At 43.8% G+C, this 108,720-nt stretch overlaps 3 protein-coding genes, 1 long non-coding RNA gene and 1 pseudogene across 9 annotated transcripts; 3 read left to right on the top strand and 2 right to left on the bottom strand.

Annotated features, from left to right (window-relative positions):
- The first annotated feature begins 4,844 nt into the window (after window positions 1-4,844).
- Cdkl1 (cyclin dependent kinase like 1) lies at window positions 4,845-56,588 on the top strand. Of its 3 annotated transcripts, XM_028858658.2 has the most exons (10): window positions 4,845-4,924; window positions 5,564-5,847; window positions 31,739-31,860; window positions 40,642-40,714; window positions 43,632-43,722; window positions 44,291-44,491; window positions 46,477-46,559; window positions 49,954-50,010; window positions 52,993-53,184; window positions 55,463-56,588. In XM_028858658.2, exons 2-10 carry the CDS (start codon window positions 5,680-5,682, stop codon window positions 55,568-55,570), a joined length of 1,095 nt encoding a protein of 364 aa, XP_028714491.1. In that variant the 5' UTR covers window positions 4,845-4,924; window positions 5,564-5,679; the 3' UTR covers window positions 55,571-56,588. The 3 variants fall into 3 exon arrangements, with proteins under 3 accessions (XP_028714491.1, XP_028714497.1, XP_037066482.1); XM_028858664.2 differs by lacking the exon at window positions 4,845-4,924 and having other exon boundaries at window positions 5,343-5,847; window positions 52,993-53,148; XM_037210587.1 differs by lacking the exon at window positions 4,845-4,924 and having other exon boundaries at window positions 5,343-5,847.
- Window positions 39,170-42,200, bottom strand: LOC119088982. The gene is made up of 3 exons (XR_005092744.1): window positions 42,140-42,200; window positions 41,669-41,879; window positions 39,170-39,367 (listed from the first exon to the last, which is right to left on the bottom strand). It is a non-coding gene; the product is annotated as an uncharacterized LOC119088982 (long non-coding RNA).
- An 893-nt stretch (window positions 56,589-57,481) lies between the features above and the next one.
- On the bottom strand, window positions 57,482-75,973 carry Dmac2l (distal membrane arm assembly complex 2 like). 3 transcript variants are annotated; one of them, XM_028858684.2, is made up of 5 exons: window positions 75,896-75,973; window positions 62,170-62,281; window positions 60,131-60,339; window positions 59,433-59,604; window positions 57,482-58,935 (listed from the first exon to the last, which is right to left on the bottom strand). In XM_028858684.2, exons 2-5 carry the CDS (start codon window positions 62,274-62,276, stop codon window positions 58,821-58,823), a joined length of 603 nt encoding a protein of 200 aa, XP_028714517.1. In that variant the 5' UTR covers window positions 62,277-62,281; window positions 75,896-75,973; the 3' UTR covers window positions 57,482-58,820. The 3 variants fall into 3 exon arrangements, with proteins under 3 accessions (XP_028714517.1, XP_028714506.1, XP_028714539.1); XM_028858673.2 differs by lacking the exon at window positions 75,896-75,973 and adding an exon at window positions 75,009-75,082; XM_028858706.2 differs by lacking the exon at window positions 75,896-75,973 and adding an exon at window positions 75,582-75,682 and having other exon boundaries at window positions 57,575-58,935.
- Window positions 75,974-76,038: 65 nt separating this feature from the next.
- Window positions 76,039-108,278, top strand: L2hgdh (L-2-hydroxyglutarate dehydrogenase). Of its 2 annotated transcripts, XM_028858711.2 has the most exons (10): window positions 76,039-76,252; window positions 80,361-80,476; window positions 81,076-81,227; window positions 83,795-83,926; window positions 90,276-90,438; window positions 91,721-91,755; window positions 95,080-95,247; window positions 96,479-96,636; window positions 98,166-98,297; window positions 106,202-108,278. In XM_028858711.2, exons 1-10 carry the CDS (start codon window positions 76,113-76,115, stop codon window positions 106,395-106,397), a joined length of 1,392 nt encoding a protein of 463 aa, XP_028714544.1. In that variant the 5' UTR covers window positions 76,039-76,112; the 3' UTR covers window positions 106,398-108,278. The 2 variants fall into 2 exon arrangements, with proteins under 2 accessions (XP_028714544.1, XP_037066481.1); XM_037210586.1 differs by lacking the exon at window positions 98,166-98,297.
- On the top strand, window positions 101,840-105,184 carry LOC114684217 (annotated as a pseudogene).
- Window positions 108,279-108,720: the final 442 nt, after the last annotated feature.

The following is a 108,720-nucleotide window of genomic DNA, read 5'->3' as shown; positions in this document are numbered from 1 at the left end:
AAACTATGCATATCCAGTTCTCTGAAAACAATGGAATTAAACTGGAAATCAATTACAGAAAGATATGTGGGAAATTCTTAAGTTATTGGAAATTAAGCAGCATATGTAAAAATAATCCTTAAGTCAAATATGAACTCACAATGGAAATTAGAAAAATATTTTGAACTAAATGAAAATACAACACATTAAGATTTCTATGATGCTTTCATAATGGTTTGGGGATGGTAGCATTAAAGTCATATTAAAGAAGAAATACCTAAATTTAATGATCTAAGCTTCCATCTTTAAAAAAAAAAAACAGCTAAAATCAAGGCAAAACAGAACAGAAAAATTAAAGACATAAAATCAATAATTAAAATACAAAAAAATAAGGAAATCAACAAAGGGGGGAACTAGTTCTTTTAACAGACCAATAAAATTAATAAACCCAACTGATCAGAGAAAACATTTACTAGTATCAAGAATGAAACAAAGCCTGGTATGATGGCACAAGCCTGTAAAATCTTAGCACTCTGAAAGCTGAGGCAGGAGGATCACAAATTTCAAGGTTAGTCTGGGTGCCATAGTGAGACCCAGACCCCAACAAATGAACAAAAGCTAGAAAGAAGATGTCACTACAGATGTGACAGACAACAGTGGAATGTGACGACGTTGACCATCCAGTAAGTTCATCCATATGGGTGATGTAGACAAATTCATTGGGCAAAAGAAACAAACAGAGCTCTCTCAAGAATAAATAGATGTCTTAACAGTCCTCTAATTTCTTAAAGAACTAGAATTTGTAGTTACAATTTTTTCAACAAGGAAACCCCCAGGCCTATGTGGAGTTACTGCCAAATTTTACCACACACTGAAGGAATTCGTAGTATTGATCAAAAGCAAATATCGCTTCAATATACAAGAACAGGAAACATTTTCCAAATCATTTGTGAATCCGCTTCACTAGACAAAGAAGACTACAGATCAGTGTGTCTTGAAACAAGAATGCCTACCAACGAGACTAGAGAGTTGGCTCACAGTTAAAAGCATTTGTTGCTCTTGCGGAGAACCCAGCACCCACCTGATGCTCACAAACATCCATATCTCCAGCTCTAGGGGATCCAATGCCCTCTTCTGACTTCAGTGAGGACAAGCAAGCATGTGGCACATATACATACGTACAGGTGAAACACTAACACATAAAATAGAAATGAATAAATCTTTAATATATATATCAACCAAAATTAAATATTCCTGCTCTAACCCAGGAATATATCAGAATCACAGAGCATAAGTGAGGTGAGTTACCCTAGGAGTGAAAGGTTGGTTCAACATTCCTGCCTTGGAAGGCAGATCCAGGGTTCCACAGAGCAAGCTGGCTAGTGAGACTAGTCAGATGGGTGAGTTCCCGATGTAACTGAGAGATCCTGCTTCAAAGAGTAAGATTGAAGAGCTACGGAAGACAACTCCCGACTTCCACCTCAGGCCTCCACACGCATTCTCTCTCTCTCTCTCTCTCTCTCTCTCTCTCTCTCTCTCTCTCTCTCTCTCTCTCACACACACACACACACACACACACACACACACACACACACACACACCTGCACACATGCGCCTACATACCACACACACATGAACATGGTAAAAGACGTAGGTGGAGAAGAGAATTTGCTAAATCCAGTGCTCTTTGATTCAAAAAGTTATCTAAGGAAAGAGGAACTAAAGAGAACTTAACATTATAAAAGGTTAGTTCTATTTATGCTCAACAAACCATCCAGAACACAACAAGGAACACTCATCTCACATTTTAGGTCTGGGTATCCAGGTGTGGCTCAGGTGGATCCTCGAGTTCTCGAGCTCCAGGTTTCACAGGTGGAACTGAGGTCAGTGATGGAACTGAGGTCAGTGGTGGTATGGCGACACCTTCCAGCTCACTCCCAGGGTTCCTAATAGGACTTACTTTTTAAGAATTCTTGTCGTAGGGCCCTAGTTCCTCTACCTCTTGGCCTGTCAACCTCTTTCCATGGAATACTCACAGCATGTCACCCAGCTTTCTTCAGGGCTGGTGAGTGAGGGTCCCCAAGGTAGAACTCATGGTCTCCTAAGTGGCATTCTGTCACTTTATCACGTTTGGGTCCTTAAAAGTAAGTCATTAGATAGACATACGCATGGTTTCTCAAATGGTGGGTTGTGTAACTGATCAGGGGGTGTCAAGAAAAAAAATTAGAAATAATGAAAGATTTCGGAATGCACAACCACAAAAGATTAATTTGAAATCAAATAAGTAGCCAATCCTAGGTGTTTCTGGGATGCTCAACTGTGATGGGTCATGTGATTCACAGTGTGCATACACGCTTTGCATTGTGGGCCCCTTCATTCGGCTCAGCGTGAACCAGCACCACCGGAAACACCGCAGTTTAAGAGTCTTGCATGCTATGAGCACAGCACTTTTTCTGTAACTATCTGACAGTTTAATTATGGGAAAACAAACTAATGCTAATGCTTTGCTGTAGTGCTTCAGCTTTTAAGTAACTAACTTGCATTGTTAGAACATTTGGGTTTTTTTTTTTTTTTTAAATCATTGTTTGAATTACTGACCTGTGTTTCATTTTATTTAAATGCCATTAAATGAAGTTTGGCTTGGGAAGTTTTGAAATGGCCCCTAAAATACTTCTGCTGTTCTATAGCACATAGTTATGAAGAACAACGTCTCAGTGTTGAGTCTGATAAAAAAATCTAGGTATTGATCAACTCTGAAGAAATGTTGAAGATATTCTTGAAGCATTAAATATTCCTTATGTGAAAATGAACAAACATGTCCATTTTGTCTTTAATATATTACAAAATTATATAGACACCAAGAATTGGAGTGTGTGTGTGTGTGTGTGTGTGTGTGTGTGTGTGTGTGGTGTGTGTGGTGTGTGTGTGTGTGTATGTGTGTGTGTGTGTGTGGTGTGTGTGGTGTGTGTGTGGTGTGTGTGTGTGTGTATGGTGTGTGTGGTGTGTGTGGTGTGTGTGTATGTGTGTGTGTGTGTGTGTGGTGTGTGTGTGTGTGTGTGGTGTGTGTGTATGTGTGTGTGTGTGTGTGGTGTGTGTGTGTGTGTGGTGTGTGTGTGTGGTGTGTGTGTGTGTATGGTGTGTGTGGTGTGTGTGGTGTGTGTGTGTGGTGTGTGTGGTGTGTGTGGTGTGTGTGTGTGGTGTGTGTAGGGTGGGGTTTTTTGAGACAGGATCTCACATAGACTGGGCTGGCTTGAGCTGCCTATGTCGTCTAGGAAGATGACTTTAAACTCCTGATCCTCCTGCCTCTAGCTCCCGAGTGTTGGGTTTACAAGAACAAGCCACCGTGCCTGATTCCCAAAGAACTGTTTTAAATTTCTCCATGATTTAATTTCAGAAAACCTTTGTAAGTTTCCTTTATACACCTATGTACCTGAGGCCAGGTAAAAATTTCTCATGTAAAAAGGGGACAGAGTGGGTAAACTTAAGAAGGCCTGCTCCTGGGGAAGAGAGTCCATAAGGACACAGCTGTCAGGAGGCAGAGTCATTAAGGGTACTCTCAGAGGCTGCCTACAGCAAGCTATAAGAAGAAGGAGGAGGAGGGGGGGGAGGAGGAGGGGGAGGAGGAGAAGAATGGATAGCCAGCATTGTGCTTACTGTTCTAAGACTGATTGAAGCAACAATACAAGGCATGTGGTCTTGCCACTCTTAATATCACACTGATGAACCTACCCAGGGAACGGAGAAGCAAAATCAAACTGATTAAGAAAAACTAAAATTGTCCCTATTTCGTGGTCTATACAAAAATCCCAAAGAACTTATGTAAGTTTCTCAGAAGCCTGAAGTGAGAACACATCCAGAGGGCAAATAAGAGTCAAATTCATATTAAAACCGTTAGAAGTCATTAAGCGCCTATTTCAGCAGCTAAAGTCATAGGTACGGCAGAGATCCCGGGTACTGGGAACATCACTAACGGGAAGGTAAGATGGAACAGCCGGAAATGGAAACATTTTGGTGGTTACTTACAAGAGATGAACTTGATGTGCAACCCAGCAGTCGTCTCCTGAGTATTTCCCTCAAGAAAAATGAAAATATACGTTCATAGAAAGGGCTATGCACTGTATCTATAGTGGCTTCATGGATAATCACTCCAAACTGGAAACAATTCAAATATTCTTCAACCAGGTGTGATAAACAAACACCTGCACATTCATACAACAGAACGCTACCCGACAATAAAAAGGTAGACTCTGATGATCAATGCAAGATGTGTGCGAATCTCAGATGCTTTCTGTGAAACGAGAGGCTTATTCTCAAAAGCCGTGCAGTGTATACCCCCCATTTATACGGCATTCTGGGAAAGGCAAAGCTATGGAGCAGACAAAATTCAAGAAATAGGGATTCACATTTGCACACCATTTCTGGGAGGGTCCCAGACCACCGCTAGTCCATCTCCGGACCTCATTATACCGCACACCCTAGGCCAGGCGGCCGCCACGCTCTGTGTGCCCGGCCCCAGCTTCTTCCTGAGCTCTGTGCAGATTTGCATCATTCCCTGGCCGGGGCTGGCCCGGGTTTTGCAGACATTTTCTCTGCTGAAGTCCTGTCGCCAGCGCACACGCACCTCGGCGCCTAACCTGAGCCGTGAGAGGGCTGACAAGGTGTTGAGACTGTCAGTCCGGTGGCGCTCTACCTTATTTCAAGATTTCTTACATCCATCGACTGCCGCTGTCGCCGCGCTCTAACAGGTTCAATAAGGAGGTGACTGGGGAAATCAAGGCAGGCTCTGCAAGGCCCCACTGCATGGGAGGGAAGGCCAACCGGCCTCCCTCGATTGCCTCTCTCGCATTCATTTTCTGAAGCCGCCGCACCGAACAGGACCCACGCCGCAGGACCCCTCCAGGGGCTCCCAGGGGAGGAGGGGTCACCAAGGAGTGACCGATGTAAGGTATGGACCTGGCTACTGTTGCAGGAGCAGGCTGCTGGGAGGGTCCGGGTGCAGGAATCCTCCCCGCAGACGCCCCCACGCTGCGCCTTCCACGATCTAAATCCTGCGGACCTGCAGCGCGGGATCTGGGACCCTGCCAGGTGGCTGCGGGGACAGCAGGGCGGACGGCGGCCCCGCCCAGCCGGCGCGGTTCCCATGGGGATGGCGGTGGCGACCCAGCCGGGCTGCAGGCGGCTGGGCACGGGCTGGGCCGAGAGCCTCCGGGAGTCGGGGAGGGAGGTCCCTGCGGTCCCCGTCGCCCCGGATTGCTCGCCCGGTGTCTTCTTCCGGAGGGAAATGAGACCCGAAATTAGAACCGGGGAAGCCCTTGGCCTTCGCCGTGCTCCAGCCAGCTCAAGTGTCTTAGATCGTATGAACCATAACGTTAAAAAGATAGATTATCTTACAGCTCGGCTCGTTTTAGGGTGATGGCTAGCCACATCTTTAGCTCGAGGGGGTGAAACAGACTATTTGAAATTGGGTCACCCGGCAGCCACCTGTAGGCTCCCAGCCTTGACCGCGATGTGATGTCATTGCTAGGGGTGGAGTCCACACCTGGCCGGTCCTAATTCTTTTAACTAGTGCCCTTGTTTTCTCCAGATCCTGGACCACAGCTATTTGATGGGGCTCCAGGGCGGTCCGCCCTCCACCTATTTCGTAAACAGCGTTTAAACACTACATGAAAGTCCATTCCCAAGAAGACTTACTCCTCCGTGATGGAGAAATATGAAAAAATTGGGAAGATTGGAGAAGGCTCCTACGGGGTGGTGTTCAAGTGCAGAAACAGAGACACGGGTCAGATCGTGGCCATCAAGAGGTTTCTGGAAACCGAAGATGACCCTGTCATCAAGAAAATCGCCCTTCGAGAAATCCGCATGCTCAAGGTACTTGATTCACTTTTTCTGGGTGAGATGACGCCGCGGGGGTGAGGTTATGGCCCCTTCCCTCACAGCCTTGTGTCCTCAGTGGCACAAACCCGAGTCTGTGTGCACGGAACCGATTATGTAAGAATGTAAGCAAGGGGAAAAGGAGAGGTGTGTGTGGCAGCCCTCTCTTGCAGAGAAACTGAGGTATTTCACTTCTCCCCCGGTCACCTGTCATCTGTCATCAGGTCATCTGCAGACGGTCTTTTCGAGTCCCTGATATGCAGAATTTAAAACAACTCAACTTTGCTAGAGTTCTTGAGTTTTAAGCTCCTAAACTGTTTTCAATTAATATTTAAATCCAATTTTTTTTTCTGTTTTCTTGGGCTGCGGGGTGGTGTGTGTGCATCTGTATGAGTTCACATATATGTGGGAGCATGTGCTATGTACGAACCTCCGTGTTTTCTGAGCACACTCCGTGGCACCTGCTAGGCTCCCAATAAACGTTCTTATTGAATTTTTTAGGGTTTATGAAATAAACTGGTAAGGATAAGTAGGTGTTACAGGTCAGTCCTAACTGAGTGAGAAAGAATCAGTTCCCCCAAGTTGACCTCTGACCCCACATTGCTCTGTAGCATCTGTGTGTTCCACCTACCAAAATGAATAAAAATGTAATGTGGGGGGGGGAAATAAAGGTGAGGCATGTGGTGAGTACGGCAGCTGAAAGCCTATGTGTTCAGGAGGTGGAACTGTACACCAGAGCTGATTTCAAAGCGGGAAGCCACCACCCCCTAAACTCAGTGTTTCTTCGATCGTCTAAGTAAGGTGGTGGGAGGTTACTGGTTTTCTGTCCCTTTACTCTGGCTCTTAAAAATTATATGATATTCTGAGTATCTAGTATGGACTCAGTGCATATTTGGTAGCTAAGTGAGTGGAGGGTTTGTTACGTGAACTCATATTTTCTTCGCTGATCCAGTCAGTTCTTACTGAGCCTAACTGTGCCTACAACAGGCATTGCACACAGTTGTTTCAGAAGCTCAGCTCTTGGAAGGTAGGTGGAGAAAAATTCCCCCCAACCTCACTTCTGGTGTACCGAGATCCTAATGGGCAGTCTGTGTCGTCGTCGTCGTCGTCGGTCTCCTGCCCCCATGGCTGGCAAGAGCCCTTCTGGTGCTGGGTTTTGTTTGTTTGTTTGTTTGTTGGGTTTGTTTTTTTTTTTTTAAGACAGGGTTTCTCTGTGTAGTTTTGTGCCTTTCCTGGATCTCGATCTTTAGACCAGGCTGGTCTCGAACTCACAGAGATCCTCCTGGCTCTGCCTCCCGAGTGCCGGGATTAAAGGCATGCGCCGCCGCCGCCGCCCGCACTGGTACTGTTGAATAAAGGAAGCATGTTGGAATTGGACTTTGAAGTTGAAGGGCACAAGGGATGAGATGAAGCAGCCATGTTTCAGGTGGGCTGAGCTGGAACTTGGGTGTGGCTGTGTGGCTCTCTCTAGGATACTAGCCAGGGTAGGAAATGCAGGGAGATGCTACAGGCAGACTGAAGCTAGCTGAGTTCCTTCGGGGGTTATGGGATGTCCAGTGAGAAGCTGAGGCTTTTTGTGATCCCTGATGAGGTGAAGAGAAAAACTCAGACTGAGATCTCTGAGCAAAGGGTTAAAGGAGCCTCAGTGACCCCGGCCCTGATGATGAGGGCTGACCCCAGACTGCCCCATTGCAAAAACAGAAGAATGGTAGCTTGAGGCAGGAAGTGGGGCTTTGGCTGTCATGTTAAGGTATCTGTCTTTCTTCTGAATAGCCAAGATATTCACTTACTTATTTATCTTAGAGACAGGGTTTCTCTACGTAGCCCTGGCTGTCCTGGAACTCTCTCTGTAGACCAGGCTGGCCTCCAATTCAGAGATCCACCTGCCTCTGCTTTCCAAGTGCTGGGATTAAAGGCACGCACCACCACTGCCCAGCCTGCCAAGATTGTTTTATTATTATTATTATTATTAAAAGTTGTCAGTTGCAGACTTTTGGACTCACAGACCACTGAAGTTTCAACACATACCTTTTTCTCTTTAGCAATGGAGGTAGAGTTATCAGGATTTCTCAGAGTCCTGTTAACATTTGGATCACAGTCTTGCACCACCACGCCATGCTATGCTTTCTCTTTCCATTCTTTGAAACAGGTGCTTATGCTGTAGACCAGGCTAGCCCTTGAACTCCATGCTAGGGATTGAACCCAGGGGCTCTCATAGACCTGGCAAGTGCTATACCCGGGCTGCACCCTCAGCCCAGTCAGGACTTAAAAACAACAACAGCAACCAACCTAAGTACTATCTTAACCAACTCTTCTTTTTTTTTTTTTTTTTTGGTTTTTCGAGTCAGGGTTTCTCTGTGTAGCTTTGCGCCTTTCCTGGAGCTCACTTGGTAGCCCAAGCTGGCCTCGAACTCACAGAGATCCGCCTGGCTCTGCCTCCCGAGTGCTGGGATTAAAGGCGTGCGCCACCAACGCCCGGCAACCAACTCTTCTTTAAAAAAAAAAAAAATCAGACACTTTAATACTAAAATGGAAACTGGAAAAGTTACCCTTTGTGGGAAACACGACCTTCCTGAGAGAGAGAGAACAATTGGCGATAACATCTAACTTCACCTTCTCATGCTGTGCAGTGCATGTCGGTGTGTGTGTGTGTGTGTGTGTGTTTTGCAGGCCCCTTTTCTTAGCTTCACTATCCATCGATGAAACGGTGACATCATTTGTCTTGTGCACTGTAAATCTCCTAACTGTTAATACTACACCTGGGGATAAAAAGAAACCAGATCAAGGGCTGTCCTACACAGAGGCTCTAAAGCTGGTCAAACAAAATGCCGTTTTTGTGGTTCCAGTTGCCTTGACGGGACATTCCTGGGAGTCCATATTGTAACAGACTTGGACGCTTTTCCAGGCTTTGCTTCACAGCATAAAGCAAGGCCAGTAACTGCTGCAAATTTCCTAACCATAGTTGTTTCTTTGTAAACAGATGGAAGTCTGGGAGGTAATTGTCTAGCAACCAGCTGGGCGGTTTTAAAGGAAGTACCTCTTCCATGTTTCCCTTTCAGGTGTTAAGTCCCATCAGGAAGCTATGGCCAGGGGATTATAATACCAAGACCTCTATTCAAACTTGCTCAGTTTTCTTACTAGAGGCTTTCTTTTTATCTGTTTGTTTGTTTGTTTGTTTTTCCTAAAAACTGGAAACACTACACTATTGGGGAAAATTATAAGGGCCACTCCACGTAGTTAAAAGGAAGATTTATTTAGTGGATGACTTACAAATGAAGGAATGGATAGGTCGCGGGGGTCTGGGGAAAGTGTATCGCAATCCAGCGGTGTTCTCTGGAGCTCTGCACAATCAATCTCCACTATCCAGGGTCCAGGCGCAGAGAGCGCACCCAGAGCGAGCGCTTGCCCATCCAGCTCTCAGGTTTCCAGCACCTCCCCTCGCCCCGCCTCGTAGGCGTGACAGTTGCCAGAGTCTCAATGGGGGTTGGAGCTTCCAGATCCAAGCTGGAATGGCTACCCACTACATCTCCCCCTTTTTGTCTAAATAAGAAGGTTCTAAACTAATACAAGACTATATACAAAGGAATGGTTATCAAATATTGTCCAGAAATAATGAGGGATAATGACCTAGATAAGATGTAACTACAACCAATGCAAACAATATCAAGCAAGAAACACATTCTAAAATCCAGAGAAGTATAGAGCATAGGTAAACGGCACGTTATAAAGATCATTCAAAGGTGTCCTATCCTAAAGAACCTGAATCTAATACTTAATATGTTCTATCTAAGATATTATATATACTAAGTTGTAACTATAACTGCTAGTCTTCAATCCCATCAAAGACCTGAGAAGGAACATAATGGTACCTGAGAAATGGTAGACGGATGCAAGCAACTTCGGGAATCTTGCAAGAGTAGACCAAGACAGCTGGCAGCCTGGACAGTCACCTAATGTTTCTCAGCATTGTTGGTGCATTCAAATTGGCTACAGGCCTAGAGTATCTGACAGACCATTTTCGGAAGCAGGATTTCTGAAAGACCATCTTACCCTGTCTTGGCAGAGTACAGTGGTCGCTTTCCTTGTGTCCCGCTTGTCCAGAAAGGACAGCATTGCATTTGTACTGTCAGCCATCAAGGCAAGGGCAGTTCTTTGCCGCATAGGCCATTTTGTGCCAAAAAGACAAACTTCCAAATGGAAATGTCTTAGAAGCCCAACATTCTCTCGGGATCAATTGGTGCAGCCAGGAGCAATTGTGCCTCACGTCAACAGAATTCTAAGTTATTTAAATGCCATATTCTCTAGGTCTATGAAGTGTTTGAAGATTACCTGTCCATCTGGCCTATGTATCTGTAAATCTGGATAACCTAACTAATGTAACTATAGAGATGACAGGCATAGGCGACTATAAATCTATAAATCTTATCTACCGAAATAACCTAAGGACTAAGGCTTCACGTAAATAAGGTAAACAGTCTATAAGCAAATGTATGGTGAAGAACGATGACTTCAAAATTGTGACAGTACACAAGATATTTATAACAGAGGTAGGAATATATAGTGCGATATGCAATATGACAATAATCTTAAATATATATCAATATACCAAATATCCTAACAGAAGTAGAACATATATAAAGTATGACAGATATAAATTTACATTTGTATCAATATAAAAATGTTTCAAATAAGAGTAGAAATATATGTACATTATAACAAATATAGTTCTGTATTTGTATCAATATACAAATTATCTTAAACAGGAGTATAAAAATAGTTTACATTTGTATCAACATATAAGAATCTATAACAGTACAAATTACAGTGCAAATTGTCTAAGGTTGCTATTTTACCAAGTTTGTTTACTAGTATATACAATGATTTACCATCATATCTTATACCTATCCGTTCCATTTCTTCCGCCCCCCCCTTTTTTTTTTTTTTTACAATACTGAGTTAATATTTTCTTCCACCCCCAACCCTACAACCGTCATCCATAACCCTGAGAATTATGAAACCTAAGGGAGAAGGGGCGTCGTTTTCTTAGAATTGCTTCCTGCCATTTAGGGGGTGATGTTATCTCTGTTGGGTACTGTGAGAAAGCTCAGATAGTTAAATCTTAGTTAGACTAACTGTAGGTTCTGCAGCAAGTTTTAGAGTAATGGGTAAGATTGTCTGAAATTCTGGCAAGAATTGTAGTATGATGATGATTACCATGGCATCATTCTGGATTGGGTAGAGTTGTTGTTGTTGGGGCCCCATCTTCCTTCTGGAGACTTCTGAGATTGCTATTGGAAAAACTTATTTGTTATCAAAAATGGGAGGTTTGGATTTAAAGAGGACATAGCATGTAAGAAAGGATTCTGAGAAATCAAGAGTAAGCATGGAGAGAATTAGAATTTAGAAGACAATGGTCCCTTTTTATTGGTTTCCTTCTGTCTCACACCAGAGGGCTCTTCTGATACGGGACTGAAGAATCTCTCAAACTTTTCTTTTAGCAATATGCTTGGGTTTAGAGAAGGAGTGAGCCAATTCCATCTCCAAAGCCAGCTTGGCTATAATTGAATTGGAACCACAACTTTTTTAGATTGATAGAGAGAAAGATGTTAGACAGTGAGATTTTACCATGTGTAGATTGGTACCAATAGATTCTTCCTTTCTGTTGTAAATATCCAGATATCCAAGGCCTTATAAGTTTTGGAAGATGGGTATTTCCATTATCCTGGAAAGACAAAAACAGAACCCTACCCCACCCTTTGATTGTTAAATTTTCTTACAACTTGTAGAGATGTCACATTGGTGAATGATCTTTTACTTCTCTTCATCAAGGGGTTTTTCCTGTTCGAATCGAATTTTTATTAATTTTGTTGGTATCCATAGCTTTTCTTCTCCTGCAGAAACAAAGGCAAAACCCTTCCCCAACGTAGAACATATCCAGGTTTCCATTCTGAGGTCAGCACATCCTTGAAATAAACTGGTTGGTTTAGCTCAGGAGTTTTGTCTGTCGTCCAATGTCTCTCCGCAGCTGTTGTTCCTTTCTCATTAGCATTGAGAAAATTCAAGGTTAATAAAGCACTATGCAGTCTATTTCTAGGAGTCATTGTTACCTGTTGCTGTTTATTTAGCATATCCTTTAAAGTTCGATTGGATCTCTCTATGACTGCTTGGCCTGTGGGATTATGTGGTATACCTGTAACATGCTTTATATTGTAATAAGCAAAGAACTGTCTCATTTTATTGGAGACATATGCTGGGGCATTGTCTGTCTTAATTTGTACAGGTATTCCCATGATGGCCATAACTTCTAATAGGTGTGTAATCACAGAATCAGCCTTTTCAGAACTCATAGGAGTTGCCCATTGAAATCCTGAATAGGTGTCAATGGTATGATGTACATACTTTAATCTTCCAAATTCTGCAAAATGAAACACATCCATCTGCCAAATTTCATTTCTTTGTATACCTTTTGGATTACTCCCTGCAGGTAATGGAGTTTGGTTATAGATGGAACAAGTAGGACATTTTTTTACAATATCCTTAGCCTGTTGCCAAGTGATGGAGAAATCCTTCTTCAAACCTTTGCTATTTACATGGTGTTTCTTATGACATTCTGAAGCTTCTAGCACATTACCTATTAGTAACTGATCAATCTCATCATTACCTTGTGCTAAAGGTCCTGGTAGACCTGTATGGGATCTGATATGTGTTATATATATAGGATGTTCCCTTTTTCTGATGATTTCCTGCAATTGTATGAATAATGAAGTTAATTCTGTATTATCAGGAATAAATTCAGCAGTTTCAATATGTAAAACAACTCTCTCTGCATATTGAGAGTCAGTGACTATATTGAGGGGTTCTGTAAAGTCCATCAGTACCATAAGAATGGCATACAGTTCTGCCTTTTGTACAGAGCTATATGGACTTTGTACCACTTTACTTAAGTCTCCTGATTTATATCCTGCTTTCCCTGATTTATTTGCATCAGTGTAGAATGTGAGGACTCCAGAAATTGGCTTTTGTCGTACAATGTGAGGAAGGACCCATTCAGTCTTCTTTATGAATTCTATTCTCTTGCTTTTGGGATAGTGGTTGTTAATCTCTCCCAAAAAGTTACTGCAGGCTCTCTGCCAGTATTCATTATCTTTCCATAGTGATGAAATTTCCTCATTAGTTAAAGGTACTACAATTTCTGCTGGGTCCATTCCTGTCAACTGGCGAAGTCTTAATTTACCCTTTTGAATCAAATCAGAGATCTTTTCTATATAAGTCTTTAATTTCTTATTTGGTTTACGTGGTAGGAATATCCATTCCAATATAATATCTTCCCTCTGCATCAAAATACCTGTTGGGGAATGTCTGGAAGGGAATATGACAAGAATGCATTTAAGTTCTGGATCCACACGATCCACATGTGCTTCTCGAATTGTCTTTTCTACTAGAGCCAATTCCTTCTCAGCTTCGGCTGATAATTCTCTTGGACTATTTAATTCTTTGTCCCCTTCTAGAGTATTAGCCAAATTTTTTAGTCCATCTTTGGGTATTCCCATGATACCCAGTAAGTTAGAAATGCTTCCTAATAACTTTTGAAAATCATTAAGAGTCTTCAATCTATCTCTTCTTAGTTGTACCTTTTGGGGTCTAATTTTTTGTAGCTCTATCTTATATCCTAAGTAATTAATAGAATCTCCTCTTTGTATTTTTTCAGGAGCAATTTGCAGTCCCCAGCGAGGCAAAACTTTTTTTACTTCTTCAAACATGCTTTCTAATGTATCTAACTTTGGATCAGCTAATAGGATATCATCCATATAGTGATAAATTATGGATTGTGGAAACTTTACACGAATTATCTCTAATGGTTTCTGCACAAAGTATTGACATAAAGTAGGGCTGTTTAACATTCCCTGTGGGAGGACCTTCCATTGATATCTCTTGACTGGCTGAGAATTATTATAATTAGGTACTGTGAAGGCAAATTTTTCTCTATCATTTTCCTGTAAGGGTATGGTAAAGAAACAGTCTTTTAAGTCAATAACTATTATAGGCCATTCTTTTGGTAGCATAGAGGGCAAGGGGATCCCAGTCTGTAGGGAGCCCATTGGCTGAATTACTTTATTAATAGCTCTCAGATCTGTCAGCATTCTCCAATTACCAGATTTTTTTTTAATAACAAATACAGGAGAATTCCAAGGGCTGGTAGATTCTTCAATGTGTTGAGCATTTAACTGCTCTTGAACCAGCTGTTCTAAAGCTTGTAGCTTCTCTTTTGTCAAAGGCCATTGTCCAACCCAGACAGGTTTATTAGTTAGCCATTTTAAAGGTAAGGCAGTTGGTACTTCTGAGAGTTCAACAACAGTCGTGCTCTGTTTGTGAACAGCCTGAATGGTTGGTGACTGATTTTTATAGCATGTTATGATATTATTTCTAGAAACATGTTTTGGTCTGTATTCCTTTTCTGAAAGTGTAGGAATTTTAATCTGGGTATTCCACTGTTGTAACAGATCTCGGCCCCAAAGATTTACTGCTACATTTGCTACATATGGCTTCAGCCTTCCTCTCTGTCCTTCTGGCCCTATGCATTCAACCCATCTCGAACTCTGTTTTATCTGAGATAGGGTGCCAATCCCTAACAGTTGGACATCTACCTCTTGAAGAGGCCAATTTGGATGCCATGATTTTGGTGTAATTATAGTCACATCTGCACCTGTGTCTACCAGGCCCTCCAGAACCAGGCCATTAATTCGAATTCTAAGCTTTGGTCTTTGTTCATTTATGGAAGTCTGCCAAAATATTTGTTTTATAGTGTTCTTCGTAAACTGTGATCCATCTATCAAAGCTGTTTTATCATCCATTGCAGTATCGGTTTTTACATTAGGCATTGGTTTATTCAGTTGTCCTGGAGAGGAATTTCTTCCACAGTGGCTGGGAATGTTCGTACTACATTTGATTTGGGGGCCTGCAAGAGGCCCCCTGAGGCGTTTCCCGCCAGTAAAGGGTTGCCTCGTATATCTATTTTTGATCTACACTCATTGGTCCAATGTTGGCCTTTGCCACACCTTCTACATAATCCAGGAGGTGGTTGGGGTCTCCTGTTTAGGCTATTCCTAGAAGGAGTATTACTTCTAGGAGTACCCCACGTACAGTTTTTACTTATATGACCTGGTGTACCACACTTAAAACATTTGGTAACACGGGGCCTTCTTTCACCTCTGGGATTTGTCTCTCCTATCCAAGCCTCATTACTGTAGTTAAGAGACTGAACACCATTAGTGTACTGAATCCATTCTTCCAAAGGAGCTGATCTGATCTTTAGTGGTGTAAGTATTCTTCTGCACTCTGCATTAGCATTGTCGAATGCCAAGGACTCAGTTAATACTTTTCTTAATTCTTTATTTGATACAGCTTTTGTTATAGCTGTGTTCAGCCTTTGTAAAAAATCAGTGAAAGATTCATGTGGTCCCTGAAATATCTTTGTGTATACCTCAGTTGGTTTTCCAGGTTCTGGAATTTTTTCCCAAGCATTTAGAGCTGCTGTACGACATAGGGATATTATATGCTCATCATAAGTGGCTTGTACATTCCTGTCAGCAAAACATCCCTCACCAAGTATTTGATCTTGGGAGATCACAAAACCTCTGAGTTTACCTTGTTGTTCTAAATTTTTTGCCTCTTCTCTCAACCAGCTCTTCCACTGTAGCTGCTGGCTATATTCTAGAACAGCTGAAATTAACTGATGCCAGTCATCTGGGATGATTCTATGTGAGGTAGACCATGAATTTAACATCTGTTTTACGTATGTGGAATGTATCCCATACGTAACTACTGCTTCCTTTATATTTTTAAAGTCCCTTGTTGAAATTGGTTGTAATGTATATGTCATATATGGCTCGGGGTGTGTGTCATCTGCTGGCTTCTCATGGACGATAACAGGATAAGCCATTGTATGAGAGCTGTTTGGAGATGTTACAACCTCTATGGTCTTGACCTTCTGCTTATTAGTTTCCTTGTCACGTTTACTGAGAGTTTCTTCTAGGGCTTGCAAACGAGCACCTAGGGTCTGTTCTAGGGAGTGAACCTCCTCTCTTGTAAGGGACTCCAGATTTCTCATGGAATCATAGACATTTTTATTTTCCTCAGAAGTACATGATTCCATGGACCTTATCTTATCAATTAATGATAATCTTTCTTCCTTATGTAATATCTGAGTAGCCATAACTTCACTCTGGAGAGTTAGTGTTCTATCCATTAGATATTCATATTTATTATCAATAAAATCAATTTTGGGTACAAGCCTGTTTTGTAAATCCTGATTAGCAGATTTTAGAGAAAGAATCTTTTCCTGTAAGTCTTCATTACTATCTTTTAAAGCAGATTCCAGAAAGAGAATCTTTTTCTGTAAGCCTTCATTGTTATCTTTGAAAGCAGATTCTAGAAAGAGAATCTCTTTCTGTAAGTCTTCCTTGCCATCTCTTAAAGCAGATTCCAGAAAGAGAATCTTTCTCTGTAAGCTCTCACTGCTATCTTTGAAGGCAGATTCCAGAAAGAGATTTTTCTTCTGTAAGTCTTCATTGCCATCTCTTAAAGCAGATTCCAGAAAGAGAATCTTTTTCTGTAAGCCCTCACTGCTATCTTTGAAGGCAGATTCCAGAAAGAGACTTTTCTTCTGTAAGTCTTCATTGCCATCTCTTAAAGCAGATTCCAGAAAGAGAATCTTTTTCTGTAAGCCCTCACTGCTATCTTTGAAGGCAGATTCCAGAAAGAGACTCTTTTTCTGTAAGTCTTCATTGCTATCTTTTAAAGCAGATCCCAGAAAGAGAATCTCTTTCTGTAAGCTTTCATTGCTATCTTTGAAGGCAGATTCCAGGAAGAGAATCTTTTTTTGTAAGCCCTCATTGCTATCTTTGAAGGCAGATTCCAGAAAGAGACTCTTTTTCTGTAAGTCTTCATTGCTATCTTTTAAAGCAGATCCCAGAAAGAGAATCTCTTTCTGTAAGCTTTCATTGCTATCTTTGAAGGCAGATTCCAGGAAGAGAATCTTTTTTTGTAAGCCCTCATTGCTATCTTTGAAGGCAGATTCCAGAAAGAGATTCTTTTTCTGTAAGTCTTCATTGTTATCTTTTAAAGCCTGTATCAGTTCCAATAATGAATCATCTTTGTTCTTATTATTAAAGCAGTGTTTGAACACTGTGTGAATTATTACGATGAATGCCAAAATGGTACAGGCCAAATATGCCTGAGGAAGGTCATATATTTCCAGGAGAATGTCATTCATCATACAGGCAAAAAGGTTTTTAAATTCTTGTGAGGTAATGTTGTCAGCCATATTACAAGAATTACTCAAAATTTGTTAGTCAATTTTAAGATGTAAAATTATCAAGTACTTTTACTTGAAATAAAACACTGCTTTGCCTGTCTTACCTTTCTGTGGTGCGCGGGGTGTAGTAGCGCTTCTCAGCCAGCAGGCGGTGCTGGTACAGCTCCAAAGCAGGGCCTGCTGGCGACCTTGGCTGGCGGCAGCTGGAGGCAGATGGCGGGATGGCCGGAGCCGGGAGCCGGGGGCCGGATACCTCACTTGCAGCGGTTTTTCACTGGTCTCGGGGCTAAGCTAGGGAGCTGAGACCGGACTAGCTGCTCCCCTTTTCGGGAATGGACTGGTTATATGGAACTTTGTAGGTGGGTTTAGGTACCCGCCAGCCGGGGAGCAGGCTGAGGGCAGGAGCCGCCCAGACCTTTGGAATTTGCCCCACGTTGGGCGCCAGATATTGGGGAAAATTATAAGGGCCACTCCACGTAGTTAAAAGGAAGATTTATTTAGTGGATGACTTACAAATGAAGGAATGGATAGGTCGCGGGGGTCTGGGGAAAGTGTATCGCAATCCAGCGGTGTTCTCTGGATCTCTGCACAATCAATCTCCACTATCCAGGGTCCAGGCGCAGAGAGCGCGCCCAGAGCGAGCGCTTGCCCATCCAGCTCTCAGGTTTCCAGCACCTCCCCTCGCCCCGCCTCGTAGGCGTGACAGTTGCCAGAGTCTCAATGGGGGTTGGAGCTTCCAGATCCAAGCTGGAATGGCTACCCACTACACTACACATAGCATTATTTCAAACCAACTGGAGGGGGGAAAGTGTGACTCTTTTTTCACAAAACAAATTTGGTTTTGATAATAATATACCTCCACCTAAAGAAAATGTAACCCTGTGCTCACCAAGACACTCTGTGAAAGTCAACTCTTCAATATCGTAATTTTCAACTGGAATTTTCCTAGGTTATATAATTGAGCTTGATTTAAAAAAAGAAAAGAAAAGAAGAAAAGGTGAGTCTGTCTCCTCAGAGCAGTAAGCAGCACCACCATCTCCTAAAATTATAAAAAGCAAACAACTGCTCTGTTGAAAACAGATCATCCTCTGGGGACGAGTTAATATCATTCTTGTGACGGGAATAAAATTGTGCAGTGGTACATAAGCTCAGTGGACCTCTTTCACGTCTACTTTCTATCACACGGAGAAAAGAGCGAATTGCATTCGGCTGGTATTTTTGGTGAGATACTTGTGCACAGGACAACTGACATCCATTTGGCAAGCATTTACAGAACTCTGCCACATCCCAGGCACTGTCCTTGGCTGCCACCCCCATGAACTTGTGTCTTAGCAAGAGAGACCAACAATAAGCACGTAAGAAAAGATGTGGTAAGGAAACAAGCAGGATCTGGGGAAAGGGCAGGGGTGTGGCATTCAAACCCTTTCTATAATGTGGTTTTAAACATGTTACTAACACACACATGTGTTAGAGACGTAGTGCATGGCAGGAAGAGCAGTCATGAGGGTAGCCAGAAGTCAGAGAGGGAAAAGGTCTCTAGTAGTGGCGCATGCCTTTGGTCCCAGCCTTCGGGAGGCAGAGGCAGGCAGATCTCCGTGAGTTCGAGGCCAGCCTGGTCTACAGAGTGAGTCTCAGGACAGCCAAGGCCACACAGAAAAAAAAAAAAAAACCTGTCTTGAAAAAGAAAAAGGAAAAGGGAAAGAGGGAGGGAGGGAAGAAGAAAGAAAAAGAAAGAAAGCAAAAAAGAAAACAGAAAAGAAAATCACTTTGAATCATAAAGCCAGGGATCAGACTGGGGAGATGACTCAGTGGGTAAAACTACAGATTTTTTTTTTTTTTTTTTTTTAGGAAGGAACAGTTACCATTTGCTACCAACAGAGATGAGAATTAGTGTGGGAGGAATGTGCACATCTGAAACCTTACTAGGGGCTGGGGATACGTTGCTTAATGGTGGAGACCCAGCATGGCACACGCAAGGTCGTGGTGGGTGTCCAGCACCACAAAACTCACTCTGCTATAAATGTTACAAAATTCATCACGTGTTTGTTGGGGCGGGGAGGGGTGGACACACCACACTAATGTGTACGTGTGCTTGTATGTGCAAGTGGAAGCCAAAGGTCAAACTCCGTAGGTGCTGTCCACTTTGGTTTTTTTGTTTTGTTTTGTTTTGTTTTGTTTTTTGAGACAGGGTCTTTCTTTGGCCTGGAGCTTGCCAATTAAGCTAGGCTGGCTAGCCGGTCAGCCCCAGGGATCTGCGTGTTTTTGCCTTCCCGGGGCTGGAAGCATGTGCCACCATACCTGGCCTGTTTGTTTGTTTGTTTTGTTCTTGAGACAGGTTCTCTCTATGTAGCCTTGGCTAACCTCGAACTCCATATGTAGACCAGGCTAGCCTTGAACTCATGAAGCTGGGCCTATCTCTGCCTCCCCAGTGTTCAGATTAAAGGCATGCGCCACCTTGCCCAGCCTTGCCTAGCTTTTTCAGGTGGGTTCTAGGTATTGAACTCAGGTCCTTCCCCTTGCATAGCAAGTGCTTTACGAACTGAGCCGTTACCCAGTGCCTACAGTATGCATTCTCCTGAAAACAGTTTTATTCCGTTTATCTGTGTGTGTTTATGTGGGTATATGTGCACGTGACACGGTGTACATGTGGACTTTAGAAGACAACCCGCAGTGACCGGTCCTCTCCTACTGTGAGCTCCCGAGGACTGAACCGGATCACCAGGCTTTCGGGCCACTGTCTTACTGTTGAGGCATTTTGCTGGCCCTCCAGGATGCATCTTTAATAAGAACAATGTCACACACACACACCCCAAAAAAGATCTAAATCACTTCTTACAGGAGGATGACAGAATGTCTAATCTTTTTTATTGTAGAAAGCACAGACACACATGCAATGTATGTACAGCTCTCTGGTATATCTGTAGCATTAAGGTTTCTTCTGCAAGCAATTAGGGATTGCTTTTGTAAGTAATCTTGTGGCGTTTGGTCCTTTCAAGAATAAAATGACACCTCAGGAAAACACAACTGAGGAAGGTACGGAGATGTGAGTGAGGCTGGTATACACCGCCTGGCAGAAACTGCTCTCAGCTGACCTGAGTCATGACGGTGCTGGGAGACGCTGCTGTTCTCCTCTCCCTCCCCCACCCATCCCCACACCCCGACCCTCCAGTGGGGACCCAGCTGTGTGACTGTGTGGCCCCAGAGCTGTGGCTGGGGACCTCAGTGTGGGATCCTGTTCCAGGCTGTCGGGTGACCTTGGACAAGCTCTCGTGCCTCCTGGAACCCTGCCCACCCTTATCTCCTGATTTATGTCTCTGCCTGGTACCGCTTCACTGACTTTTTGCTGAGGGGAGCATACAGCCAAACACGGAACTGCGGCCAGGCAGCCTCAAGATGCAGGGACAGAGGAGGGAAGGGTCAAAAGCAGCCAGGGAGAGAAAAAAAAGCTAACGGAGAAAGGCAGAGTGGGGTTTGAACATGGGACTGTCTCCAAAGGGACATGCTCCCTGCAGAGCACAGCTTGCCCTGGGCTCCCCAGGAGGCTCACGCCTTGTAAACCTCAGATCCTGAATACTGTGGGGAGGCACCAGCTTGTTGTCAGGCATCGTTGGGAGAAAGAGGACCCCCTAAGGCTCCTTGGTATTCAACAAAAGCATTAACTAAGCACATAATATGAGCTCTGTGCCAGGCCCATGCCACTAAATGCCACCAACACGCCACGTGAGTGCCCCCCCAGCACACGGCTTAGTCCACGCTTTCGTCTTTTGAAAGGCACCAGCTTGCCCAATGTTAGCTGGAGGAATATTTCACATGCAAGCAAAAACCTCGGTGGGTCATCTTGGGGCGTTTGGTCCTTTCAAAAATAAAAAGCCAGGAAAAAAAATTTAATCCTGCTGTGGCTAAATGAAGCCCTTTCAAGGTTTCCTTCTCTTCAACTCGTTCAATTTGCTTACAAAATTGGATTAATAACGCAATCCACTAGTCATGAACATTAGTATTAGTCTCCTCGTTGTCTCAGCCGTGTTCAGCATCGCTGTTATGGATCATAGGGGATCAGACGTGCAAACTCAAGTACTGGTAAGGATCACATTAATACCACAAATGTGCAAAGGTGGAAGAATGGCCAGAAGGTGCATAGGGACTGGAGCAAACTGGGGGGCTGGTGTCTCTGAACGGGGCCCTGCTCAGCCCCGTAGGCTGCCCCCTCGGGAAGATAAATTTCCAGTTCTTTGGACAAGACACTGGAATTGTGTGTGACATCTCCTGAGATATTTTTCTCTGCAGTTTTTGAAAGAAAAAATTCAAAGCAGTTGTTATTTGTGTGTGTGAGTGCGTGCGTGCTGCGGAGTGCACACAGGGACCGGAGGACAGCCTTCGGGAGTCAGCAGGCCCGCCTTCCGCCTGTCGAGGTAGAGTCTCTCTTGTGTCCGCTCCTGTGCTTTGTATCCCAGGCTGAGTGGCTCACCAGCTTCCAGGCGGCCTGACTCCACCTCCCATCCCACCAGAGGTGTGCTGAGACTTCAGATCCACACCATCGCACCCGACTCCGCCATCACACGGCTTCACCATCACACACCGCTTCACCATCACACAGCTTCACCATCACACACGGCTTCACCATCACACACGGCTTCACCATCACACAGACTTCACCATCACACAGACTTCACCATCACACACAGACTTCACCATCACACACAGACTTCACCATCACACGGCTTCACCATCACACACGGACTTCACCATCACACAGCTTCACCATCGCACCCGGCTTCACCATCACACACGGCTTCACCATCGCACCCGGCTTCACCATCACACACGGCTTCACCATCACACAGACTTCACCATCACACACGGCTTCACCATCACACACGGACTTCATCACACACAGACTTCACCATCACACACAGACTTCACCGTCACACAGACTTCACCGTCACACAGACTTCACCATTGCACACAGACTTCACCGTCACACAGACTTCACCGTCACACAGACTCCGTCATCGCACACGGCTTCGCCATGTCAGTTCCAGGAGTAGATCTCAGGTCATCAAGCTTGTGAAGCCAGGCTGAACCTCTGAACCATCCCCCCAGGCCCCAAATTCAAACTACTTAAAAGCAAAGAGAGTAGTGTACTCGACACCCACAGACCTTTACCTGGACGTGTTCGTCAGCCGGTGGAGCCTCGCTGCGTCCTCCCTCTCTGTCCCTGTCTGTAGCTTGAGTTTTTCCGCCTTGCCCACAGTCAGGACAAATCTCTGTCACCCGCCAGTCCCACGGCCGCTCAGACCCAACCAAGTAAACACAGAGACTTATATTGCTTTCAAACTGTATGGCCGTGGCAGGCTTCTTGTTAACTATTCTTATATCTTAAAGTAACGCATTTCTACAAATCTATACCTCGCCACGTGGCTGGTGGCTTATCGGCGTCTTCACATGCTGCTGGTCATGGCGGCGGCTGCAGCCAGTCCTTCTGCCTTCCTGTCTTTTTATTTCTCCTCTCTGTTAGTCCCGCCTATCCTTCCTGCCTAGCCACAGCCGATCAGGTTTTATTTATTGACCAATCAAAACAACTTGACATACAGACCATCCCCCAGCACAGCCAAGTGCAGACCATCTCAAACACCTGCACTCAGGCCCATGGTCCTAATCATCCTCTATACGGACCTGCTGGGTAACGCCACAAAGAACCCAAGAAGGGCTCCCACAGGACATACAGATCATCCCACAGCACCTGTCTCTGTTTCTGTCTCTTACCTCTGCCCTACCCGCACCCTTTTGCCTGGGCCATCTCTCTAGATATTTGGCACAAGGTCATTCTTCTATACCATAACCATGTTATGAAATTTATCAGCAACACAGTACCGTTACCTAATGCAGTTGGTACCCAGACATTTCATACTGTCCCAACAGCAGCGACATAACTATGTGTGTTTAAAGTGCATGAAGACTAATGTGCATGTGTGGTGATGTGTACAAGAGGCAGAGGCAGGAGGATCTCTGAGTTCAAGGCCAGCCTGGTCCACCTAGTGAGTCCCTGGCCAGTTAGGGCTACATAGTAAGACCCTGACTCAAAACAACAGTAACACCACCACCAAATACCCCGCAAGCAAAACAAAAATCCTAATAAATGTAGCTAACAGGTTCTACTGTGCATTGGTGGTCTTGCCTGAATCAATTTTTTTCTAATAGTTGTTTTACTGTCCTTTCTTCTTATTAGTTTTTTTTTTCTGTTAGAAAAGAACTTTCACCCTCCAGACATATATACTTATTAATATCATTATATATTCCTGAATGTTTAAATTCAACACGTTATATGCTGTTAGTATGGTATAATTACTCTTTTCCATTCCCAAAGCGTCACGTGTTTGGTTATTTGGCCTTCAGCCTGCTCCTGGGTTCTGACAGGCGTCCCCCATGGTTTGAAGACTTTGCTCTGTGGTAGGCAAATAAAATGTCCTGGACTCATTTTCCTCTGACCCTGTGATCAGCCATTTCTCCAGGAACCTGATTCCTTTTAGTGACAGGTAACAAAATGTCCTGATTTTAAAGTGTTCAGTAATTTTTTTAAAAAATTCTCACATCACTCAGGCCCAATACAACACAGGATCTGCAAACACTGTTTGGCCATCAGGCTGCCGGTTTGGGGCCTTTGGACTCTCTGGCTTTGCTCTGTGCATATTGGCTCCAAGGACTTGAGGAGACGGGGCAGTGGAGGTTTGTTTTGTTTTGTTTTGACAGCACAGACTGACACTGGACATTTATGTAAACCCGTCATCAGTGTCACGGAAGACAACGGGAGCAGTTCCTTGCCCACAGCGAAAGAAATCAAACAGCCCCTTATCACCCCCTCGATTTGCCCAACAAGTGGAGACCTGTCTAATCTCACTTCTACAAGATAACGTACAAACTGCAAATAGTAACCGGCTCTTTTGTTTGTTTACCCGAAGATGTTTTGGCTTAGCCCATGGGTGTTTATCCACACAGATTGTATTCTGGCTGCTAGTGAGAGCCCAGGCAATAAGCTGACAGGCAAATATTTCGAGCACAAAAGGAGCAGAGGTCAGCAAGCAGGTGCGTTACTGTCTTCGAGGCCCCCGGTCCACAATGTGATTAAGCCAGTTCCCCAACCCATCAGTGTCACGGCATTGTGTCCTGTGTCACACACCAGACCCAAGGAAAAAAATAGCCCGGGAAGGAGGAGAGAGAATACATTATTTTTAACAAATAATTTTGGATAGATTGGGTGGGAGTACGTGTTGGGAAATGAATAATTGTATTGTCCATGGATGCTATGTTTTGATACATGCTTATACTGTGGCACAATCAAATCAAGGTAATTAGCACACCTATCTCCTCAGATATTTGTCACGTCTTGGTGCACTTGTGTGTGTGAGTGTGTGTGTGTGTGTGTGTGTGCACGCGCGCGTATGCAGGCGTGTTTGCATGCGTGTGTACATGCTGTGGGGGTCAGAGGACAGCCTTGGGTATTGTTGGCCAGACATCACCCACCTTGTGTTTCAAGGCAAGTTCTCTCACTGGCCTGGAACTTGATCAACTGAGGCTGTCTGGTCTCCTGTCTCCGCCTCCCCAGGGCTGGGACTACACGAAGTGAGTCTGATGTAGGGAGGTAGACCACCCCTGTGTCTGATCTTTTTATGTAGATTCTCGGGACTGAGTTCAGGCAGCTCTTTATGCTTACAAACACTTTACCAACTGCAATATCTCCCTAGTCCCTGAATATTTGTCAAGTCTTTGCGATGAAAACAGTTAAAAATCCCATCTTTGCATAATTTTGAATTATTATTATAATTATTAACTATACTCACTTTGTCGCAGAGCAGAATGTATAGGCCTTCAAAATGAGTGGCTGTATAATTCATCTTGATTTTTAAAACATTATCTTACTGCTTTCTTTCCCATTTAAATTATTTTTTTATTCCCAACCTACAAGATGCTATATGATACTTTATATCATAAAATAGCCAAGCCACACCTGAAGGTAGTAATTTTCCTGTAGAATGGAATTTGTTTTTAAACTGGGTCAGGGACATGCCTTTCACTTAGGCTTTTAAAATGTTTTCATTCAGTTGTACATTTGGCAGGATTAATGTTTTATTCTGCAAATTTGCTTTCAACAGGCATATTCCCTTGTTAATGATTATCCTTCTTTATTGTTTATTAACCTTAAGGGCCCTCTAGTAAAAATACCAGTGGGTAAAATTGCGTCTCTGAAAATCATTGAACTTGGTCTCCGTATCTGCCGGGACAATAGAAGGTGGGAGTTTCTAAACCAACCCACGTTACCAACCACATTGAGAAACGACGTGCTTCGTAACTGCCGGTGCGTGGTGTCCTCCTCCGTGCCGGCTCAGCGTTACTTTCCACTGTGACCACGGCCGTACCGATCATTCTTTCATGGTATTTTTCACAACAAAACAGCCCAATCATCCACTGCACACTTCACTGGCCTGCTGGGTTTTCAGAAGGTTCCAGAAGAGATCTCAGGCCAGGAGTCCAGTCAGAAAAGCAGCCTGGCACATTCTGTCCCCCTGTGTGACCTCCAGCAAGCCTGTGAACAATCCTTAGCCTGCCTTCAGTTTCCCCAGAATGGAGTTTTTCTTTTGACTGCTTTGTTCAGGGTTGTGCCTAGAGGAAGGCAGGCAGTTCTGAGGGCTTCCGTTGTCCCTCTCTTACAGTGTAGGTCGTGAAACTAACGTTTGCCGACTGCCAAGAGCGTCTACCCCAAATTTGCACTTGGGAGTGGAGGGAAGGGTCTCAAGCGTGGCTCTCTTGATCTGTTTGACCCTCTGTGAATCAGAACTCTAATCTGGGGCTCTGAGGACACATTGAGTCCAAAATATCCGTGCTCAGACCTCAGACTTGATCACTTTGTAGGTTCACTTGGAATTGGTCACAGGTCCATTTGGGAGTGCCTATGGTGGCATCGTAGGACCTTTCCACAAAGTTATTATGGTTTGTAAGCTGCATGAAGAACTTCAATTTTCTATTCTAAAAGCCAACATACATTGGTATGTTTCCAGTTTTGTGTTGGTGTGCATTCCTAGCTACCCTGTGCCTCACGCAGTCTGCGGGCCACGGGAAGGACACCTGAGAGACCTCATAGACAAACATCCACAGTTATTGAAGCTGTGGTTGAAAGCTACAGACTGTGAACCAGCTTCAGGACCAAGGTGTCCTCCTGACCCCCTCGCCCAGGCCAGTGAGTCATGGACAGAGAAGAAGAAGGTGCCTTGAGATGCCAGATCCACACAGTCTGGTTCTGGTTCACTACCCACTGCAGGGATACCACAATGGGTCACAAAAGCCCCCAAATGAGAAGTCCTCTGGGTGCCTCTCGGTTGACTCTCCACCAGACCTTCCAGCAGCCCCATCACTGATGACCACGTCTCTTTTGATGATACGCCAGTGGCATCATGCTCTCATCTTCTTTCTTGCCCGTGGGGACCCGCTGTCCTCTCTGCCTCTTCCCCTCATCTCTGGGTGTTCAGGTTCTTTGGACTTCTTCCTGTCTTAGCCAACTCGACAGCTTCACCACCACATTGGGGGGGGGGGGCTCTCTGGCTTTGTCCTGGTCTAGCTCCAGGAACCCGGACAGGTACACTTTGGACTCTCAGAGTCCTGTGAAGTCGAAGGACCAAGAAGAGCAGCTTCTTCCCGTGGGCCTGCTGGCGTCAGCATCCCCTCACTGGACAAATCTTGGTTTGTTCTTGACATCGTCCCTCCCTCCCCTTGTCTCTCAGCTCTAGTTCATTGCCACATTCTGACTGTCTGGCACCAAAATATCTCCAAACAGTGCCTTTCTCCCATCTCTCTCCTCTCTGCTGGTCCAAGCCGTCGTCATCCTCATCTCTTACACGCCAGAAGGCCCTGCACTCTCTCCTCTTGTCCGTTTTTGCCTCTTCTGAGCCACTCCAAATCCCACTGCCATAATGCTCCAAAACCCAATGGCGCTGGGCGGGGGTGGCGCACGCCTCTAATCCCAGCACTCGGGAGGCAGAGGCAGGCGGATCTTTGTGAGTTTGAGGCCAGCCTGGGCTACCAAGTGAGTTCCAGGAAAGGCGCAAAGCTGCACAGAGAAACCCTGTCTCGAACCCCGCCCCCCCCCCAAAAAAAAAAACCAACGGCTATTTATCACAGCTTGCTGCACTTCCTTCCGTGGCTTCCCATTGCACCTAAGATAAAGTGCAGCCCTCCAGGCCCTGCAGGAGCCATGTTCTGACTGGCTGGCTGGCCATTGCCCATGAACTTCACCCTCAAGACATACTCTCCTTCAGTTCCTTAAGTGGCCTAAGGGACGTCCTCTCCCGATACAGTCCAGCGGTCTTCACTGGTGTTCACAGGGGAAGGAGGCTATTTGTTTGGGCAGGGGTGTGATGGGGTAGGGGGCCGAGAGGAATCAGTGCTTTCTTGTGTTGGGGTGAGCACTCTTGGATGGATACAATGTTTCAGTTTTGCACATAGAGTTCTACAGATGGATTGGGTGTGAGAAATAATCCTCACTTTTTAATAAGAACACTGGAGTCTGGGAAATAGCAGTTTGCTTTACAACTTTGCTAAGCTGGGCATCAGCCCAGAGAAAAGGTCTTTGGATTCAGTACAAAATAGTGCTTTTAAAAATCCGAATCACAGGGCTCAGTGGTTAAGAGCACTGTTAAGTAGCTGTTCTGGCCGAGGACCAAGATTTGATTCCCAGCACCCACATGGCAGCTCACAACCACCTGTAAACTCCAACTCCAGGGGATCTGATGCCCTCTTCTGACCTCCACCAGGCACCAGGCACAAGCGTGGTAAACAGATATACATGCAGGCCAAACATTCACACACACACACACACACACACACACACACACACACACACACACTTTCCCTGCCTGCTGAATTCATTGGTTGAGTTCTTCAGGGAGGTACAGTCTTCCCAGTGCCCAGCATTGTCTCTCCTCAGAAGAGTCCCATCCTATTGGTTCAGGATGCAAAGCTTTATCTATTGTATATCCGGGGACTGGAGATTCCCATCAGGTCCAAAAGAAACTCTAATTCCCTAAACTCCAAAAGGCAGTGCCTATGTCCAAAAATGACCGTCTTGACCCAGCTCAAGCTGGACTGTAGAAGGATTTCTGGCGGGTAGATGAAGGAGAGTGTTCCTCGGGAGCTTGTGAAGTGGGTTCCCTTCCTGTCTGCCAAAGAGAGTCCTTCCCCCTGCCTCTGGCAGAAGGGGAAGTAGCTCTCCATCGACATGTATTTGTGGTTGCAAACTAAAGCCCATGCTGGCCTCCAGACTCCCGCAGCCCCTGCTCACAAGTGCCCGGTGTGTATTTCAACGAATACACTAGCATCGGGTCGCACCAGCAACCGGGCTTCCCTCCCCGCGGCTGCTCACCCTCCTTATAACCTTCTACTCTCTACTATTCCCTCCACCACACACACACACACACACACACACACACACACACACCACACACCACACACCACACACACCACACATACACACACACACATACACACCACACACACACCACACACACACACACATACACACACCACACACACACATACACACACCACACACACACACATACACACACCACACCACACCACACACACCATACACACACACACACACACACACACACCACACACCACACACACACATATACACACCACACCACACATCCACACACACCATCCACACACACACACACACACCACACACACACACACACACACACACACACCACACACACACATACACACCTTGCTTTCTCACTCTCTCCACTATTCCCTGGTTATTCTCTGCTCTTCTCACTTCCCTAGTCCCTCCCGGCCAGGTCCAGTCTGCTGGCCATGTTCAGTCTACTTCTTTCTCTTGCTGCTCTGGACTCTTCCAGATGCCTCCGGCTGTTCTCTCTCTTATCCACAAGAAAGCTCTCTCCCCCAATGGATCGGCCGTTTCAGCAGTTCCTTTATTGTACAGTTCTCTCCTTTTCTGGTAGGTGAGCTCAGCCCTGTGGCAGACTGCCAGTAACTCTTCAACCCTAGGACGTCGTCAAAGTGCCTAGGCAAGCAGGTGCCTGTGGTGATACTGTGCTCCCCAAAATATTGTGCACCCCAATAAGCTTATCTGGGGTCAGAGAACAGAACAGCCACTAGATACAGAGGCCAGAAAATGGTGGCACTCATGCCTTTAATCCTAGCCTTCTGGAGGCAGAGATCCATCCGGATCTCTGTGAGTTTAAAGTCACACTGGAAACAGCCAGGCATGGTGACTCATGCCTTTAATCCCAGAAAGCAGAAAGGTATATAAGGCGTGAGGACCAGGAACTAGATCTGGTTAAGCTTTGAGCCAGGTTAAACTTGTAGACTTTTGAGCAGCACGGTTCAGCTGAGATCCATTCGGGTGAGGACTCAGAGGCATCCAGTCTGAGGAAACAGAATCAGCTGAGGAAATAAGACCTTCTAAGATTCCTGGCAGCTAGTGAAAAAAGGGCCTCCTGCTTATCTGTGATTCTCCAAGGAGCTCTAAACACACCTCCTGCTGAAAATGAACCATATGATTTATTTCTTACCATGCTTATCATGCTTTAATACTTGAGGACTTAGTGTCACTGAACTAGACATTTTTAAGTGCTTACAAATTGGGTTGTATGAATTTTATTACTTGGGGGTCGGTGTTTTGAGACAGGGTTTCTCTGTATATCCCTGGCTGTTCTGGAACTCACTCTGCAGACCAAGCTGGCCTCAAACTCACAGAGATCTGCCTGCCTTTGTCTCCGAGTGCTGGGATTAAAGGCTTGTGCCGCCACCACTCAGTTTATCATGATATTTTTAATCAGGGAGAAAAGTTGACATGATAAAGATAACACTTGTAGAAAACCGTTAGCAGCTGTTGTGGTTTGAGTGTGAATGTTCTAAGAGACGCGTGCATTTGAACATTTGCTCACCAGCCGATGGCGTTGTTTGGAAGGTTGTGGAGCCCTTAGGAGCTGGAGCCTCACAAGGCAGGTCACAGGGTGCATGGAGGTGGGACTTGAGGTTTTATAGCCCAGACTCGCTTTGTGACATTCTCTGCTCTCTGACTGTCAGGCAATGGTATCAGCTGCCTCATACTCTCGTCCTGATGGACTGGGTCCCTTTAGACCGTAAGCCAAACAAACCCGTCTTCCTGTACGTTGCTTTTTGTCAGGTGTTTCAGCAAACAACAAGAAATGTAACAACTATCAAAGACTATTTGGAAAAAGAGGTGCAAAGGGCCAGTGTTAGAAATCAAGCAATAATCAAGCAGACACTAATGATGGTTATTGGTCATAAAGCAAGAATAGGCACTACGAAGAGAGAATTCACTGAGGTGTGTGTGTGTGTGTGTGTGTGTGTGTGTGTGTGTGTGTGGTGGTGGTGGTGGTGGTAGTGGTGGTGGTGGTGTTACGAATCTCTTTTTTCTTTAGAAAAAATCTGTATGCCAGGCATGGTGGCCCACACCTTTAATCATAACACTTGGGAGGCAGACATGGGTAGATCTCCGTGAGTTGGAGGCCAGCCTGGGCTAGATAGTGAGTTGCAGGAAAACTAGAGCTACATAATAGAGAGACTCTGTCTCTGAAAGAAGGGAGGAAAGGAAGGAAGGAAGGAAGGAAGGAAGGAAGGAAGGAAGGAAGGAAGGAAGGAAGGAAGGAAATGAAAGAAAGAAGGAAGGAAGGGGTTGCTGTTGTGGATATCACTCTGTATAAATAAAACACTGATGGCCAGTGACCAGGCAGGAAGTATACGAGGGACAAAGAGAGAGGAGAATTGGGGAAACAGGAAGAAGGAGGAGAGACACTGCAGCCGCCGCCAGGATAAGCAGCATGTAAAGACGCCGGTAAGCCACCAGCCACGTGGCAAGGTATAGATTTATAGAAATGGGTTAATTTAAGATATAAGAACAGTTAGCAAGAAGCCTGCCACGGCCATACAGTTTATAAGTAATATAACTGTCTGAGTGATTATTTTATACGTGGATTGTGGGACTTCGGGGTTTGGTGGAACCTGGAGAGAAGCCCTCCAGCAACAGGTTGCTACTGGATTTATCTATTCTATGTGTCGGTATCCATGAAACCAGAGAACATTAAACAGCTAAGTGAACATAGTTACTAATCACATATTAGTAATTACTAATTATTTAGTACTATGAGAGTGTGAGCCCTCTGGGGATTCTGACCCAGGGGCATAGAGTCAGTCTGGGAGAACTCCTCAGAAGAGACACTTAACTGGAGTCCGACTTGAAAGCTAAGCTTGTATTACCTCAACCCGCCTCAGCATTCCCGTTCTTAGCCGGTCTTCTCAGATCTCTTTGCTTTCACGAACCACCTGGCCCCTGATTACACTTTACTTCTAAGTCACTGAGAAATGGTCCACAAACCTGATTACAGCCTCCTTTCACACAGAGAATGAAACTCCTGAAGGGAAACAGCTCAGTTTTTACTGGCTGGAACTCAGAGAAAGACGCTCACTGCTCAGACAGAGAAAGACACTTGCCACTCAGACTTACCTCCATGCCTCTTGTCCTTTCAGCAACTCAAGCACCCCAACCTCGTCAACCTCCTGGAGGTCTTCCGGAGGAAGCGGAGGCTCCACCTGGTGTTCGAGTATTGTGACCACACTGTGCTCCACGAGCTGGACAGATACCAGAGAGGGTGAGTGGCCCACCCCTTACCACAGGGACAGACAAAGCAAAGCTCACAGATTCGCGAGGGGAAAGTAGGTGCCGGGGCTTTTTCTTAAGGCAATGTGAGAAGCCATGCATGGTGGGTCGTGTGTGTGTGTGTGTGTGTGTGTGTGTGTGTGTGTGTGTGTGTGTGTGTAACGGGGAGACTGAAACAAGACAACTGATGAGTGGAGGCCGCCCTGGACTGTAAACCCTGCCTCAAAAACAAACAAGCAAAAAGCCAAACAACAGCAATAAAAAACAAATGAACAAAAGTAATGATCATCATGTCTCTGATGCTGAGTTAACAGCTGAGAAATTTTTTTAAAAATGTGAAATGAGTTATAATGTCATTTCCACGAAGAACCCATGAGTAACGGAATAACATGAGGGACAAGCCTTGGCTTCTTGGGTTCATGTCTCTGCATTGAAGTTGTTGAGGCCTCTCAGAAAGAAACGAGAGGAAGGTAGTCCATATTTTGCATCCAACTAGGGAAGCATGGTGGCTTGGATTTCAGAAGAAAGCATTTCTAAAGTATTCACACACACCTATGACTCCAACTCTTGGGAGGCTCAGGCAGGAGGATCACCAGTCTGAGGCGAGCCTGGGCTACACAGCAAGACTTTACCTCAAAATACATATATACATGCATGCATGCATGCATACATACATACATACATGGATAAATAATAAATAAGAAAAGAAGTACAAAAGTAATCGCTAAGAGGAAGTTCGAGGCTTTTTCCAAAGCCTACAGCAATCTAAGCGTTTGGTTTCCTGCATTAGTCAGGACTTCTTTGGTACCAAGTGACAGAAACTCAGCTTGAGGTGAGTGCCCCCAGAGAGCGCAGGCGTCGGTGGTTATAACCGGAAGGGTGGGCGTGGTTGGTGTGCGTGGCGCAGTATAGAAAGAACCGGGAAAGGAAAAGTGTGGGCTAGAGCGTGGCCACGGCTTGTATAAGCACACACACACAGTTTTTCCAGGAGAAGGAAACTTCTGGAAGAGGAAACGGAACATAAAATCCATCGAATTTCTGATTGGCCGGCAGGAATGGTACAACTATCCCTGGAGCCATTCTGGAAGGAGAGAGAGAGAGAAATCATCAGGAGGTCATGGGAGTTATAATTTAAAATGAGTCAAGATAAAAAAAAAAAAAAAAAAAAAAAAAAAAGGCTTCATGGTGGAGGCGTTATTCAGTTTGAAATGGGGAGAATTTAGAGAAGTTGGTAAGGGAAGAATATCCCATTCTCTTCTTTCACTCCATTTCTGGGGGTGGGGTGTCCGCCTTTGGCTGGGGAGCTATGGAGAGTGTCTGGCAGGTCAGAGGTGTGGAATAGTAGAGTGACCCCTGCTGTGTCCTCACCCCAGTGGCCAGAGGATTCTTCTCACACTTCTCAGCCTATTCTCCCTGTGACACTGGTTATAGATGATCTACCATGACCTCCCGGTAAATGAGATTAAAGTGGCTTGTGGCTTGTCGATGTCCATGAAGCATGCTTGTCATGTGTCCAGAGTGTTAGAGCCAAGAAGACAGGCCCCGCCCTTCAGAGAGTCATCAGAGCGGAGAAATGATGTATGAAAACAAGAGGACGTTTCCTGTGTTGCTCTTTGCTCTTTCGGCAGCTTGCAAGTAACGCTCAGTGAAACCGTGCTAGTGTGGCTGCTCCTGCTGGGTGGTGCTATGGAGACCCTGCAGGGCGTGTGGCCACTCATGGTTGGCCCGCGTTCCTGTTCTTATACCCGTACTCGACACAGAACCTCAAATGGTATATAATCTCTCCGTGTAACAAGCAGGTGATTATGTACCAGGAAGCAGCTAGCTGGAGGTCCCCTGATCTAATCCAGGCCTTTCACTGTCTACACAAGGGCACCGATAAGTCCCACATGCTCATGACTTGAACAACCCAAGACTGCCTGCTCCCCTTAGATGCCTGCCACAGCTGAGCTTATTATACCTCTGCTTCTGATCACCTGCCTGAATCAGGATGCCCTTGACCTACCTCATCCCTGGATTTGAGTCCTGTACTCCAGCAACAGGCAGAGCCCTGGGAAACATTTACTCACATTTGACACATTTGACCAGATGAAAAGACAAATAGGGTAGAGTATGAGAGAAGGTGTGTGGAATCCACGCCCTCTGTAGCTGCTCCACGCTCCACTCTCTGCAGGCTCTGCAACACCCCCCCCCCCCCATCCTTTCAGGTGCTTACTGGGACTCCACTGAGTAGGCATGGTTGCTAAGTGACTGCATGGGGAACCCAGCAAGACCTGTCTGTTGAGATTCCTCTTGGCTTATCTGTGATACAGTCATTCTTCCAGAATAGGGGGCGGGGCCCCCTGGGAGGAGGAGGGTCAAGGGCTGATGGGATGTTTTCTTCATGACCATCTGGATCTCTAAGACAGAAATGGGGGGAGGGGGATGTGAGTTTTTATGACCTGCCTTCAGGAAGGAGTTATGAACCAGGCATGGCAGACAAAACTCTGCAGATAGTTGGGGATAGAAAAGTATGTGTGTGTGTGTGTGTGTGTGTGTGTGTGTGTGTGTGTGTGTGTGTGCCTACCTTAGACTTTTTGACACTGTGACAAATGCCTGAGAGAAACAGTTGTTTAGGAAGACGTATTTGGGTTCAGGATTTCAGAGCTTTCGTTCATGGCTGCCCGGCTCTATGGCTTGGGACTGAAGCCATGCAGAATACCATGATGGGGAGGTTGGGACAGGGCAAAGCTGCTTGTCTAGTGACAACCTGGAAACAGAGAGGAGTACCAGGGAGGGGTCAACATTCACCCCTCAAGGCATGCCCCCACCGACTTCCTTCCTCCAACAGAGGCCCGGTTTTCTACAGTTCTGCTCTCCCCCAACAGTCTACTCAAATGTGGAACCCATTGGGGGAGGAGCAAGGAAACCTTAACTCAAATAACTCCTGGCCTTGTTAAATCTGATTAAATACATCTTACCTACTGAGAAGGCTGTCTCCAGAAGCGGGTGTGGACGCAGCCAAACTGTCACAGCGCGGTGACAAAGCAGGAAGTCTGCTTTCCCTCATGCCAACTCTTCGCTCCCCATGAAGATTGGAAACTGATTTTTTTTTTCATAAATCGCCTAGCATTAAGCCAGTAGACAAGATGTACAGATAAATGAGAAGGTTGCTACTCTGGTTTTGTGCATCGGGCTGGGTCATTCACTTCGTGTTGGCTTTGTTGCGGTGCACACACACTGTCCTGGTGTGCTGACAAAGGCCTCGTCTTAAGGCTGGAGACCATGGCCACAGCGGCCATGTTGCCAACTGCTTTGCAGAGAAAGCACCACAAGGCCTGTGTTCTGGGACGAGTTCTCTGCTCTGCTAAGACACTTTCATATGTCTTTTATAGACATTGGCATGTAATCTCTAGACCTATTATTAATACAAATCATTATATTAAGTTACATTATTTCTAGCCATTCTTCCGTCCCTGAATAGTCAAGAAGTTCTCAGCATTTGGTCTGATTAATAATTCTACTGTAAATTTTCCCTACAAATAGGTTTTTCTTTTTCCTTACTTTCCCTTTAGAAAGTTCTCCGACTAGGGCTCTCAGGTACACATTTCCCAAAACTGAACAATTTACCTTTCCCACCCAGGATACGAACTGAAATGTATTTTTCCTTATAATCATTCTGACTCCAGTTCTATTATTAAACTATTTTATGTGTGAAGTCTATCAAATGTATAAGGAAGGAATAATCGCAACCCTATCCAAACTCTTCTAGAAAACATAGAAGAAACATTTCCCAAGTCATTTCCTGAGTCCACTCTATCCTGATGCAAAAACCAGATAAAGGTGTTTCAAATTAAAAAAAAAAAAATAGTGAGTGTTTCTCATGGACCCAAGTGAAAAATTCCTACTAAGATTATTAGCATAATGTAAGAGGTGGCATATTGATATTTCCTAAGATTTTTAGGTATTGTAGGCTTCCTGTTTTTAAACTTGATTTATTTTATGTGTGTGAGTATCTTGCCTGCATGCACATCTGTGTGCTATGCGAATGCTCTGTGTCCTCAGAAGGCAGAAGAGGTTGTCCATCTCCTGGAACTGGAGCTATGGATGGTTATGTACCATCAGGTAGGTGCTGGGAACTGAACCTGGGACCGCTGCAAGAACAAGTGTTCTTAACCTCTAACCATCTCTCCAGCCCCTGTAGGCTCCCGGTTTTGATAGATGAAGATTTAGTTTTCTTAAATCATTATCCCCTCTGCTTTTCTACCCCAATCCTCCAAATACTTACATTTTTAATATTGGCTAACTATACCATACCATAGTTTCATAGTGTATTTTTGTTGTTTTTGGCATCCCTATATAGCTCTGACTGTCTTGGAATTCACTATATAATAAACCAGGCTGTCCTGGCCTCGAACTCACAGAGATCCGCCTGCTTCTGCCCCCAAAGTGCTGGGATTAGAGGCATGCACCATTATGCTGGCTTTCTTATTGCATTTTCCCTCAAATTAATATCTGCTTTGCCCTTTCAATTTGCTTAACATTCTTTAACCCTATTGATAATGTCCCCTATTTTTGAAATAGCCTCTATACTTTTCTGCGGGGCACTCGCATCTGCTTCCATTAGTTCCTATTCATTTGGTTATTATGACTTGGCGGCACCCTGCCTCAGTCCCTGTGCAGAGGCCTGCTGTCCAGCTGTCCAGCTGTCCTCCTGGGACCCCCTTTGGCTACTCTCTAAATTTCCCCCTGGATTTCTCTGCCGTTGAATTCCTTACTTCCTGGATCTCCTGCCTTCCTCTTCCTGGGTTTACTTAGTTCTTTTTCCCCCAGCACATCTGTCTCTAACTGGTTAAAAAGATAGTATAATCACTCAGAAATCTAGACTAGATTTTTTTTTTTCTCTTTTTGGTTTTTCGAGACAGGATTTCTCTGTGTTGTTTTGGTGCCTGTCCTGGATCTCGCTCTATACACCAGGCTGGCCTCGAACTCACAGAGATCCACCCGGCTCTGCCTCCCAAGTGCTGGGATTAAAGGCGTGCGCCACCACCGCCCGGACCGGAAGAACACATCTTTGAGCCAGAGAGAGCTCTTTGGGGCAGGGAGGATGGAGGGAACTGCCTTCTCCCTGTCACCACCATCCCAGTCCTCCGCCCTCTGCCCAGCAAGACCGTATTTTGCCATCAACACGGAAACCCACACTGTGGAGCCAAGCGAGTTTCTTAGCCTGGTCACCATAGCCTGGTCACAACCATAGGCTACAGCTGAGGAACGTCTGTCTCAGCCTGGGGGCTCTACCCAGTCACTCGGCGTTTTTCAAAACTTTTATCATGTATTTTTGTGTTTACTTAAGATGGCATAAGGCAGAGGGCATGAGGGCCGCCTTCAGCCATGCTGACTGGTAAATCGTGTTATTCCAGTCTGGACTGGTTGCCTTTCTTGCCTGGAGGGCAGTTGGGCACTGGTTCCCTTCAGCACCCTCCCGGCCATCCCTCGACTTCCCGTTTGTGCTGAGGCTCCAGTTTTCACCATCTCATTTAACCTCTAGTTCGCTCTCCTTTTTGAAGGAGTGACGCTTCAGAGCCTCCTGACCAAGCCTTACGAGAGGTACCAGGGGAGAAAGAGGAGGCTGAGATTATCCCCGCGTCTTTTTTGTTTTGTTTTGTTGTTGTTTTTTTTTTTCAAGACAGGGTTTCTCTCTGTAGTTTTGGTGCCTGTCCTGGAGCCCACTCTGTAGCCCAGGCTGGCCCGAATTCACAGAGATCCACCTGTCTCTGCCTCCTGAGGGCTGGGATTAAAGGCGTGGGCCACCACCGGCCCGTCTCTCGCTTATTTTCTTCTGTTGTATTCTGGGGAGAATTTGAACCCAGGGCTTTGCACATGCTAGGCAATTGATTTATCACTAAGGTATATTCTTAGCCATTGTTCCTTTCTGATTCTAGGGATACAACAACTTCCCTTGTCCTGTAAGGATATAATAATTTTAAAATATTCTCCATAGGATTTTTTTTTTCTGTTTGTTTAGTCACTGTCTTTTGCTAACCTTTTTGTTGTTGTGTAGCTGGAGAGTTTCTCTCCAGCTCCCGCCAATCCCCGGCAGTCCCACAGCCCACTTATAAAATAAACACACAGACTCTTATATTATTTAAACTGCTTGGCCTAATGGCTCAGGCTTCTAGCTATCTAGTTCTTACATCTTAAATTAACCCATTTCTATAAATCTATACCTTGCCACATGCCTCACGGCTTACCAGTATCTTACATGTTGGTACTCACGGCTGGTAGCATCTCCTGGCTCAGCCTTCCTGTTCCCAGAATTCTCTTCTCTGTTTGTCCCACCCATACCTCCTGCCTGGCTACTGGCCAATCAGCATTTTATTTATACAGAGCGATATCCACAGCATTGTTGTCTTTATTTTGTTTTTTAGTTTTGTTTTTTTATTTTGTTTTGTTTTGTTTTTGAGGCAGGGTTTTGCTATGTAGCCCAGGCTGGCCTTGAATGTGAGATCCTCCTGGCTCAGCTTCCAGAGTACTCGGATCACACGTGTGTGTACCACTGTTGGTTCAGTCTCTGATTTTATTAGAAGCTGTCCCTGGGCATCTTGTAATCTCTGACTTTGCTCACAGAGAAGAGCTGAGAACCTACTGGAAGGCCCAAGCCTGACTGTGCAGTCAGCTGACTGCCCAAGCCACCTGCTGGCATGCCCTGTCAGGATCTTTAGATCTTTGCCCTGAGTGTGCCCTCAGCCCAACCGTGACTGACTGCCAGCTGTCTCCCAGCCTGAGGAGAGTGGCTCAAGTCTCAGCACACCATAGTTTGCACGTGAGGTTGGAGAGGTGGCTCAGTGGTTAAGAGCACTTGCTGCTCTTTCAGAGGACCCGGGTTCTATTCATAGTACTCACAGTGGGCAGTTCACAATCACCTGTAACTACAGCTCCAGGGGATTCAATGCCCTCTTCTGGCCTCCACATGCACACGCGCGCACACACACACACACACACACACACACACACACACACACCACACTTCCAGTTCCATCCTAACACCTGAGAATATATTCTGTTTTTCTTCCTGTTTTTTCTTCCCCAACAGTGAAAACATGTCTCTTAACATCATCTCACAGTGCTTCCACTAAAAGGGATCTTAGAATCTGAGGCTCCCATGCTGCAGAAAAATGGAATGATAAGAGAAAGAAGCCACACGGTGCCACTGTGTGGTCTTAACCATTTCTACCCTGAGAAGTGTGTGATAGTGTGCTCAGCATTAGAGCACTATTAATGGTAGAATATTATAAACCACTTGGAAACACTCCTTTTGTGTATCTTATTTTTGGAAATATCTTTGGAGACTGAAGTTTCTTGACACTTACAGCTTTATGTTAAAAGGTCATTGAATAAGCACAGTACATTTTTCTGAACAAGAGACGGATTCTGAACCTTTGAAGTCCACTTCTTACTTGTATTTTTCAAGGCCGTTTTCCTGATAGGTGCGTTTTCCTGGTGTTTGTGCCTGCATGTCACTAGAACGAGGAAGAGGATTTGGTGAAAAACTATCTCAAGCCTGGAAACAATCCTAATCCAAAAACATCCCGGCCCTTCTTCCTGGAGGTGGCCTCCTCATTTCCGGCATGCTGTCCTTGTGTCTGCTCAAGCATCCTTTGATTTTTTCCCCCCGAAAGGATTTCCTGCACATCTGGTCTGTGACAACAGTGGTCTTGTGGCCTCTCCAGGGGCTAGAAGTGACTTTCTGTGGTCACCTTTAGTGCTACATGCATTTCCTCCCTGGTCTACAGAGTCGTGTTGGCTGAGAGCCATAGCATTTCATTTTCGATCCATAAAAATAATAAGTCCGGCATGTGTGTGTCCCGGGGTGGTCCCCCCAAATAAGCAACTTTCTAATCGCTCCTTGCCCCATACTTAAAATGCTTCTTTCCCAAGGAGATGCCTTTTTCCAGTTCACACACAGCATCTGTCAGGGCTCCAGGCCACCGTGGTTAAATCGGCCGTGAGTCAGTGAGGACGGGAGGGGGAGAGCGGCAGATGAGATGTTGTGATGGAGGAAAGAGCAGAAAGAGGTGAGGAGGATGCAGCTGGTGAGAAGAGAGATGTTTGTAACTATTTTGAACTTTAGTTATATGGTGTGCAACATAAACCTCTTCCCTGTCTCAGAAAAATCTCGTTCTTCTCCCTTCAAAGAGAACAAACAAACAAGTAACTCAGGCATCCGGAGATGCTGCACACACAAGAAGTCTTGCTTCAGGGCCACCATCTAGGGCAGCCTGAGCAAAGACACAACATTGTCTTTGGTGCCGTATATTAACTGGCTTTACAGTAGTAAAGTCCTTATTATAGAAATGGGTCTTGGTGGCTCATACCTGTAATCCCAGCACTTGGAGGCTAGCACAGGATGAGCCAGAGTTTTAGGTCAGTTGGGGCCACCATAGCAAAGACCATGCCTCAACCCTCTCTTAAAAAAGCAAAACCAAACAAAGAAAGAAACTAAGAAGGACTTCAAGTTGCAGGCAGTCCCAGGATATAAATACTTGTTGAAATCCCTGTGGATTCGTGTTTGTATTTTGTTAACTTGATTTCCCTACAATTCAGCAGTGTGCTGGCCACACATTATTAACGCTCTGGACTTGTGGACCGAGAGGATTCTGTGTCTCCAGAGGATTCTGTGTCTCCTGGGATTTTTTCAGTACCAAAGCCCGCCCTGGTTTGGATTGGGGTTTCTTGAGCTGAATTCCATGGCTAGAGTGAAGAATGTGTTTGTGCTGTTTTTTGTTTTTATTAGGGTACCAGAACATCTCATGAAGAGCATAACTTGGCAGACACTGCAGGCTGTAAATTTCTGCCATAAACACAACGTAAGTCTCATGATCTTCTTTGAAAACTCAGGCAGCCTTCCTTTGGCCAAGTTCAAAGCCTTGTTCAAAGTTCATATCACACTTTTGTGGGTATAATAAGCCTGGCCAGGGTAAAAGACTGAAATTCCCAACTTAGCTATCCCTTTGTAGGCAGATCTTAGGACACAAACATTTTAAAAACCATGTAGGGGCTGGAGAGATGGCTCAGTGGTTAGGAGCACTGGCTGTTCTTCCAGAGGACCTGAGTTCAATTCCCAGCAACCACAAGGCAGCTCACAACTGTCTATAACTCCAGTTCCAGGGGATCTGACACCTTTGCACCAATGCACATAAAATAAATTTAAATAAATTATTAAAAAAACACTTAAGGAAATCAGTCATATTTTTTTAAACTTGTAAATGTGAGGTAGAAAGAACAATGTCTTACTTAGAGGGTCTGTATTGGATAGGTCTTCCCAAAAGGCTTTGAAATTGGGAGCAGCACCCCCAGACGCCCCATGCCTGGTCAGCGGCAATTGCGTGGGTGGAGTCTGGAGGGAACTTTGCTCATGTCTGCCTTGGTGAGATAAGAGTGTTCAAGAGGCCCCCCCCTCTCCTTGCCACAGCTGGGCTGGAGGGAGTCACAGCCAGAGACTGCCCGGGGGACATGGTTTCACAGATGCTGAAAAATCTGCTGCCCTCTCCCCCTGCACACAGTGTGCCCACTTCCTGCACGTGGAAGCCAGCTTCCTGCACTGGGACACACTTGTGTGGTAGAGTGCTGGCCCACGATGGATGAGGCCTTGGGTTTGATCCTCAGCCCACAATCAGGCGACTTGCCGATTAATCAATATAACAAAAGGGAAAAAAAAAATCAGATTCCAACAGCTAAACACAAACAAAATCCCAGACAGTCATTTTAGAGTTTCATTCTAGCTGTGAGTACGACTGGACAATAGCTGTCTGTCATCTCACCTGCCAGGTCACCGGAACCTGAGGGGTTAAATCCCCTACAAGTCTCCCCAAGTAAGTTTCTTCGGAAGCTGCTTTTCAAGAAGAAAATAAGAGATCAGCTATTATTTTGCTTTCATTAGCTGAAGCCTGGAATCTTTGTCAGAGCCGGGGTGGAACTCCATGGTAGACCTCTTGCCTAGCACGTATGAGGCCTCGGGTTTGACTCCTAACACTTGAAGAAGAAAAAAAAAAGCACCAGTTTACAGCAGAAGGCATGGACCCTTCCCATGTCTAGTCATTATCATCGGTGGTTAGCACTTTCCCAACAATCAAGTTTCGGCATGGAGGGTGGGGTGGGGGAGGGCAGGAGGGAGAGTGGGGGAGGGTGCAGAGGGAAGGGGGGGGGAGGGGAAGAGAGAATAAGATAGCCAGCTCTCCAGCCAGCCCTGGTGGGGAAGATCTGAGGCAGTGAAGACAAAATAGAATACATACCACAGCTCCCTGGAGAGCCCCAGCCTCTGTCATGTGCTGGCGGGCGGGGGTGAGGGTGGGGGTGGGGGTGGGGGCGGGGCGGGGAGGGTGCCGAAGCTCATAAACGAATTCCGGAACGGAGTGAGGAGAGCACATTCTCTTGTCTGAGTCCCTCTGCCCATATGTCATCATGCTATTCACGGGAGGACCTATTTATAGCAGCTTGTACAATGGCTGGGGAAGGACTTCGGCCCCGGGGCCGTCGATGACTGAGACGCAGAGAGGTTATACATGACTTAACCCTCCCCCGGCCCTTCGGGGTGAAAATGCTGGTGGGAAGAGACTGACGCTGCTCTCTCACCCCGACATCCTTCGGGGTGGGGACTGTTGGGCCCATGAGGAACCTCTGTCCTCCTTGCAGATTCTAGAAAGTCAAGGATGACCCCGAGGGTTTCAGGCTTCAGGCCAACAGTCTCTTGGGTGGCAGAAAGATCCAACATTTCCCAGCAGAGAGGAAAACCCTTGGAAAGGGGGAAGATCACGAGGAACTCGGAGGAATATTTTGTCCCAACTTAATTTTTAAATGTAATTCTTGGTTAAAAGCTGTTGACCGAAGAGGTTTATTTACTTTAAAAAAATTTTTTTTTGTCAAAGAAATTGTCATTTAATAAGAAAGTCCTGCGAAGTTTCTCAAGCGTTCCTCTGTGTAGCTTCACCCCGTTAAAGAATGTGGCTAGATACCAGGTGATGGCGGTAGGCCGCCCCTCAGAAGCTGCCTGCTGAGCACTGGACGTGCTGTGGGACAGAGCTGACATCTAGCGACTCGCCCCAGAGGGCGAGGCTGCAGCCTGCTCTTGTTTATCTCTCCAGGACAAATGTCAGAGCTGGAAGGGAGATCTCTTGGCAGGCAGGAGCTTCCCGCCCTCTCTTGCCCAGCTTATCTCAGCAGGCCCAGGGCTTGTCCTGTTTACCCAGCAGGCCTCGGTTCAGTGATCTCTGCTTGTGCATCAATCTGTAGCCCCTGAGCAGGCCATGGGCCCCAGGGCCTTTCAATCCTTTCCCCCTTACCTGCTGCCGTCCGGTTAAGGATGACTCCTGGTTAAATACGAAGTTCCCTTTTCTGACACATACTGTATGAGATTTACTTACATTGCTTGCTTGGGCTGGAGTAGGTGTAGGTCAGTAGTGGAGTGCATGGATCAGGTCCTGGACTGGTCCCCAGCACTGAGAAAGAAAAGTCACTTATCTGGCATTCAAATGTGACTAGCCGAGTCTCGTCCCTCTGCTTTCATTCACCCTGTCACAGTTCTTGGTCTTTGGGGCCCTTCAGGAATCTGAAATGATTCTGTCTACAGGTATGGAACTAATTTTAGTCTGTGGTTTTATTATCCAATTGGCTAATGAAGGACTACAGTGATGTATCCATTGTCTGCTAAATGACCCTGCCCTTTCCTCACGGCAGATATCACAGCTGCTCCTCCAGAACTCGTTTCTTTTGCCTTTTTCTTACCAGTGCATACACAGAGACGTAAAGCCAGAGAACATTCTCATCACGAAACACTCAGTCATTAAGCTCTGTGACTTTGGCTTTGCCCGGCTTCTCAGTGAGTACTGCCGCTTTCTTCGGGGTCAAAGAAACATTCTTGCTACGACAGCCGGTCTAGATACTGCAGAAAGCTGGTTCTTGGGTTCTGCATAGGAAACAATCTTGCTGTAAATTACAGTTCTTGCAGAGTTTTGTGATGCAATATAACTTGAAAAATGTATAAACTCGCAATAGTGTAGATGCACGGGTTATATGTAAACTACCTCAGTAATAATTAGGCATGCTAATCTCTTGATTTTCACCCTTGCCTCCCTGCCCTTCTGAAATAACACTTTCCAGAAGTAATACTTTAGATGCATGGTTTTTAATCTTGGCTGCAGATTAACCCCCAAGAAACTTTACAAACTGTACAGGCAACCCTGGGCCCTCTCCAAGTATTCTGATTAGTTGGATTGGGATGAGGCATTAGTAATTTAAAAATTCCTATGGCTGAGTGATTTTAACTAGCAGCTTGCATTGAGAACAGCGATTCTGAAAAGCTATAGGCTTCACTTCTTAGGTCTTTCCCTCTCAGTTCTGATTCCGGGCTTCCACTATTCTGTGTTCCATGTCTCTTCACTGGCCAGCTGGACCAGGTGACTACTACACAGACTATGTGGCCACCAGGTGGTACCGCTCACCTGAGCTGCTGGTGGGGGACACACAGTATGGCCCCCCAGTAGATGTCTGGGCAATCGGCTGTGTCTTTGCTGAGCTGCTGTCCGGAGTGCCTCTGTGGCCAGGAAAATCGGATGTGGATCAGCTCTATCTGATAAGGAAAACCCTGGGTAAGTAGCATTTCTGTCCTGGCTTTTAGAGAACTGGCTAGCTTTCCCATGGCAGCACCACATTCCCAGCTCCCCAGACACCAGGGAACTTTGGAGCCTCACTGACATGGCGCTATTAAAAGTGTCTATTGTTTATTTAAATCACGATAATGAATGGTTATTGAGAATTTGCTAGTTGTCCAGAAGATAAAGACTTATGTCTTGAGTTTAGATTGAATCCAGTTAACTTCTAAAAGCATTACCATGGTGACGGAAACACCGCAAGACTTAGAACGCTTTCGTGGCTGACTTCATTTACAGGCTGAATAGCTCTCATCCAGAGTGCTTGGGGCTAGAAGTGTTTATGACTTCGGAGATTTGGATGAGGTCTCTTAGGGATGGGACCCAAGTCTAAACACAAAATTCATTTATGTTTCATTTACACGTTATTCTCATATCCTGGAAGTCATTTTATATAATCATTTTAGTGTGCCCGCGTTTTGACTGTGACTCATCACCTGTGGAATTTTCTACTTGTAGTATCGTGTTGGTGCTCAGTTTCAGATTTTTTAATTAGGGATGCCAAACCTGTATTAGGATGTGGTGATTCATTTAGATGTCCTTGACTGCGGCCTGCCTGACGAGTTTTGGAATATTCAGATTCTGTAGTAAAGGAAGCTCCTCAGCCTTCTAAGCGGCTAGAAGAAGAAGAAAGGCTGGTTTTTCTCGAGCCATTTTTATTTTTATTTTTGTCTTGCTTTTCCTCTAGCATTAAGGGGAATGGTAAGGACAGAAGAAGAAAGGGAGGGAGAGAGGAAAAGAGAGGGACAGTTAAGAGCTCCATAAGCAATGATGGTTCTTTTCAAAATCCAGGGGTTAGATTCTCGTCGGCTAAGGAGCCCGATGCAAAGCAGGATTTCTCGGCTCCATCGATTTTTGAAGTATCAACGATCACCATGCAGTTTTGTCTTTCCAAAACACTGAAAGCTGCCTGCGCGTGAGATGGTTCCTACTGCTGATATCTCCACCAACGCCTTGGCATTTGCAGCCTCCTTGAAGCTCAGGCAGGGCCACTCAGCCTTCCTTGGCTGTCGTCCCCCAGTGGCCTTAGGACACTCGCCTGTCACTCCTGCCTCGGCGGGAGGGGCAGGCAGGGAGGGCACAAGGATATCTGTCTCCTCTATGCATGTACGTGTAATTAATTTTTAAAGCTAGAATGTAAGCTAAGGGGCTTCATTACAGCATTTTCAGACATATGAGTCATCATCCTAGAGGCTATATTTTTGCTTGCTTGTCCAGAACAGAGGGAGGTTCTGATCTGAGCGAGAGGTAAAGTTGTAAAACGAGTAGCCCTGTACAATCTGATGCTCTCGTTAGCTAGGAGCTGGGGCCAGTTCGGGGACAGCCCCGCAGGCTCCTGGCTGGAGGCCTTGGCTTCCCCTCTGCCCTAGAAAGTGGCCATTTGTGCCCAAGGGAAGCACCTCATTCTATTTTCTGAACAGACGTCTTTCACGGTAATGTGCCTAGGACTTTGCATGAAGGCACCACTGGCTCATTTGGCTGCCATGGTTACAGGATGAACTTCATTTATCGTGAATCTAGAAACTCTGTTTCCGTGTGCCATACATACTGTCAGTGCTTCTAAACAGTAGATGGCAAAGTTTCCAATAGATCGCCAACTGGCAAAACAGGAAAAGATGGTTCCAATTTGGAAATGGATTCCTTACAGGCAAAAGCCCTTCTTCCGTTAGCTCATCTGGTTGAGAGTCTTCAAATGTGCCGTAAGCTCACGAAGGGAAGAACCTTGGCAGCCTTCGATTTCTGTTCCTGACACACTGTCGCTGTAGAGCTCAGCACAGATGATGCTGCCTGGATGATTCTCCTGTTGGGAAAAGAAAGCCGCAGCCTTAGCAGCTGGAGGCACAGGTCCACAGGGCCATGGAGGAAAAACACAGCCCCATGTTTCCCAAGCAATCCCACTTACTTCCGTCTCTTCTTGTCCAAAGGGGATCTCATTCCCAGGCACCAGCAAGTATTTAGCATGAATCAGTACTTCAGTGGGGTGAAAATTCCAGACCCTGAAGACATGGTGAGTAACTCATTTTGGGGGTGGTTCTTAAGGTCAGGCTAGCTAGGTTTTTAGCAGTTATTCGCTTACTCCCCGTGGCTCAGCCCGCATTGAAAGTTTTGTCTAAGAGTGACACAGAAAATTGGAGCAGGCTGGTGAGCAAGGTCCTGGCCTCAGTTCAAACTCAGAAGGCCCTGGGAACAGTGTTAGCCAGCCAGGAAAGCAAAACCGCCTGCCCTGGCCGCTCCAGCCCTTTATCATTGACATGGATGAACACAGATCGCCCAGAGCCAATCCACTTCAAGCAAACCTAAACATTGACTCACCAAGTGAAAGCAGCCACTTTGCCCCTGCATTGTCCAAATTCCCTACAGTGTACTTACTTCCCAGAACATGGAGCAAAACCATAAGGGTCCTATTCTGCTGCTGTAGGGTTAATGTGGGGCGGGGGGGGGGGCACGGTTTTAAAAAGGACTAAGAAAAGCTGGGCACGCTTTTAATCCCAGCATGCCTTTAATCCCAGCACTCGGGAGGCAGAGCCAGGGGGATCTCTGTGAGTTCAAGGCCAGCCTGGACTACCAAGTGAGTCCCAGGAAAGGCGCAAAGCTACACAGAGAAACCCTGTCTCGAAAAACCAAAAAAAAAAAAAAAAAAAAAAAAAAAAAAAAGGACTAAGAAAATCTAAATGCTTATATCCCCAACCCACTTTTAATAACTCATCCCAATGGTACCATTAGACAAGGGTATGGAGGTGAAGCGTTCACATCATTACCTTTAGAATTTGGTAGGAGGTTAAGTTACAGAACATCTGTGCCATAGCTGTCTTGGGGCTAGTAAAGATAATTAGTTCTGAGTTTATTCATCTGGAAAAGTCTACAGCAGGTTAGTGGGTGAAGAAAGTGGTTATTGAACAGTATAATTTAAAATAGTTCAAATAAATACTTATTAAAACATTTATATTAAATGCACATATAAATATAAAAAATATGGCAACCTCTGGGAAATCATGCACATTTTTACTTCATCTTTTCCTTTGAGATAAGGTCTTAGTTTATAGCCCAGGCTAGCTTTGAACTTGTAAAAAAATCCAATTCTTTATTTATGAATATGGATGTTTTTGTCTGCATACACGTCTGTGCACCACTTGCCTGCCTGGTGCCCATATAAGAGACAGCTGGATCCCCTGGAAGTGGAGTTACAGATGGTCTTAAGCCACCATGTGGGTGCTGAGAATTAAACCTCAGTCTTCTGGAAAAGCAGCCAGCACACTTAACAGCTCAGCCACCTCTCTAACCATGGTTTTGAACTTTTGATTTCCCAGCCTTATGATCCGATCCTGAGGGTTGAGATTACTGGCAAATGCCACAGGAGACTATGTATGCAAACCCCTTTACATTTCTTAAATAAATAGTTAAGAAAGGATATCTTTCTTTCTTTTCTTTTCCTGTTTATTTTTAAGACAGCCCAGAGTGGCCTTAAACTCCTAAATCTCTTGCCTTCACCTCTCAAGTATTGGGATTAGATGTGTGCACTACCACATCCAGTTTACAGTGGGTATCTCTTTGTAGTGAGATTTTGGGGTACCATTTTCACCTCCCCCTACACCATTTTTTTTACATTTTTGAAATGTCTTCAAGGGGGTCTGTATTACAATAAAAAGGTATATCATGACTTGGGGGTGGCTGTTGCTCCATGATAGAGTGCTTACCCAGCAGACCCTGGTGGGTTCCCAGCACTGCAAAGAAAAAAGTAATAATACAGTTTCAGGGCATAAAGAAGGTTTGTGGGTCGAGTTTCCACTGTCTGAGAAAGGCGCTTTCAGCTGGAAACCAACACTTCGGTTTCCAGATGGAGGTCCCTTTGGTCCCTTGAGGTTGCTTTCTGTCTCTGCCCCACCAGCCCTGTCCATCTCCCCAGAGCATCACCAGCATTACCAGCACTGGGGAAAGTGGGTCATGCTGGGATGGAGAGGCGTGCACAGCACCTGGCTTATGGGAAGCGACCCACTGGCTCCCTTGTGACCTGGACATCCCCAGGTCTGCACCAAATATCCCTTAGCAATTTCCTGGCTGATTGTCCGCTGGCGGAGCCTCCGAAACAGCCGCGGCTCTATAAATGGGACGCTCCTCTCCCGGTTCCCAGAGGTTGGTCCTGCAAGGGATTTCCTGTTGACAGAAACACAGGAAACAGCAGCACACGGCTGTGCCGGTTGAACATCTGTGTCCTCTCCCTCTGCCGGGTCAGTAACCCTGCCTAGTAAGGCCTGCTGACTGCTGGGCCTGGGGAACCAGTTCCGCAGGCTGCAGGGGCCTGGTGTATTACAGTCAATGCAGGTCATCCTAGGCATTGTTCCTGAGCTCGGAGAGCTGACGTAGCAACATTGCTTAGGTTAGATAAATACACAGAAAGAGCTATTTCAGTGGTGCGGGCAAAGGCGACCCTCTCAAGGGCTAATACAAGGGTAAGGTAGGATTTTTTCCCCCTCTTAAATGGAGGCACTTCCTTTTTTGGTCATTAGCATGTGTGCCATTGAGAACTGTGTTGAGCCTGGCTCCCTGTCTAAAACAACACTGCTCTGAAGCTCTGAACTACATACAGCCTCAGCCCCACGCATTAGATGAGCCTGGCCAGTGGCTCCAGCCCTCAGCTCACACTACCATATTCACACACACCATGCACTGTGGACATTGATTCTGTTCAGCTTCCATCTTCAATCAGTCTGTGCAGTGAGACAGCTCCTTAACTTATCTCCTCATAGCAGCAAGCCCCCCCCGACCACCACCCAGCCGTTTACAGTTCTACTCTCAGCCAAGTCACCGGCGTGCACCAGCCTTAATAAGGCAGAGGGAGATGAGAGCTGGCTGGGGAGACTCTTTAAAGCGTGGGCTGATCAGAGACACAGCAGGCACTTATGGGAGGTGACAACAGTGTTTATTCCAGAAATCCAACGAGCATGAGTTCACCTGGGTAGGGATAAAAATGTATTTTGAAGTTCCCTTTATCCAAATGCCAGTAAATGCAATAATTAATGCCACAAGTCATTGTCAGGAAAGGCATTTTATACAAAGCAAAGCAAAGCAAACAGACAAACGAAAAGAACTATTAGCTTGGCCCGTGCGTTGTGCAGCTCTTTGTTTTCACGCTCTTCGGTCGGTCGGTCGGTGTTTACTCACACTGCTACCTTACTCAGGAAGGAAGTGAGTGATGGGGAAACAGAGCTGGAAAAGCGTCTCGGAGGTGAAGGCAGAAGAGGCCGGTGGACAGTCACAAGGAGGTTATCACCTGTGGGAGGCAGCGCGGGAAAGGGTGGGGGACTGGAGGAGGATGCCAGGAAGCTACTCAGAAGAAATTTAGCGTGAGGTCACTTCAGTTAAAATGTATGCTGTCAGTTAAACGTCCCTTTTCTTTTTGACAGGAAACCCTCGAGTTGAAATTTCCAAACATCTCCTACCCTGCCCTGGACTTCTTAAAGGTAAAATCCTGGCTTTCAAGAGACCGGGAAGCATGCCGGCATGCCGTTTGTCAGAATTAATTGTCAATTGATGAAATGTTTCTTTAAAATCTTTCCTTTGAAAAACATCAATTTTGGGATGGAGAGATGGCTGAGTGGTTAAGAGCACTGGCTGCTCTTCCAGAGGACCCAAGTTCAATTCCCAACACCCACATGGAAGCTCACGAAATTGTCGGTAACTCCAGTTCCAGGGGATCTAACATCCTCACACAGGCATACATACAGGCAAAACACCAATGAACATAAAATAAAGATAAATATTCATTAAAAATGTTTTTTTAAGAAAGAAAAATGTCAATTTAAAAAATGGGTCTCATTCTATTATAGTGAAAATATATGCTTTTCACTTTAAATAAAAGTAAGATTCTGTTGGAATTCTAAATTTATACAAAATGGAAATCTTAAGGGTGGTGTTTTACAAAATTATACTTTCCTTCAAAAAGAAAACATTCATAACTGGCAGGATCATTTAAATAACCAACTCATGGGATGGAAGGATGGCTAAGAGGTTAAAAGCGCTGTCTACTATTCCAGAATACCAGGGCTTAACTCTCAGCACCCACATGGGAGCTCACAACTGTTCCAGGGGTTCTGATGAAATGTTTCTTTAAAATCCTCCTTTGAGCCGGGCGGTGGTGGCGCACACCTTTAATCCCAGCACTCGGGAGGCAGAGCCAGGCGGATCGCTGTGAGTTCGAGGCCAGCCTGGGCTACCAAGTGAGCTCCAGGAAAGGCGCAAAGCTACGCAGAGAAACCCTGTCTTGAAAAAAACCAAAAAAAAAAAAAAAAAAAAAAAAAAAAATCCTCCTTTGAAAAACATCCATTTTGGACTGGAGAGATAGCTCAGTGTTTAAGAGCACAGACTGCTCTTCCAGAGGACCTGGGTTCAATTCCCATTATCCACATGGCAGCTCACAACTGTCTGTAATTACAGTTCCAGGGGCTCTGACACCTTCACACAGACATACATGCAGGGAAAACACCAATGTACATAAAATAAGGATAAATAAGTCATTAAAAATGTTCCAGCTCCAGGGGTTCAGATGCCCTTTTCTGGCTTCCATGGGCACTACACACATGTGGCACACAGACACACATGCAGGCAGGCATTCATACATATAAAATACAAATAAATAAATCTTTAAATAGCCAGGCAGTGGTGGAGCACGCCTTTAATCTCAGCACTTGGGAGGCAGAGCCAGAAGGATCTCTGTGAGTTCGAGGCCAGGACAGGCACCAAAACTACACAGAGAAACCCTGTCTTTAAAAACCAAATAAATAAATAAATAAGTAAATAAGTAAATAAATAAATAAATAAATAAATAATAAAATAAATCTTTAAATAGTCAACCCCTGTACACATTTTAAAGTTGGTTTACATATATATTTTTAGAAATACAGCTTATGGAAAATATGGTACGTACAGCAACAATTTGCAATGTATAGCCATTTTCCCAATATTTCAAAAAGGAGTCAAAGTTTATTGATGCTATATACATGCATGAAATTGTCAAAGGACAAATACAAAATTGAGACATTTCTTTGGGGTATGCAGCTGTGACTGCTTTCTGAGTATGAGCTCCATGGTCTGCTTAAGGGCACAGAAGTAACTAAGAATGATGTAATACAGAGGGCTTGTCTTTCCTTGTGTACATGCATGCTTGTAATGCAGAGACTATTTCTAGACCTAACTATCAGAAAGGCTGGCAGACTCTAGAAAGGGGAATGGAAGAACTAGACTAGCAGAGACTGATGGCACTGTGAACTTCATTTCTGCCATGTATGAACCCGATTCAAGAATAAAAGTACAAGCCGGGCGGTGGTGGCGCACGCCTTTAATCCCAGCACTCGGGAGGCAGAGCCAGGCGGATCTCTGTGAGTTCGAGGCCAGCCTGGGCTACCAAGTGAGTCCCAGGAAAGGCGCAAAACTACACAGAGAAACCCTGTCTCGAAAAATCAAAAAAAAAAAAAAAAAAGAAAAGAATAAAAGTACAGAACAGCTCAACAAATTACTCCCATTGGCCACTGAGCTCAACTCCAAAATCATGTACTCCCCCCATGGCAGGGCACCAAATGCCCCAAGAACATGAGGAGGAACCCCCCTCCCAACATCTATCCCTTCTATTTCCAGCTGACGAGTGTTTAGTGTTTCACAGAAAACTCATTTCTCACTTGTGCTCAGGCTAAAGAAGGTTGATTTCATACAATTAGAGAATGAAATGGTGCTTACCAGAGGCGAAGAAGGGTAGGGATGAAGAGGATGCAGATTCTGGACAAAGGATGCCATCACAGTCAGGGGTGTGTTCTAATGTGCCGCGGCACAGCAGGGCAACTGTAACATAATTTGCTGCATACTTTATGAAGAACCAAAGAAGAGTTAAGGCTCTTAACAGAAATGATAACTGTTTAAGGAAATGGAAATGCTAAGTATCTTGATTACACATTTGTATGAGTGTATGTAATTATCACACAGTGCCCCATCCATCTGTATAACTTTATGTATCAATTAAAAATGGTGAAAATTGGGGTTGGGGACTTAGCTCAGTGGTAGAGCGCTTGCCTAGCAAGTACAAGGCCCTGGGTTCGGTCCTCAGCTTTGAAAAAAAAAAAAAAATGGTGAAAATCAGTGCTGGAGAGGCTCAGCGGTTAAGAGTGCCTATCCTTATAGAAGACCTGGGTTTGGTTCCCAGCACCAAATGAGTCACAAACATCTGTAACTCCAGTTCCAGGGGATCCAATGCCACCTTCTGACTTCTATGAGCACCAGGCACACATGTGGTGGTGCATCTGTACATGCACATAAAGTTTAAACATCTAGGAAAGAATTTAAAAATGGTAAAAGTTAAAAATAAATCAATGTGCTCAGTCTTTCAAAAAAAATGAAAAGAAAATATAAGTTATTGCAACTTCAAAGGAGTATAAAGGGACTTTCTACTCTTCCAGGGCTGCCTCCACATGGACCCTGCTGAGAGGCTGACATGTGAACAGCTGTTGCAGCATCCATATTTTGACAGCCTTCGAGAAGTTGGGGAGCTGACAAGGCAACATGACAAGTCAGTGAGGAAGACCCTGAGACAGAGTCGGAAGCACCTGACCGGGGTAAAACTGGCGCACTGCTTTACAGAAACATCCAAGGTTACAGTTTCAAATGATCTCACGCCCGTTGCCTGGTACTGAGTTGGGATCTAGGTTGAGTGACAGGTGTGGCTTGAGCCCCAGCAGCCTCAGTCCAGAAGTAGGAGACAGGTCATCTGAAATATCAACCAGGGCCTCAGAGACTTGCTTCTTAAGGCCCTTTCCTGAATCCTAAAGCTGTCTTTGCCAGGCTGTTCCTGATGCTCCATAGGAGCCGAGCTGTCTGCTGTGCAGGAACGCGGGCTGCAGGCAGGTACATCCTTGTGTGTTCAGCCGAACATGTCTCTTATACTTTGGAGAACGAAATCAGACCTTTGACATACTACCTCCAGTGTCAACATTGCAGGTTTCTCCAAAGATGGAATTGTTTTCCTTTCTGGTCCTTTGTCAGAGCTGGTGAAGAGAAACACAGCAACAAGGGCCTACCTGATACCTGCAGGATAGCACATTTAATCACAGGACAGGATCCAGCTGCACACATGAGCTGTGAGAAATCCCGACTAGCGTAAAGTGGTTACATTGCCTCAAATTAAATGGCAAAAATCTGTGACAATCTAGAATCCAGTTGAACCATAGCTGAGGTGGGTTGGCTGTTCTTGATCACTTTTGGATCCGTGTAGATTCACAAGCTTGCCTTAGTGTCTTAGTTATCTCCTGTTGCTCTGGTGAAACATCATGACCAAGACAATTTGAAAAAGGCGGCATTCAGGTAGGGGCTTGCTTGGAGTTTCAGAGGGTGGTCCATAACCGGCATGGCTGGAAGCATGGCGGCAGGCAGGCAGGCAGGCAGGCATGACGCTGGAGCCATAGCTGAGAGCTTACATACTATCCACAGGAAGCAGAGAGAGAGAGAGAGTTGGGGAGAGGGGACTGACATAGGTTTCTGAAACCTCAAAGCCCACCCCAGTGATACATTTCTTCCAAAGGCCACACCTCCTAATCCTTCCCCAAACAGTTCTAGAAACTAGGAACCAAGCATTCAAAATAATAAGGGCCATTCTTGTTCAAACCACCACATTTAATCTATTCTCTGTAGGCCCCACTTCCTCAAATATATACCTGGTTGGTGTGTGTGTGTGTGTGTGTGTGTGTGTGTGTGTGTGTGTGTGTGTGTGGAGGGGGGTGTGGGGGGTGAGTGGGTGGTTTGGGAAGGGAAGAGATAGAGCTATTATTAGGAATAATAGCTTTCTCAATGTCAAGGCTCTGAGGTAGACCATGGTTACAAAACTAAGAGATGATATTATTCTCTATTATATATGGCCCAGTGAGTAAATCAGGCCAGAAGTCCTCTCTCTCTTTCCTCCTTGAGTTATCTGCATTTCACTGATACTTTGTGTTCAAGAGCAAAGAGACCTCCTGAAATATTTCTATTGTAATGAATAAAGAACCTCACTGTTTGGTGTATTGAAGTCCTGAAGGGCTGTTTTATTTAAAAGAACTAAGTGTATCTTTGTTCCAGATACATAAGGCTACATGGTACAGTTAAAAAATATATAGGCCTGTTCTTATTTTCATTTGACATTGATATTTGTTGTTGTTGTTGAAGCTTGAAGGAGGATGGATGTGTTATCTTTTTAATGAGAGGAGTAAGTGGGAATGCACCCAAGTGGTCTGCACATCTGTTTTCTCTACTGGACAGGGCCTTGGCTTACATGATATTCTCAAACGCTGTGAATCTCTTTTGTTCTCCAATAATGCAGATATCACCTGCTCTTCCATAGTCTTTAAATTCTCTCTCTCTCTCTCTCTCTCTCTCTCTCTCTCTCTCTCTCTCTCTCTCTCTCTCTCTCTGTGTGTGTGTGTGTGTGTGTATGTTTGGTGCTGGGGCCCCTCACATGTAAGCAACAAGTTATTACTGAGATACACCTCCAGTCCTGTGTTTTTCCTTTTTAAGGTGGGTTCTGTGTGTTTGTGGATGGTGGTGGGAACTTAACCCAAGATCTTGGTTGCTTTTGTGTTTTTGCTTTGTTTTGAGGCAGGTCTCCTTATGTAACCCAGGCTGGTCCATTGTGACCTTACTGCTTCAGCTCCCTGAGTGCTGGAATTACATTTTGTGCCAACATACCTGGCTTGGGCTGCTTTGAAAATATAAATCAAATCTTTGAAAGAAAAGGAAAATCCAAATTGAAACACTTTTCCCCCTCTCCGGTTCTGGATTTCATAAGAGAAAGATTTATTTCTGTACCTCCAAAGCTCTTTCTTTTGTGATGTATTCTAAATAGTAATGAAACCCCCTGCATGGCCTAGTTTTGAACCTGACTTTGTGTTTTGTTTTCAGTTCCAGTACCTACCTCAGCTAACTAGCAGCAGCATCCTCCCAGCCTTGGACAATAAGAAGTACCAGTGTAGTACCAAGAAATTTAACTACCATTTTCCAAATATTTAAGGAGCGGACAGAGTGATGAAGAACCAATAATTTGAAGAAAAAAAATGTAGACATTTGATTCCTGTAGTGACCACATATCAAGAGAAAACACAGACAGGAAGCTGGAGGCCACTTGGCAAGATATGAAGAGAAATTCCAGATCCAGACTCCCATGCTTGGTGGAGCTGTCCAGAGAAGAGAGCAAAAGCTTGGGGTTTTACCGTTTGCTTATCTAAGCAGTGGAGCTTAAAGACTGAACATGAACGGTGTCTACCGCCCGTAGCCGCAACAGATGATGTCGAAAGGACTTCTGCTTCAGTTTGCCATATGCCACGAGTGGAAAGTGGATTATGAAATGTCCACATGTGTTTCTTTAGATCTGTCTTGCCTTGAGTCCTATCTCTACTGTTGTTTTCAAATCATATTTAAGTATGATTTTAGTCCCTGAAGTCAGAATGTCTGTGATTCTATTTCCTATTTGCTCTTTCTTGATTTTTCTGTTTGAAGACATGTTTTAGGATATCTAATTTGGTAGAAATATCTAGTCTTAAAACTTTGTAGGTTTTATGCTTGTATAACCAATGAGATACTTATACATCTCTTGCATATACTTTTATCTTTACCCTAAGAAAGGATGCATCAGAAAGGGATAGAACATGACTCACAGGCCTCACAGAAAGAACCTGTCAGCCAGAAAATAATTATCACTCTGTTTTTCAGCTCACCCTCACACCTGAAGACCGTTCTATAAGCAGAACTCACATGATGTGGATTTAGACATAATTGCTTCTGGACTTTAATGTGAATCAGGAAACACGCAGATTGCTAATTGATATTCTCTCCTTAAAGTATCTCTTATTACATTATATATATCATGTCCATGTATATGTCTGTGAATACACACACTCACACACATGTACACATATGTATGTGTACATACCATGCTAATGAATACAGTACAACAAACGAGAAAGTGGTAAAATGAACACAGGGGATTTTTAAACAGTGAGACTTAAAATTAAAATGACCTTCGACTTGGTTTATTGTTGCAGATAGCCAAGCTTTTCTTCGCTGCCCCCTGGACACGGCATGTAAGCCCGTCTCAGCTTCTCACTGTCATTTCCAGTTGGTGCTCCTGGTTCACAGGAATTCTCAGACATGCATCTCAAAGCTCTATTTTCCTGCACCTTTACAACATTTCTGTTGCACTCTCATTTTTCTTCCTGGGTTAATTTCATGACATCACTTAGCCCCGCTCACTTCCTGCTACGCAGTTTACTAAATTCTGTTCAATAACCTTGGCTACTCCAAGGCAAATTAAGGCTTCCTAAGTATATGAAGCTTCTTCCATAGACCTGACGGTGGGTTAAATAACAGCCCCAATGTTATTCAATTCCTCTTTTTTTTTTTTTTTTTTTTGATTTTTTGAGACAGGGTTTCTCTGTGTAGCTTTGCGCCTTTCCTGGAACTCGCTTTGGAGACCAGGCTGGCCTCGAACTCACAGAGATCCGCCTGGCTCTGCCTCCCGAGTGCTGGGATTAAAGGCGTGCGCCACTACCGCCCGGCTCAATTCCTCTTAAATAGCCATGTTAAATGACAAGGAAGGGTATCAACTTCTGTGAATAGTTAAAATTGCTTCCCCCAACCCTCTTCTTAAATCAATAAACATGTATTTGAAGGAAGCAAATGATGGTAACTGCCTCATTTCTCCAGTAGTTTCACAGAAAACTGTAGACTAGAAAGTCTCTCCAGATGAAGTCATGACAGATTAGCTGTTGGGCCACACAGTACCGAAACAGACCTGAGAACAGGGCCTGCCTTTCTTTGGTGCAGTCTATTACATTTATGCCTATGCTCAATGGAAATTTGAGCAAACCTGCAAACCTCCTCTCCCACGTGGAATCAGCACATACCACACGAGACCATTCTACATGTCTTCTACCTTGTCTTTGTTTTTATTTACTATTTTCTGACTTGCAAATGACAGTGATATATGCATTTTGCATTTTTCCATGAATTAGGGTGTTTTTTTTTTTTTTTTTTTTTTTTTTTTTTTTTTTTTTTTTTTTAATAAGCAGAGTTCTAAAAACAGCTGGAGTTCCCTTTTCCGCCTGAGAGCTGCACTGCAGAAGGTCATTCCTAGTCAAATTCATATTCAGCAACCTGATAACCAACCATGTATACAGAGACCTACATATGAATCAGCATAGAACAAACAATGATGGAATTACAGCTATTTCAGGTAAAAAATTAAAGACTAGTTTTTATCCCCTTATGACATTCTTTATTAGTGTTTTCTAGATATAAAATTCATTTTCATGTTTATATTTTTATGTCCCTTGAGTTCATAGGAGGTAACATTCAAAATATTTGAGGGACAGCAACATTTAGCTTTTTAATCAGCACACTAACACTCAGTTTGAAGTAGATAGGGAGTAAGGACAGCCTGGTTCCTGCTTTGTTTTACCAGCAAAACTAGTTGGGTACAGACGAGAACCTGTGTTCAGTTCTATCCAGCAGTCGCCCAAGCTTAGAAGTAGGATGAATTAACCAGCACTCTTCATTCTGAGAAAGGGTATTTTTAAAAAGTATGTCCTATTAGGAACACAGAAATGCAGGAGTTTGAGCAACGTGTGCAAATCCCGGGAAGTAATACAGCGTGCTGTTCTCAACACCACCCACAACTGTGCACAGCCAACTCCATCACTGAATCTGTAACTGAGCTTTCAGTTCTTCATAATCGTTTTTTTTTTGGTTTTTTGAGACGGGGTTTCTCTGTGTAGCTTTGCGCCTTTCCTGGAACTCACTTGGTAGCCCAGGCTGGCCTCGAACTCACAGAGATCCGCCTGCCTCCGCCTCCCGAGTACTGGGATTAAAGGCGTGTGCCACCACCGCCTGGACATAATTGGGTACTTACAGCAACATGCCTCAGGGCCTTTAAAGATATAAATTATTGTAATACAAAAAAGAATATTTGCGATGCACTTTAAAGATCTCTATGTCAATATCTACACCAAGCAATACATACAGTATACATGCCAATGAGGAAGACATTAGAATTAAAATGTTATGTCATATTTTTAAAAGTGATTCAATGTACATAATTTCTCACTTCCAACTAAGTAACTTTAGTGAGCCACTTTTAAATATTATTCTCTACTTCTCCATTATTAAAACACCTCCTTAGTTCTATTGGTGATTATGTAGTATGTGTAGCTATTTAGTATGAGCAATTTCAAGTGACCCTTTGTACTGAAATCAGACACGTATTTTACTTCAGATTTAATTTTAGTTCTAGAGAAGGTAGTGCTGTTTGAAAGACTTGGACAAGATTTTCTTTATCTTTGACTCCAGGAAGATCACTTAAGTACAAATACCTGAGGTTCCTGCAAACAGAGAAAAAAACAAAGTCACTTCAGTGTGGCCTTTTATGGCTGTAAAAATGAATTCAATTTATATGATGTTCAGGAAAAGTAACATGTAGAAGGTATTTAATCACCACATACTTTCCAAATGGCTTTTAGAGCAATAGTATTGGAAGGCTACTTTAAATGAAACTCATGCGAGACTTTAAAATTATCATTTTCCTTATTTCATTGACATTTCTGAGTCTTTTTTATTCCTATACACATACAAAACAGCTACCCTTTGTACATAAATATTAATAATAACACAAACAAACACCGCCCGAAGTTCTTAAAGGTACTCAAGTTTCTGTAAGAGGAAGAAGCCTTGAAGCAGCCAGATAAAGCAGCTAGTTAAGAGATAAACGGTTTAGTCCTTTGGTTCCAGTGTTTCAAACATCTCAAACTGCCTGCGATCTGAGATTACTGTTTCATATTCTGATTATCCACCTCATCAAGTTCTGGCTTTGACCACTTACCTAAAATGTCGTAAAGCAATGATGCCGTTGTCTGTGACATTCCCACAGGCGATGATCTCCATTTCCAACAGGCTTTTCCGTAATTTTTCAAGTTGACTAAGCCTCTGCAAACAGCTATCTTCAACATAATGACACTTGCATAGTATGATTTTTTCAACATGCTCTAGGCCCTCTGGGGGGGAAACGTATAGTTTGAGAATCCGTTTTACTATTACCATGACTAACAGTCCTTGGTTCACAGACAAGACTGTCCTGGCTTTGACCATTCTATGGAAACCCTGTTGACCATATGACATATTCCTTACACAGCGTGGGCTGGTGCAAGGGCCACTCTGAAGTCATATGTGCAGGTATTGGAAGAAAGAAATTCCCACATGAGCAGGAGCTGTCTGGATATATTAGGGTTATGTTGCTGAGGGGCTCACAAAGACATAAGTTTGACTAAGATATAAGATAGTCTGACCAAATCAAACAAGCTTTGAATTTTAAGTGAACAAAAAGAACACAGAGAGATGCTCATAAGGGAGGAAGGTGCATATCACATGATCTCTATTCACTTTGAAGATAAATATCTAACACAGGAATAAACAATCCATTTTATTGAAATACATGACCATGACTGTAACAGTGAGCAAACTGTAACAAAACATTCATTGTAAATCACATGCATGCCCTAAAAGCAAATGGCTGGGACTTACCCATGTGATCCAGTCCAATATCCATGATACAAGAATCGGTGGCATCAATTGCTTGAATCTTGTATCTGCCCTCAGAGCTTCCTGGGATGTGGTTGTAATCCTGTAGCCACTTCTGGTGGCCACGGTAGCGTACTTTGGCCCCACACCGAAGGAGCCACTCAGATGCTGCCCTGTCAGGGCCAACATCCCTGATGCGTTCATAGTCTACTCTGTTGACAAGAAAACAGAGGTAGTTCTTGTCCCTTGCCACTAGTTTCTTAGTTGTGTTCACCAATATAAAGATGGACCAGAAATCAATTTTTATTTCAAATGACCAAGGAGTAAATGTATTAATAGGAACTACAAAAAAACAACAACAACAAAAAAAAAACAAAAAACCAATAACAAAAAAACTGTGGTTCTCTTTAGCGCTTTTTGCTTACTTTTTCCTTTTTCTTTCTTGTTTTTTTTTGTTTTTTTGTTTTTTTGTTTTAGTTTTACTCTCTGGAAGCTCTAGCAAGATATATCAATATAATTACCACCGTTTTGGAGGCAGAGTCTCACTGTGCCAGCCAGGCTAGCCTTGAACTCACGATCTTTTTCCCTTTGCCTGTTCAGTGGAGAGATTACAGATATGTGCTCTTATACTGGACATGGTGGGATTTAATTTATTGTTTTGATTCTGGGGCTTTAAGCCAGGTCTTCCCTATGTTAGGCAAGCATTCATATGTGTCATGGAGCTTGTGATAGGAGATCCCTATCACAATATAGTGACTATCTGGGGACCAGTTTTCATTACTGATAAAACATTAACAAGAAGCCAGGTATGGTGGCGCACTTTTAATCCCAGGAGAGGCAGCTGGATCTCTGAGTTCGAAGCTAGCCCAGTCTACATATTGAGTTCCAGGACAGCCAGAGCTACATAGAGACTCTGTCTTAAACAAACAAACTATTGAAAAGGGAATAATTTTGAGACCATTTTCAGATTAGCCTCTCTGTGCTATTTACTAATTTCTGCAATGCCTTTTCCTTTGCAGTCACATGGTGAGGTTAAGCAATGAGTTTGTCATACCTGTTTCAATACAGTACTTCTGAGTATGCCACATACTAAGTTTTTGTTTTTTATTTATTCTAATTTATTTAAATTTTTCTCTATGTAGTCCTGAGTGTTCTGGAACTCACTTATGTAGACCAGGCTGCCCTTGACTTCACAGAGATTCTCCTGTCTCTGTCTCTCAAGTGCTTGGATTAAAAGTGTGAGCCACCACATCTGGCTACACTAAGGTTTTTTTTTTTTTTTTTTTTCCCGAGACAGGGTTTCTCTGTGTAGCTTTTGTGCCTTTCCTGGAACTCACTCTGTAGACCAGGTTGGCTTCGAACTCACAGAGATCTGCCTGGCTCTACCTCCCGAGTGCTGGGATAAAAGGTGTGTTTTTAAACACCAGAGTTCTCCTAGTAGGACTCAAAACGCTAATAACATTCCTTAAGAAGAAAAAGAATGAGCTATTTCAAAGTTACATATACTGTTGAGTATAAAAAGAATAAAAATTCATTTTAGATCATTTGAAGGGCATCAATAGAAATAAGAATAAAATAAGAAAAAACCTACTTGGGACTGGAGAGATGGCTTACTGGGTAAGAGCACTTATTGCTCTTATAGAGGACCTGGGTTCAGTTCCCAGCACCTACATGGCGGCTCACAACTATCTGCAGCTCCAGTTCCCGGGAATGATGCCCTTCTAACCTCTGTGGGCACCAGGCACACATGTGATGAACCTTCTATACATGCAGCCAACACACATACACATAAAGTAAAAATGAAAAAATCTTAAAAAATAAAAATACACTAATATTCTGTAACCCAGACAAGCAATTTAATATTTTATAAGGTACTTTTCTGTTTATGTTTTATTGTTTATAAAAAATTAGGATCATACTATGCATATTGTTCAAAAGAAAAATAATTTGAAACACAAGAAATAACCAACTAGACAAAGAGCAATTTAGAACCTGTCCAGTTATAAAAATCCCCACATTTCTTCACTTAATTAGTCACTTACTTGTTAAACACTGTATTCAACCATTCCCAGAAGTATCTGGAGTCACATGACCGTGGGCTTTTCTTTAAGCTGCAGAGCTGCCTCGAAATGTTTCCAAACATCAGCATTTGATCTAGACACACAAAACAGACTCCCATGAACTCATCAACCAGAGCCCCACATCATTTGATCTAGACACACAAAACAGACCCCCATGAACTCATCAACCAGAGCCCCACATCATTTGATCTAGACACACAAAACAGACCCCCATGAACTCATCAGCCAGAGCCCCACATCATTTGATCTAGACACACAAAACAGACCCCCGTGAACTCATCAGCCAGAGCCCCATACATCTAGTAATTATCCCACAGCTTCAGCGTCAATCCTTGTACCGATAGTTCATGTTATTGACCAGCCACTCCTGTCTCCAATTCTTGGGTTTTGTTTGTTTCTTATTTGCTCAAAATAAGAGGTTGGGACTAGATGACGTCCAAGGTCCCTTCTATCTTAAATTTCATCGTTTGAACCTTAATTGTCTGCAGTGTTGCCCCTTAATGTTTATTTTTTTTTTATATAACTATAGATTTGCTCAAACCAGCTCCACTTCTAATATACATTCAAAAACAAAATGACAAACTACAGTCCCGTAAGGAACAATGTGACACAGTGACAGTGTTTCCATCCAAGTAGGGAAAGGAAAATAAAAGCAGGTCTATTTAGGATAAAGACACAAGTGGATAAAGACACCAGAACGCAAACAAACCTACATCAGGCAGCTGAGAAGTCTGGGCAAGCAGTTTTACTTCTCTGACCCTGGATTTTCTCATTTGTGAAAAGAGATGATTTGTTCAGATGATTTCCAGCCATGAGCTGAGAAAATAATTCCTGATTAAGTCTCAGTTTATCTCAGTTCAGGTTCTCTAGCAGTGGGCCAGGTGTGAGGGTTAGGGCTGCAAGAAAAGTAAAATGTGGTCTCTATCCTTGGGGAAATTGTAAGTTAGTCCAGGATGGAGTGGCCCGAGTCACCAAGTAGTTAAAATAAATGACAAGACTTGATACAAGCCTTGAAAGAGCTAAAATATGGATAGAGATGATTCAACAGAAAAAAAAGCCAGGTAAATTATAACAGATTATAAGCCAAGGCAGGAAAGTAAGGCATATTGTAGGTCGGTTTGGTTTGTCCACGAAGGTCAAGAAGAGAAGAGTCTGTTCCACCAGGTCACAGCTCAGGCCGCAGCCAGGCTCTCTGGACCACGTTCTGCAGACAGCAGGGAGTCACTGAGATACCAGAACAGAGAACTGGCTTCGTTGAAGCTGTGCTCCGGGAAATTCACTCAGACAGCAGCATCAAGACCAAAGACCAAGTCAGATATGGTGACCTGGTCCTATAATCCTAGCTACTTCGGAGGCTGAGGCAGGAGGCTGGCTTTAGCACAGGAACAGGAGGCTAACCCGAACAATATGGCTACAGTCTGTTTCAAAATAAATAAGTCAATACAGAATGGTACAGAAATAGCTAGCAAGGGCTTTATAGGAAAAGGCTTAGCCACAGAAGGATAGAATGATAGAGCTAAGATTCCATATGGCTCAGTAAGGGACATTTAGAAATAAGAGCTAGAAGACCTGAAGATGATACTAAGCCTTGGTCCTGGACCACTGGCAGGATGGTGATGTCACTATCAGAAGCCAATAACAAGGATGGTGATGAGTAAAGTGCTTGTCCTCAAGCGTGAGGACCTGAGTTCGGATCCCCAGCAGTCATGTAAAAAGCCTATTTGGCAGCACGCACCTATAATCCCAGTGGTGGGAGAGTAGATATAGAAAGATCCCTCGCTGGCCAGCCAGTCTAGCCTAATTGGCGAGCTCCAGGATCAGTGTGAGAACCTCTAGGAAGTAAGGAAGAAATGTAACAGGGCCTCAGAACTTAGCACAACTGACCCCATGATGGAAATACCACTCAGGCCATAATACTCAGCACACAGACAGCACCACTAGCCAAAATGAAAACAAAGACCTAATCCATCAGAGTTCACAGTTATAGAGAAGTCTCTAAATATACCAACCTTGCTTTTTGGCTTCTGTCATCCCACTTCTGGCTAACTGTTGTTTTTAACTGAAGTATGTCAATAAAGGACAGGGTTTTTGTGCTTAAAAGCTCACCCTGAGAAAGCCTTGGGGCTACACTGGGATCCTGAATACTCAGTGTAGTCACCAGTCAGCTAATAAAGACTTTCTATTGGCTTAAACCCATGTGTCTAGTGGATAGCCCACAACAGTAAGAGACTGAGGACATTCAATGTTGACCCTGACCTCCACATGCAAACACACACATGTGAGCACAGACACACACACACACACATCACACATACACACCGCTATAAGTAAACAGTGGGTCAGGGTTGTGGGCTCACTTCTTTTTCCTTTTAGCTTTTCCTAGTCTAAATAGGAAGTGTTGGCAGGACTCCTAAGGGAAGATGGCCAACATCATCATTGGAATCAGAGTCACAAAGTGTAAGAGCTGGAAGGAACTTAGGTCAGCTACATGAAACCTCTCCTTTAGAGATGAGGAAACTGAAGCCTTGATATTAAGTAACATGCTGACACTCTAAATCCTTTCTGGAACAAGGTGGGGCATTAATAAATGCATGGGTCTAAAGGAACTTGCTCAATGTTTCAGAGCTAATTCGTGACAGTGTTGCATTTGGACCTAGTGCTCTTCCCTACCAGTCAGGGCTCTGGATGATTCTAGAACTCAAAAGGGAGAAGACGACTTAAAAAGTGCCTGAGTGGGAAGCATTTGAAAGCTGAGGAAACAGTGGGATGTTGAGGCCTGATAACAGAATCTGGGGCCCACCTGCTCTTCTCACGCCTCCCCTTCCTCCTCTGGTCTTCCCCAACCCTCCTTCGTTTTGACAGTGTTGGGAATTGATCACAGGGCTGAGTACCTGTTAGGCAAGTACTCAACTATTCAACTGATGGTACCTCTCAGACTCCATCTTTATCTCCATCTTTCTACCAAGGCTGTCGTCATCACCACCAATCTGTCTCCACCACATCCGCAGTCTCATCCTTGCCAGACTTTTGTTAAAGCTCTCTCCACCTATGTCCACCTGGACAACTCCTTTGTTGCCAACTTCACTTACAAATCTGTGCTTTTTCATCCTCTACCCAGGCTGTTCCCTCTATTAATTCCACCCCCAATTTCATCTGTCAAAATCTTATCCAGCTTCTCATTTAAATGAGTGAATCCCATCTAGTCATTCATTCATTCATTCATTCATTCATTCATAAATGCTCACTGAATGTTTGCTATACTTAGTACAGACCAATGGTGAGACAAAGCAGCAGCAAGAGAAGTACAAAGAAAGACCCCATCCTGTCCTCGTAGACTCCATGGTCTAATGGAGAAGACAGACGACAGGGAAACAGGAGCACTAGCCAATGTGGTACTTGGAGGCACAGACGGTGCGTGAAAGTCTAAAAGGGTGAGGAAGGATTCATACTAGAGGTTTTTTCTTAGCTGAGTCTTAAACAGTGATTAAGAGTTTTCAGTCTGTGCTGACTCCTTTAATCCCAGCACTTGGGAGGCAGAGGCAGATCTCCGTGAGTTCAAGGCCAGCCTGGTCTACCTAGTAAGCTCCACCCAGGACTACACAGTGAGACCCTGTCTCACAAACTAAAAGAGTTTTCAGTGAAGAAGATTAGGCAGGGAGAGGAGCAGGCAGGGCTAAAAGAGGAACAAGGACTACTTATTTCTATTTTTTCAACATGATGCAAAAGTTTACCGGTATCTGTTGATGAGCACTCTTCAGTGGCCAGCTACCCATGTGCAAAAGTCAAGCCAGAGATTCTGTTACTCAGCAAACGGAAGAGCACTCCGAGCCCTCAATACTTCTGCTGGAGTCATTTTGGTTCATTTTTTAATCCAGCTTAAATAAAAGTAAGGCCAGCTTTATTTCAGCTATGATTTATGAAAACATTAGCTGTTATCCTTATACCGAGTTATAGTAAAAATTGAATTTATATGTAGAAATAAAGACTTAAAATTTGGTGAGTTTTTACATTTTCAACTTCAGCTTTGCTGACTGACTTCTGAGAACACTTCCTGCTTGAAACCAGGCAGCAACAGTTGGGATGCTTTCTACATGGAAAGAGGAGACCTCTGGTGGTGAGCTGGTATATGTGATGCCGGTAAGTTAAACCGGTTAAATGCAGGTAAGAAAACTGGTGTTGCTGTATGACTAATGCAATAAATAATTGAGAAATTTAAATTATAAAAAGGAAACACACTTCTGTTTACTATCAGAAGAGGCCCTAATTTTATAACAGTGTTTCTAAAATTTACACACACACACACACACACACACACACACACACACACACACACAGAGTTTTCTAAGTAGATTTGATAGCACTTCCTCATTTGCATAAAGTGAATATTTTAAAGGTGGAGCTTTTGATTATTATATTAAATGCATTCCTGAATAGGCTATCAATTGATGGCTAGTTTGTTGGCCAAAGAGTGAATTAGTTCTTGACAGTGGTAGTGTGGAGACAGGGGTGGAGCATCAGAATGGGTAAGTTTTCCCTTAAACACAACTCTATTCCACCGTAAACTAACTACTCATAGTTGACTGCTTGGGGTCTGAATTAAGTGAAACTGATGGAGTAATTTGTTAGGAGGTAGAAGCAAAGGTCCCCCAACCATTCTTGGGACATCACATGATATTCACCAAACTAACTCTTTATAGGCTCTTGCTGAGGAGCGTGGGGTCAGTATATTACAGAGTGTATGAATGAAAGGTAAATTCTTATTTGAAATGACTGAGACAAACTATTGTATAGATCTTCAAATAAGGCAAGCAGAGAATAGCTTGTATATTCTTTCATCCTCCTAAAGTAAGTGGCACGTGCTCAAAATCACAGACTAGTTAAAATATAAACAAAGGAAGACAAAAGGTATGACTACAGGCCAGGTGGCCCACAGACATCTAATCACAGCCCACCCCCTCTATAACTGTGTATTCAATGAAGTATTAAATCACCACTGTCCTTTTGTCTTGACTTTCTTTCTCCAGGACCTAGAACTACAGGTCTTGTTCATCCTCATGCTCTACCTCCAAGCTGTCCCCCAGCAAATCAAATGTGCCTTCCACAAACCAAGTCATCCCTACTATTCATGGATCAGAATGGTTAAGACAAAACAGTAGCAGCATCTGAGGCTGCTGACAATGAGGAGAAACTGGACCACTCAAACCTGGGTACAGTTACTTTGGAAATCATTTGGTGGTTATTTAGACAAACTTTTAAATATGACTTAGCACACAGACTCTTGAGCATTTATCCTAGAGAAAACAGGTTTGTACAAAAAGCTGCACAACAATGTTCACAATATTTATGATGCAAAAACTGCAGACATCTCGGGTGTCTTTTATGGGGGAATGGTTGGCTACAATGCTTAGTATAGACATTACTGAAAACTACTCAGGATTACAAGGAATGTACCACAAGGAACAATGTGGATGACTGTCAAAGGATTATATGTAAGGCCAATCCCAAAGCTTGTGTGCTATATAGTTACACTTGCACAGCCTTTTATTAAAGGTTTATTATTTTTATGTATTTGTGTGTGCCTGAAGAGGCCAGAACACGAGGTCTTCTGCAACTGCAGTCATAGGTGGCCATGGGCCTCTGATGTAGGTGTTGGTAACGGAATCCTGGTCCTCTGCAAGAGCAGTGTAATAACTATTCTTGGTTGTCAATTTGACTACAACTGAAATTAACTGAAACCCAAGCAGCTGGGCACACCTGTGAAAGATTTTTCTTATTTAGATCATCTGAAATGTGAAGACTAATTTCTAATACAGATCTTTTGCTGTGGGAAGATCCACCTTTAATCTGGGCCACACCTTCTTGTGGCAGCCTACGTAAGGACATGAAAGAAGGAAGTTCTCTGCCTGCTTGCTCTCTCTCTCACTAGCAAGTCCATTCCTTCACTGGCATTAGTGTCTACTTCTTCAGGATTCTGGCATATACTGAAACCCAGCTGAGACATCCAGCCTTGTGGACTAAACAGCTACTGGATTCTTGGACCTTCCATTGGTAGACAGCCATTGCTGGATTAGCTGGACCACAGCCTTTATGCTATTCTAATAATCCCCCCCATGCATATATATTCATTTAATAAGTTCTGTTCTTCTACAGAACCCTGACTAATACAAGCAGTAAGTGCTCTTAAGTATCAAGCTATCTTAAAATGACAAAATTATGGAAAGGAAGAATAACAGGAGAGTTACCAGGGGAAGTTGTGGTCAAAAAGGATGTCTGGAAGGATCCTTGTGATACAACTGTTATCTTGATTATGATGCTGGGCATAAACCTCTACATCAGTGATGATAATTTATAGAACTACACACAGAAATGTAACACTGGGGACATCTGAGGGACTATGTCAATTGCCAGTATGATACTGTACTACAGCTTACAAGATTTTATCACTGGGGGAGATGGACAAAATGAAGTGATGGCTAATCCTAGTTGTCCACTTGAATGCATCTGACCCTAAAGCCCAAGTTCCTGGGCACTCTAGTGAGGGATTTCCTTTGGATTATTTGAAGCAGGAAGACCCACTCTAAATCTGGGCTTTATCTTCTTGTGGCAGCTCACAAAAAAGGACATAGAAGGAAACTTTGTTTTTTGCCTTCTTTCCCTCACTCTTGATAGCAAGTTCATCTATCTTGAAGGACATTCACACACACACACACACACACACACACACACACACACACACACACCAATCTATTTGTTCTGTTTCTTTAGAGAGCACTGACTAATACAGATTGTGATACCATGAGTGGTTCTAGAGAAATGGAATCATAAGGATGAGTTTTTCTAGTAGGCTTGTGGTTTCTGGAGCTGGCTTTCCAACTTGCCAAAACGTATAGTAACTGAAGGTTTTCCTAGTAGCATGCAAAATGCTCCAAGTCCAAGGTGTGAGCCATTTAAAGAACTTACTGAGATAAAAGCATTTGATGATTCTGATTCACCTCTTATGAGGAGCAAGGAATTTAGTGACTCTCTACATAAAAAAAAAAAAAAAAAAAAAAGACAATTTGCAAAAAAAAAAAAAAAAAAGAAAGAAAGAAAATGACAATGCTGGCTGGTCACTTTTGGTATCTCTGGAGAATGTTGTAGAATATTTTTTTAAGATGTGTTACATTTGTTGCCTGTCTAAAACACCCAATGGTCTAATAAAGAGCTGAATGGCCAATACTGAGGCAGGAGAAAGGATAGGCGGAGCTGGCAGGCAGAGAGAATAAATAGAAGGAGAAATCTGAGAGGAAAAGAAGAGAAAGCAAGAGAATAAGGAGAGAAGGATGCTAGGGGCCAGCCACCCAGCTAGCCAAGGAGTAAGAGTGAAAGTAAGATATACAGAAGTAAGAAACGGAAAAGCCCAGGGGCAAACGACAGACAGGATAATTTAAAGTTAAGGAAAGCTGGCTAGAAATAAGCCAAGCTAAGGCCAGGCATTTATAAGCAAGAAAAAGCCTCTGTGTGATTTATTTGGGAACCGGGTGGCAGACCCCCCAAAAGCCAAAAGAGTAAAAAATAACCAACGACAGGAGAAGAATGAGCTCAGTGACAAAACTGATGAGATGCACACAAGCAATCTAAAACTTCTAAGTGTACACTGGAAGAGAAGCGAGCTCAAGTGGCTGAAAATCAAATACAAATCCTCATTCTAAAACTGGCTGAATTACAGTGAAAATTCCAATCCCTGCCTCAAAAGGTGTGGCAATTAAAGTAAGACACTGATTGGTAGGCATGGGATCCTGTACCTTGGGAAGGAAATGGGTGGAAGGATTCTTATGAGGCTAAGAACTTTGAACCTCAGACTCTGATGGGTTTGTGTCAATGAGGAAGAAGTTTCTCTACCCTTGGCAGAGGATGCATCCCTGCCCCAACCCCCCGCAGGACTGCCCTCTGTACCCATGTCTGAAGGAATAAACCCTCCATGTGTCTGCTGAACTGGCAGTGGCCTTTTCTGAAGGAGATGTCAAGCAAGACAACATAGATGTCCCTTAGTGCTCGCCAACAGTTCCCTCTGTACCTATAACCAGATGCAAGGCTAAGTGGGCTCCTTGGGGTGAGAAAGAAAGTGCAGGCCTTGAGGAAGTGTGCTATACCCCTCAAGAGCTTAATATGTTTGCCAATTCATTCAGCAAAAATTTGGGGAAATTATATGGGAATGAATTTTTAAAATATGGGACAATGGTGGGAGGAACCTAAAACTGGATCAGGCTGAATTTATAAATATGGAGCCACTGAGTGACGATTCTAGGTTTAATGTGGACGTTCACACAGCTTAAAGAACTGTCTTAAGTTTAACTGGTTGGCTGGAGAGCTTGTCAAAAGATGGCCTATAGAATAGGAGCTGCAGACATCTGACATTCTTTGGCTTTCTGTTGACGAAGGGATTCTAAGGCTCAGGGGAACTGGAACGCTGGAATGGGTACATGTAAAACCCAGTTCACTACAATGGGAGGGTCCAGAAGACATGCCCTTCAATAATCCTATGAAAACTAAAAATGATGGGCGTGGCACCAGCACATTGAAGACTTTGTTCTTCTTGCTCTTCTCCTTGTGCCAGACACTGCTGCTCAATTGAAGTAAATGCGATAGGTTTGAGTCCTGGATTAGCAGGGGTCACGTGGCAGCATTAATCACCAAAGGTAAAATGAGTATAGTTACTGTAATGGACAGCAGAGGCCTGACCCCTATGGACTTTTGGCACTGGCAAGAAGCCTAAGTTTTTCTTTCATCTACATAATCAGAAAAACTCCAGAACAAAAGAAAGGCAGGCTACACTGTAGCACAGCAACAGGGACTCTGGGCCCCAACCAATCTCCAGACTCTGTCCAGTGTAGAGATCCAGAACTCCCGAAAGGAAGGCCAGGTCTCCCCAAGAAAGGACCTTGACCCCAAACTGGACCTTTTACAGTTTTGAAAATGTTAAAGTCTGAAGGACTCTTTTCTAAGTTTATTTATTAAAGTCCCCTCCTCCCACAAGCAAAGGGATGGAAGGTGGGTATAACGGTCCCCACTTGATAGAAGGAAAGATGAGCTTAGCATCCCACACGCTTTTGTGGCCCACATGCACAGTAATGGTTAAACCGGTGCTGTGTGGCCCCTTGTTGCCTGGGTGAAGGTCCAGATTCTTTTCACTCATCCCCAGAGCCAGCTGGAAATGGATTAATGCAAGAGTTATGGAAATGGGTATGGCTATCACTGTCCCAGGGAAAGGGCTTGCTCTTGATCCAGAGATGGCGTAAGCAACCAATTTGAGTCTCTAGTGCTCTTCATGTTGCAACTTCAGGAAAACGTTGAGCATCTTCCTCACTCCCATCCTGGGCAGTGCTAAGAAGTAGGTGAGGGCCTTCCACATCTGAGCTGAACTCACATTGCAGGGGGCTCCACTCGACATGGGCTGTCCTACCCCTTGGCAGGTCTGGCCCAGCAGCAGAGACACCAGGATGCCACACTGCTGTAGCTGACACCATCTTGTATCTACTGACTGTGGGACTTTTAAAGTTATTCTTAGGGGCTAGAAAGATGGTTCTGCAGTTAAGAGCACTGGTTGCTTGTAGTAGAATATTATTTTAAGGTGTGTTACTTTTGTTTATGTTGCATTTGTTTAACTCTGTGAACCTGTGGTTTGTGCCTGTGTGAAACATCTGATGGTCTAATAAGAGAATGGGAAAAGCCCAGAGGCAAAAGGTAGATGGGATAATTTAAGAAAAGCTGACTAGAAACTAAGCCAAGCTAAGGCCGGGCATTCATAAGTAAGAAAAAGCCTCTGTGTGCAATTTATTTGGGAGCTGGGTGGCAGGCCCCCCAAAAGAGCCCAAAAACCCCAACAAAAGTTGCTCTTTCAGAGAATTCATGTTTGATTCCTAGAACCCACATGGCAGCTTATGAGCACTTGAAACTCAGTTCCAGGAGATCCAATGCCCTCTTCTGGCCTCCATAGGCACTAGGCACACACATGGTATACAAACATACATGCAGGCAAAACACTCACACACATGAAAGTTATACATTCTATATTGTGGTATTAATAGTAATGGCTAGAGAGATGGCTCAGAGGTTAAGAGCACTGGCTGCTCTTCCAAAGGTCCTGAGTTCAATTCCCAGCAACCACATGGTGACACATAACCATCTACAATGAGATCTGATGCCCTCTTCTGGCCTGTGGGCAAACATGCAAACAGAACATTGTATACATAATAAATAAATAAATAAATCTTTTTTTAAAAAAGTAACATGGTATCTTGGGAACAAACAAGAACGGGAAGTTTATGGTTTAATAGTGATGTGTTTGTGTCAAGTTGACAAGAGGCCATTGTCTTAGTTTTTGGTCAAATTGACACTCTAGAGTCATCCAGAGAGAGGTAATTTCAATTGAGAAAATTTCTCCATATGACGGAGTGTGGGGCATTTTCTTGATTGATAACGTGGAAGGGCCAAGCCCACTGTATGTGGTACCTCCCCTGGGTAGGTGGTCTTGAGGTATACAAGAAACCAAACTGAACAAGCCAGTAAGCAGCACTCCTCCATGGCCGTGGCTTCAGTTCCTGCTGACATCCCTTCACGATGCACTATAAGCTGTGAGATGAAATAAATCCTTTCCTTCTAAGTTTCTTTCGGTGGTGGTATTTATCACAGCAATAAAAAGCAAAGTAGGACACATGGGCTCTCTATTAGTTCTTACAACTGCATGAGAACCTACAATCACCATAAAACAGTACACGGAATTTAAAATACAACTGTGGTGGTTTGAAAGAAAAGGGCCCTCAAAGGGAGTGGAGTGTGTCACTGTGGAAGTGGGATTTGAACCTGTATCTCAGTCGACTTCCTGCTGCCTGCATATCAAGATGCAGCCAGCACCATGTCTGTCTGCATGCCATCATGCTCGCAGTTATGATGATAATGGACTGGACTTCTGAAAATATAAGCCACCTCAATTAGATGTTTCCCTTTATAAGAGTTGCGGAGGTCATGGTGTCTCTTCACAGCAATACAAAACCCTAACTATGACAGACGTTGGTACTAGGAGTGGGGTATTGGTGTCAAAGGCCTGACCATGTTTTTATTTGGAGGAATTTGGACTTTGGTACTTTGGGTTATGAAAGCAGTAAATGCTTTAAGCACTGCTTAATGGGCCATACCAGTAGGAGCGTGGAAGACAGTGGTGCTGAGGGTGATTTGAACTGTGGGGGGCTGGCTCAAGAAGTTTCAGAGGAGAATTTTAGTTTGTTGTCTAGAGATCATTCTTGTGATATTTTGGTGAAGAAAGTGGCTGCTTTTTGCCCTTGTCTAAAAAGTTTGCCTGAGGCCACAGTAACGAGTTTTGGATCAATTCTTTTGGCAGAGAAAAATCTCAAAACAGCCTAGTATAGACTCTGTGATGTGGTTATTAGTGGTAGCTCTAATAAAGATTTATAATGAAAAGGAGAAAGCTGAGCAGGGTAAATTACAAAATATAAATTTAAGGTGAAAAGGAACACCAAAAGGTGATATGGAACTAAGTCCTATGTTCTAGGAGATAAACAGATTAAGAAATGGAATATAGGGAGTGGTGACCTCAGGGCAAGATCCCACCCAGCTAATTTTCCAACTTGTGAAAAGGAACTAAAGAAAAGCTTAGAACCTTTAATCGCAGCACTCAGAAGACAGAGGCTTTTGAATCTTTGAGTTTGAGTCCAGCCTGGTCTACAGCGTAAATTCCAAAACAGCCAAGCTTAGGTAGTGAAGGAAAGAAAGTTGGTGAAGATATAGTTGAATGAGGGAGCCATGCTCCAGCCCCAGCAAGCAATGAACTTGGCAGCTTTGGTGACATGGTTCTGGCTTTAGAGTCAAGGACAGAAGAAAGGCATTATGGAACCTTCCTCCAAGACTAAGGAAAGCCACTGAGGCCAGGCTTGTGTCAGGCGAAGTTGCACATGCTCCCTTCCCTATGTTCTGGAATGGTAATGTATATCCTGTACCATTTTATATTGGAAGTATGTGATCTGCTTTTTGATTTTGATTTTACAGGTGATTACAGTTAAGAGGTTGCATGAATCTCAAATGTGACTTTGAACTTTAGACTTCTAAATATGTTTATAAACTGTTACAGACTATGGAGACTTTTGAAGTTAAACTGAGTGCATTTTTGCATCATGATACGGCTACAAGTCTTGGGGGCCAGGGAGTGGACTATGGTGGTTTGAAAGAAAATGGTTTTCAAAGGGAGTGAGTGGCATTATTAGGAAGTGTGGCCTTGTTGGTGTAGATGTGGTCTTGGAGGAAGTGTGTCACTGTAGAGGTGGGATTTGAGGTTTCATAAAAGCTCAAGAAACTGCTCAGCGTCTCAGTCTACTTCCTGTTGCCTGCATATCAAGATGCAGCCAGCACCATGTCTTCCTGCATGCGCCATGCTCCTGGCTATGATGATGATAATGGACTAGCCCTCTGAAAATGTAAGCCACCTCAATTAAATGTTTTCCTTTATAAGAGTTGTGGTGGTCATGGTGTCTCTTCACAGCAACAGAAACCCTAACTAAGACACCCAACTATCAATGCTATTCACCTGTGATGAACTAAACAGGGAACACTGTTTCCTCCCCACCAATGAGACAAAATGTCTAGTACTGCTCATGAGATAAATCATTCAAGCATAATAAAAAGCTGATGCTTTGCTGAATTCAATGTTTGGTGAATATTCTCATATACATTATTATCTGCTCAATAGCAACAACAGAAGACTGTGTGAGGCAGGGGTGATAAGATTTCCCTGAGCTTGCACCACTTACTGGCTGGAACCAAACCAAGTCCTTCCGGCAATAGTTCTATCATTCTGTCTTGGTCCTGTGAAGCTGTTCTAACCCTAAAAACAAAGAACTGCCATCAAGCAGAGAATGGGAATTACACTGGTATGGTGACAAAGAATCGCACATTTTTACAGAGTTATAAGGTCCTTAGGTGATTACATAGGTCTCAGTAGAGGAAACACAGTAAAGTGACCTGCTCCGTGAGTTCTAACACATAAACATTTATCTTGGTCCAGTGATTAAGACAGGGTTGGGACTGGAGAGAAGGATCCATGATTAAGATTGCTAACTAGTCTTGCCTGAGGAACTCGGTTTGGTTCCCAGCACCCACATGGTGGCTTACAATCACCCAGCACTTCCAGTTCCAGGGGATCCTTGATTCCCTTTTCTGGTCTCTGCGGGCTCCTGCGCACACGTGCTGCACATAAACCCATGCAGGCACATTCACACACATACTCACAAATAAGTCAATTTTTAAAAAATTAAAATAAAAAAACAACACTAAATGATGAGAGGGACCGAGCGGTCTGCTTTCACCCAGCGCCCAATATTTACAAGCTGAGTCAGTAGTCGCATGAACGACACCATCGGAAGCCCCAGGAAGGGCCCAGAAGCCTCCGATGTGGTGGTGACCGAGAGCGGCAGGAGGTGGCTTCAGCTGCCAGTCCCCGGCTCCGGGGCCAGGGCGTCGCCAACCGACCAGGGGGCCATGGCCGAAGGAGAGCCCGCGGGAGCCAGAGGTCACCCCGCCACGCACGGTCTCCTCTGGCAGCCCAGCGCAGGGGTCGGGTCGAGCCAGCGCTCGCCCAAGGCCCGGGAGAGCGGATCCACCACCCGGTCCCCGCCTGCGCCCTCGCTTCTCTACTCACGACGCGCCGCGTCCCTGCGTCTGGCCGGCCCTTCGCCCTCTGGCTTTTCCCTCCGCCGCGTCCGCCCATTGGCCAGCCGCGGCCACGCCCACGGAAGGCAAGAGCGGACATTTCATTGGCCCTCGCCTGGGGGCGGGGCTGGAGAGCGGCGCGCTTCGCCCGTAGTGTCGTTCGGGCTGCAGCGGCTGAGGCTGGGCAAGGGGAGGTGGCGCAGGCCATGTGGCCGACCCTGCGTTACCTGGGCGGTGCCTGCGGTCGAGCCCCCTGCCGCTTTGCTGGGGGCTTCCTCCGGGCAAGCGAGCGGGCGTCCCGGGGGCCCGGGCTTCTGCGCGGGGGTGGCCGCAGCTCCAGCACCAGGTAAGCGAGTGGTGGTGGCCTGCCCTTGCTGCTCCCCACTGAGGTGTCTCGGACTGGACCTACGCCCCGACTCGACGTCTCTGTCCTAGGCGTTGAAGTCCTGTGTCTGTGGTCCAGCCTCGGACTCCAGGAGCTGCTGACCTGCAGGGTTCATCCGCAGCATTTGTGGGCGGGAGGAAAGGCAGTGTTGATTGGAGGTCAGGAGCGAATCTGGCTTCGACTACGCCCCCACCTCTCCGTTTCTGAACCACTTTAAAGGCTGAGTGGTGAATAGGATCCTAGTCTGGCCCCTAGGTGGTCATTTTGAGGATTAAGGGGCCTAGCGCACCGTAAATCAGTGTGCTGATTCTTAGCTAGCATTCCCCGTGTTGCATGGAAGATCCAGAACTGGGGCTTCAGTAGGGCAGTTCCTTGCACGCACTAATATCCATCCCCCTGAGCAGCAACTCAGTTTGCCTACTGTGAGCTGCCTACGGCAAATGCAATGTTGTGTGTGAAAGCTTTAAGGGGGAAAGCTTTTGGTTGTTTTGAGACAGGAAAGTGAGCCTTACGAGTGTAATTTAGTGGAAGACAAAAGTGTGGGAAAGCGCTGGAGAGGGACAGTGTCACGGCAGTGTTTTTGTTTAAGCCACACATTAAATTTTAGCCCAAGGGCCATAGAGGCTGTTAAATGGTGTTGAAACAAGGTTTCCCTGCGTAGCCCTGGCTGTCCTGTAACTCCCGATGTAGATCAGGTTGGCCTCCAACTCTCAGAGATCAACCTGCCCGTGCCTTGCAAGTGCCAGGATTAAAGGTATGTGCCACCCCTCCTTGGGTCTCCCAAGGAGGTTGGCTGGCCAGCAAGCTCCAGGGATCCGCCTGTCTCTCTACCCGACCCCAAGGTTACAGATGAGTGAGACCACGCTTTTACATAAAGGTGCTTGGGATACAAACTCAGGTCCTTCTGTGTGCACAGCAAGCGTTTTACCAGTTAACCATTTTCCTAGCCCCGGACATGTTTTTAAATACTTTTTATTTGTGGACAACTGTAGATCCATAGAAAGCTGCAAAAATTATACAATAATTTTATGTTGCCTTCCCCCTTCCCCAACATTCTCCCCAGTGAGCAAAGCCAGAAAATTAATATTGATACAATGCACACATGTTGTTCAGGTTCCATCAGTTTTACATGTGCTCTGTGTTCTGTGTGTAGTTCTATACAGTTTAATCAGATTTTGTGTAATCCCCATAATTTGGGCATAGAAATGTTCCACTGTGGACCTAGGCATACAAGGGGGTAGGGCCCAGCTGTCAGTCTGCTCCTTCTGAGAAGCTCACCAGAAAAGATGAACCCTGACGGCTCTCCACAGCTCAGCCAGACATTGAGCTACTTTGCCTGTCCTGGTAGCAAAATGAATGAACAGTATCTGCCAAGTGCTGGCCTCTGTAATGGTCAACAGTGACACCAATAAGAAATGGGTACCAGTTAAGTCTGGACAGCAGGGGATCAGCCAGATCAATATGTGTTATAAGAATGCCAACAGTACCTCTAGAGTTGGAGTCAAGCTACAATTTCAGCTGGTGGTGACCATTCAATCGTAAAAGGCTGGACTTCTTTTCTGCTAGTGGCCAGATGTCTGTGCCTTCACCTTATGGAGGGATATGGCTTCAACTCTGCAAATAAGGAAAAGGTAACTACATTTTCCATTGCAGGGCTGTTTGCCCTGAACATCATGAATTCCCAAGAAGGCTCTTTTATCTAGCGTCAGGTGCAGAAAGACTCTTCCCTGAGGAAGTGAGCCTGCAGAGAAGACACGTGATGAAATACTAGCAACTCTATTGTTGTGAGGCAACTCCACCAGAGAACACACATGGACACTCTTTTCCCTCCCTCCCTCCTTCCTTCTTTCCTCCCTCCCTCCCTCCCTCCCTCCCTCCCTTCCTTCCTTCTTTTCTTTTTTTCTTTTGGTTTTTCGAGACAGGATTTCTCTGTGTAGCTTTGCACCTTTCCTGGAACTCACTCTGTAGCCCAGGCTGGCCTTGAACTCACAGAGATCCGCCTGCCTCTGCCTCCCGAGTGCTGGGATTAAGGTGGTGTGCCACCACCACCCGGCTCACATGCACACTCTTAACGCTGAATAGAAAGTCTGTATTGCCCCAGCCAGTGGCTGCACAGGGAACTTGCCCAAATCACGCAGCCCTGAGACTCACTGTTCTTTGACTTTTATGCACAAAACCCACCTCCTGGTTGACACACTTTGGTTAGCAGGAACAGTTAGCGAAAAGTGAAAACTACAGAGCTAAAAAGCAAGGTTAGTACATTTAGAAAATTTCCTGGATCCTGGAACTATGGACTAGGTCTTAGATGGATTAGGCCTTCATTCCCGTATTGGCAGGTTTGGGGGCCTCCGTGCTGGGTTCTAAGATCAGAATGGTGCTTCCAACATGGTGTCAGTTGTGCTAAGGTCTCTGGAGAGAACCTTGGCCACAGCCCATCCTCCCACGGGGGCACTCATCATTTGTCTCATGTAGTGGGCCCCCACCCTCATCACCCCTTGTTCTACTTGCACCCACAGTTCCCCTGACCCTCCTCCCTGCCCCCCAGGAGCCCACGATAAATGATAAATGCTCCATCATGGAGCTAAGCTGAGGAGGGTGCGGTGGCCAGAAGATTCATTCAGAGACTCTAGTCCTAGCAGAAATTTAATATATGATTCTGTCTGGGAGGGCAAAGAGACTGTAAGATAAAGGAAGCCCCGCTGAGGAGATGAACTAACTTTGGGCCAAAGGAGAATGCAGCTTGCAGCTCCCCAGAGAGACGAGCAACTGACAGAAAGCCCGAGGGAAGATCCTAGCATCTCCAGCGTCCGCTGAGGATCTGAGCCCTCAGCCGGCCACCTAGCTCCTTAGATGCTGGTGGGAAGCTTGTCTGTGGTGAAGAGCCCCAAATTAAGGGCCCCTTTCAGTTGCACCTCACTGTAGGGTGAACCCTGCCAGGAGTGTGAACGGCATGCGTGTGGACCCCGGTGAAACAGGACCCTTAGAAGAGGTGGGCTCCAGAGTTTGTCCAGGTGAAGAACATTGGCTCCGTCGGGTGGGCGCTGAGTGGGATCACTGTCACCTAAAGTGGGCCACTAGAGAACAGGAGGGAATAGAGGACCCAGCCTGTGAGGCTGGGATGTACTGTCTCAACCTGGGATTCAACATTAAATAGGAAATCAAGTTCAGTGCCTGGATTCCCTTTCTTAGACTCTCTGATAGAGAATGTCAGGCCTCTTCTTTTGTGTGTGTGTGTTTTATATTTGCCTAAGTGAACATTTCCTTGGTGTATAGAGAACATTCTCAACTTATCTGCTTTGTTACATGGCTTCCAGGGTTTCTCCAGGTGATGCTGTTGCGGCCCTACGTGGCATGAGCAACGGGGCCTGTGGTAGCCTTGCCCTGCTTTGGAGCCATGGCAGCCTCGGTGTCAACAGTCTGTACATGTGTGTGTTTTCTGTCCACGCAATGAACTGCTCATTGTCAATACCATGTGTCAACAGTCTGTACATGTGTGTTTGTTCTGTCCACGCAATGAACTGTTCATTGTCAATACCATGTGTCAACAGTCTGTACATGTGTGTGTTTTCTGTCCACGCAATGAACTGTTCATTGTCAATACCATGTGTCAACAGTCTGTACATGTGTGTGTTTTCTGTCCACGCAATGAACTGCTCATTGTCAATACCATGTCCCATCACCACAACGATTCGTTATCTGTCCCTCTCTGGTCACATCCTACCTCTCCGTTCTTCCTGACTCATGGCAATTACTCTGTTCTCCATCAGAAAACTTTGTCATTTTGAGAATCTTCTGTAACTGAAAGGTAGTACAGGACCTTTAACACTGATTTTATCATACAATATGATATATATATATATATATAATCTTATTATCTGTCACATATATGGCATATTACATATAATATAAACAACATATATGATATATAATGTAACATTTGTTATATATAATATAAATAACATTTGTCATTGGCAAATTTGTACTTTAGTTTCTTATTAATGAAAATTATGCCAGTGAAGTTCGGTGAGGTCTATAAACATAAATTCTTAAAGCTTGCTTTCTCTTAAAGCTCATTTGATATAGTCGTCATCGGGGGCGGAATTGTGGGGCTTGCCTCTGCCAGAACACTCATCCTGAAACATCCCGGACTTTCAATTGGTGTTGTGGAAAAGGAGAAAGATTTAGGTATGTATGTGTACCATCAGCTTGCTGGGAACCTGCTTCCTTTGACGGCTGAATCAGTCATGAAAAACGTTGATGGTAGTGTCTCATTTGGGGTTCTCTCGAAAGGGAAGTCTGGGACAAGGGCTTGCATGGAGGTGGTTGATTTGGGGGGTTGTATGGGGTGGCAGGAAGAAGAGGGGGTGGGGAGACTAAAGACTGCACAAGGGCACCCTCTAATTGTGCTGCTGGAGCTTGAGTACCCCGGTACCCCAGGAGCAGCATGGCCTTCCCAGGCTTGTGTTCATTCTCCATCAGCCTCTAGGATTGTCCCGACTGATACTCACAACTCCACTTCCCTCCAAAAGGGGCCTTGGAGCATGTGGTAGGCCTTTAAAGTGGTTTGGTGAAATGGTGTTTAAACAAAGCTTAAGTTGAACTCAGAGATGGGCAGGAGTGATTTAGCAGTGATGCCAGGGTAGCTGCTATAGGAAGGTGCCAAGAAACAGAACACATCTAGGCAGAAGTTTTAAATGATGTGGCCTCTGACCGCTACATGGATAAATGTTCTTTACCTCCTAGGTTCTGTGTGAGTCATTTACCTTGTATCTCTTGTTTTATAGCTCTTCACCAGACTGGACGGAACAGTGGTGTCATACATAGTGGAATTTACTATAAACCCGAATCTCTGAAAGCTAAATTGTGTGTGGAAGGCGCCGCCCTCATCTATGAGTACTGTGACCGCAAGGGAATCCCCTACAAGCAATGTGGCAAGGTACAGCATTTCACTAGGGCCTTGGGTTTGTTTGTTTGTTTGTTTGTTTATTTATTTATTTATTTTTTAAGATCTCTTTATTTAATATGCAATGGTGGTATCAGATCCTCTAGAACTGTAGTTACAGACAGTTGTGAGCTGCCATATGGGTGCTGGAAATTGAACCCAGGTCCTCTGGAAGAGCGGCCAGTGCTCTTAACCTCTGAGCCATCTCTCCAGCCCCTTGGCTTGTTTATAACTAGCGTTTTCTTAGGTTTAATGTCGAAAATTTAAAAAAGATGTGACTTTTTCTGCTCTTGTATCTATGTAATTTAATGTAGTCTACGGAATAACAAAAATGATGTGATGACTTTATGTAATTAAAAAGTAAGCTTTACTACATACAATAAGTATACAATTTAGTTATTAGTGTATTTATAGAGTTGTGCCACCATCAGTACTAATTTTAGAATATTTTCATCACCCTCAAAATAAACCATATACCAGCTCTCCGTTCCTACCTCTCTTGAGTGTCTAATAATTATTTTGTTTTCTGTTTCTATACAGTTACCTGCTTTATACTTTGTATCTCTCTCTCTCTCTCTCTTTTTTTTTTAAACATGTATGTTTTAAAAACTCTCTATGTAGTCCTGGCTGTCCTGGAACTCACTCTGTAGACCAGGCTTGGCCTTGAACTCCGAGATCCACCTGCCTCTGCCTCCCAAGTGCTAGGATTAAAGGTGTGTGTCACCACCACCCAGCTTATTTATATCTTATAAATAGAATTATGTCAGAACATGTGCTATTCTATGACATTTAAAAAAGATATACACTTACCATAATGTTTTCAGAGGTGATCCATGTTGTAGCATTAATTAGTACTTCATTCTTTTTTATGGCTGATTCTATTATGTGGATAGGCCTCATTTTGTTTAGGTACTTATGAGTTGATTCATTTGAGTTGTTTCTGCTTTTTTTTTTGTTATGAATAATACAGTTATAGGTATTTATGTATAACATTTATGGAAGCCCATTCACAATGAACTGTTCATTGTCAATAAATAAGATGTCCCATCACCACAAAGATTCATTATCTGTCCCTCTCTGGTCACATCCTACCTCTCTGTTCTTCATCAGAAAACTTTGTCATTTTGAGAATCTTCTATAGCTGAAATGTCTTTGTTGGAAGTTTTTGTTTGTTTTACTTGTCACTGTTCAATTCAGGATTTTTTTTTGTGTTGTTGTTCGTTGTGAGTCATTTTCAGAAGTATCTTTCTAACAATTTGAGCATCTGAATGGTCTGCTTTCTTTGCCATAGTTGTTGACACCACCCTTTATGAGTCTTATTTCTATAAGGTTGATCATGATGTCCTTTCTCCACATTTTAAGTCTGAAAGCTCATTATTGTCATTAAAGATACATTGCATTAAAAAGAAGACGCATTACAATTTTTTTTTTAGTAACATGAGAAAAATGCCCTGATAGAATGTTAAGTGGAGAAAGGAAGGAGAAAGTTGTGTAGTTTTCGTTGGGTTGTAAGAGGTCAGGATGGCAAACCTTTATCTGCTTTATGATTTACAAATACTCCCATTCTGTGATCTGTCCTTTTACTTTCTTGAAGGTGTCCTTTAACTCATTTTGTTTAACACGTTAATCATTTATTGACTTAAGTAGCCTTTGTACCTTGACCAGAAGCATTATCTCAGGGAATTCTGTTGACTCTTTGGTATGAGGTAGTGGTTTGTGCTTGTGAATGTACCCAGGAATGTATATCTGTGTTTTGCCTTGCTGTGAAATAAGAAGAAACTCAATTTCAGATACCTTCCTCCAGAATATATAGGAAAAGAGTTCTGAGGAAAGTTGATTAAATGTAATTCTTCCCTCTGCCTTAGTAAAGACTGTGTTATTTAAAAGAATAGTTTGTTGAGATTAGTGCCCCATTATACTGATTATTGACTGTTTTTTTTTTTTTTTTTAATGAACTAGCATTTCACATTTCCTTGTAGAAATAAGAAGGGTATTTACTTTGAAAGATACAAATGGGGCTAGAGACATGGCTCAGCAGTTATGAACACTGGCTGCTCTTGCAGAGGACCCATGTTCAATCCCCAGGACCTACATGGTAGCTCAGAACCACCTGTCACTCCAGTTCTAGGGGATCCATGACCCACTCTTCCCTCCATTGCATACAAATGGTGCAAAGACCTACATGCAGGCGAAACACTCATACACATAATAAATCTTAAAAGGAACAAAAGAAAGCTGTAAACATGTACTTCTCTTGTTGCTGGGATGGAGGAAGTGATGATGATAAGAGTTGTATGTGGCTGGGATCATACTGAAGCAAGAAATGGAAATTGAGGCTGCATTTCACATTTGGTTTTAATGCTATTTTCTTAAGACATTTTTTTTCTTACTGAAGGAAAGAAATAAAATAATGAACAAAGAGAGAAGCAGATTTATGAAAGAAAAATGCTTTATATTAACCCTGTTTGAGAATGTAATAATTTGTGATTTTAACATTGGCTATATGTTTGATAACTGGTGATATTTTTAACTCTATTCATATATCTTGTCATTTTCTGAAGCTAATAGTAGCTGTTGAACAAGACGAAATTCCCAGACTTCAGGCTCTGTATGAGAGAGGTCTGCAGAATGGAGTCCAAGGCTTGAGACTGATTCAGCAGGAGGAAATAAAAAAGAAGGAACCATATTGCAGGGTGAGTGATTGACCAGCCTGGTGTACATGGTAGTTTCCATAAACTATTCTAAAAAATGCTGCTGTGAATGAACATTCTAGAATATATGTTTTGGTAAAAAATGTTAATATTGCTATTGGGTATATATACATCAGAGAGAGTTTGTTAGGTTGCAGTTTATGTGTTTATGTTCAGCTTTGGCAGATATTGCCAAAACATTTTCCAAAGTACCTTGGCTTATTCTCTCAGTCACATAGAGTTCCAGTTGCTCTGTGTTCTCAGACACGTGGTCTGTTTTCACTGAAGCCACTTTTGTGGGTATGTCCAACAAGCTGATTCTATCTACTAAAAATGCAGTAGGCTAGAAATCTTCCAGATTCGGGGATGCTGAACATGCCTAATCCAAAACTTCAGACAAATCAAAATGTTCCCAAATTCAAATATTTTTGAGCATTCTGTTGACATTTTAAAGTTTTATATTTTTTCAGCTTAGATATTCTCAAACTGTAGCATTACATTATGCTTTTAACTTGTATTTTCCCAATGAGCCAGTGTTACCTACCTTCATATGTTTATTTCCAACTTGAAAACTTTTCCCCCAAAAGTTCCTATTTGAGTGGTTTGACCATATTTCTATTGGGTTTATTGCTTCTTTATAATTATTAATTCTTACTCACTTTAGAGGTCCATTACATAGTCTGTATATATCTGTTATGTATATAAATATATACTTGTTAGTACATCTAAATATGTATGACAGGCATCTCTGCCTCTCTGTAACTTGTCCTTTTATTTTAATTGTATCTTCAGATGAACAGAAGTTCTTAATGTAATCAGTTTAGCAGTTTATGTATATGTTTTCCTTTTATGGTTAGTGCTTTTAATGTTCTGTTTGAGGAATCTTTTTCTATCCCATGGTCTGTAAAACATCTTATGTGTTATTTGTTATTGTTAAGAAAAATCTCAATCATTCAATTTTACCAGTGAAGACTCAGGAGCCAGATGCTGAGGTGAAAGCCTGCTAGCTCAGAGAGGCAGAGAAAGCGCCCGGTTGACCTTCCTCCTCTCCCTGTGGTACCCCATAGTCCCTGAAGCCTCCCCTCTCTCTACCATCACAAAGCTCCTTATACTGAATGCCCCTCCCTTCTACTTCCTGTGTGCCTCTCTACCCATCCTCCTGACTCCCTTACTCTCTATGGTTTTTTCCTGTTAACTGGTTGCTTGCTCTACCTCTTAATCTATAGTTGAGTTTATTTAATCCTGTCTACAGCATTCAAGCAGAAAGCTCTTGGATTAAAAGTGTGTGTTAGGGCTGAGCCATACCACAACTAGAAATAGGTTTTTCTAGTAAACAATAAAATCTTGGGGTTCGCAGTGTGATCAACTATCCTGCAATAGTTTTTCTAAAAACTGCATTTTACCTTTCATTTGGAATTGAGTTTTGTATATAGCATAAGGCATAGGTCAAGGCATATTCACCCCCCCCCATGAATATCCAATTGAGCATCATTTATAAAGACTATATTTCCCCTACTACGTGCAGCACCCTTTTTTGATAGCAAGTGTCTGGGTAATGAATGCACTGTGTTCTGTCCTGTTGACTCATGCATTATGTATGTGCTAACTGTTATGCCCAGATCCCAGAGACCCCCAAAAGACCACCATAGAGACTGAATCCCATATGTAAAAGCAAAGAACCTTTATTACCTTCAAGCTCCAGGCTTGGTTTCTCTATCCAACGCATCGGTGAGAGCAGAGAACCCCAAGCTCAGGTGGGGTAGAGTTTTTATCATAGCAGAGGTTGGGGTGAGGGGGGTTCCAGGGTTCAGGAAGGACCCTGATTGGCTGACATTTGTCTAGAGGTATCTGTAAAACAGAAATAGGTGTGTGCTTGACTCAGGGACATCTGGTCACCTTATCTTATGGTTGGAATGTTTGGGATGTCAGGTACTTCCCCTTAGAAGTAGGCCCTCCCTGGGTGGGGTCAGCTTATGGCTTTTCCTGGGTCTGGGTGTTTGTTGCCTGCCATGGCTGCTGTGTGGCCAAGCTGTTTGGGGCTCCTCTACACTACCATGTCTTAGTTACAGTAGCCCAGCTGAAAAGTGGCTCCAGGAAGCCTAGCCGAGGCGGCTTAGACAGAAAGGGCTGAGGAAACAGGAAGGGCACACAGAGCAGGTGGGCACCTTCAGTGTTCCTTTCCTGCTAGTTCAAATGGGGTGCTTTGTCACACTGACTACAGCTGCTCAGCCTGGAGATTTGGCTGTTTTTTTTTCTGCCTCTGGGTTCTTAAGATTAAATGAATAGTTTTGCTGACATGAAGACCATTTCAGTTTGGTCTGCCAGGACTTATGGTGGGGCCTGGTGCCGGAAAACTCAGTCTGGAAAAAACTCAGCCTTCTCTAACTTGTACTGAATAAGTGTTTTCCGAAAGCACACTAAATTTGTTGGTATTTCATAGCTTTGTGTGGATTTAATATGTTTTGATTGTGAAGCTAACATGTTGGAATTTCACTGGCATGGATTGCCTTTGAGAATAAAACAATTTGTAAACTTCAAAAAAGAACACCAGTTTAACATAATAATTTTTTAATATTTATTTATTTATTATGTATACAATGTTCTGTCTGCATATATTCCTACACCTCAGAAGAGGGAACCAGATCTCATCATAGATGGTTGAGAGCCACCATGTGGGTGCTGGGAATTGAACTCGAGACCTCTGGGAGAATTGCCGGTGCTCTTAACCTCTGAGCCATCTCTCTAACCCTTAACATAATAATTTTATCTGCTAATGGAAAAACTCTTTAAAATTTAACAATTTATTTGAAAAGACAAAAAAAAAAAAAAAAAAAAAAAAAAAGATCTTTTGACCTCTACAGGTTTGGGCATGCTGTAGAAATAATTCCATTTTAGAGCCTGAGAACAGATTCTCCCTGCCGTGCTGAAGTTTGGGGGATTTGGAAGGGCTTATCTCATTGTCTGATACTGTGTGTTCTCATCAAGAGCTGTAAAGACTAGAGACCAGTACTCTTTATCAGACTTTACTGTCTACAGTTTCTCAATATTTTTTTAATTTTTCAAAAATTTTCACATCTTGTGAAGATTGAGGATGAGTCTGGATATTTTCTTGAAACCTGACCATATGATCCTTCTAAATCCTTTGAATGAGGCAGATGAGGTGTATGTACTGATAATAAGAAGTGAGAGATGTGCACCGAGCCAGGTGTGGTGGCTCACGCCTTTAATCCCAGCACTTGAGAGGCAGAGGCAGGCGGATCTCTGTGAGTTCGAGGCCAGGCTGGTTTGCAATGTGAGATCCAGGGCAGCCATAGCTACATAGTAAGACTCTGTCTTGAAAAAAAGAAAAAGAAAGAAGAAATCAGTTGCTGTTTTCCCAAGCGCCTAACAAGTGCCTTCGTTCCAAATAATGGACTCAAAACAGGCTTATTTTCTGGTTGAGTCAAGGCAAATCCCTTATTTACTATGTGCCAATACCTTAGACACTGCAGATATAAACGATGAGGAACAAAGTGTGGCTGCCCTCCTGAAAGGAGTCTTAGTGTGACAGGAGAGAGGTTTTAATAGAGCACAGATGCTATCTCTTCCGATGGAGTCAGCATGACTTACTGTTAGCGTAAGAGGGAAAGCAGCCTTCCCAGGGGCGAACGGCCCCCTTGAAGATTGGATAGAGGACTTATAACAGAGGTGGACCATGCTTCTCTCTGAAGCTGCCACACAGTGTTGTGCTCTATGTGATGTCATCTGTAGTCACAACTGTGACAATATGTAGTGGGAAATACCGTCTGGTTATTTCACAGAGGGACCCTGAGGAAGTTCCTCCCCTTTCTCCCATCCTCACCACCACAACCACGAATGTTTCCGTGGTACACAGTCACTCCCGAGTCTCCTGGCCTGCTACAAAGAGGTTCATTAGGTCAACTCTAAAGCACTTCTTGCTCCAGATCCCTTGAAGAAGGCTGAGTAACCCCAGGGAGAGGTCTCGCAAAACCTGAAGCTGCCTCTGTGCACTTTGAAGTGGGGAACAACTCTGGATGGTACCCTCTGAGTCTTCCCCGGTGACAGTCCTGACTCAGTCTGACCCGGGTGCCCTTTCTCTCGGCATAAGAGGTCAAGCACATGCTTTTCTCCCTTGTTTCCTTACTGGGTTTAGCTCCCCGCTCTTCCAGCCGCTTGACCAGCCACCGCATTATTTTTCAAGCTGTGACCTGCTAATCTAGACAGTGCATGACCAATCTCCAGGTTGAGAGCAAAACCAGCCTGTCCACCAGTCCCGTCTCAGGCGACCATGCTCTAGCCAGGCCTGGACCTGGGAACTGGACGGCTTGGCCACCATGGCTTGTTCCACACTTTCCGTGCACATCCGGTTAGGGACACCCACACTTCCTCAGAAGGAGCAAGACCAAGATTAGGAAGAGAAAAAACAGAAGGGAGACTCTCTAGAGTTCTGAAAGGTGAAAATGCAGCAATTTAAAGACATGCCTCAAATGTTTCTTCACTCAGGAAATAGTCGAGGGGATTGTGTGCAGGTCCCAGGAGTACAAAGGGAATAGGAGGATGTTTGGATTCTAAAGAACTGTTGATTCAGAACGAAGCATGTTTGCTGAACGTTTCTATACCTCCCATGTCACAGTTTTTATGCTAGGTAAGGGAGTTGCTTCTGTGGCTTAAACTCTTGAAACATTACCTTCCAAGGCTGCTGTGCCCAGCATCCTATCTAGAGGCTAAGACTGAGTGTAGCTTTTGACTTGTGACTCTGTGGATTGTTGGACAGGAAGTCTAGCATAAAGTCTCACATGTGTCAATCATATCAAAACAGGAGCGACTTCCTAACCCTAACAGGCTTTTTGTGTGCTGGAATCAAGCTTGGTTAGGTAAATGGTGAGGTTTGCTAAATGTTGCAGGTTTTGTGAGCCCTTGGCCTGCCCCCGGCATCTGGAAGCATTGTTTGTGGAGGGAGGGAGAGTGAAGAGCTTTTAAGGCAATATACCAGTGAAATATTTAAAATGTTATTTCAGATATTATTTTAAAAATGAACAGCAATGCTGTGTTGACCAAACAAAACGTCATGAAAAGGGACTGGTTGCACTCAGCTCCAGGCATTAGTTATCTGAGAACCAGTAACCTTCTAAGGGAAATTGATTGGGATAACTGATATGTATATACAGTGCAAGTATGTTTAGCACCAAAACATACCTGGTATTTGTTGTGTGACTAGTGGCACATTCACCATTTATTCACAGATAAATCAATCAATCAATCAATCAAATATGCATGAATTTAGACTTAAATGCATGCCTTCAGTGAGAGAGAGAAACACAACAAAAACCAGGCTGTTCATTTCTCTTATTACCTGAATGAAGCTGAATTAGTCAGGGAATGTCCCCAGTCCCCGTTTACAGTCTGGAAGACCTGCAGCAGATCCTTGCAGTGCCCTGCATACCGTGTGACCAGGGAGCTAGAACAGCTTTGAGATTTCACTGGTCGTGAGTGACGTGTGCACCACTACAAAAGCTAGTGCTTTATTTATTTATTCATTTCTTTTTGAGACAGGGTTTCTCTGTGTAACGGTCTCGGCTGTTCTGGAACTCACTCTGTAGACCAGGCTGGTCTTGAACTCACAGAGATCTGCGTGTCTCTGCCTCCTGAGTGCTGGGATTAAAGGCGTGTGCTGCTGCCCCTGCCGCCGCCGCCGCCGCACCACCACCCAGCTTTATTTAGCTAGTATTATTTCTCCCTTCTAGTAGGCACATTATACACACACACACACACACACACACACACACACACACACACACACACACACACACATGTTCATGACCAAATTTAGATATTTAACAAGAGCAGACTTTTCTGTCACTGTTTTAAACACTGTCAGGTTTTTGTTAAGCAAGGATAATGTATGTTACCCATCAAAATAAAGAAGCATAAAATTCCAAACAAAATTAAAGCTTTGCAACTGGGTGGTGGTGATGCACGCCTTTAATCCCAGCACCAAGGAGACAGAGGCAGGTGGAGCTGTGTTTTTGATTGATTTGTTTTGTTTTTGTTTTTCGAGACAGGGTTTCTCTGTAGCTTTGGAGTCTGTCCTGGACTAGCTCTGTAGACCAGGCTGTCCTGGAACTCACAGAGATCCACCTGCCTCTGCTTCCCAAGTGCTGGGATTACAGGCATGTGCCACCACCGCCCGGCGGAGCTGTGTTTTTAAGACCAGCCTGGTCTACAAAGGGAGTTCCAGGACAGCCAAGGTTGTTACAAAGAGAAACCCTATGGGGGGAGGGGGGAATCTTTGAACTAACTTTACTGATTCTTGGCTGTATTATTATTTGATGTTTCTATACTTTTGTCCTAGGGTCTAATGGCTATTGATTGTCCGTACACTGGCATTGTGGACTATAAACAGGTAGCTCTGTCATTTGCCCAGGATTTCCAGGAGGCAGGTGGCTCTATCTTGAAAGGTTTCGAGGTAAAAGATATTGAAATAGCTAAAGAAAGCCCGTCCAGAAGTAAGGATGGTAAGTTATCCCCGTCTTCTCTAGAGAATACTTGTATTAATTAAAAAAGAAAAGGATTGTTTTTTTTTCCCCTCTGCGCGATGCCTGTAGGAGACTCCCAGGAGCCAGGCTAGGGTAGGGCACAGAGTCAGGCGAGTGCAGCAGGGGATGGGTGTGATTGGACAGAGCAGACCCACAGTTCCTGGGTGTCTGGGTGCTGACAGAACTAGGCACTGAGTAGACATTTGACTGGCACTGAAGTCTGCCAGCCAAGGCTGTTATGTGTAGTTGGCCTCCAGACGGTTCCCCGAAGGTCAGAATCGGCCCCTCTCAGCAGTGCTTACTGTACATACAGACTTCTCGGTCAGACTGTCGGGGATCCGGCTTAGCAGTACTAAGTGGCTGGCTATCTTCGGACACACCCAGATTTCCAGCAGCAGACCAGTATCATCAAAAGACTCAGCCATGCCGAGTCTGACCCCCCCTGTCCCCCTCTTAGACTGCAGTTCCAGCTTGTTTCGTTTTGCTTTGAGATGAGTAGTTTCCTTTTTAGTAAAACAAGAGGCTTATAAGCATTCTGTTTGCTGTAAGGAAATTTGAAGGAGAATCAGGTTCTTCCTTAGCAGGGTTTGAAGGAGATCTGGATTGTACGAATCATTTGCCCAGTGTCTTTCTACACTCTAACACGATGAACAAATTTATTAAATAAAATTCTTATAAGTGGGTAGCAGAATAAGTCAGATTCACAATATAGGCAGATTGTTGTCTTTTTTTTCCCTGTACATATGCTTTATAGGCTGTTAATAGCTCATCAGTAAGTGGGAACAAACTTGATAAATGGTCAGTTCATTACTGGAATTTTTGTGTTGTGAAAATCCTTGCTTCTCTGAACAACCAGTGCAAGGAATCGTTCGCCAGCACTGGGACACAAGGCTGCCTTGTGTTTACTATCTCATGCTCTAGTTCTGTGGGTTACATTCAGTTCATTATGATGGTGCTGCTGTACATGCAGAGCATGGAATTGTTGCTCAGTGAAATAGGGGTCTGGGCTAGGGTAAGCTAGAGAATTCGTATTAGTTAATGAATTAAAAGAAGCCATCCTAAAACATGCCAGAGTTTTATGTTTTGTCAAATATGAATGATTTTAGTCTTCTTACTTGGTTAAAAAAAAAAAAGCTTCAGAATGAAAATTAGAATACAATTAGCACAGTCATTTAAATTTGTTACTGGTATAATATTTCCAATGATGACGGCTTTCTTTTGCTCAAACAAAAGTTTCACTAGTTCTTTTTGTCACTGCCAGGGGTGGACTATCCAATTGCTGTCAAGAATACTAAGGTAAAGATTCTTGAGCTGTTTTTCACTTTTGTTTACTTATAAAATTGTACTGAATGATTGCTACGTTTTTGTGTATGTCTGTTTTATGTGAGTGTACAAATATATGTGTGTGCGAATGTACGTGTGGGTATACATATGAGAGTCAGAACACAACCTCAATTGTGGTTCCTTGGGAGCCAGTCACCGTATGGGTTTTTTAAGTGTTTTTATTAGCATATATTAATTGCATATAATAACGGGCTTTATTATTGTGTTTTTATGCACACATATGAAATATTTTGATCAGATGCACTGCTTTGTTACTCAGCTTTCTCTTTCCAGTTAGTCTCCCCTCTTTCCTGTCTTTTGAGAATAAAAAAAAAAATATCTTATTATATGCATGTGAGTGTTTTGCCTGCACGTGTGTCTGTGCAGTGTGTGTATTCCTGGTGCCCTCTGAGGCCAAAAGAGGGCATTGGATCCCTGGAACTGGAGTTACAGAACATTGAGAGTCACCATGTGGGGGCTGGGAACTGAACCCAGGTCCTCTGCAAGAGCAGCCAGTTCTCTTAACCACTGAGCCATCTCTTCACCACCACTGCCCAAGCGGGGAGATACTTTATCATTCTGCCAGTTGCTATGCATTGACTTACTAACGACTGATTTAGGGACTTTGGGAGGAGTATATAGGTTGCGCAGAGGGAGATGACTGCTTTCCTTCATTCTCACATAGTCCAAAGCAAGAGCCACAGGACATTCCCTGTCCCTCAGTGTCAGTGAGAAGAGCAGAGTCACTCCTAAGTGGGAGAGGATTCGTATAGAATTCAGCCTGGACACTTGTGGGCATATCCAGGTTAGAAGGAAGCTGGCGGGTCCCAGGCTTTCCATGCAGTCTGAGAAACCAGTTGCTGAGGTGGACACTGCAGTTCTGTAGCATCCCTCACTGTGTCCAGCAGATGAGGGACCCATGCCTCTGTTAAAACTGTACGTAACCAGCAAATAAAGACTGTGGCAAAACTATGTTTTCATCTAATAAGATGTAACTATTCCTTATGTTAGTGGGACATGCTAACTCTCCAAAACAGATTTAAAAAATCATTTAAAGAAACCATTGTCTTGCAGGGCAGTCCTCAGGAGGCAGAGGCAGACGGATCTCTGTGAGTTCAAGGCCAGCTTGGTCTATAGAGCTAGTTCCAGGGCAGCCAGGGCTATGTAGAGAAATTCTCTCGAAAAATCAACCAAACAAACAAAAAAACTGAAACCATTGTCTTTGGGAGAAGTTCAATATGAGTTATATTTCTACTTTTAGATCCTTAAGTAATGAAATATAAGGGTGATCATTATTAAACATCTTACATTAGATTGGTAGTCTCAACTGGAAATTATTTTTCCTAGAGGACAGTGACAGTGTCTGGAGATTTTTGGTTGTCAAACTGGAGGAAGGGGTCATGGCTGCTGTTAGAGGTCAGGGATGCTGATAAACATCCTTTAGGGAAACAGGCCCCCCTAAACAAAGAAGTATACTGCTTCAAATGGCAGTAGTGCTGAGATTGAGAAACTCTGTGTTAGATAACAGAAGACTAAGAGAAGCCACAGACTGGGTGACGTAAACAACAGTTATTTTCTCATACTTTGGCACCTAGAAGGCCAATAACAAGGTGCTGTCAGGGTGAATTTCTGGTGTGGTCTTTCTTCCTGGTTTCATGTGTTACTGCTTTTGAATGCTAGAGGTTGAACCTAGGTACCTGGAAGTAGTGGCTAGGGCTTCTAAGGTGCCAGGTGAACACTCCTCTACTGAGCTGCACCCCCAGTTCTCCCCAGTTCTCCATGGCTCATCCTCCCATGTCTGATCTCAGGTATCTCTTCTTGAAAAGATACCAAACTTTTTGGATCAGGCTTACATCCTTATGACCTCATTTAACCTTAATTGCCTCTCTAATGGGGATAGAACTCGAACTTAGGAAATTTTGAGGAGCAAAATTAGCCCATGAGAATGAGGATAAAGAAATAATCAGTAATATATAGACAAATGATGTATTTCCTAAGAGGTGTGAGAGGATATCTCAAGGGTTTGTTTGGTTGGTTTGGGTCTCTCTTCGTAGTACTGGCTATCCTGGAGCTTGCTGTATAGACCAGATCCTCCTGCCTCTGCCTTCCAAGCACCAGGATTGAAGGTGTGCACCACCATGCCTGGCCCCCAGGGTCTTGACTTGCAGTTCTTTGAGGATTCGTGGTGTCAAGCATCTTTCTCATTAACTATCGGTAATTTATACATGTTCGAAAAGGGTGTCTCTTCAGGTTCTTGCCCCAGTTTTAGGTCACTACCTGGAAGACCAGCCTCCAGACAGCTCAGGGCTCAAAAGGAAGTTTGCTTTTTTGCCATTGAGTTCTTGAGTTCCTTTTACATATTAGGAACTGACCCTTGTCAGGTGTATGGTTTGCAAGTACCTTTTCCTTTCCTGGGCAGAAGCTTTGAGTCTGGTGTGGTCCAGTTGTTATTTTTGCTTCTTTACCTGTGCCTGTGGTGCTGTCTCCAGAAATCATTGCCAAGGCCAGCATCAAGAGCATCTTCTCTGCTTTCTCACATTCTGCAGCTGTAGGTTTTACATTTAAATCTTAACTCCGTTTCAGATGTTAATGTTTTAAAGAAATTTTCTGAGATAAGGTCTTGCTCAGTAGCCCTGGCTGGTCTGGTGTTTGGGATGTAGTCCAGGCTGGCTTTGAACTCACTTCTGTTTCAGCTTCCCAAGTTCTGGAATTATAGGAATTTACCACGATAACTAGCTTCAAATTCATTTTTGTGAGTTTTATAAAAGAAGGGTCCGTTTTGCTGATAGTTACATTGAATTCCTTCTTTTAGAAAAAAAAAGTTTATTTATCCTTATTTTTTTAACATCTGTCTTCCCCCTTTTGATCTATCTATTTCTTTATACAAGCATATTCCTTTTCAAAAATAACATGTATAGCTGGGTATGGTGACGCACGCCTTTAATCCCAGCACTTGGGTAGCAGAGGCAGGTGGATCTCTGTGAGTTCAAGGCCACCTGGTCAGGTTCCAGGTTAGCCAGGGCTACATACTAAGACTGCCCTCATCCCTACGCTCCCCCACAAAAGTATCTTAATTAGCATAATCAAGTATATAATGGGATTCAGTGTGCTGTTTCCACACATGCGTATAGTTTGTTAATTAAACCCAACCTTCCTTTATCTCCTCCTCTGTTGATTCTCCCTTCAGTTGGAGGGTTTTTGTTTTTGTTTTGCAGTAAATTCTCATATAGACAAATACTGTGCCACATTTTTTTTCTCGTATTTAGAAACTAACCATGCTCTTTTATTTTGTACCAGGGAGAGGAAGTTCAGTGTCGCTATGTTGTGACATGTGCAGGACTTTACTCAGACCGTATTTCGGAGTTGAGTGGCTGTAATCCTGATCCTCAAATTGTCCCATTCCGGGGAGATTACCTGCTCTTAAAGCCAGAAAAGGGCTACCTTGTAAAAGGAAATATTTATCCGGTAGGTAGTGATGCTTCTGTCTTCTTACTTATGGAGCTGGTTGTGGGCATCAAGGAAGTGAAAATGAAAGCTTCCCCCTGCATTAGAGGGGAGGGTTTGGGGGCTGTAGGTTTGGGGTCACTTCATCTGTCTCTGCTGGGTGCATCCCTAAAGCCATTTTCTGCTCTCACGGGGCAGTGCGCGTCTCAGAAAGCACGACACACCATGGAAGTACAAAAACCAAATTTCTAAAATGATCTTTTAATAAAAAACCTGGAGCCTGATATTGGGGTGAAAGCTGAAAAATTAAAGAAGCAGAGCGGCCACAGCCACCACCTCTGACCTCACCAGCGCCTCAGCCTGAAAGCTCCAGCCACAAGGGCTTCAGTTGAAAGAGTTTCTTTCCCCAGCCAAAAAGGCTCAGTTCCTGTCTCCTCCTCACACCTTATATACTTTTCTCCGCCCACCATGTCACTTCCTTCTTAGTGCTGGGCTTAAAGACGTGTGTGACCTCCCAAGCAAAGGCATGAGACCTCAAGTGCTGGGGTTAAAGGTGTGTGACTCCCATCACTGCCTGGCTCTGTTTCTCTCCAAGACCGGATCAATCTTATGTAGTCCTGGGTGGCTTTGAACTCACAGAGATCCAGATGGATCTCTGCCTCCCAAGTGCTAGGATTAAAGGTGTGTGCCACCAATGCCTGGCCTCTATGTTTAATCTAGTGGCTTGTTATGTTCTCTGACCTTCAGGCAAATTTTATTAGGGTACACAATATATCACCACAAAGTACTACAAGAAATCCAGGTCCTCCCTGCTCTGTAGTAGAAGAAATATCCAACTCACAGCGGTGCACTTTGTATAGAGGTGGCCACTCTAGTTCCAGGGGTAAAAGTCGCGGGGGGCTGGGAGGGGTGGTGGTGTAAATAAAAAAGCTCACTCTTCTGCCTGTGTTTACCCTGATGATGAACAAGTCCCCACAAGTATGTTAGGTTGAACCAGATGAAATAATACGAATTAGAACAGTTCATCTTTTTCCCCCTTTACCCAGAAATATGGAGAAGTGGAACAACATATATTAACGTCAGTAGCATTTTAAACCAGAAAGCCTGGTACTAGAAAAGGCTGTCTGAATAAGACTCACAGTGCATCCAGATGTCTAGAGGGAACGGTCTTCTTTTACCCGTTAGACATCTGTATCTGCAGTAGAGTGGATGTTGGATGGGACTAACAGTTGGCTGTGTGTTGGCTTCACAGGTCCCGGATAGCCGCTTTCCTTTCTTAGGGGTTCACTTCACACCAAAGCTGGACGGCACTATTTGGCTGGGGCCGAATGCGGTGCTTGCCTTCAAGCGAGAGGGTTACAGACCCTTTGACTTCAGTGCCAGAGACGTTACAGAAACAATTCTCAAGAGGTAACAGTCACCGTAAGATGAATTTATGTGCTTATTTTTCTTTTTTTTTTTTTTTTTCCGAGACAGGGTTTCTCTGTGTAGCTTTGCGCCTTTCCTGGAACTCACTTGGTAGTCCAGGCTGGCCTTGAACTCACAGAGATCTGCCTGGCTCTGCCTCCCGAGTGCTGGGATTAAAGGCGTGCGCCACCACCGCCCGGCTGTGCTTATTTTTCTTAATGTGCAAAGTGTTTGATATTCTAATGGAATAGATCCTTGTATTTGTGGTCATTGTTGTTTATTAATCCAAATTAAAATCTTTCTGAAATAAGCTTAAATTTGATTATTTGATTTTTTTTCATGCTAAGGATCAAAACTAGAGCCTTGCATATACCAAACAGGTTTTTTCCCACTGGACTGTATACCTAGTGCCGAGTATAATGTTTAACTACCTCAAAAGATTGTGATGAACCAGGGTGATGATGTCTTAGCTAAAGTGAAAGTAAGGCCAAAGCCATTCATTCATACATCTGGTAGTCCATATCTTCAGTGTTGCTAAGAGATCTGAAACTAATAGGACTTACTTTGAGAACATCATTTCAAGCTTTTTACCACTGTTTTATAAGCTATTAGATAAATGACTGATGAGATAGTGTGTGTGTGTGTGTGTCTGTGTGTGTGTCTGTGTGTGTAAATCTAAGGGTGCAATTGTATAGATTATGACACAGATTCTCTACTGTTCTAAGAAATAGCCTCATGAAGTATTCTGTTTGGTTTTTCCTGTGTGTATGCACGTATGTGTGGAGGCCATAGTTTGATGTCAGGTGTCTTCCTCAATCACTATCTGCCTTATTTTCTTGAGACAGGATCTCACACTCAACTAGAAGCTCACCTATTCAGCTAGGTTAGGGGCCAGCAAGCCTCGGGGATTCTCCTCTCTCGACCTCCCCAGTGCCGGGACTAAAGGCGTGTGCTGCCGTGCCTGCTTTTTATGTAGGTGTTGAGGATCCAAACTCAGGTCCTGCTGTTTGCACAGCAAACACTCTACCAAATGAGCCGTCTCCCAAGCCCTCTGTTCGGTCTTTTTAGTAATGTTTCTCATCGGGAGATTTTCTATCAAACTACTGGAAAGCATTCTAAACTGAATATGGGTTTTGTCCTCTGCGGCTCCTGGAGCAGAAGGATTAGGTGGAACTCTTCAGTATGTGTAGAGCATCTCCCTTGAGGACCACTACTAGAAAATTGTACCTGACTAAACTAGGAAAGGCATCTCACTTGTTCAATGCCCTGTATTAAAGTGCCTTTGGGGTGTGTTGAAAGCCTTAATGTTGGCCAGCTTCGTAGACGACCAGCTTGAACCCACAGTCCTTATAAATTTTAAGTATGAATGAATTCTTCTCCTTATCTTGGCCAAAAGTTGCTTTATTGTATAATTTTTCTGACTTTTTATAGACTTATAGGATGCCACCAAAAAAAATATCTAATAACTGTAAAGATATTTTATAGTAATAAAGGATTCCCTGTCTCATAAAGTTTTCTTTCTTCACTCTTAGTGGTTTCATTAAAATGGTGCTTCAGCATTTCTCTTACGGAGCAAATGAAATGTATAAAGCCTTTTTCCTCAGTGAAACAGTGAAGCATCTTCAAAAGTTCATCCCTGAAATCACCACCAACGATGTGCTTCGGTAAGGAAACGTGGTGAGAACGGTAAACTCGGGAGGCAGGTCTGGCTGGCGATGGTTCTCTTTCAGGCAGCACATCTTCTGAATCTTTGCTCTCTTTCCCCAAGAGGCTTGAATCCCTTTTGCATTACTGTATCACAGCCCTTAGAGCTGGGTCTTTATAATGATCTACCCCTCTGTTCGTTGTTGTTATTGTTTTGAGACAGGGTCTCTCTATGTAGCTCTGGCTGTCTTGGAACTCTTTGTAGACCAGGCTGGCCTCGAACTCACAGCGATCTGCCTCCTTTGCCTCCTGAGTTCCGGGATTAAAGGTGTGTGCCGACTGGATCGACTCTTAAAAATCTTTAGACACGTACTTCTTGGTGTTCTTCTCTACTTGAAAAAAAAATTTATTTTTAATTGTGTGGGGGTGAGGGTGGGGTATGTGCACATGAGTAGAGGTGCCTGAGGACGCCAGAGGCATTGGATCCCATGGAACTGGAGTTGCAGGTGGTTGTGAGTTGTCCATAGGGGGCGCTGGGAATCGAATTCAGGTTAAGAACTCTTAGTCAGGCAGTGATCTCTCCAGCGCCCTCTACTTCTGTTCAGGTCCAACTCTGTTGATAGGGCAGAAGTGGGAGTAGTGTGGCAGTAATCAATCTAAGTTCTTGCTACAGAGGTGTCGGGAAAAGTTTTTGTTTTTGTTTTCCTTAGAATTAAAGAGTTTCTGGACTTGATGTGTAGATCCTGAATATCATCCAAGTCCATGTATTTTTCCTCTTTGGTGATATTTTTAGTGTCCATGCCAGTTGTTAGGCCTAACCAACAGTGTCCTTTGAGGTATTCATACTGTATTATGATATAGCCCTCCATGACGCTCCAGAGCACCAAGTGTCTACTTTCTCTGAGCAGCTGCTGGAACTGGCCTGGTGTGACATGTCAGTGAGCTTGACTGTGTATCTGAAAAGAAGAATAGTCATGTCAGCTGTTCCCCTTGGGGCGGGGGAGACCTTCCTGTTGTAAACCTGTCTCGAATGTATCGTTCTGAGACCATTCTCCTTGACTCTTTAGACGAACTATTAAAACCCACTTCATGATTTCTTTATTATCTCTTCTACTCACCTTCTGAAATGGAAGGGATAAAAATATCGAGGCTTAAAAAAAAATATCCAGGCTTTATTTTCTTGTGCTCACTTACAAACAAAGCCTTTTATGTTCTTAGTGGTTTGCAGTTGCAGACTTATAATGTCTTATATCTGAAAACACACTGGTTAAATCAGGTTTCTATTACTGCCGCCAATACTCTTTGGTTGGATGGGCATCTGGGATTCTGTATTGAAACTGTGGTGGTGAATTCACTTCCCATATTCAATTACCACCCTTTTATAGAAGCCTGAGGCCAACCCATTTGCAGGTGCATGTGGGGACAGTCAGCTCAATCACAGATGAGTTCCTCTGTAGAGACAGAGATGCTGAATATATTTAGTAATCCTGAGCATTCTTTCTCTTGATTGATTCTGATTCCTCTAGCCATTAAACTCACGAATTTACTAAACACAAGGAAGATGTATTTGATATCATTTGCATGAGTTGAAAAACAATATGAAAAAATATTACATATTTTTTATGGAACACCATAAATAAAAAGCAATCATAGAACTAATAAGTACCTGATTCAGGAGAGTGGCTGCTTCTAGGGAGGGAAGATTAGGATCTATGAATACCACATGAACCTCTACCTTATCTCTGGTGACTTACTTCTGCATACATGCCTGAAATATTAAATAATAAGAGTGATCATTAGTAGTTTTCACAGCTTGAAGTCTCAGTCTGCCTTGCCTCATTTGTCATGCAACCCAGTGTATTCAAACCATAAATGTCCTGTTAGTAGTGTGTCAAAAGCATGTAAGCAGTGTTAGACAGGGAAAGCTGACAGAGCATGCATGCATGAGCAGCATACATACATGATCACCTGAGTTGGATCCCCAGCACTGCAAAGGAACACCAAGCTAATGGAAGCCACACTTGGTAGGTTGTGCGACTCTGAAATTGTGCCCTTAAATATCAGTAGCTACTGAAGAACATTCATCTTGGTTCTTAGTGCTTAGCAAGGCATTGTGGGTAACAATTTACTGTAATACATTAGACTGGAATGTGGAGTTATTATCTGTTAGGTATATACATAAGGTGTACAAACGTATTGTTAAGTAATTTGTCACCAAGGCTCTTACTATTAGCTCTAAGCTCCTTAAGATAATTTCTGATAAATACGGTGCTTCCATGTTGATGCTACTGTAGTTTCTCAACACTGTAAGGATGTAAAAAGATGAAGTCATATGTGCAATGATTTCCTTTTTCCCACATTTCATTTTGTTAGATGTGTTATTAGGGAATTCAAAAGTAAATTTCCAGAATGAAAACTGTATTATGCCATTATAAAATGCAGTGCAAGACACTCCTGTAACTTTGGTACTGTTGACATTTTTGCATTAGATAGTTCTCTACTGGGAGGCCCATTTAGCACCCCTGGCATTTGTAATGATCCAAAATGTCTCTATTTATTGCCAGTATCCTCTAGGGGGCAGAATTTCCCTTGGTTGAGAACCACTAGTCTAGAGAATTAGGTAACTGCCACACTACGAAATTCAAAAAGAAAATATAAGAAGCGTCTTTGAAATATATATAGCCGGTACTGAGGGAAAGCAGGGGATATTTTCATATACACAAAACAGGAGAAATTGAAAACCCATTTGCCAAGAGGAGTTGGTACTGATGCTGCCCTAGAGCAGTAGGAAAGATTTTAATGAGTGAGAGGCTTGGGTTACAGATGTTCTTTCCCCTTTTTTAATTTAGTTCAATCTTTTACAATTTCATACATGTGTAGAATGTGTTTGGATTACCTTCTTCCTCAGCCTTTTTTCCTCTCTTCCATTCCTATCGGCCCCGTCCCAGATTCATGGTTTCGGTTGTTTTGTGACTTACTGCGCTTAATCAGATGTGCCTGTGTGAAATTGTTTCGGAACTCTTCGTTGGAGCCTTGTGGGCTCGCACACAACCGAAAGCAGTGGCCCCTCCCAGAATTACAGTGACCACTAGTTCAGCAGAGAGGAGTTGGCCCCCTTGGGTCCTCCTATGCCTGACCATTAACAGGCCTGTTCTTGCGCAGACCCAGTGCAGGCAACCACAGTTGCAGTGAGCTGTGGTTGTATTGGCGGTGCTGTGCTCAGGAGATGGCGTTCCGCAGTCCTTCTCCCTGCCTTACATCCTTCCCTTTGGGTTGTGTTTTTAATTGATGTATGGTTCACATGCAGTGAAATGAGCACTTAGTGAAATAGGCTCTGTGAAGTTTGGAAGTTGTGTATATCCATTGCACAGAACAAGGTAATAGAGCATTAGGAACTTATATTTTAATTTCCCCCCAGGGAGTAGAAAGGGGGCTTTTGATCAATGTAAATAGAAAGTCAGAACCTAAGGAATCCCTTTTATTTTATTTATTTATTTTTAATTTTTGAGACAGGCCCTGTCTGGCCTGGAATCCTATGTAGAACTTTGAATTCACAGAGATCTGCCTGCCGCTGCCTCCCCAAGTGCTGGGATTTAAGGCATGAGCCACCATGCCTCAAAACTGGGGGTCTCTTAGTTAAAAAATATCTCCCTAGGTACCAAAATGTATTAAGGAATTTTGTCTGTCTGGCCTTGGGAATTAGCATGTGAGAGTGTGAGAATTTAAAAGTGTAAGGACATAAACAGAGAAGTTAATTTATAAACGAGAACCCAGATATGTTTGATCCAGCTTGAATCTCAGTCAGCTTCCCCCTTCCCCAATCTCTCTCCCTGTCCCTCTGTCTGTAAATTAGAGAGTAAAAACTTGAAGCCAGTTTGATTGATACGGGCTGAATATTGTCAATACTAAGCATGTACTACTTTATTAATAAGTGTAGTTTGCATACACATTGACGTCAAATGGTATGACCGCAGGGGTATGCCTTAAATCCATTGGAAAATGGTGATGTTGGGTCAGGGTATAGATAAAAACAAGAATGGTTATGTTTGTATAATTGCTGAAACATTTATCATACAAAATGGTAATGGTAATTCATAAATCACATTAAAAAAAAAAGTTCCCCTCAGAACACCTGACAAAAACAAACGCAAACCTGTACAGAGGGACTTGCCTAGACACACTCAGACGCACGGGATTCCCTCAGCTAGGGTCCCGCTGAGACTCATAACCAGGTGAGAGTCAGCAGATAAGTTACAGAATTAGGCCCTTAACAACTAGTGAGGCTGCTTCTGCCCGTTACAGAATGCCGGTATATTAGTCTTTCACAGGACATTTATGGGATCTCATGTTCTAGGCATATCGGGCTGCCCTATGCGTAGAGTAGTAGAGCTCTTCCCAGTACACACAAGGCACAGGATTCCATCCTAGCGCCTGCCAGAAGATAAGATGAGCCTAGATAAAAACCATATTCTCCCATAATCCAATAGGAAAGTCACTGCTCCCTCATGTCTAGAAAATAGGCTGGAATTGTTTACCTTCTCCATAGCAGCACCTCTGAGTGACATGTGTTCATACGGTACTACAGATTAAGATTGGCGGTAGATCCCATGATGAGCTAGCCTACACAGGACTAGCCCAAGATGTCAGTCACAGCCATGTGACAATAATGCAGGGCAGGATGTCACGGATGGAAGAATATGCATAATGATAGATTCAGCTGCTTTTGCTGCTGGACATATTTTACTATCTAGAATGTACCTTGCCATTGTATTTAGCTATAAATAGCAAGCACTATATTAAATATAATTCAGTTCATAGTTATTAATTTGCTAAATCATCCTTTTAGTTCTTAAAAAATTGTTAAAAGAATTAGAGGAATATAGTGTGTAGCCTTGTTGAATGAAGGCCTGTGATCCGCAACACATGAACCTAGGCATGGGGATGAACTAGGTGTTGTACAAGACATTGTCTACCCTCAGGGCATTTTTGGTTTATCTTACCTAAGGTTTCAAATTATAGAACCCTGAGGGGAGAACCATGGAGCTCCCGAAGGCGCTGAAAACGAAACAGGAAGAATTTGGTAGTTTAGACATCTCATGCTAGTTTGAGCTACAGGAAGAAAGAAAAAGATAGCGTTTCATTTTTAGTTTGAGTTATAGATTTTGAAGACTTAGGCAAAAGGTATTGAGGGATAATTTGTCTTTGTGTGAGAAACAACTGTAGATACATTCTTTGCTGTGGTTAATCAGTATTAACTCCAGCATGCTTAGTGGAAAAGAGGAACATACAGTTTGAAGCGCGTACGGAGGAAAGTAACTACACAGAGCGCTGCACACCAGTGGCTGTCTTCTGGAAGACACGGGGCAGGGTGACAGGAACCCAGGGGGCTTTAACCAACAACATCACTCTTTGCTGAGGAAATCAAGGAGGGCTGCTGGTGAGGCAGATGAGCTGTGAAGTACAGAGAAGGGACCCACGCTGACATGCATCTCTGTCCTCCGAAAATGTCATTTTGGTGCCATCCTTTTGGTGTGCCGATTGCTGTATCAGATGCTCACCTGGAAATTCTTCCAACCCCAAACTTGATTCCCTAGAGCTGATCATTTACCTTTATCATGCAGTTTCTCACCCTTGTAATTCTTACTTAGCTCTGTGAACAGTGTCCCTGAATGCTTCAGGCAAGCTACTTGATCTCTTGGTTTCTTTGAGGTTACACACATACTCCACCAGCCTCTCAGAGTAGTTGAAAGGGTAAATGAGATGGTCTCGGGCACACGCTAAGCTCTTGGTCGATAGTGACTCATTTTGTCCTTACCCTTGTGCAGGCAGGCTGAGTTCTAGGACAGTGTTATCATGCTGTTCTTTGTATCCTCAGGTTGTTATCTGAGCTGAGAATCAATAAAACCTGTTCATGATTGCCTGACTTCTTGTGTCTTGATAGTGCACAGATAGATGGTTTTTTCTCACTTTGCTTTGAAAGTGAACACTTTCAAAGGAGATGGTTTTGGATTCTAAAAGCATTTAATTCAAACTTCATCTGTAAATTTTGACTATTTTCTAGAACAGCAGAAATCTATATCTAAAAATCTTCCTCTGTTACAAAACAGACTCTTGGCTGGGGATAAACTGGACGTGGTGGTACATATCTATAGTCCCAGCACTCAGGTTATAGAGACTAGGATCAGCAAATTCGAGGTGCTCCTGCTCTCTGTGGCTGACCATGACCATCCCTAGTCAGTCCCCAAAATGTCTGTGGTCTTCAGTGGGTACTGGGAGATGCTGAGCAATGAGAATTTCAAGGAATACCTGTGTGGGCTCCATGTCAGCGTGGCCTTCTAGAAAATTGCCAGTTTACCAAAGCCAGACAAAGATCATACAGGAAGGTAACCAAACACTAAGCAGCTTTCAGGACTACATCATGGACTTCCAGGTTGGGAAGGAGTTTGAGGAGGATCTGACAGGCACAGATGACTTCAAGTGCATGCCCATAGTGAGCTGGGATGGGGACAAGCTCCAGTGTGTGCAGAAGGGTGAGAAGGAGGGGTGTGGCTGGACCCAGCGGATCATGGAGATGAGAAAGCACGGGTGTGGTCTGCAAGCAAGTGTTCAAGATCGGGCACTGAGCAGCCCGAGCAGATGAACCTTTGTCTTGAGGAAAAAGTGTCCCTGGCCTGTGTTCAGGGTCCCTCCTCTGCCCAGCATGGGGCAGGAACAATTCAGTTACCCGAGACATCTTCACCTCCTCTTCAAATGAAGCTACCCCAATACAAGTAAAATTTTTAAAAGTGAATCTAGAAAGGTTCAAGGTCATCGTTGGCTACACATGGATGGAATTCAAGGGCAGCCTGGGCTGCATGAGACCCTATCTTAAAAAAAAACAAAACAAAACAAACAAAAACCATTAATTACAAAATAACATAAAACTCACGCCTTTAATCCTAGCACTCGGAGACAGAGGCTCGCTGATCTCTGCATTTGAGGCTAACCTGGACTACATAGTGAGCTCCAGGGCATCCAGGACTACAAAGTAAGACCCTGCCTCAAAGAAAAGAAAACAAAACAAACAAAAAGCAGAACTTGATAAGTTGACTTGCTACAATATTAACATGTTGCTGAATTAATTTGTCTTTATGCTTGCTATTTATTTTTAATTAATTGAAGGTTTTCCTTACATTGGAGGTTAAACTATTAAGAAAATTTTTAAAAATCACAATTAGGATGTATTATTTTCTTTATAAATTATAATAATATTTTATCAAAACGAAATACAAAAGAACAATAGACTAAATGGAGTATTTATGTATCTGGAACCAGCTCCTACTTCCACTGATATATAAAAGGTCTTGGCTGCCACCACTGATTTCTATGATTGCCATTGACTGATTTCTAGAATAAATTTATTTTATGACTTTAAATTTAAAAAATGTCTATTCTAATTGAATGTGAATTGGCCTGCTCCTTTAGAAAAGAACAGATATTTATAAGTAATATTTACTTGGATGTTTATTTGATAGTCTTTTTAAAAATTGCTTATTTATTTGTATTTTATGTACATTGATGTTTTGCCTGTATGTATGTCTGTGTGAGGGTGTTGGATCCCCTGGAATAGGAGTTACAGACAGTCGTGAGCTGCCATGACCCAGTCCTCTGGAAGAGCAGATAGTGCTCTTAACCACTGAGCCATCTCTCCAGCCCCTACTTGGTAGTATTTATTACACTGTTACTTAACAGTCATTCAGCTGTAGCTAAGGACATGCATTGGCCAGAGTATCTCCCACAGCCCTTTGCTGAACATAAAGCAAGTGGATTTCCATATAACTGCATTTCAAATAAAGATCTTACTGCCTTAAGAATATTCTGAAACCTCGTAGACTGTCCTGTCTTTCTGGCTCCCATGATTAACACTTTGTTTTTGCTTCTGCAGAGGTCCAGCTGGAGTACGAGCCCAGGCCATGGACAGAGATGGAAATCTGATAGACGATTTTGTGTTTGATGGAGGAGCTGGGGATATTGGAAATCATGTTCTTCACGTGAGAAATGCGCCTTCCCCTGCCGCCACCTCTTCCCTGGCGATTTCCAGAATGATAGCAGATGAAGTACAGCAGAGATTTAAGTTATGAACGATGAAGGGAGCTGCATCATATTCCCTACACAAGCAACGAGGATGTACCAGTTGTATTTTTAAATTGTAATTTAAGAAATTTATTGTAAAACCATACTTTTTAGGCTAAAATAACCACTGACTTATTAATAGGAGGTAACAGATATTATTTTTAAAAAATTCTTATGAGCACAGAAGTGATGTGCTCTATGCCTGTTCTGAAACCCCGAGTTTGTTAGAGATTTACCCAGCCCACTGTGATTTAGGAAGGTCTCCTATAGAATGTTTGGGAAGTCAGCATAAAAGTGGACTGTTCCCTAAATCAGTGTTTGACTTTATAATTTTTTTTTTCTTTCCTGGAAAAAAAATATGTCACAATATATTGTAGGGTGTGACATTCTTTTCATCTGAAGAGTCAGGAAAGCTTACATTTATGTAGCGATGTTTTTATGTGGAAACTGAAAATGCTTGATTTCAAAAAAAAAAAAAAACATGAAATTTCACATTTCTAAGTAGCACAAAACAAACTCAGTCTTCAGTGTCAGTGTCTTTGTAAGTGTCTTTAACGTGTGGCATCGTCACTCCATCTGAACAGCAGTGTACCGTGTGCTTGCTGTCTACACACCAGTTCCCGTGGCCGAGAAATGGAAGTCCCTAAGAGGACGATGCTTTTTCTAAGAGCAGTTTAAATCCTGACGCTGGGTGTAGCACTGTGTAGTTTTAACCAATTATTTATTTCACGCCTCTGTCCTTTGGTCACACTAAGGTTCCCAAGATGTTGGCCAGGATCACTGATGATTCGTACCTATCTGGGTCTGCAGAATTCCTATAAACTTTGTGAGGCCATTTCTCCATTTTTGGTTAATATCTAACTTGGAGGCATTCACTTTTGTAAACCGCGAAAGTGCCTTACATTCTTTGTATGTACTTCATGAACATATTGAGTTGGTGCCAAGTGCCATACTGAATACTGTGTGTGTGCCATATTGTATACTGTATGTGTGTGTGTGTTTGTCATATTGTATACTGTATATATGTGTGTGTGTTTTAGCTAATGAAATGTGTCTTACTATTCAGAAAGTTGGAAAATAGAAGTGTAAGTGAAAAACTGGCAACTTAGCCTTGGAAACAGCCAGCACTTAAGTGAGACACTTCATCACTTCTCTCACATGTGTTCTCTCAGGGTTAATCTTTCATTTTCCTCACCAACACTGTGATGGATACCTGAGAAGGATGTGCATGTTGATAGGAAAACCTTCTCTTGTTTTTTCTTTTTTCTTCCCCTCAGCCCTTGGTGATTACATTTACTAAGCTATCTCATCCATTAATTTGAAAGGATACATATTCTGATCTACAGTACGAGAGGCAGTGCATCCCAGGTAAATAGATGAGGCAGTTTTTCAACACTTGGGATGGGCATATTGAAACATCCAGAAATCATTTACAGAGGAAACAAACCCTAATGGTTCTCCATAACAATAGATTCCTACAAGAAATGCACTGCACAGAGTACTCTGTCTGAGACTTCTGAGTGATACAAACACTACGTTGAGATTATTTTACTTTGTGAATGAGGATATTTTCCTTTTAGATGTGGTGAGGGAAGTGTGCAGTGATTCTGTTTCATCAGCTCTGAGATCTTACGTATACGCACTAAACTGTGAAAGACGAAATTTACAAAAATAACTGTCAGGATTGAAGCAATCCTTATTCCATTTGGGTCTGTATTGTATACTCCAAAATAATAGAGAAAATTTTGTTGAAAAATATGTTATTCCATTTGTGAAATATTTGATATTTATGTCAATAGGATTTTTTTTGTTAAATACTGATATATAAGAATTTTGTGTCTTTCTGAGAAAAGAAAAATGTATATTAGTATTAAAATATTTTAATGATCCTTGGTGTTATGATCATGTTTTACTTCCATTAAAACATTTACTGAGGAGCTGGAGTGATGGCTTTGTGATTGACAACACTGACTGCTCTTCCAGAGGACCCAAGTTCAATTTCCAGCACTCACATGGCAGCTCACAACTGTCTGTAACTCATGCATGTGGTCCACAGACATTGCAGACAATACACTGTTGTTGGTTGGTCCTTGGTCTTTTGGTGGGGCCCGCCATCCAGCTCCCAAATAAATCACGTGGAAGCTTAGTCTTAATTATAAATGGCCAGCCTTAGCTTGGCTTGTTTCTAGCTAGCTTTCCTTAACTTTAAATTGTCCTGTCTATCTTTGGACTCAGAGCTTTTATCTTTCTCTATTCCTGTATACTTTTTCTTTCCTTCTTACTCCCTGTCTGGCTGTGTAGCTGGGTGGCTGGCTCCTGGAGTCCTCCTCC

The sequence above is a fragment of the Peromyscus leucopus genome, chromosome 14, assembly GCF_004664715.2.
Source record: "Peromyscus leucopus breed LL Stock chromosome 14, UCI_PerLeu_2.1, whole genome shotgun sequence".
In the NCBI taxonomy this organism is placed as follows: Eukaryota; Metazoa; Chordata; class Mammalia; order Rodentia; family Cricetidae; genus Peromyscus; species Peromyscus leucopus.
This window is presented reverse-complemented; position numbering and strand designations above follow the sequence as displayed.

Bases quoted from the DNA above. Each gene is read 5' to 3' on its own strand.
- Cdkl1 (XM_028858658.2), top strand. From the start codon at position 5,680: ATGGAGAAATATGAAAAAATTGGGAAGATTGGAGAAGGCTCCTACGGG. The intron at 40,715-43,631 runs GTAAGTCTCATG...TTTTCTTACCAG, and splicing joins ATTTCTGCCATAAACACAAC to TGCATACACAGAGACGTAAA. The intron at 50,011-52,992 runs GTAAAATCCTGG...CTACTCTTCCAG, and splicing joins CTGCCCTGGACTTCTTAAAG to GGCTGCCTCCACATGGACCC.
- Dmac2l (XM_028858673.2), bottom strand. From the start codon at position 75,051: ATGATAGAACTATTGCCGGAAGGACTTGGTTTGGTTCCAGCCA. The intron at 62,282-75,008 runs GTAAGTGGTGCA...TTGTGTGTCTAG, and splicing joins ACTTGGTTTGGTTCCAGCCA to ATCAAATGCTGATGTTTGGA. The intron at 60,340-62,169 runs GTAAGTGACTAA...TCTTGTCAACAG, and splicing joins TTGAATACAGTGTTTAACAA to AGTAGACTATGAACGCATCA.
- L2hgdh (XM_028858711.2), top strand. From the start codon at position 76,113: ATGTGGCCGACCCTGCGTTACCTGGGCGGTGCCTGCGGTCGAGCCCCC. The intron at 80,477-81,075 runs GTATGTATGTGT...CTTGTTTTATAG, and splicing joins GGAAAAGGAGAAAGATTTAG to CTCTTCACCAGACTGGACGG. The intron at 95,248-96,478 runs GTAGGTAGTGAT...TTGGCTTCACAG, and splicing joins TAAAAGGAAATATTTATCCG to GTCCCGGATAGCCGCTTTCC.